Raw genomic sequence first — 144,179 nt, forward strand, 5'->3', positions numbered from 1 at the left:
CAAAAATTTGGAATTCAATGTTTGATGCTGATGCTGGATGGATTCTCAGTAGCGTTCGGAAGTACATGGGTTCGTAGTCAAATTTCATACGCACTCGTAAGTTATGACTAAGACTTAGAACGTTTCGTGATCGATCTGGCCACATACAATGCTAGTATCTTCAGGTTCTATGAATCGATTGACAAATAAACAATTATGATACATATTTTTCACAATGAAGGGAAACAATTAAAAGGAATTTACTGGAACATTTTCAAACACATATTAGTTAATGCGAAACAATTACTACCAATTACCGTTAAATTAGATCTATGGCAAATCAAAGAATCTTATAATTATTTTCCACACTATTTCTTATTAAGTTCAAGCCAAACCAATATCCATAAATTCAAACAATTTCGATTAAAAAAATCCGAAAATACTCTTATTAGGAAATCCATAAAGAAAACTATTCATATGAGTTCTTGGAATTCGAATTGAAGTTTTCGAATTTCTTGTATGGCCATATTTATGTCTGTGCATCTGTGCTTGGTTTTTTTTTTTTTTAATTTTTTAGTACAAAAATCTTATGCTCTGGCCATTTGAGGCAACTTAATGCCACTTGCGGGCGGCTTTAATGACTCCTTTGTGCTACTTCATGCACCAAAAGTCTGCCATTCAACATTTTAACACCTCATGGCTGTCATTGCTGCAGGCATTTCCATGCAAGCGACTGCTGCTTTGCCGCTGCATCGGTTGCATTTGCATTGATGTCTGTTTTATTTCACGTGTCACATTCGTTGATCGCCGACCGACCGGCCGCCCGTTCGACGTCAAAAGATTTGCGATCAACAAACATGCAACAGCGCATATCTAGAATATACTTATGCATATACTCATGTACTAATGTAAATGTTCATTTGTTTATGGCATGCGGTGAGGCAATGCACCAAATAGTGCACACCATGATCGCACCGAACAAAGTAAAAGTAAAGACAGAAGCATTAACGCGAACAACAACAAGTAGTGTAGCATTGTAGAGCCTAGGCCTAGTGCCGCCAATGCCACCGACGCCTGTGGCATAATGACGTCTGATACGTTGGAAATTTATAAAACGAAACTAAACTAGCCCAGCAGACCGTGCGCTGCCGCTGCAAATATGTAAACACGGCTGTCTCTGATCGTGCGGCCTATAGTGACTATAGATTGCACACACATACATACATACTTATGTAGATATTCATGGAATTCATATGCAGCATTTCAGGGAATGAAAATAAAATCAAAAACTCATTGACTTCACCAAAGCAAAACAAAGTGGGAAATACATAAGGCAGAGAAATAAAAGAAAACCACACGTCACTTACCGCTACACACACTCAGACACACGCATGTGTGAGTGTGAATTTCTATTAATTCATATGCATACACATACTCTCATACATACACGGATATCTATCATTTGCGCGGGTGGCATTGAACCTGTTTGTTTGCTTCCGTTCATTTCGCTTTCGCTGCGATCGTTTCCACAGAATCACGGGTTTCAGATCCTCACCACGCAAAGGCGATGGCAACTACAATGATCTTTCTACTTCTGCAGTTGCAGTGGCAGCCGCCTTAAATAGCTGCCTTCCATATAAATAAATCATGGAGTTTACATATGTGGATATTTGTTCGCCACACTATTGCTGTGGTTACTTCGATGGTGGTGGTTACTATGATGCCGGAATGATGCGAGTATTTTCGGGCTAAGTAATGGCCACTTAAATTGTGTTGGTAGTAAATTACGAAATATTTACTTTTGATAAACAAAATAGTTCTGCACTGCTCTCTTTAGGTACAAGAGCCATAATCATACCAGCATTTGCGAAAATTCTTTAATATTCTGCTGTTTGAAAGTATCATACAATTCTTCATATTTTTTATTGTCGAAATAGGTTGCAAATTGCAAATAATTAGGCAGTCCTTTCTCTTTCAAAAAACAGAAGAAGTCACATTTTTTTTCAAAATAACTGGATTGAAGATAATTTCAACCAATAGGTCCTCTTTGCCTTTTATGCTCAGAATTCAACTATATACTGTATAATATGAAAGGGAAAAAAATGTAATACCCATTTTGAAATAACGCTAAAAAGTCTCACAATCTGAGTACGCAAGATCTGATCGAACTATGTGTATGTCTTTACGTTGTGATATCTGAGGAACGTAATGCAAATGAATTGACAACGGACTATGTACATATATATGTTTATCCAAGCAATCAGGAATAACAGAGGTCACCAGCGGAATAACAATTGAGTACTGGTTTAATTAAAAAAACACTTGAGTATATTAAATTTTGAGTTATCGAGACGTCCTTCAAAGGCATGCCAATAAATAATATGTACATATGTTCTTTTCCCGATTCTTGTTTTGAATGGCTCTAACATATTGTATGCAATGAAGAATACATAGAAAAATCATAGGAAAATGTATGTACAAACACACATATGTACAAGTATGATCCTAAGGATTCATACAAACTCGTTATTACTTAGACGATATACACGACGAAAAAATTCAAAAATATTAAAACCAAACTTGCCTTCATATCTTTTGTCATTCATTCAATTTATCTGATATTGTGTGAATACGCGCAGGAACTCATCTATTAGAAGATATTATAATTAATATGAAGATATGGATACAAGTACATGCATAGCATAGAAATCGTATATAGATACATACATACATATGTGTGTGTAAAACGTGTTCTGAAAGCAAAGGCTTTCCTAGAGACTTATCCGCGACAATTTATAATAAGAATATATTTAAGCATTTATAAATTTTGAAATATTTTCGACTTAGCACTTGATCTTAGTGATTGCTGTCAGTCAAGGTGAAGAACACTTTTAGTCAATCCATTTGGCGAACTGAGTTGCCTTGATTTTCTACACTCATTACTAATATAAACAAATATAAGATAAAATAAAACGCCTATAATTTAGTGTCATGGCCAAGAACTTAGCTTTACTATAAAGACAAGGTTTGGTCATTATGTCTTAAAGGTGATTTCGGGCAAGTGACCGTCGAGGCTAGTTCGAATGAAATTCCGAGAGACCGATTTTTGGAACACTATGTTCCGGAGTAAATCTGTTCATTATGAAATGGCAAACCAAAACTAGCATAAATCAAGTAACATCTGTCAAAAATAACAAATCCAAAACAGTTATTCCTAGTAATGAAACACCGAACAATCGAAATTTAGTTCTCCGAATATTTTTATAGCGAATATAAAAAACAGTTAAGTCAACGGTAGTTCGCTGCTAAGTGAATAAACACACATTTCAATTACATTCATATCTATCTTAGTAAGAACTCAAACTTATTCAGACAAGCCACTTCAAATTTAAGAAAAACATCGTTGTAGTCGCTCTACTTTAAACACCACACCTCTGGGTCATAACATGTTTCAAATAAATTTCTATGCTAAGCAACTTCGCAAAAGATGAACTCTCTTTATGATTCCATTTTTTTATTTATTTATTTTTTTTGTTTTTGGTTTTATAACACTTTCCATTTGCCATAAAATTTCCATGCTGCACTTCCGCAAACCACGCAATTTGGGTGGGCTACGAAAATCAAATCACTCGGAAACAGAAAGAAATGAAAAGAAATCCATAAAAATTATCAAAGTCACCAAAAACGAAATATCATCAAAAATCAGCATGCATAATGGCCAATAAACAACGGTGAAACTGTGCAACACACGCACACACATACACACAAACGAAGCAAATGCATTAAACAGCGATTGTGTAGGAATTGGTTGGGTGCAACACGCTTCAGACACAACATGCATAGTAAATGAATGTAGTATTACAACAACAATTCGAATAACAACAACAACAATAGAAGCGATCGTATTGTGACTTGTTCATTAGTTTCGCTGCCGTCAAATAAATTCTACAACCGACTCGAGTACACGGGTGTGTGTATGTGTTGCCATTAGAAATGTGATGCAACTGACACAACAACAAAAACCACATGCATTTCATGTACCTACATACTATGTACATATGTATGTACGTATGCTTGTGGTAATACGTACTCGCATCGATTGTTTTTTCGTGCCGCCAGAAATTGTAGGAGGAAACTAACAGAGCACCTAATTTAAGACGGCCAGCAGGCTGGGCACTCATCACAAGAACAGGCTGAGGAAAAGGGAGAGAGAAAGAGAGAGAGGAGACCCGAAAATGTAATCAATATGCAGTCGCTTCTTCTGGTTGGTGGTGGCGGCGCTGCGGGCGCGTGCCTAATAATGTGCTGCCGCTGCCGAGGCGCTGTTCGAGAGGCTGCCTGCTGTGCGCCTTATGGGCCACCAAGACAGGGCAGCGCCGCATTCAACACTGGCGTTGCAACTCACCGCTGCCCTTCGCACCTCGCCACACTTCAGCACACCTTCTCGCGCGCAGCAGTTACGTGTGCCAGCGCTTGTATGAGCCGAGGAGGCGCAGCTCCAAATGTGTTTCTTATGTTTTAAGTTTGGAAAATGCTGAGCAAATCACCACATAATTACGTGTGCATTTGCATACAACAACAACAGCAGCCAGGTTGGGCCACCACCGCGCTGTGTATTGTAGAAAGTAATGAGGCCTGCGGCAAGTCGAACACACATGTGAGACGTCACTGTGCTGATGGCTGGTTTTCATTGCAACTGTCATGTGCTGTCATTGACATTGTATTCCGGCCTCAGAGCAAGGGGGAAGAAAGCCAAAGTCGTAATGAGGGGCACGCCTGCATGCTGCGCACAACAACAACAGCAACAATGACATTAGAAATGCAGTCTCGTTGCTCAATTGAAGTTCTCTGGCATATCGGCTATTTAGGCATTCAATTCGTTTGCGTCAGCTGTCACTCGTCGCTTCGTCGAAATGCACGTGCGTGAACTGTGCGGCGGCGGCGTGCCCACATCTACAAACCCAGAATTCCCCAGCAATATTTATAAATCGATGCCAACAGCGTACACTTACTCATTCCATTTGGTATTGTCTTTAATATTTTTTCTTTCTCCTATCTTGGTGCGCCTGCTGTTGATTATTATTTTTTAGCTTCATCTGCAGCCTTCATTGTTTGGTTTGGATATTTATTTACCTTTTAATTAACGTTAATTCGGCGTCGCCTTCAGCGCGTCAATGTTGATTTGACAGCATCTCTGACAGTAGGTGTCATTACGAATTAACCGCGACATGCCTCAAAGATGAACCCCGTATTATCTGCTGCTCGACAGGGTGTGCCGTTAAACATTAATAAGCCATTAGAAACAGCACATTTAATAATGAATATTAATTAGACCAACTTGCAAAGAGAGAGGGTCCTTTCAGCTACGTAATTACAACCAACATTTGAAGAAAGAAATATATCGACAAAACATTTATAGTTAAATGCCTCTGATTTACAAATACATTTGAGTTAAGCAAACAGGAGAATTAAGCAAATTTCCAAAACTATTCAACTCAGATTTTCAAAACAATTAAAACCAAATACAAATACAAATAAGAATTCAATGAAAACTTCTTTCTTATGCTATTGATCACTGACAAATCGCTTTCAATCAAATAATCTTTACGTCTGCATTGTCCAGCATCATCCTCTTATTGTGAAGAACGTGTTCATCATCCACGGTAGCCAAGCAAAGCCCGCTTCAAGGTGTCTCGGCGTTTCTGCTGCCCACTGTATGATTGAGCATCTTCAATTGAAGTGCCATTCTTTGTTTTATTATTTCAAATATTTTGTTTATTTTGAATACTTGGAGCGTTGCTGAAGTGGCTGGCCAAGTGGTGTGGTGTGGTCAATTCCAAAGAATGTGCCTTTTAATTAACATACAAGGCTTTTTGATAGGTGAGATAAAATAAATGAAATAAATATGTAAATAACCGAATAACCGAAGTGTTTAAGAAAATAAATAAACACTGCAGCTTGTTATGGTGAACTCGAAGCGGCATATGCAGCAACAGTAACTGATTTATTTGACACAACTACAGATTGTTAGTTGTTGTTTAGTTGCTTCATTAGTATGAGGCCTACTATGTAGTCAATATATACATATTATTTTCCACACATGAGCTAAAAAAATCTAGTTTTCTTATCAAACATTTCATTAAAAGCCGTAAAACCTAATAAATCAGTACACAAAGCCCTCTTTAGCATATGTTATTGGTACTTATACACTAAAGATTAATCCGAATCGACTCTTCGTGCAGTCTATTTGTATTATAGTCTGCAATGAGCTACAGGTGTCTTGTGTATTCTATAAGCTAGTCTTCTCAACATAATTCAATTAATTTACCTCTTGAAATGACGTATCTTAGAGAGCAGGCATGAACAATTTTACATAAAGCTAAAGTAATCGTAGACAACTACTATAAAGGACCTTGATAATAACTCTATCTGGGTCTTCGGTAGATTTAGTGAGATATTTTGATGATGAAAGATCAATTCTTAAGTTTTAAGATTTAATCTCGAAAGTACCCGCAGTGATGGCGCGAAAGATGATGAGAGAAGAACAGTGGTGGGTTTTTAAATCTGTAATAGAACTACAGATAAAGTATAAGGAAATATAAAGGACTAAATGAACTACGTTTAAACCAATGAGCAAACATAGAACGTTCGAGAGACCGTTGTTTATAGAATGTCTGACTGGTATTGTTGGTGTGTTGTCATTACCACCTTTAAGCTATATAAGATATTAAGCCCATTGGAATAAAATAATGATGAACATCTGCATATTTTACTTTAATAATTGCAGTTCAATGAGAGCATTATAGAAATATCTCACTTCGGTGTTGCGTTTGCTTAGGTCCAATTAGTAAATTTCCACTCTTAAAGAATATGTTTTAAAAGCATACATATTTGGCCACTCAATAAAATATTCCTTTACTAAAAAATAATTTTGTTTCTAGTGAAGTGATTTACATATAATAATATTAAAGTAAACATTTATTTGACTTTCCTTTCACGCTTCTTTGGTGCATTTCGGCTAGTGACACCTACTCATTAATCAGTTGACAGCAGCAACAGCTCCTCCCTTCTTCACTTATATGTAGGAAAGTAAAGGCTATGAGAAAATCACACACATGTGTGTCGGTCTCAACTTTAAGCTTTCAGATGTGAGACTCAGCGATAAGGCAGACAGGCATTTATATAAACATTTTTATTTTAAGTATCACGTTTTGTTTTTCCTTTCTTTTTCCCCAAAAAGTATTAAATTGCATTTCGGAATTACATAGTTGTGTCTTCTCCCATAAAGATCTCTTAATTTGTTTGAGGCTGCATTTCGTCACGTTTTCATTGACTCGGCATTTTCTTCATTTTTCTACCTTTTTGGATTTTATTGCTCGCTGCAGACACTTATACATATGACCTAATTTCAGGGCGCGAGTGTGTGAGAATAAGCATCTGCATGCCGTCTCTACAAATATGTGCCAGGAATTCGTTTTTCGGGCCGAATACAATCACATGGACACAAAGCCATTTAGAAACTGCAGCTACTGTGAGCACTTTTTCTCTGGCATTAATGTGTCTTAATTTTTGTTTTAAAGCTGTAAAACGCTGCTTCTGTGCGAGGTCACAGCGCGACCATTAGTTCGGAGAAAAACGAAAAGCGGTAGCAGTAATGATAATTTTATGATTTTAATAGCAGCGCAATTTACTTATCTTAATAGTCAAATAACTGTTTATATAAAACAAATGAAAAGGGTATAACGGTATAAGCCGAAGAAACGTGCTGTGCGCCCCATAAAAATAATTAACAGTAATCCATAGGAATTTTAAATTACAGAGACAGTTCAATAAAATATTTAAAACAAAAGGTTTTTGAATCTGATAATTGATTTTTATATTCGTGTGATTCATTGGTTAGGTTCACGACTGCGAGAATCTCAATTACAGAGCTTCAACTGTCTATGGTGCCACTCGAGTACTCCTAACGGATCAAAGAACTCCCATGACTCGACCCAGCGCGTGGACTCTATTACATTGAACTTGGACTCTATACCATAAATCAGCTTATGTCATTTCCAGTCAATTGGCTAGGTCCGCCGAAGGTGTGTCTACCGGGCTATTTTAATCTTACTGGAGATTGAAGGAGGAAGTGCTTGGATGATTCCTCTTCGTCTTTCTCTAAAGAGACTTGGCAACTTGCGTCTGTCTTAATCCTCAACCTCACCGCCTATGTACCTATTGGACAATATCCAGTAAGCTCACGACGACACAAACTTTATGAAGAAAAACAGCTGGAAGAACCGTTTTCGGTGCCTTAAAAAGGCTATGGAGCAATTTTTAGAATATGTGTAGTTTTATTTGCAATTCTACATCTCAACGTGTCTAGATGTTCATTAAATCATTCGAAATTATTAAAAAAGAAACCTTATTGGCGTTCCTTTTCGCTTTCGTTTCATTTCTGGAACACCACTCGAGCCAGTACATGCCAAATATTTACTAGATTGTTGTATTTAATGGTATGACTTATTGCATATAACTCCCCTCATAGACTACCCTTGCGATATCACAAAATACACGAACAAAGAATGCAAGAAGATAGCTTTCATTGTTGCCACCATTTTGTGCTGAATAAAATTAAAAAGTCCTTAATATTAAAAACCAATAGTTTTGCTTTACAAATTGCAACCGAATTGCAGTCAACAACGCGCTCAATTGCCGGTCTTTAATTACAAGTTGGCCATAAGCACGCATACACCAACAAAAGCGGAGCCTACATACAAGCCCACGCCAATGCACACATCGAACAAGCTTGTTATTGGCACCGCGCAAGTGCTCACCGATAATGGAGCCGATAATGGAATAAGTGCAATGGCGACGATGAAGCCTACAATCAGTGCCAAAAAAACACGCAAAAAAAGAAAAAACTCCGCAAAACCAACGAAGGTAAGCGAGGAAAAAAGAAAAACGCAAAAAAATCGAAAGTGTCCAAAGTGCAGCCGGCAACAGCAACAGCGGTAATGGCCAGCATAAACATTGACTGGTCCATGCAACAGTGGTCCTGGCGGAGTGTGAGTGGATATGTACATACATGTGTACGGCCGATAAGTAGTTTCCTTAAATGCTCAGTTTGTTTTTGCGCTGGCGCGGCCGCATAACCGTCAAAACGGGCGAAAAAAACGCCGTCGGTGGCGAGTGACGAGGAATGAGGTGTTAACAAGATTTTTTAACGTGATATTTTAATGGTTCAGCAAACAAAATCGGTCGGTGCTTTTGCGCCACACTTAAATACACATAGGCGCGCGATTTTTATACACATTCAGTCGAAAAATGCAAAAAAATCGGAGAGGAGAGGAGGCTTGATGTGCTGGCAAAAGTGCCGCGGGCAGTGCGCGCATTATCGGCGCATTTGTAATTGTGTCAGCGAGAAAAACCAAGGCAAAAAGGCGCCCGTTGAAAGGTGCACGCGTGTGACGCTTGGCGTTGCACGGATATCTGCACGCGTGTGAGCGGGGATGTGTGCTCATCGCGTCTGTTCTGTTTGAACGCACAGACGCCTCTGCTTGCATAGCGGTTGCCTTTTGCTGCATGCAGCTGGGGGTGTGTCCTTTGCAATCTTTATTTAGCTGCCCTGGAAGGTGCGAAGCATTTAGAGCTGTTCACTGCGTTTCTTATCTCTTTATTTCGTGGCGAATTTTCGTTTTTATTTACTACACTGTGCAACGCTGTAATTTTCACCACTTCATTCAGGTGATAAAACGGCAAAATGGCGAAGAAGTCTTTAAATTTTTGTTTATAACAAATTTGCGCAATTTGCTTTTTGAAGTCTATATTTGGTAGATAATTAACTAAAAAATACTAATATTTTCATTTAGCAATAAATGTAATTTTAGTCAAAAATATTAGATAAATTCAAATTTGAATAAACATTAATTTCTCTATATTTTTATAAACAAAGTTTTTTAGGGTATTTAACGCTCCATTACGGAGCAACACCGGAATGTGTCTAAGTAAAATTATTGTTTTCATTATGGCCATATGAATTTCAGCCGCCGGCGTTGTTTCAGTTTGCTTCATTAATTGTTTCCAACGTTTTCCAATTTACCGTTGATTTAAATTTCAAATTTTATGTCTACACTCCAATAACAATTTATTCCGTGGCCGATAATATCGCGACGTAACGAGTGCAAGCAGGCACATAAACAAATAAACAAGGGCATAGCAACAAATATATGTATGTGTATGTATATGGTACACTCTTGGCCATTAACTCGTTGCACCTAGTGGTCGCGCCACTTGCGCCCTTAAGCAGCGCTGGTTAATTGCAACACTTTAGTGACGGAGCGGCAACGATTGATTTAATTACAAATCTTGAATGGAATACGCAGAATTGTTCCGCGTAGGAAATGCCCCACAGTGTCCATTGCTTTCAAAGTTGTTGCTCCACTAATGTCTTCTACTATATACTACTCGAAACCGCGGGGTTCAAATAAGGTCTGGAGTTTAAAAGTCAAAAATAGGATTTTTTGGATAAGACTTTGGACATATTGCTCGCTTAGATCTACGAAGATTGGATACGAGAACTTAATCATAAACCTCGATATTTCCGCACCTTCTTTGAAATTTAGTATTTTTGAAAAAAATTCTTAGTTTTGCAAACATAATATTGATAGATATGTAGTAAAAACAGACCAATTATAGGATTGGGTTTAATTATGAACTTTACTAAATAGTCCGCCAGGTCAAAAAAAAAATAATTAACTCCATTTCACCACTGGGTCGCTGCATGAATCCATTTCACACACAAGTGCACCGTCGTGTAGGCATTCGTATGTAACCGATACTGCAATAAAGCAAAGCAAAGAGACCCGTGCTTTAAAGTACATACGTCGAGTGCGCTTGTGTCATATTATTTTTTTCGGTTTACCTTTTTCACTTCACTCTTGTGTTTTCCTTTATGTTTCATTTTGCTCGAGGGCAAATCAAGCATCAACAGACCATTAATCGAAGGCGCTTACTCTCGAAGTGCATAAAAGCGTATTTATTTATTGGGTGTGCGTTTGTGTGCTCTCTTTTCCTCCGCTGGTCCGAACGCAATGCCCTCGAAAGCTACTGCCCAAACAACGTGCAACATCACAACATCGGCGTTGCCGTCGTAACCCGGCAAAGTGCGCTGGCTGTTGCTTTATGCACTTAATAAAATCAAAATACCACCAAAGTGAGGTGTTAATTTATGCAGTTTGTCGTCTTTGCCATTGCCTACCGTCACCGGAGTTGGTTTTCGAAACAACATCGTCCCATGGACATGCACAGCCCTGCAGCAGGAGTGACAAAAAATGCATTTCGTTTGTTTTAGCGTACAGTGTGGCAGTTTTTCATTGAGATCAAGGTGTTTGTTGCGTTGGTTGTGGAAGTATTCCCAAAAAACCTTGAAACAGTGTTAGAACCTCCGCTTTCCTCTACGAGTTTGTTGAATGTCTGTGATCATATAGATTAAGTATTTATATTCCAGGAATAGAATGTTCTTTTTTATGTCGGCGCCATTAATGATCCAAAAATATTTGCCAGAACCTAAACTTCCCTTACAAGTTTATTGAATAATGCATTATATATTATTATTATATTCGTATTTATATCTCTTAATTCTTTTTCTGTCTTAACCGGTATTATCCGAAAAACATCTTTGTTGTCGGAGCCTATTTGGGAAGAAATAATTTTGTATGATAAATGTTATTGTTGATAGATTATCGGTATCGAGAAGATTATCTGAGATAACTCAAAGACTCAAGATACTCAAATTTCACGGGATAGATTACACCAGATTTTCATGCATATAGGTTTATCAACTCTTACTGATATAACCGTATTTTCGCCTCTACTTTGTGTTCATTAAAATTCGTTTAACCAAAATGTAGACACGAGCCATTGGCATACTGGCAACTTCGGAAGTCTACTTATTTGAAGTCGTGTGTTAGATCTCAAACTAAGTGCTGTTACAGCTCATTAAACGCCTCGCTTAGAAATTTTAAGCAGGGAAGACCAAAGCAGACCAACTTCGTGTCGTGGCAATGAAAAATACCGCAGAATCGTTGTAAATATAAATTGGATCTCTGCTAGATGGTTTGTTGATTCACTTTTATGACCACATTCATTCAGGTGGACAATTTGGGTTAATTCTTCCTAAAACTACATAAACATACATAAATATATATAAAGTAGTATATTCATCCACCTAAGTCTAAGAAGTTTTGCAGCAACAAATGAGGCGGACTGCAGCGAATCTAGAATGCCAAGGCAGCGGCGGTTCAGCGGGCAGGTGTTGGAGGTGTCTGCAAAGTGATTTATCGTTGTAATCAAATTGTAAGCTTTGAAATTACTTTGCAGCCTTTTTCACACCTAGTTCAACCAAAGCGACGACAAGACAATTGCCACAGTTACCGGCACGCTGCAAGCGGCTGTTGGAGCCCCAACACCAGCGCCATCATCAGCAGCCACCGTCATCAGCGTCGCTTAAAGTGTGAAAATTGCACGATTCACCTTGAATGGCAATGAGTGCCGCGGCCGCGCGTCGTCAACCCGAGCATTTTCATAGACAAAGATTTTAAATTCTAGAGTCGTCGCTGGCTGCTGCACTGCTCCTTGCATTTGTTTTTTCTTTTTCTGTTTTCAGCGCAAGCGCTTTGAGTTTTGCGGTGTTTGAACGAGTGCATATGTTTGGGTGTTGTTGCTTTTGTGGCGGCGATCAAATTGGCACTGATCGAATTACAAAGCAGCGGAGCGCGCGTGAAAAGTGTCTTAATTACGACATTCGTTCGCGCGGCTAATTTACTGCCTCCATTCAATGGCAGCATAAATATTTATGTTTCTGTGTGTTCAAATTCATGCAGCGCTGTTCATGGAATTAACTAGCTATCTCGTTAATTTACAACAATTTGCAGCTCTTTCATACCTTCGGTGACTTGGCTTGGCCTGTGTGTTTGGCAGCTCTGACCAATTGGTGGGCGCGCCAGTTTGGCGATAAATCATGCCTGCATTTTTGTTTATTTCTTTGTTATTTTCTTTACATAGTAGTTTCTTTCAAAACTAGTTTAGTGCGCTGAGCAATTTCTGGCAATTTGTAATCGACATGCGCTTCATTGTTTCACATTAAAATGAGGCTAGCGTTTGAAAGCAACAAGTGGCAGCGAAGCTGGTTGGCGCCCGAGCCGAACTTGTCTTTATTGTATAGCTAAAATAGTAGAGCATATTTGATAGAAAATATGATTTTTATTATTTACATATTTTACTGCAGTTGACCTTCATTTCGTTGTTGTCTTCACAGCATGTCGATTAATTAAAATTGAGTTAACGCTGCTTAATTAAAACCATGAGATATCTTTTGTGTTCACTATTCTCAAGTAATCTGATCGCTTCTGCATATATTATTATTAATTCCAAAGAGTTAACACTTAACAGTTATCTGGTTTTCAACCAAATGCGAGTTTAGTCTAACAGTTCTCCAGGGTTCATTGTAGACAACGAGCGCTATTCATTAGCTGCTAATACGTTTGTTTACATTATTTAATATATGTTTGTTCAATAACTCTAATAAATAGAGCTCTCATAAAAGTACTCTGAATGAGGTTAGTAAGTGCAAATATTTTCTTAATTTCTTCAAAATTTTTCCTATCCAACTTATCTCCCTAAAGTTTGCAAGAGCAAGCTGTTCTTCTTGCTTGCTCCATCTTTGCGTATTACTTTCAAAATATTTACCTCTTCTCATCACTATTTCAAGCACTGCAATTACCACTGATTAATTGCACCAATATCCACGTCAATTTAATGCATCGATAAGGAGCATCCGCTATAAAAGCCTCCAACCAGTAGCAATTATCTGGCGAATTCTTGCTGACAGGATTGCGAACGAATGATAAAGTCGTCGTATTAAGCAGAGCTGTCGCCGCATATTTATGTATGTATATATGTATATGCGAAAGAGAGTCTCCCAACACCGGCAGCTAGCCGCATAACTATTAATAATTATGGAAGACACTTTAGTGGCAACATTTGCTGTTGTCGCTGTTGTTGGGGACTTCTTCGAAGCAACAGTAGCAGAGACGCTGATGAGTATAATAACACTCAAATGGTTATCTGCTCTAAATCTAATGTGTTAAAAAGTATAAATTTGCCAAACGGAGACTAAGCAGGAAGGTGTTGTCGAAGAAGACGGTAGTGTGGACTAGCGAGCTATGTGCATAGTTGTGCACCAAAGCAAGCTATGATGACGTTGAGCTGCTGTAATTGTCATGACTTCATGTGGTCACATCAAAAGCAAAGTTAAGGTAAAATAAAGGTGTTATTTGTATGGAAGCATGTCCGTTGTATAAAACAATTCATTAGATCACAAGTTTGGCAATGAAAGGAACCACTTTGTATACTTTGTTAAACTATAATAATAACAAGTAAGGAAGGCTAAGTTCGGGTGTAACCGAACATTTTATACTCTCGCAATTTATTTATTTAACTTTATTTATATTAGGAGTATATAATTAATATTCGTCATATATATTGAATAAAGTCCATTGAAAGTTGGAAACCATAATATTAGGTTAGAAGCACCGAGGTCCTCGTGTTCGATATATGGGGCCTTAAAAACCTATGGTCCGATTTCGGCGATTTTTAGAATGGGGCTGCCACACTATAAACATAGTATTTGTGCAAAGTTCTGCACCGGTATCTTCACTAGTACTTACTTTATATATTGTAAAGTAAACGATTCAGATTTTCTTCAAAGCTCTGGTATATAGGAAGTAGGCGCGGTTGTGAAGCGATTTGGCCTATTTTCACAACATATCATTGGGATGTAAGGAAACTATTACAAACCAAGTTTCATTGAAATCGGTCGAGTAGTTCCTGAGATATGGTTTTTGACCCATAAGTGGGCGACGCCACGCCCATTTTCCATTTTGTAAAAAACTCTGAGTGCAGCCACCATCTGCCAATTTTTATGTGAAATTTAGTGTTTCTGACGTTTTTCGTTGGTGAGTTAACCCACTTTTAGTAATTTTCAACCGAACCTTTGTACGGCAGGTGGGCGTGGTTATTACCCGATTTCTTTAATTGTTGGACTTTATTAGGAAGTGGCTATAACCAACGACTGCAGAAAGTTTGGTTTATATAGCTCTATTGGTTTGCGATATATGTACAAAAAATTTAGTAGGGGGCGGGGCCACGCCCACTTCCCCAAAAAAATTACATCCAAATATGCCCCTTCATAGTGTGATCCTTCACACCAAATTTTATTTCCATAGCTTTATGTGTTTTCGGTTTTCGGCATTTTGTGGGCGTGGCAGTGGACCGATTTTGCTCATTTTCGAAAGCAACCTTCCTATGGTGCCAAGAAATAAGTATGCCAAGTGTCATTAAGATATCTTAATTTTTACTCAAGTTACAGCTTGCACAGACGGACGGACGGACGGACGGACGGACAGACAGACATTCGGATTTGAATTCCACTCTTCACCCTGATCACTTTGGTTTATATAACCCTATATCTAACTCGTTTAGTTTTGGGTGTTACAAACAACCGTTATGTGAACAAAACTATAATACTCTCTTAGCAACTTTGTTGCGAGAGTATAAAAAATTCGCTTTTTTAAAACCAATAATAAATATTTCCTGCTATAACTATTGATATCCTAAGTGAATAAAGCAATTTAGATTATTAGTATTATTTTTACACACACTTTTCTTACATACTGTATTCATATGCTGTTTTAAGTCTTTTCTTCATTTAAAGAGATATCGCTTGAGCTGAGTATAATTATTTAAACCACTCAGATTTACTCAATTTTGCACCATTTGTTGAGACTATTACTAATAACTGATATACAAAATGAATGACTGGTTTTCGCCTTAAACAAAATTATAGTGTAGTTTTATAAATAAAATTAAAAAAGTTTTTTTTTAGAAAAAAATTAGTTTCAAGATCGAAAAATAACATCAAATGTTTATAAATATATAGAATATGAATTGTGTGCAAGAAACATCAAGTTCAACGGTGTTATTTTTATACACAATTTAGAATTACAAACAGCAGCGGCACTTAAGGTCGGCAATAAAAATTACTTAACTTAAAAAACGAACCATTTAAGAGAGATTTACTTTTTCCAATGTCATAAACAATGAAATGTGTTTTTTCAGACACACACACACAAATGCACGCCATACTCCGTTTGGTGGCAATTTGCTTAGCATAAGTGCTTCCTAAGCATTCAACACCCCCATAAAAGCAGTGAATAGGAAACACTCGATTGATCAAGTATAAACACAGCCAAGGTAAGTATTTTTATAGTTTGTAAAAGTCAAGCTCTCGACAAAGCACCAATTAATTAATGCACTTTCGGCCGCTAGTTGCACTTAATAAAAATCGAACATTTACAGTGTGTCGAAAAACAGAAACAACAAGCAGGAAGAGAACAATAGCTGATCTCAACTCATGAAAAGTAAATTTGGAAATAGTTTTGTAAGTACTCACTGCCGGTATATTTTCGGATGCAAATAAAAAACTGAAGCGGCGGTAAATAACTAAGTACGGAATTCTGAAGTGCAGCCGGGAGGAGGAGAAGTAATCACTTTTTCATTTAAGTGGCGTAAGTGAGCTCACAATCATACATACTACGTGGCTGTGTAATGTGGATGAATTGAATTCAAGCATGTGTTAAGACATCCCTCAAATGATCTAAAAATAAATATTTGAAAACATTATGAACAGTACAGAGTCAATAATGTTTTAAATTTTTTTTTAATTATTTAGGATTATATTAAAATAAAGAAAATAATCTTCTCTGATCTTTGACCAACTTACATATTACTTATCAATATTCACTCATGTTCGAAAGATGGTAATAATAGACTAGAAGGCAAATATAATTTAAAAATACGAAACAAAAGTTTTTGCAATTGAAACGATCTTAGTTTCGACCAGAACATACATTTAGGGATAGCAAATGGCAGCGTTTGCCAATGATTATAGTCCCTATCTAAATATACTAATTTATAATCTTTTTCTTACCATCCAAGTTTGAACAATTCTTCATAAGTACCAGTTCTTCTATGCACAAGAGATGAGAATTTTTACTCCAACCTAATATTTTAATATAATCATATTTGCTATTGCAAAGCCCCAAAGAAGCATATGGTCTTAGTTTTTTGCTAAGGTAAAAAAATCATTAATCAAAGTTCGGTTAGCGACATGAATACGGATGTATGAAGATCAAATATAGAAACAATGTCAATAATGATTTTAATGCATTATTGCTGAATATGGATTGCTTCGAATTGCGGACTCTTTCAGAGAGGTGCGCATTCAGAGCGGAAATACTTCGATGACGGTACGCTTAAGGTTAGTAAAATAGTGTTTAAAATCTTTAGTATTATCGTTAAGCTACCCCGACCAATTTGAGTTCCCGGTTATAGCGGAATCGCCAGAAACTGCAAAGTCGATAAGTTTGAAAAAAGCATCCTAGTCACCTTGTCATCGGACTGGGAACATGTCGGTAGTCCGTAGTAAATATACTTTCGTGCGTTGAACATACAGATCTCGTGTGAGCTCGGTAAACACTAGACACCAACCAGCACTTATTCGGTTGCAAGATTCTTCTGACCCGGATGGTGGAGGAAGGCGAGGTGAAATCATCTAGGTAATCTTTTCCAATGTCCAACTTTCGTCAGACAAAGGAAGCATTTCAGAAGTTAGAGCTTTGGTTCGATGTGAACTGTCTCCCATTGATACTAACCGACTCAAGAAATTTGTGCAATATTCGAAGCGCTTGGTCGATACGTTAGTGTGATCTTGATCTATATATATGTAGATGGATTTTTTGTTCGCATCCCATTTGTAGCTGTTCTTTGTGGGATCCGCTGCGACCTCAAACGCAAGGATCACTCTACCAGTTGTTAAAAAGTGTAAGTAATATCTCCTATTGCTACTCTTCTGAAGATTTTTTTGCTGGTCATAAGGTTTGGAAATGAAGTAGTTATTTGACGTAATAAACTAACTTGAAAATAAGCATTTCAAGAATTTAATAACATTTTTGGCAATAACATTACTCATTTACTTCACGAAACTTTAACATTCTCTGACAGAACTCTCCCAAAATTAACATTTTCTGCTAAAAGCGGCTTAACATTTACGATATTATCAACTTGATTTTCGAAAATAATCACTGAGCAAACGATGAACCTCCCTTGTAAGGGTGGATGTGTTGTTAAAATACTATTTACTATTGTTTATTAAATAGCAAATATCATATCTACAATAGTTATGAATCTAATGGTAACAGTTATAATTCAAAAGTATTTAATAAAATGACTTCAATTTTGAAAACATATTTCGAATATTCTGTTGTTAACAGAATGTTATGAGGAGAAAAAGAAATTCTACAGTTTCTGTTCGCTCTGCAACCACTTTTATTTCAAGCAGAGAGTCACAAATCTTTCGAAGAGATGGCGTGCGCTCTCGCTTGCTGAGCGCCATTGAACTCCACTGCGGTATGCGAGTGCTCCAAAACTCCACGAACCACTCACTCAATGCCGCAAACCAACGAATCTTCGTTGCTGCAGCACGCAAGAAGCCAGAAAGCAAGAATCGTTGGTAGACGGTTTGAAAAGAGGCAATGCAGAGAATCGTGAATGTTAGATACTATTGGTATACGTTCAACGATTAACATGTGGTCGCTGCCGCAACACGGCGTGCTTTGTCGTTGGTGCTCCGTTGCTCCAACGAATGCGCGGCGATGAGCGCACAGCGATGTTGGCTTCGTTGGCTCGCCTGCTGGCTGACCGGTTCGCTGTGTTGCATGTCGGTGGCTCGGCTTGCTGCTGCTGCCGTAGTCGACTGGTTGGTTGATTGTTGGCGTTGGCTCCCAAAACGAAGGCAGCGAGCGATGTGAATTCGGTCATTTAGTAGAATCGCGAGCTCAATACGGTGCACACGCTTTGAACGGATGAATGGCGGCGTACACGTGCATATTTTGACGACTAAAAACAGTGAATGTGAATGAGTGACGAGGCGGTTTTTGTTTTGGTGCGGTCGCTTGTGTGTCATGCAAGCCAACCGTAATACGCTAATATCAGTTCACCAATGAAGTGAGAAACAAAATTCAAATCGAAAATGCCAAGTTGCTTCCGAGGCGAAAGTGTATTGTGCTTCTATTATTGGCAAAACATGAAAAAATCACGAAATTCCGCTCTTCACGGGATGCGGCGTTCGTAATGTGCAATGTTTGCGGTTAACTTTACATATCGTGTATCGAGCATAATGGCTTTCACAAAAGCTCTGCCAGTGTTGGTGTTTGAATGAATGCTTTCACAAGTTACAAAAGTTACTCGATATTGTGGAAAATAGCAAATGATAGCAAGAAACAACAAATGCAAAAACAGAAAGTATAAAGGTTCGTTAAATAATATAACAGGTGCGATAACACGGTCCGATATGTTGCAAAAAAATATGTGATATATATCTACACGTATATGTATGTCTGTATGTGTGTGCGCGATATTGCAAATAAGGAAAGTGTGTGCCATTTCCGTTTCCTCTGTGTCAAAATGTTGCAAACAATGGAGGGCAGCGCGACGAATTGAGTGCTCTGGCAGTAGTGTTGAAGTGAAATTAAGTACTAGCGGTAGCCTGACATTGACGAAAAGATTATATGTTTAAGAGTAAATGAAAATGAGTTACTTTTCTAGAATGCCGCGTAGTGACTTACTTGTATATGCGAATACTAGAAAATCAAAATATTTTTTTAGTTGTGGCTTAACATATGTATTTTAGGATTTACAAAAGAATTTAAGTGATTTAACATTGGCTTAGCTCAGAAGCAAATATAAGTTAAGAATGGGAACTTGAAACATAAAATCACTATCCGAGCTTTTATTAACATTTGAATATTTGAATACAACAACGTAATCAAGAAAAAACATTATCATAAAGAATCATTATGATGTTTTGTTAGATAAGCACTTTGAGAAATTCAATTTAATATCAAATATAATATTAATAAATCGTTCGTTATAACCTAGTTTAGTACGCTGATTTGAAGCATTTCCATTGGAATTGGGTCAACAACCAAGAATTGCATAAGTATTCGAAATCACTTATCATCTCATTTGAAAAGACACTCTTCTCACTTAACGATAGTTTCAAAGTAAATAAGAAATAATTCTCTTAAACGTATTTTTAAGCAAATAAATTGGTAGATTTATAAGAGCGAAAATCGCGAAAAATTAAATAAAGCCACAAGAATGAACATTCTGCTCACAGATAGACTATAATGAAATAAAAGTCAAATCAGCGGCGAATTAAACTATAAACAATTCTTTCTGAGAAATACTATGAAAATAGCAATGGACTGGCGAGCTGGCTAGATCTTCGGCATAATATTGTCAGGCTGAATGGCCGCTTTATTTTTTGTTTTGCGCCGAAAATCGTTTATTCTCGTTTAGTTTAACGCACACTAAGTTGGAGGTAATTGGAACTTACGGCATAAAAAATGCAAAAGGACGTTGACAATGGAGCAAACAACAACAACAATGGCTTAAACGAGGGCCAAGGCTAAAAGCTTATGCAAGAGTATGTTACCACAGGCTTCTACCGCTTACTCACAGTGAAAGTCGTTCAGCATTAGCATCGCTGTGTGTGTTTAAGTCTGCGAAATGCTCCACGCAAAGTCCTACCAATGTTTATCCATTTTTACGGCGCTCTTAAGCACTAGTAGCAGCATGCTATGCCGACTGCCTAGTCTGTCACCGGCGACATGGCGCGGTTGTCTGGCACGTGGCTTATTAAATCAATTGGCATCGCGCAGCAGTTCACCCTCTTCATCGGGCTAACCGCAATTTACTCACTCACACCGCAATTGTTGTTGATGAGTCCTGACTGAGCCACTCAATTTGTACCGATCGGCGTGATATTGCAATGCTACTTTAGTGTTATCGCGCTTTTGGCTTAGTTATTTGCGAAGCAATTCTTGCAAATAAATTCCACTATCACACAACAACATTATCCACAGTTTCTTTCGCTGTAGTTGCTGACATAACAGCAGACGCATAAAATATTTACGTATGCACGGGTATAACCCTCCTGTGTGGTCGCAACTACGCCGCGCTTGGCCTCGCCAACGAGCAATCCACTTTTATCGCTGCATAGAGTGTTTATAAAATCTGCAGACATCCACAGTCGCAGGCGTCAAAAGTCTTTACATCTACCCTGAAGATAACTCGCCATGCTCTGAGTTATTTATGCAATTTTCTTCATCCTTAATGCCGAGCAGCTAAGCAAATAAACACGTGCACGCTTGCTGCCTTACACACCACCCACAGGCCTGAGAGTATACAACTCGCTGGCATCTGCCATATGTTTCGCGTTGCTTCCGCTTACGTTGCCTCAACACCTCCCCTAATGCATTTACTGCAGCTCGCCTTCTATTTTTAATGTATCATATAAAGCAGCAGCCAACTACAACAGCTTTTCATGCCTAACAACTTTAACGAAAATAGCGTAAATGTTTCTGAAAAGTTTTCCGGGAAATTTGTATGACGTGCAAATTTTTGAGCGCTTTTACACCAGCTTGCTTAACTTATGCGCTGGAGGTCGTTTTTGTTATAGCCATCCGTTGTTGTTAGCGTTACTCGCTGCTCGCTTTAGTTGATAATGCCTCCTTATAAGTATTTAAAATATAAAGTAAAAGTCTCGTAATTATTTACTCAACTCGAAAATATTTCTTTATCCAAAATTTACTGCTATTTATAAATTGGTAGATTTAAGGGTCTTCAATTTTAAATGTTTGACATTTATTAAAGATCAGTCAAAAACTGAAGCAAAAATCTCAAAATATGTTAAATTGTTTAAAAAAAATATATTTCAAATCCAAATACTGTTTTTTAATTTTCGTCTTTAATAGCTTTTTCAATTCATTAAATAAAATCCCTTGAGCTTGCCAGTGCTTAGCACCAGCTTAGTCGCCTAGCCTTAACGAGCCTAGTGGCGTCAGATAATAAATTCGACAAAAATAAATGTCATAAAAATGTAGTGTAATAAAATCAGCATGAACTGAAGTGGACTGCGGACACACACACACCCCAAGAGTCGAAGCCTAAATGAGTAAACATATGTAAATATATACTTAAGTAATAAAGAATCTCGACTTGACACACCGCCTCAGCTGCCAGTTAATTCATTAGCTTTGCTAATTTCCAGTTCCTTCGCACTCTAACTGTACACAAACAACTACAACTAGCCAAAGTTTTTGAGATTCTCAAACATTCCAACGCTGCTGCCACACACTCTTTGATTTTGCTTTTGCTGGCTGGCTTTTGAACAGCTAATTGAATGCTAACGTAGCGTCTAAGCTTATATTCTGGTTAAAATTAATGCAAATTGCTATTTGGGATTTAGTATACTCGTATGTAAGCTCATCGCGTTTAAACGTCGACGACAACAACAACGAACGTTTCGGCCGAGACATCAAACGACTGAAAAGTAGAACTGGAAGCGCAGGTTTCGACAGAATATAAAAGTTACGCTCACTCTGATTACGGCAGGATATGCGCTCAGTAATAACTGGCTAACAAATGCTTTAAAGGTGAGTAGCTTACAACGCTTCATTTATAATTAAACTAGCTTAATAACAAAAAAAAAAACACTCAACGCATTAAGTAATTTTCCAAAATCGTTAAACAATACTTCAAATATATTTAGTTTATACAGTATAATACATACGTGCTTGAAATATGCTAATAGAATTTCGTAAGAGTTTACACTTTTGTTTTTTTTTTTTTTTTGCTTTTAATTTGATGTTTTCGCTTAATGGCAGTTAATGGGATTTGGCGTCTCGAACTCCGCAAGTGAAACAGAAAGAAACAAAGTAAGAAATCCATTCCGACACGCACAATTGCGTGCCGCCTTCAGTATTCCACCTCAAATTGAATTCTTCCTCTAATCCATCGCCAATAGTCGCTGATTTCTGTCTGACTTTAATTGATTGCTCTGTCGAGTTGTTTATTTTCGGTGTCGTTTTACATTTCGGCGCTGTCGCAAGTTCGTGCGTTCATCGGTGTCGTTTTAGCGGTTAATTCCAACTGTCAAAAACAGCTGTGTTGGCTTTGTCAACTTACATACACATTTATTAGTTGATATTTACAAGATTTACATGTTTCATTTCTGGTTTTGTTTGAAAGCATAGAAATCCAGCGAGTTGCTCAAGCTTCTTTTATTCATTTTCCATTTGGTATTTTTGATATTCGAGGTATTTGATAATTAATTAGTGCTTTGATTTTATTTGAAGATAGATTCGGCGACTTTTTAATTAATTCTAGGTGCAAGCAAATTTGGTTGCGATAATTTTGATTCTAAAACAAATCATAAGTTTTGTGTAACCTTGTAGTGTAATTTGCATAGAAATTAAATTATCATCCAGGAGCTTTTGAAGTTAAATTTGAATAAAAAGAATTGACTTACTCAAATAGTTTATAGAATTTCTTTTTATATAAGAACAATATGACAATACTTAAACCTATAATTTACTAATAGTGTTTTCGTACAGCCAAATTAATTCAATATATTGTAATTGTGTATAATTGAGAAACCAGTTTTTGCCTTTCGCACTGCCAGCTACTCGATTAAAGATCAGCTGTTATTCATTTTTGTTTTTTGCTTTTCATAAGAATTTGGTAAGTTTCATCAGCTGACTGCTATTTTATCTATAGCCACAACTATTTTCCAATTTCCAGCAGCGACATCTGTAGTAGAATTGAAATACTGCTATTCTATCAAAAAGAAAAACTAAATTTCAACTCGATTTGTATTCGATTAAAAATTAGTGTAGAAAAAATAGATTTTTATTTTGCATAGTCTTCTTCTTCTTAACTGGCGTAGAAACCGCTTACGCGGTTATAGCCGAGTCCACAACAGTGCGCAACGCATCTCTCCTTTTGGCGGTTTGGCGCCAATTGGTAATTTTGTATAGTAAATCGACCTAAATCAGCGCTTTAATCGAGCAAAGTTGGGTTAATTGATCAATTAACTTGTGTGCGAAAAGGCTATAAGATTGCTATTGACTGACGTAGTTGACTTGTTATATGAGAGGTAAACTTAGAAGAAGAAATACGAATTACTTATTTGACCAAGTAGTGTTCACTTCAATAAATCAATTTATAATTTAGCTTTTTTCTTTCTACTGAAAATTAAAAAGTAAAATTGAGTTTAAATCATTTAATTTTAAAAGTAATACATTGAAATTTAAATCTAATATACCTCATCTCAGCCATTGCTAAAAACACTGTTCTCCTACTTTCATCTCTCCTCTTTCTACTTCGCGAAGACATTTTGAATGGTTTACTTTAGAACAGCCAAACAAAATCGGTCTCCATGCACTACTCGTCAATCAAGAATCGAAAAGTCATGACGAACTGTTGCTAATTTCCATCGCTGGAGAGAGTTGCCTCCGCCGCGTCTGAGCGCACTCAAAAGGTTCGCATAAAGTGTAATTAGCAGAATGCGTCGCGTCGAATTTGGAAGGCAATCGGCAACGTGAAGAGGCATTGGCATTCAATTAATTTTGATTGGATTTGTCGCTAGCACAAATGTTGGACGCACTCAACAACACTAAGCTTCAGACATTTCGCTTGATTTCTGCCCGAGGCAATATTTAGCTGAAGTGGAATAAATGACGCTCACAAATGCTTTACGGTCTAGACAATATCCATGTTTTTATTGAACAAGTTCGGTGCTTCTTTGCTACCGCTTGAGACAACAGCAAAACAACGTCAAAAATGAAATGAAATAAAATCAAATAACATAAACAACAACAACAAAAACGTTAATGTGCATGCCAAATTAGAGGCGTCGCTGGCAACATGTTGCAACACAAAAACCCAAAGAAACACACCGACCATAAAAAAGTTAACAACACAAATTTGTAATATTTTATTTTTCCTCAGTTACTTGTGTCTTCTTATTTATTTATTTATAAACGCTCATCTTCGGTGTTTTTCTTCTGGCTGGCATTTTCCTTTCTTGCGGGCTGCTGGCTGCTGACTGCTGGCTGTTGGCTGTTGGCTGTCGTGTTTTCATTGTTTTACAAGTAGCTGTCAATTGTTGTCGCTCGCCGCCTGCTGCCTGCCGTGGCTAAATTTATCATTTTATTCATTGGCGTATTGATCTATTGTTTTTGTGAGTGGACATTTTCGACGTTCTTTCTGCCTCCAACACACCACAACCATCACATTGTTTTTTGTTGGCATTCTCAGCGAGTGTGCTCACCACTTATTTTCGTATTCCCTCCGAGGCGTTTTTTGTCTTGACTATTGTTGTTGTTGCTTGTGCCATTTGCCAACTTTGGCCAGATTTTCTCATTCTTTGCTTTGTATTTGCGTTTACAAGCGTGTACAGACACATGTATGCGATTAGTGTTAATGAACATGAGTCACCTTTACACATCTCCGCTCCAGCGTCGGTGCTGTAAGCAGCTTTCGTGCCCACTTCCGTCAGCGGTGTGAATGTCTCGAGGCTGGAACCAACAACAGCACGGGTGATTTGTTACGCCGATCTATGTGTGAATGTCGGCTGTGCGTCGACATAAATCTGTACATACACACAGGCAATACCATTAGCATGCCATTGAACTTCAATGTGCCAACAGTTGTAGAATCTGTGTGCTTCCAGATTTGTGACTTCTGTGCGCTGTCAAACATTCCATTCATGCATAATTGTTGTCTTCGACATAAATCTATACATGCGGAATGTTCGGCTTTCCCGTAGCTGCGCAGGCAGAGACCTTTTTCCAATCATGCTATGCATTTTGCATGTGATTTGAAAACTTCTACGCCTTACTTTGTGTGGCGCATTGCCTTTTTTTGGGGAGTTTTACATGACGTTCTATTGAAGCGACCTTAGGATTTATTGGTACTCGTATCAATAACTCGTATAAGGGCTCTACAGTTTTGCGTCCCCATCATACAATAACAAATTAGGTTATTAGTGATTCTTCTTCTCACTTCTTTCAGTATATGTGTTGCCTTTTCATCACATTTTTCAGGCGTAAAGTGAAATGTTCATACTTTTGGAAATATTGATTGAAAGTCAACGAGTTCACAGCCGCACTTTGATTTTGGAAGAGGTTTTGCATATGAAAAATAGCAATAAATTGATTTATTAAAAAATTATTAGGTTGTAGAAAACTATCCCAAAGGCTTCAGTCAATCATGGTGTCTGTGCACATAAAAGAAATTGAAATAAAAAATAGATATAAATATAGATTAGGAGGCTTTCATAATTTTTTTTTTTTTATAAAAAGTATGAAATATGTATAACAAAAATAAAATTTTTTTACAGTACGATAAATGTACATGTAAGAGATACTCCGGTTCCCATCATAAGTTTACTATTTTGTGGAAAGTACTCACTGTTACTGCCCAATTAGTGTCTATGAGCCATACTCTGTAATATACGATATATTTCTAGAACCATTAAATAATTTAAAATTAAAATAAAAACTAGATTTTTTTTTAATAATTATGCCTTCTTTATAATAATAACACCCTCTACAAACTTACTACATTGTATGAGATAAACTACCAATTGTTGCATTTGATTAAGATTATTTGCTGAGGTGTGGAAATTCAAGCACGCCTTCTTCCATATCAAATTACATTTGCAGATATTTGTCTACCAAATTATGTTTCGCCGTGTATATGTGTCAGCATGTAGTATTTGCCGTCAAGCGCTCGAGTGTATACACCCGGTGTATCCATTAAGCCACAATCAATTATTTCTAACGCTCAAATAAAGCGAATTGCCGACTCATTACCAGTAGCTTAGCCGCCGTGTGTGTGTTTGTGTTTAGCTCAATGAATGCCGATGATATGCAATAATGTGTGTGTATTGATTGGCGGCGGTTATCGTGGAAGAGATTACTTTCAATAGCGATATATTGCGCTTAATTACACGCCTATACGCACGAGTATTCACCACAAAAACCACACTGTCTACACACACACATGCTGCGTTTTATATTATTCGAGTATTAGGTGATGGACATACATGTATACACATGCTATAGATCCCTGTGTGTATGTGTGTGCGCGTTTGACGGGGCTTATGTGAGTCAAGTTTTCAGCCTGGCCGGCACTTTCGGCTCTTGACGTGGCGAAATGAGTTGACATTGAAGCGATTAGTTTTGTGGGCACGCCGATTGTCATCATGTTTAGAGCTCCATGTCAGATTAGCGCCTGTCTGCGCTGCGAGTAGTTTTGCCGCCTAAGCTTAGGCATGATAATGTGCTGGAACATGTGAACACGAGGAAATTATCGCAATGAGACAGGCCGGCAGACAGTTAAGAATGGCATATATGAATATGTGATGGAAATTTCATTTAACACTGCCTATAATTGTGGAATATTATCAGATGAATATTTAATTATAATTTTGGAGCATAGTGTCAAGAGCATAATCGCAATGAGGTGTGAATAATATATGAAAAGGTAACAGTTTCTTTAATCAAACTTGATCAAACTATTCTAAAGATGCTTTCTTTAGAGGTGGGATGAAGTAGAAATTAAATTTCACATATATTTTGATATTGATATATTTTTGTTTTTTTGTCATATTTTTTATAAGAACATCAGTCTGAAGCAACTTGCTGTTCTGATACAAATAAGTATTTATGATTTTTTTTTCATTTAGTCCATTATGATCAATAAAGTATCGTAACTCATAACATACTGTACGTATATACACATGTAAGACCCATAAAAATAAACTCGAGCACCGAACCAACATATATACTACATGTATAGCGCATGGCACTCGTTCATAAGTCGATCTGTCATTACATCATGAACGCGATTTTAATAAAATTTACACTTTTTCGCAGCGCACGCACACATGTACGTATATATAATACAAAATACTTACAAACGCACGTGTTTACCTGTGCTTGTAGTCTCATGCGTGTGCGTTGAGAAAATGAAATGAAAATTCATTAAGAATTTCATAAACATGTCAGCATGTGGCAGGAGAATGCCTGCGATGCTGAAAACGCAAAATGTACTCACTCGTTCACTCACTGTTTGCTTGCTGGGCCAACGGATGCGTATACTTATTATAATATTTTTGCGCCCCTCCTTCGTCCCTTTGCATATCCCACTTCAATTTTCCATGATGCAAGTGGTGTCCTTGTGATAATTCACTGGCGGCTTAAGTGTAGTATTTATGGCATACAGATTTACATGGCGGCGGGGACAAGCAACCGCACACAGTCGAGCTGGTAGTATAAACCACCTTCAAGCGGCGCGACAGTGAGCACAGAGACGGTTAAAGGAAGGATGAGTCGGCGAAAGTAAAGTGAGATTACATATGTACATATGGGAGTGTGTGTGTATTTCAATTATGTATATGTGTGTTTGTATGTAATGTGGTTTCGTTCGCCTGCGTTGATTTCAACTAAAGAAACCCATTCGGAAATGTCGGTCCTTGAGATTTGTAGTGCTCTCTTTGCATGGTCTTAGGCATATCAATCTCAATTAAATCAGATTTATTCTGGAATTTGAGCTAACTAAATTTGTGTTTAAATACATGATTATTTATTATTGAAATTCATATTTATTCGAAAATCATCATCATGGTCCGCCTGGGTACAGTACGTAAATATTAAAGAAGTACACAAATCCAAGAGCAGCGAGCAGTGTCCTTACTCACAGCATTGCATGTGATTTTTTAGTATTAACATACAAAATTATACGCTCTGCTGTGGCTGTGGCTGTGCGTTACTTATGCTTTCCACATGTCGCAATTCGCAGTACATATTTCGTGATAATTATCCTGCTTGTGGCTTCTCTCCTTTCGCTTTTGCCATACGCTTCGCTGACCAGGCAAATTCGATATAACGATTGCAGCAATTGCTATCATTGGCATGAGTCATATACATCTGCGCACATATTTACTTATTTATTTTAATATATTAACGAAAGTACCGCAGGCTACATAACTATACTAATAAATTAAAGGAAAACACATGAATATACATGTACTCATCGGTATATTTATAGAATCTACATAAGTAAAGTCTTCAGCAGACTGTTCATTTCATTTGGTGTTCATAATATAACAAAACTCTCAATATTTTTATTATATTTAAATACAATTATGCGCTAGCCAATGAGAAAAACATCTTATCTTTCCTCAAAATCCAACCTAAAATGGTAATAACTGTACTAAAATAATTTGCTAAATTATTCCTGACCAATCAGAGGCTGAGAGCCCAGGTGTTTTCAAAATCTTTTTTTCAAGACTACTAAAATACGAGACACGAGTGATCTCCTGAAAAGAACATTAAGTTTAACTATAGAAAGTGAAAGCGAACTTAGACCCGATTTCTCCGTCTTTTTGCAGTCTCTGTGCAAGGGTTATTTTTATCCAGGTACTTAAGGTGTCGGTCTCAATATTATTATAACAATTATTTTAGAAATTCGAGGATTACTAAAATTATTGTCAAACTTTATATGGATTACTCAAACAAATGGCGGATACACAGACTCAAAGAGCACAGACGAGCTTTTCGAAAACATAGTTGATTGGCTAAGCCCTATATAAATATCCGAGCAATATTATAAGATTATTTCATATGAAGTGCTTAAAAATAAAATATATTAGGTTCCTATAACTTTTCCTGATACACCAAGTATGAATAGGTAATTTGAAACAACAAAACAAACATCGAATAAGTATCTATTGAATAGTTCAAAGCCAGAATATTGTAATTTATAGAAATAAATTTCTTTATGGCAGAAACTGTTAAATGAACATCGAATTGTTGCCATTAAAATACTATAAATGTTTTCGTGTAACCTTTTAAATGCTTAGCAAATATTTTTAAATACAACATTTACATAAGTAAATAAATTTGTAAATATCCACAGATATCATAACTGTATATATTTCCATATAGCAGTTTTTCTTATGAGAAAAAAAAAACGAACTTCGCTGAGCTATTAATATGAAATGCACAACATATTTATAGTGGCGATGTCATAAAAACAAACTTAATTATACGCCATAAAAAATAATTTAGTTATCACAGAATGAGGCAGCAATTTTATTGGGCGGTATGTAAACATTGTAAATGCCATGAACTGCGCGCAGTAAAAACATTTAGCTTTTCTCTGTAATTTTTATGCGGCACATAGTTGCTGCGCTTTTTCACTAGTCACACAAACAACATGGTTATGCTAATTATTTCGCAGACGAGGGTGGTTCGACAAGTCTAAGATTTACTCCAGAATTACCAAAAATGAATAGCCAAATCTAAACTTTCATCAGCAAAGTTCATGGTTTAATTGAAAACTTAATTTGTATTAAGAAAAAATGAATTTATATTGAAAATGAAATTCAAGTCAATTTTTTATTTCTTTTATTCTTAAATCTCTGTTTACTAAAGTTACTGATATATCAACCTACCCTCTTATTAAATACAAATGTTACGAACTCGCCATAGTTTTACAGCAAGGGGGGAGGGTGCATATTTTATTATTAGCTATTAGTCTTTTATTATATGTTTCACCCGCTATTTGAGCCTTTTGAGTCATAATTACAATATTCCGTTCGGTGTGTGTGTGTGTAATCATGACACTGGATCTGTAGTGGTTGGTGTGTTTTAGGTGCAATTGCTCAATTTACAGTCAGCCTTTTATTTGTTTTTTTTTTTTTTTGTATTTGATCTTTATTCCTACATATTTAGTATAGCTTATCGGTTAATTATATGCCTCATAACATGAGCCGTTGATTTTATCCAATTCTCACTAACTAATTAGCGATTTTTATGGCGTTTTATCGCGTTGCTGCCATTAAACGAAATGATAATGAAATGTTAATATGAATGCCTGTTATTGTGTTCTCAATTATTTGGAGGTTGATATCAATACTCAATTTAATTGTTATCTGATTTTTAATACTTAACAAATGCAAATTATTTAAGTACATAACATGAAAAATTACTTGTTATAAATATTTAAATAAATGAAATACGTTTTAGAGATAAAAAGAGTAAGTATTGTCCCTCATTAATGCTAAATCAAAAAAAAGAAGTTTTCAACAAGTAAGGGTCACACTATAGACAGAACTTGAACCTCGACATAAATAATGGTTCAAAATCTAATAAAGCGCTTTCTACTCTCTTAACAAATAGTTAAATCTAAATCTCAGCCAACCACTGCGTTACATAAGTTTTAAGTTTAATAGTTCCCATTTTGTATATTAATTTATTGCGCCATCATTCCTAATCTAGAAATTGATTTTTTTTAGCCTCGTTTGTTTGATTTTTATTGTTTTGCTATGTATGCTGGCAGCTCTGAAATATAATACGGCTAATAAATTCTTAACTATTTACATATTTTAGCGTTACGCCTTAACTAGTAAGCACAGTTGTTAGCGAAATGGTTTAGAGACAGTTCAGAACCATTTAGACGAATTTCATTAAGAGGCGATGACATACAAATTAATAAACATATTTACAAGATTTCAAACCTACGCAACTTAAGTAATTCTGGATTCCAAATTTAATTCTGAATTTCTAACTTGTACTAGCTCAGCGCTAAGAATCACTTGATTTTCATGACGTAGCGAATTCCGTGAGTTTTGCGGATCGCGCGCTCTGTTTTGATATGAGTAGGAAGGGTGTTCGTTGAATTTATTATTATTGTTATTGAATGGTGAAATATATTATTTCATAAGTTATAACACAGACTATTAATTCTAATCACAAAAAATGCTTTTAAAATATTAATTAAAATATTTTTATCTTACTTAATTATATTTATTTATAACATATCTGAGAGGCGTTTTTTATTCTCCTTCACATACCTTCCCACTTTTGAAGTATGAAAACTATTCTATTTTCCATTGATTTATTATGTAGATTAAATAGCTGTAACTCAAGACGTCAGAAAGATACATTCATTGATTAATATGCGTATGCCGTAACACATAGCTCACTCGTTCGCTTTTGTTCAATTATTTAGATTTTGCACTTTATTATTTCAAAGCTGGAAGCAAAGTGTTCATTATATTAATATACCTGTACATATGTGTCTTGAAGTCCATCAATCAGCTTAGCCGGCCTCAACCTGTAGATTGAAGTTGAATTTATTCTTATTCACATTTCACTTAACAAAGCACAATAACAATAAAAGGGAAGATCGAAAATACAAAAAATAACCAAATTGGCTTACAGTATATGAGCATATGATGAGTGCCGGTGTGAGCAACAGAAGTGTATAAAAAAGCTTTAGCACTGCTGACCCTGAATACCTGAAGGCGTACTATGAGCGGCCAGTTGGAATAATATTCACCTACACAGATGCGCAAAAATACAACAACAACATGTGTGTGTGCAACAAATTGTAGCTAAATCGTGTCCGAAGCAATTACGATCAAAGCCCAAAATAAAATACAAGTAAAGCTAATTTTTGGCATCAATCAATTACCGGCTGCCAGCATCCATCAAAATTCTCACTAAAAATGCCAAAATTTATGAAATATGATGAACATGTACGTTAATAAAGAAAAATACGAAGAAATATTTGCATATACACAAGTGGAAAGGTGCAATCAATCGAATCAAGTGGAGCGGATTAAGAAGTCTGTGAATGAAGCAGGCAACAACTTATATCAGTATAGTGTAGTATAGTATTGCATATAGTATAGTGCTATAGTTCTGTCTAAAGCCTTAAGAATTATATTAAGCTTAATTTTATATCAGTTTCTTAATTTTATTTTGAAATTTGATTTTATTTATTTTAAGTCAAGAAAAATGAATAATAAGCTTGGAAATATAGATAGAATACTCTCAAAACACTTTTATAATTTTACTATTCAAAAATCAAAATAACTCGAAATGATTATAATAACTTATGCAAATACTTGAAACCACTTCAGCACCTGCTACCGTAAAAACCAATTTGTCAATCACATGCTGCTTAACCTCAAGCCATTTATGGAAATAATAATTGAGCACACAATTCCAAACCAAATAATTACGAACACTTAAGCAGCAACGAAACAATTAAATATGACTTTTCGAAAAATAATCGACAGTCTGCGAGTATTCTCACAACATGTGCCTTATTAGGCGACTGATTGGAAACGCTTGCTGAAGATGAGAGTAAAAACACTTTAATTGCACAAAATTAAAGTCAACAACAGCAATTCCAGCTGAATTTCAATTAAGCCGTCAACAAAAAGTGTAATTAAAATTGATTGAAAAAGAAGCAGAGAATTACGCAAATGACGCTACTCGGCCAACGAACAACCGCCGATACAAACAACAATTTGATTGAATTGAAAAAGAAATATTTTATTATAAACGTGATGAAGGAGTATTTCGCTTCGATGGCGAATATTTTTATGTACTTTATGCATAAAAGATCTCCATATTTTATGCATTTCACACATAGCTTGTCGTCCACATGCCCTTGACGCTTTGTAAAATTGAGAAGAAACTCTACATTTACATATTTTTCAAAATAACAAACTAATAAAATAATCAAAAAATAATCGAATAACCAATCGTTGGCCACACAGTGTAGTCTGCAGCTACGAGGTAGGGCAGTCATGTTGTGGGCAATGGAACGCCTGTGGCGCAGTAACCGCATTACGACAACAGAGTGACGCATATTTTATGCATAATTATGTTGTTTGGCCAACCAACTCATGGAATGTAATTGTGATACACATGCATATAAATACACATTTGTATATATATTTATGCAGCAATTAAAATTATATTATAGCAGGTCGCTGTTGGACCCTTTAACAGTACATAAAATATGTATTTTTTATTTGCTGCGCACAATACTTGCCTTTGATTGTCAATCAATTTGCATACATATATGTGGACATTTTACCTTTATTTCAATTTACATTGTTTCGTAAAATTTTTTGAAGTTCTTCGTTTACAAATTTTTAATATGTTGGAGTAGAGATGTTTTGTGCATAGACTTCATTTTCATACAAATAACTGCGTTTGTGGCTATTTCCATTCCATTTAACGTGTAAAAATTAATTATTCTAATGAAAAATTTATTTTAATTTGCGGTCTAAATATGAAATTTGATTAAGGTAAATAACACATTAGTGCGCAAATGTCAACACCATTCGCCAATTCAATCAATTACATATGTGTAAACACAATAATGTGTGTGAATAAATATTTGAAATGAGAGAGATTAATAAACATTTGATTTCATTTCGATTTTAATGATTTTTTATTTAGTTTTAATTATATTTATTAGTTTTATTTCATCATCAAACCAATGTTTACAAGGCCTCATTTAGTTAAGGTTATATATCGCAAAGAAAGTTTTTTAAAATTTGGTTAGGGTTCACTTATAAATACAATACTTTTGAATTGAATTTTTAGATAAAATCTACTAATAAGTGTTAGTTTGAGTTAAAATTTTGTCATTCCTTGTATCGACTGCCAAGCGCAAGCATTGTTGCAAGGTAATTGAGTGAATGGAATGTTTAGTCTGCAATAAGTAAGGAAATGTATTAAAATTGACTGCACGTTTTTGTGGAACAATTCACCTGTGACTTGTTAAAAATCTGATTTATGTACGCACTCGACGGGAAAAGTAAACACACAAAGAAAATAATATGCATATGTTGTAGGCAATTTATCACAATGTGTCTCACACCCACTTCGCTTGCCGCCTTTGTTTATGCTTTATGCGCGAAGAAAGTAAGAAAGAAAGAATACAATTGTTTCCCACCACGTTGTCTTACATATTTGTTTAACATATTTGTGTTACGTCGAAGTACCTGTAAAAGCGCGATTTTTCTCTGTGTCTGCGTGGAATTGCGTATACGCACTGTCGCACCAACGACTGCCACCTGCTTCTGCAGTTTGTATTTTGCAAGAAGTTGTTAGAATTTGAGGGTGAAAGAAAGTGTATCGTCAGTTAGAAGACGAGGCTTTGAATGTGCGTAAAAGCATTCCCTCGGCGCTTTGTTCTTATGTCAACTAAATCGCAGATTATTTTATTTTTAATTGTGGATACCACCGCTTGTATGTTTGACTAACGAATGAACAGAAATGATTTTGGAAAAAAAATTATGTAAAATACTTACTTTCTTATTTATGTTCTGCCGTTATGGTATGGAATCAACCTACGTGCTAACCACCTATACACTTTACGCAGGCTTCATAGGATTTGTTGGTTATTGCTTCAAAAAGAAAAACTTGGGATTTACGTCGCATATATAAATATATGTATATGAATATGTAAAACATTGATCATCCAAAAAAACACCGAGTCGTTTTGAGTCCACTTTTATTTACTAATTTCATTATTTGCTTTCATTCAATCCGTAAGGCCGCCACTTAACCGTAAAGCATTAAAGGGTGTTTAGGTTCATTTCGAGCGCTTCCATCCCGTTCACTAATCCCCGCATAAAGTCTTCCACCGTTTTCTTTAATTACTTAATTTCCTTTTGCTTTAAAATATTTCGCCGCCAACAAGCATTTTAATTCCAGACATTATGCCTCCACTTCGGCGGGGGGTGGGCGGTAGTTGGGCAAAATTAAAAAATCTCTGTACACAAATTAACGCACCACTTGTTAATCTGCGCTCCTAAATCAACAGTGCGTGAAACACGTTCTTAGGCTGCAAATAAAAAGCGAATAAAATGAGGATATGAAATTTTCTTTATGCGCCAAGGAAGGCGTCAGCCGGTTGCCGGCAGTAGGCAGTTGGCCGTACGCAAACAATGCCAACACGAGCGCAACATTTTTGGGGCCTTTTTAATGACGGCTGCCGTGCGAGTGCTTCGTCACAGACGTCGTTTAAACACAGAGTTGCCACAAACGATAATTTTTTATTAAGTTTTTATATTTATTTCTTATTTATTCTTATTTCGCTTGGCGTATTCGGCTACGGCTTTGTTGGCATGAACTCACCGTACACTTTGAGACTTTGCAAGCCGCAAGCGTTTATGTAATTTACATGCACAAAGGCAGCACTGCCACTGCTCATAAACACACACACGCACATAAATGCGCATTATATACGCGGCATGTACACATCTAAATATGTTGCTGTTGTTAAGCATTTCAAAATTGCTTTGGGAAAATACACCACTCGCTGGCTGAGTTGGAAGTATACAAGGAAAATAACAATAAAATAATTCCTTATTTGTGTTTTGAGTAGCAAACGCTCGCCTGTTTGTATAACTTAAAGAAAAGAGTTTCGGCCGCGGTGGCGAAAATTTTTGAATTTAAAGATTGTGAAGTAAGTCTCGAATGGAAGTCAAGAATTTTTAAACTCGAATTAAAGATCTTTAAACTATTCAAATATTTATCTATTTTTTAAAACGGTTTCTCGTTTTAAACAAGTTCCATCAAAACAATTCTGAGATTTATTTATTTAAAAAGTCCTTGCTTCCATTTGTCACTGGAATTGCTCCATTTGTGGGAATTCCGATTTTTTTCTTTTATATACTGTCGAGTCAAGAAGCTATTTTCAAGCTATATATATTTCAAGACCCCGATCTTAAAAAACAATTCTGAAAGACATTTTTATGTTTTATTTTTTTGTATTTTTTATTTATATTTTTTCGAAATGGACGAAATCATTTCACAACGACGCCTATATCCTACTTAATAAATATTAAGTTACTTCGGACTCTTTATCTGTTTGACAAAACACAAATCAAGCACCATTGGCAATGCTGAATTAAAACGTTGAAAAAATAGTATCTTCAAGGTGTGTCACCTTTCGTCTAAAAATCGCCAAAATTGGATTATAACTTTTCAAGGGTCTAGATTACGAAAATAAGATCCTAATTGCGTCTGACTCCTCACGAGAAATATCGGTAAATCTCTAAGATAGCTTTATGAAATTAAGGGCGCATCAGTTCCTGATTGTAATGGGAACGGGTGTTAAATATGACTAAAATCGGTTAAGTGCTCCCCTAGCCCGCATATATCTAATATATCATAATCCTATTAAATTTGTACCGTCTATATCGTTCAATTTGTATAATATTTCAATGATACTTAAGCGACAATATGATTAAGTGCTAAGAATGCTGAAAGTCTAGACATCTAAGTTAAGAATCAAGATTAGTTTCTATAATATTTGCCGACAAACATTAATATATTTTTTACTTCTGGTTGATTATAATATTCCAACAATGAATAAAGGATTCATATTACCGAATGGTTTTTCAAATATCCTTAAAATTGTCCAATTGGTAGATTCTTACATAGTAGATAGTTAAACGTACCCCCGTTCATATGTTATATATCATTTTGCGGACAATTCGAATATTTCAAACTCCTTTATGCTTCTAAATAGCGAAGGAATCTCGTATTCCTTCATGCCTAAACTAAATCCATCCTTACTTCTTTTGTACTACACCACTTACACTCACTTGCACTCTCTTTCTATTGTTAGAAGGAAAAAAGAAATGGGAGAATAAGCCACGCTGTCGTATTTTTCCACTTGTCGCCCAGAAAATCCTATTATGTTTAGTCAAATATGCAAATATGAATAAATACGAGCCTTTTTAATGCCGCAATTCTCATTCAAGTACACAGCGCTATAAATATCTACGCAGACACTCTCGCTATGTGTGCCGGCACGCGATGGGATTAATGCATAAATATTTCATAATACCAAAACAAAGAAGAACAATGTGAAGACACATAAAAGAGCATCTGCGCAGCTACTTATTTTTAGACAATTGTTGTTGTTGTTGTGCGCGAGATTGCATTACTTATCAGCTGAGTTTAAATTGAAAATCTCCAAATCTTAGCGTTTTTGTGTATTGTTGTGCGCGCATTTAAGCGTTGTAACCAAATTTATTCACTTGTCTGCTTGTGTGTGGCGGCGCGTGTGTGTGTTTGCCTTCGAGTGAGTGCAATTCCACTCTTCAATTACATATTCTATTTGATAGTGAAAATTACTGCGCACGCGGCACACCTCCGACACCAAACGCAATAAATTTAACGCTTATTTGTCTGCGTCGCACGCGAAGCGCAGCGAGCAGGTGCTGGCTATTGCTGTTGTTGCTGTTGTTTGTGCTGGCCACTCAGCGCTGCACGCCCACACGCTCGCCCACGGAAATTGCTTACACTTCAGATCGCAATTTCTACGAGAGTGTGTACGAAGCGCAGCGAAACAACAGGCTTCCACACATCCAGCGCTCCTTGCGAACGCATGTCGCTCATACGCCGCGCCACACTCGACTGAAGTGCGCTGCCGCTGCTGCTGCACTTGTACTACACATTTTAAAATGCATTATCTGCGCGCTAAATTCGCATATTTCATGTTCGTTCGATTGGCAGTGTCGAAGATGGCATGGCTGCGGTGAAGACCGCATTTGAGCGCAGTTAAGACCGACGAGGAGTCTTGTGTGTGTGTACCATAGTAAAAAATTAGCGTCTTCGCTGTCGGTGCAAGTGTGTTGAATAGCGCAGGCGGAAACGGAAATGGTTGCATGTTGCTGCAGACTGGCAGACTTGCCTTCTTCCTGCCTCACGGCGTGTGTGTGTGTATGTGTGCGCGCTGAGCATGTGTCTTGGCTGCCTGCGAATTTATCTACACTTCTCCGGTGCTCTTCTCAGCCCCTCTCAACTGTGGCACAAGTGCCGGAGCTTCATTGCAGGCTTCTTACAATGAATCGATCTCTCCATGCCACATTTTGACTCATGTGCTTTCATGTAGGTATTTCCTCTTCTGCAGCTACTTTGAAGCACACTTTTCGCTTCGGCTCAACGATATGCAAACACAATTGTCTTCACCTGGCCATCGCTCAAGTGTTATCAGCTTGACTATTTCCTGCCGGCTCCATGCAATGGCACTTCCCTTCGCATTCGATATTTCATCGCCAGCGATAAAAATCAATAGTTTCCGTATTCCTCGGCTATGGCTTCGCTAACTGCGGTGCGGTCGATGATCTACAGAATAAGCCTCTGCACGAGGTAAGTTCAGCCCCGTTTGCTCCTGCTGAAGCAAGAAATTGTGTAAGACATTTTCACCTGCTGATAGTGCAAATAGTGCCGAGCGTTGCACGGACGTTCGACCATCTGGTGGGCGTGCACCAACACTTGCGGCTGCAACATGCAATGAATCGTCGTTTAGTGGCGCACATAAACGACTAGGCAGTATTTACCTAACACATAAAACATTACTCTCAGCCATACCAGTTACCTGCATATATGCACCGTTATGTGTAGCGGCAAATGCACATTGGTATATGTATGTCTGTGTGTGCTCACAACTTTCAGAGTTGTGATTATTGTTTTTTGCGCATAATTTTCGGCAGTCGTCCGCTGCATGCCTCACTGCATTTACATGCACACTTTAAAAGGCACACACACACATATTTAGTTGCGGTTACATGTGTAACGTCTTGAGCCACCCTTGCGTTTGCATGCAAATTATTGTTGCTGCAAATTCATATTTTATTCGCTTGTTTGGCTTAACGCCTGCTGTCCGTAATTAAATTTCGCTTATCATGCCATAAATTGGCAAGCAATTTATGTTACCGCAGCGCGCCAACTGGCCATTAATAATTTAGCCTGATTTCGTTGAGTGCCTTAAAAGACCAGCGAAGAAAACTGGAAGGAACTAGGAGGCTTGAGGAGACCTGTCTGCATGCAGGTTGTGTATGTGTATTGGAATTTAAAATAACTATCCTTGTTCGTGGCGTTATAGTAATTCATGGATATCGAAGCCAAAATATGCCACTGTTGTGATCGTACAACCTTCTCAATAATACGATTTATGTTAAGATTTTTGTATTTCAACTTAAAGGAGATTGATAGATGCCTAGATATACGAGTATACGGTATACAATTCACCGTATGTTTGGAAGTCTTAATTTAATGTAATATTTATTAGAGTTAGAGGAAGATAAGACCCGATTTCAACCATTTTAGACACAGAAAGAAATATTTCCTCTGAATTTCACTAAAATATGTGAGAGATTTACCGATATTTTCGATAAAAAATTATCCGTGGGCACTGAGGTATTCATGTTCGCAGTTTGGGGCCTTGAAAATTTATAGTCGGATTTTTACAATTCAGAGATTTTTTTCAGTGCACCAATTTGTATTTCATAGGAAGTAGGCTTGGCAACGTTTCGACTTCGCTTATCTACTATACCAACCTTCTTGTGGATAGAGAGACTTCCGATTTTCTACTCTACTCGTCATCCTGATCATTTTGGACTCTACAACTCGTTTGGATTAAGGTGTTACAAACAACCGTTAGGTGAACAAAATTGTTATGGGAGAGTTGCGAGAGTCTAAACATTTACGTATGCTGCTCTTAAATAAAGTTAACACAGCGTAGCACCCTCATTGCGACCATTCACTTACACTTCTACTTTTACACCCTCTTCTTAGTTCAAGGTATCTTCATTGCCACAAAATATGTTTACAGCTTCCATACTCTACAGTGGTGTCCCACGCATTCGCCCTAAAAGTCCACTGAAATATTTTCAAGACTACCTCAACGAATACAAATTAAGGCCCGGCCATGAATAGCTACTATTTTCTGGTCATGTCCCAGAGTCCCAGTGTCGAAGTGCGCTGGCGTTAATCTAATGAACCTGATTGCGCTGATATCCGTTAATTAATATCCACTTCATGAATACTTATACATATGCAGATAAGCCCCGTGTCAAGTGCGGCCGCTGCAGAGGAGGGAATAAAATGTTGCTTGCTACACGTGTAAAAGAGATTATATAATATATTTCTGTGTGTGTGTGTGTGTCTACCTTGTCCTCTGCATTTGCGGTTCAATAGCAACAAAAGGTCGAGGCGTGTAATCAGTGCGCTTGTGGGGTGTAAATGTAAACAAACGTCCGTCGTCGGAAGACGAGCGCTGGTAATGTGTGAGGGGCTTGTACGTGAGCTCAAAACTTTTCGTTGAAACTGTTGAAAATCGCCTTAAAAATAGGTTAATTAAAATACGACCCCACTACATTTTTATTGCGCCATGTGGAATTGTGTGCGCCAACGAAAGCCAAGCCAATCAACTCACTTGTGTGCTTGTGTTCTGGCTTAAAAAGCGCACAAGAAGCGCTACATAACTGTACACCGATTGTGTATGTGTGTGTTTCCAGAGCTGGAGCTAGAGCCCGTGCCAGGGGCAGAGGTCAGGCGCCCAGCGCTAAATAACGGAAAATAGCACGGGTGTGTCTGCCGGTTTTCGTTTTCTCTGGCTTTCAATTTTTCTGATTTAAATATATGATGCCTTGAGGCTGCGCTGACAGTAAGCCACCTGCTGTTGATAATAATCAAAGGAAAAAAATTAAAATAACAAACACAACAAGCTTAATTTTCCAACAATGCAATAACAACAAGGATAACAGCTCGTAGTCCACCTTGTTGTAGGCTCAAATTGGCGGCACGAGGATTTTTAATCAGAGACCAACAACAACAACAGCGCTATTATTGTTCGAGCATTCTCTAATTTTTGTTGTATCGCCATTGGGTTTGCTGTTGCTGTTGTTGTCGGCCATTGCCATAGCCATAGCTCGTCGTCGTCGTTGCTGTCGGTAATGTCATAAAATTTTATTTTCATGTGAGTGTGTAATGAATGCCAATGAAGGCGGCCGGCCCTTCGAGCCTGTTAACTCGACTAAGCCGGCTAAGCGAGCCGCCGTGCGATATCATCGAGCGACATGCTGGCTGAGTGACTGTCGCCACAGGCAACAAACATACACCGAGAACAGGCAGGATATGCTTAAACGAGTGTGTGTGTGTTGTTGTTGTTGGTGAAATAACTACTATGTTCGTTCGGTGAAATAATGGTAAAACTTTGGCGACACAATAATGGCTGGCACAAATCCTGTGGTGGAAGGGTCAAGCCCATGTGATAACTCCAGCAACACATTTACATTTACCGATATGTCCCAGTTAGTTGCCTGCATGGGTGTATGCCGTTATATTGGAGTTGATTTCGTTTAAGCCCGTATGCAAATTTCGTTCGAAAGTGAATGGAATATGTGCGCCGTATTTGTGTAAACTAACATTTTCCCCAGAACTGTGTCAGTGTTATAATGGCAGGCACAAAACTCATGCATTTCTATAGGCGCATTCTAAAATTAAAATATATGTTTAATATTTCGGATTGAACACCATAGCCCTTTTCAATAATATTATATAAAAGACACGTAGATACAATTCTCATAAAATTTTCATAACAGTTCGGCAGTTAGGACTATTACGTAAGTCATAGATTATAAAATATTGAATGGAAGAAGGGACTTATTCGAATTTATTGTATATACGAGTGTACCCTCTTTTATAATCTTTAAGTTTAGCCAACACATTTTAGATATTTTAAAAACTAACTTGGATATACAAGTAAATCTGATGAACTCACTGCTATACCTAGAAGCTTTAACTTCATTTGCAATTATTAATTATTATTATTATCGAGGGAGGGAGTTAAGGATGAGTTGTAGTTCGAGATAACTCAACTTTAATTTTAGGCTTTCAGAAGTGGCTGCCATTAATGTACATGATCATCTACTGCTCTGAAGTGCCTCTATAGAGATCAGTTTTAGCGTTCTTCTTTGACACTACAACCGTTGGTCGGTCTGGGCTGAGAACAAAATACTTCATCAGTTGCCTCTCTTACATTGGCCATGGGTCTCGAATCGAAAACACTTTTCGATGGTTCATGATCGTCCATGCGTACGATATGGCCCAACCTGCGCATTTTTGGATTGTTGTGACCTTAACCATATCCATGTCGCCGTAGAGCTTATAAAGTTCGAAGTTCCGGTCCGGACTGATTCTTATCATACTTTTAGAGTCTCTTTTATTTCGTCTTGAGAGGGATCAGCTTCTCAATTGCGTACCGTTCCCAAGTAGCACCTGCTAGCAAGAGTTATTCTGTTCTTGATCTCCATATAAATTAATGTTGGTTTTTATGATGGCTCCAAATAGATAGTCCTTAATTTTTTTCAAATGTATAGCAGTAGTTTCTAGGTTAGGTAGACTATAAAATATAGTCGTTTGTGAAGCCTGGATCACCCTTAGATTATCAAATTAGGAGTCGACAAAGCGCCCTGAACCTACTACAAATCTGCAGAGATTCTTAACCTCTATATTCGCTATTTCACGAGCCTGTTCTAGTGAGATCCAAGAATCTCTTTCTTGATCTCGCAAAGGCGGGACATTCCAGACGAAAGTGATGAGACGTATCCATCTCATCCTCCTTCATGCAGCTTCTACAGCTAGCATCCGGTAAGATTTTTAACCTTACAGCGTGGATCCCAATGGGGCAATGGCCAGTAAGAACGACTACGACTAAGGAGAGGTGAGGTTTACTTAGGGCGAACAGTTCTGTAGACCTACCGCGGTTAACCTTAGGCCAGAGGGATCTTGCGACTAAGCATGTGTTGGTCACTTCCGCTTGAAAAACGCTGCAGTAATCGGGAAGCCTGAAACTAAGGTTGATGCGGAGATCTCGACAGTAAACTCCCCTGCCAACCTTTCTCGCCAACTTCGACCCATCCGTGAAGAAGCTCACCGCGCCTCGCCTCCAGCGACCCCTTCCCTTGAGGGAATAAGGGCAGTAGTTTCTAAGAAACTTGGAATGTTTGTGTGTAAAAAAGCAAAACAATATAAGAGCTCAGTTTTAGTATCTAAACCATAGTTTTACACATGTGGGATATAAGGCAAATTGAATTGTGGAAACCAAACTATTATTTGCTGATTTTAGGATGTGGCATCACTCAAAAATAGTTAATTGCCAGTTCACTATATTCCGCCTGAGGTTAAGCTTAATGTGATTATGAGTTTTTGCATACATTTTTTTCGGTAATTTATGTGCATTCCTTTACACCAGCGTCATTTCACTAATGCTTTTTATTCTATTTACAGGTGAGTTGCTGATCAGCTTGTTGGCAGCTATAATTGATGGGACGAAAAACCCGCAAAATCAAATTAAAATAATCAGATAGCGAAAAGGTAGGAGAAAAAGTCGATTTACAGCTGATTCCATCATATATTATAAGTGATGGCGAACAAGTTAAGCTGATGCTGGTGAAACGCCGTTTAAATCTGCACATTAATTTGTTAGTCACAAGAGCGCCTGTCAACCGAGCAATTGGTGGTCATCTTCGCATTTAAAAATTTGCATAATTCCATGTATAAATGCATATATTCCGATATTCTGCTATTCTCGATTACTCAATTGATATGCCGATTTGAAGATGTTCGTGGACACGTAACAAATTGTGATTATCTGTTTCAGGTCGAAACGAGTTTCAGCCAAGTTATTGATATTAAATTTTTTTATTTTAGAAATAATTAATAACTTTGCTTAACAAATCAGCGAAGATTAGATGTGTCTTCCAATTGAGTGAAATATGTACGCAGCACAACAAAGGCGGGTTATTTTATTGCTTTTGTAACAAAGGCGCGTTTAAAATTATGAAATCTTAATTTTTGTGACTTTCAAAATATTTATGTGTTCTTAATTGTTTGAAACTGCTAATGTTACAAGCACACAGTATTGTTCCATTCAATGAGAAACTACTATCTTGAAATACTGTTGATATTTACACAAACCACAAAGCGACAGTAAACGAGCTGCGCCGCCTCAACGTCTGCCATGCAAGCGAATCGAACATGCGCACAGCAGTCAGTCAGCCAGAAACCAGTTCTTACGTAAGTTAGCCGCACACATTTGTTAGCTCCTCATTTGAATGCATAAAACTGTTAACTATTTTTGGTGGATTTATTTTGTTGCCGCTTTTTGTGCTGCGTTGTGTATAATTTAATAAATTTGTGGAAGATATATGTAGGTGAATACGTTCGTTTCATTTGGCTTTGCATAAATATTGTGCATATTTCAACAGCTTCTTACTTCGCTTTTGTATTTTCGATAGAGAAAAAAGAAAAACTCGATATTCCACTCAAAATCGCTACTAACGCGTTCCAACTCGGTAGCATGCTTGCCGATTTCATGGGCTCGCGACATAAATTTGCGTATCGCGGCTTTGTTTTTTAGCCACTAAATCACACTCATTTAATTTGGTTATTTGATCGCGCATTTATGCCATGCTGGCGTCGTACTTTGGAGGGGTAAACCCCACCAAAAGTGCTGGCGAGCTTTTGATACGGAGCAATTTGCAGTGCGCAACTCCTATTGAATATTGGCTGTTTTGTTTTTGTGCTGCGTTGTTTGTGGTTGTACTTGGTTCGGAAATTTGATTAATGACTGTTTCATTCCGGCAAAACCGCATTTTTCGCTTGACAATTGCTCTGTTGGCAATAACAATAAAATATCGGTAGCATTGAAAATTCCAGCAAGCACTATTAGGGCGTGTACCGCTATTTATCAAGCACGCAGCAGAACAATAGCAAAGAATTCACTGTGTTGACATTATGATTTTTCAGGCGGTGTACTGTTATAACGGAAGTCTACTTATGACAAAATAATACCTGAAGGGTAACTTTAAGAAAGAAACAATTGTTTTTTGTCTATAAGTTAATTTTTGCTTTTGTTATTTATTATTTTAGAAGACAATTATGTTTTCGTAAATATTGGATTATTGGCTTATTTGAACTTGACAAGATGAAGTACGTATTCATATTTGGCCGTATGAAACTTGCATAAGATAATGTTGATAACAGAATCTTCCAGATAGTAGTCTGAAAATATTTTCTCTTTCCTATAAAAAAAAGCAAATATAAAAAGAGTTGGTTTGTATAACATCAAATAAGGTACCAGCCAAAGACATTGTCACACGTACTCTTGACTCAGAAAATAAGTGTTTCACTTAATTTAATTAACCAACAAATTCCACCAAAAAATATATTAATTTCATACCATTCAAATCAACTCTTCGAAAACATTTTACTCGTTATCCGGAAGAATATCATCAGCGAACTATGAAGTAATTGTGAAAAAATTATTAAAATATTCCACTGGGGTGCCCATATTGTACAACAATGGAATTTCCATAACTTGAACTTCTATAACTCGAAGTTCTCCATAACTCGATCTCTTGAATTGGCAATAGAAGTCAAATTTCATACAAATTACCATCCATAACTCAAAATTTTTTGTGGACTATAGTGATTCGAGTTAGAGAAGTTCCACTGTATATTTAAGTAAATATGGACATCTCTATACAACTGAATGTATTTGAAACGATGAGCTTGTGTCTCTCACGGAGAGAGCAGCTCATGATACAATCTTGCAAATGGCGGGATTATGTGAACATTTATAACAACATTTATATTTCTGCCGCAGCTGTCTCTTGAGTTACGCTTGATGATGTTGCACTCTTACTATGCGCTTCAAATCTAGCACCACAAAATAGTAGCAAACAAATTTTTAAATTTTTTCATTATTTATATTAGTTGAAGCATACAATCTTGTAAATATACCAGAACACTCTGATCTAAGCGGAGGGTGTGGCAACAACACCGTTCCAAGTTTGGGTTCTTCTTTCGATACTTCACATTTATTTTTAAAGCCAGCTTTTATACTTCAATCGCTTGAGAAAATTATGCAGCAATCCTTAAGTGAGCATAAAACATAAATAAAATTGCGACTTGGATAAACAAAGCACGCGTCTGTGTGAGACTGCCTCCATTTGCGAACCATCTATTTCTATTATTTTTCAAATTAAAATAAATATTCCCTGCTTATTTTTATGACAAAAATATTACAGACGTAAAATGGCTGAGAACATTTTAACTTTTCACATAAATTGCACATCCTTGTGCGCCTAAAAGCAGACACATTTTTTATTTATTATTGCCGTTTACAATTTTTTTTATGTAAACAATTCACGCGGCGCAAACAAAATAATAAAATTGTCTCCGAAATTGAAGAAAAACAAAGACCGCAAACGCAAAAACAACAAAAGGCAACGCCGCTGACAAAACAACAACATACTCGTGCCGTACGCCTTTTCTCACATGCCACATAATGTGGCGAATATGTCAAAATAAATCATTTTATTGAGCACAATAATAATTCTAATAATACGAAATGGCATAAAATAGCAGCAAACAACGACTGTGTGCACACACACGATTGAACACGCACGCACACACTCAAGCGCACACGCCGATCCAATAAAAAATACCAAAACAACAACAACAACGCATACATGATGTCGCACGCATATTTACCAATTGCGGCAAATGCGCTGCGTACGAATGTGACTTTCGGTTGAATATATACACATGTGTATGTATGTATGTGTATCTGAAACATGAATGTGAACAAGTGTGGGAAATGAAAAGGACTCAGCGTGGAGTTGAGTTTATTTATTCGTTGGCCACTCAAAACACATCGAAATGCGTCCGTCAATATCGTCGTCACTTAAAACGGCACTTTTTGCTGTCATAATTAAAGGGGAAAATCGGAAATAACAAAAAGGGACGTCACAGTCACTGAATCGGAGCAAATTCGGGAAATTCGATTTTTGTTTATTTGAATTCAAATTAGTTGACGATGACATGACCTAAGCAAATACAAAAAAAAAGATTCCTTAGCACAATAATAAAAAGAAAATAAAATTTAAAAATGCTCACAAATACTGTCTCATCCATCCTTACATATCCCGCCTTAGAAATCTTACTAAACTCTTGAGTATAAAATCTTGCTAGAAACAACAGTAATTTTTTTAGTTTGACTAACTTTCACTAAAGCCATGCTAATTCGACTGCAAAAATAAAAAAGAGAAACCTTAAATAAGAACAACGGGGAGCCGCCAAGCATAGAATTACAACGGGCAATAAATGTCTAGATGACATTGTCATGCATATTCACACGCCAAAATTATATTGCGCTAAAATGTATACACAAGGATGTCAATGTTTGCATACTAAGCCAAAGCGAAAGGAAAACCCCCAAATGGAACGCCATAAACCAGCCAAACGGAAACCGAAATCGTACGCCACGCTATCCTTTACCCCCCTCCAGTCACCCAAAGGGAAGATTTCTTCACTTGTGGCACACACACACATACACGCGCTGCAGTTGTGTTGTCGGTTGAGTGAGTTCATGCTCATTCGCCACCATAATAAACATAAATAAATTTTGGCACTTAAAGGCTCATACAATCACAAATAAAAAGTGTTATTTCGTTTGAATTTCCGCCGCTTACCATTGTCACATGTAGTCGCGTACCAACACAGCGACTCCCAGCTGTAACGGCGCATGTGTTTGCATATTTGTCTGAGCCGGAAATTGTAACACATTCAAGTTAGCAAATATGCGATTGTGACAGTCGTGGCGGCAGCTGGGTGGGGTCACCCTTTCTGCTTGGCATAGGTGGCTTGTCTTGGGTGGTAAGTGGCAAGTTTCGGCGCTGGGAGGAAATGTGGCTTCTTCGCATACAAAATACTTTTGATCGTTCACTTTTTCCATTTGAATCCCGCATTCCTTCGCTCACTACAAGACATTATCGTCGCGCTATTTTGCGCAAACACTTGTGGCGAAACAAATAGCACGCATACGCCGTGTAGGCAGGCACTGAGAGAAATAGTTGACACCAAAACAAATTTTGACGTTCTACTAAGTGACTAAGAACTATTGATATATATTAATAAAAATTTTAAAATTATTTTATTTATATACTTTGTTCTCCTACTCCCAAAAAGTCATATTGTCAACTAAAAAATTTCCATCAAATATTCTTAAAAAAATCACTTTATGTTAAGTTTTATAAAGAAAGGATACCAAAGGATATAATAAGATGAAAAGTTCAGTAAGTTTCTTTATTTTAAGTTTAGTGAATCTTAAAAAAATTTACAAGACCCTATTTTAGGTGTTAAAAAATATTTGCTCATTCCAAAATCATCCCTGTTTTTATACTCTTTTTTCCAGTGTACACATAGCATGTGACTATTGATTTATGGCTTCTGTAATGCATGTGTTTTTGTTTTTTTTTGCGCTACAATTTGTTAGCTTTAAAGTCCCCCAAGACAGCTTTTGCATAAATAATGGCATGCTGAAAGCCCAAAAGAAAATGACAAATAAACAAATTTTAGCGCTATATAAATAAATAAAACGCAGCTGCAAATTGAATTTACCGTTTGCAACGTTGCGCAAATGTCGAACTTTCAAATTAAAAGCTTAAATTATTAACAAATATTGCAAAGCATTTTCCAACGAAATAAATAATAAATAATAGATAAAAACGAGAAGCGAAATAAATACAATTTACATGTCGACAACAACAACTACATATAAATTGTCAAAATATATATTTAGAGCGACATTTTCAATGAAAAGAAATATTTGTGTGTGTGTGTGTAATCGGACGGCAGGATACATGCCGTTATCCGACATGAATGCCTTTTTAGCTGTACACATTCTGTTTGTTGTCTTGTCGCCTCGCTTGTTGCTCGCCATTTGTTGTCCCCTCTGCGCTTTGACAAAATCTTGCCATTTTATTTATAATTTCAATTTGCATATTCTTGTCGCTGTTGTGTTGGCGTGCCAACCCCGCTCGCCCGCTGACAATATTCCCTAATTTTGCTGCTACTTGTTACAAATTGTCACACAACACTTCCGCTGCTGCCCGCAATGAGTGTCCGGCCTGTGTAGCGCAGCACCAGCCACACACCAACCGCTGCCTTCGACAGTCAGCCACGAGCGAATTTCCGCATAACCGCATTGCCTGCTCTCGTGCTCATCGCTGTTATCATTTTGATTTTGCCCCGCACGCCTGCGCGTCGGTCGCCAGTCGGCCATCGCCAAAGCCAAGTCGAGCAATATTTCAACGTTTCCCGTTTCATTGACCAGGAAGGACGGACTGGCTTTGCTAGTCTGCTGGCTGGTGGCTAACTATGTTGCTCTTAGTGTTGTTGTTGTAACTGCTGCTGGTTATCCTTAATATTGTTGTATGTGGTGGTTGTTGTTGCTGCTTTTGCTAGTGCTCACCAACGCGGCTTTGGGTTCGCTGGAATTGCCAACACTGTTGTTGTTGTGCTCATGTTTGTTGTTGTTCGTACTGACACGAGTTATGGTAAGAATTTCGGTCTACAATTGCTGACTTCCTGCTGTATTCTATATGTTTTGTTGGCACAACAATGGTGTGCAAGCGCCGCTTTCCGCACAGATCCCAGCTCTTTTTCAATATACCGTTAATACATATCCATATATATACTTATGAGTGGAATGAGAAAACTGTTGTCATGCACATTTCTCAGCGGAAATGATTTATTGAAATTTTATAAATAAATAAATTTAAAGCAATCTACAGCGTCGAACACACAGGCACACCACCACGAATAGCACTAGTCGTGTCAACACACGAAGAGTACACTTCGGCGACATACATAGATTCGCTTACAAAAAGCATATTAAATTGCAGGCAACAGTAGAGTGGCTGACAGTCGCCATAATAACGGTAATATGGCGCAGTGGCAGCTAGCGAAAGTGAAAATTTCCCAATAATTTGTTGCAAAGAAACACACACACACCAGAGAAAGAAAGCAAATCGTCGACAATCCGCGCGAGCCGTGGTCTAGGGCTGCCGCGGCGTGTGGGTTATTGCTGTAATAATTCTTGCCGAAATTATTATTATTGTTATTCTTATTGAAGTGTGAATAGAATAATGCAGCATCAGTGAGCATAAAATTGCGGAGAAGCCAACAATGGCGCGATGAATAGAAATAATCCCAGGGTTTTCGTACTTATTTTTTCCTTCTTTATTAAAAATAAAATTTGACGTTTCAAAAAATAAATACGCTAAGCCGCTGCTCGACAAGCGAGTTAAGTGATATAAATAAATCGCCACAATATTTAAAGGCATAACGTAGGAGAAGAAGAAGGATGATGATGGCGACTGTAACTGTACTTTGCTTTTTTATTTACAAATCAGCTTCTAAGACAGGAGACACATGATAAATATAACTTTTTCGTGTTGGGAGACTATTTTTATTTTTTGGAAGAAAGCCTCCATCTCTTTAGATATTAATACTGTCTGACCTAAAATGACTCAAAGCAAAAAGTTTGTTGTGTAACCTTCAAAAAATAAATGCTGCTACTCACTAGTGGTACAATGTAACAATTTTAATTTGTTTGCGTAATTTCAAGTCAAAATCCAATGAAAATTTATATCAGATTACGCTCCCCCTCCAACAATTTACAGCTAATAACAGTTAGACTACTATCAACAGGCTTTTTCACAATGCCAAGCTGGATAGTTGACCAAACCACTTAATTCCAATTATCACTTGGCGTGCTTTAAAAGCCAACCAATAGGCTTATCAGCAGTTGAAATTGTCGGGCCGACAAAATGTTTTAAAGCGCTTCTTCACCGGCTTTTACACTAATTTCGTAATGAGCTTCATTAGTGTTTGGTTTATCGCAGTCAATATTTGTGCGACGGCCACGAAAGCTATTACACACAGCTACCGCTGTTGTTATTGTTGTTGTTTTTATTGCTGTTGCCGTCATAGCTCTAATTAATGTAGCTGCCACTGATGGCGCAAGCAGCGCTGCAATTCACCGATTCATTCATTACGTTTATCGCATCAAGTGGGTCAAGCGACTAATAAAGTGCACTTTTTTACGAGATAATATCGCAGTGATTACGACAAGACGCTCTCAGGTTGACGCAGTCAGCTTTATTACTCGCATATTGGAAGCTGTCGCCATATTGGCAGAATTGCTCTGCTCATTCAGGCGGTGGCAATGGAGGCACATGGCTCAGCAGTAACTGATTTTCATTGGCGCTACAAAAGTGGGTGTCATTGTGGCAATGTCAACGTAATAACATACACAATAACACACAAATGTAGAAAAAATCAATAGTTACTTAGTTTGACGCGTTGCAAACACCATTGCAACCAACGACAGCAACAACAACAGTTGATATGTGTATCAATAACACACACTGCATTAATTGCTGGATTTGAGCGCTGGCTGCGCGGCATTAGATGATGGAGCTGCAAACTTACGCGGAATGCGCATTAATTAAAAAGTTGATTGCACAACCTAAATGGGTGCGAGTACACCGGCTCTGTGCTTGCCTGTATATATTTATCAACGTGTGTATTTGCTTTTTATTATGTGCGTAAACCGCCACCGCTGCCGCTGCCACTGTTGCAGCTATTTCTTTTAGCGGAGCATCGCTTTGACGACCGCTTTTTCAATTTATTTTCAATTTCATTTTCAATTTTATTTACATTGGAGCAAATTTCACAGAACGAAGACCACATGAATTCGCTTTGCAACGTTATTGCATTCATGCTGCACCATTCTGTGCTTGCCATACAGGGTGTGCATTATTAGGAAAATAGCAGCTGCTATTAAACTGCAGCTAAGTTCGAATAAATTCGAATGTAATGGAAATTGGTAGTTCTACAAAGTGGTATGTTTGGGTTCACAAAGTTATCTGAGTGTTCTTCTACTCGCTGAAAAAGAAGTGAGAAAAAGATAACTCATTCAGTAGTAACTCTTCTTAATCGATGGAAGGCCGTAGAAATGCCAATCATAACCCAAGTGCTAGAGATTTATTAAAATGCTAAGTTTTGTATTATCATTACACAAATTCTATATGGTATTAATTTCTTCTTCTCCTTCTTCTTCTTTAGCACTACAACCGTAGGTCGAACAGGGCCGAGAACACAAAACTTCACCAATTGACTCTAACAGTTGACAGTTGTACATCCCAAGTGCAGACAGGTCCTTATTCAGTTGAGACTCACTTCCTTTCGTTATCCACCCATGGGTCTCGAAACAAAAGAACTTTTCGCTTGAAAATCGTCTTTCATGCGTATGATATGGTCCAACTAGCGATTTCGTTGGAATTTGTTGTGCTTAACTAAATTCATATCGCCGTAGAGCTCTTACAGTTCATGGTTTCATCTTCATTGGTACACCTCACTTAAACAGACGGCTTCAAAGATATTGCGGAGAACAGTTCTCTCGAATGCACCAAGTGTTTCTTATCGCGGTTTGTCATCGTCCATGTTTCTGCCCCATATAATAGGACGGGAATGATTAGAGACTTATAGATCGTAATTTTTGTTTTGTTCTGCTTCTCTCTTGCCTACCGATCTCAAGTATCGCCTGTTGGCAAGAGTAATTGTGTGCTTGATCTCCAGACAGATTAATGACAGCTCCGAGATAGACAAAGTTTTTAACTCTTTCAAAAACCCGTGAGAAATAATACCAATGGAAATAATAAAAGGGTATTATTTACTACAGGACTGCAGCTTAAGCATTAAAGCATTACACGGATATAAATGCACCAAAAATGCCACATACGGCAACAAATACAGACATGATATTATATATATAGGAGTTCTGCTGAACCATTAACATTCGAAACGGTCGCATTTCTCCAAAAGTGTGGCTTAGTCTGAACTGTTATGTTATGATGGGTATATATATGTAGGTATGCAGTCCACTGTGCGTGTTTTTTGCATTATTATCCGTAACAATGCGGAGTTTTCCTGAAAACATGCCATGTACCGTTATGTTTGTACATTTTACTACCACAAAACGAGAACTGTCAGCGCTGACATACCGGCGCTTGCATACCAACTCATCTGTGTGTGTGTTTGTGTGCGAGCATGACATTCTCTTGGTGAGGCCTGAAGTGACCGGAATTTAATTTGGCTCGCGGCCAAAATTGCATTAACATGTGGCTTAAAAGGTATCGGCGCATGTTCAGGCATGGCCATATACAAATACACTTGTACCGATGAATTTTAATGTCTACATAGTTTTTATTTAAACTCCCAACATTTTGCAATAAAACAGTTTAAGTTGTTACATTGGAAGTTGCATACCCTTTACAGTATTTACTTTTTGTGGATGAAGTCCTTTTACACGCCACTGATAGAGTATCCCCTTCATGGTACTGGATTTCAGTTAAATTTTTCATTAAAAAATAAGAGTTTATAGAAGACAGCAAGAGCCACTAGTTTATCAATCTCTCACTTGTTCAAACCTCAGCACAGCTGTTGTTCAACACAAGAAGAGCTCCCTTTGTTCTTGAGTAGTATCTATACTCATGTTCTTTCAGTATTTAGCTTAGTGCTTTCTTGTAAGAATGGAAAAGACTAAGCTAGACACTAGAGAAGCTATTCTCTCATATTAACGTATACAAAAAACTTGCATAACAACAAGACAATATGCTTTTATTTAAGAGGCGACAAGAGGAACTGCAAATAAGGCTAGAGAAAAAATTTAATTTGGAAACTAAAGCAAGTGAAACCTCAGCATGTTTTCTGGCACAACAGCAGTCCCTGCGTATGCGTTTATGATATGCAGGCGCATATTCTACATACTTAAATGCTAGTAAAGTGTGGGTGAAATTTCATATACGAGTATAGCCGAGTATTCTGGCGTGTGAGTGATTTATTTGCATGCTCTGCCCACTTAATTAAGACACAGAAACTTTGCTTTAATTCACTTCATAAAACTTTCATATGAGACAGCAGTAAGTTGATATGAAGTTGAGCTACTAGAATAGCAAGGTCGCATGCGATGGGGGTAGAGGGTGGTGTGTGGCATATGTTTACGAAGCAGTACATGCATTTATTATGGGCATTGTTTGTGTAGTTTTCAGTTTTAGCTGCAGCCGCACGCGTAGGAAATGCTGTTTCCTCGAAGAAGACGCTAAAGTATTTCATTGCGTGGCTTGGCAGGAATTGTATACTGTTTCCTTTAAGTTCTATTTTGAAATCTTCTAGGAACGTACTAAATAACAGCGAGTAAAATCATATGTGTCATAACTCAAATATACAGTAAAGCTTATTTAATATATTTGTTGGAAAATATAATAACAATTCCCTCTTGAATTTAGTTAGTTAACAAGTGTCACGAAAGACCCCACTTGGACTGCAAAAGGCACTGGTCCACTGAGATGTCAAAAACATCCTATATATAGATCTCAAAAGGCCCTTAAATATCGCTGAAGCGCTTTGAGCCTCTCACAAATTTTTCGAGGCGCCTAATGTCTCTTTATCCAATTCTCTTGCTTTGAATTTAGCTAGGGTGACAAATTTCATTGCTTGAAAAGATGCAAAAATAAACCCATTTTACGAGTATGAAATTCAATAATCAACATTCAATTGTATGCGAACTAAATCAATGCTTTCCCAGCCCCACACTAACTGATTTTTAACATCCCTAATTGTGTATGCGAACTCATGGCAGAATTGGGGCATCCAAATCAGTGAATCGAAAATTCATTTCACATTCTCTAATTGAATGACGGCCGGAAAGTGAATTTAAAAGAAACCCGTTATACGAAATGTAAACCACGTTTTTAGAATAATTTTAGCAACACATCAAATTGGCGCTCCACCCCCGAACGACATTCCATCCACCGCCTAATAATGCCTGTTTAAATGTAACCACATTGCAAACAAACACACCGAGCAATAAATTCGAAATGTATGATTAATATGTGAATAAATACACACAAAGGGCAACCGCAAAACATACCAAAACAAACAAGGCGTTTCCATTGGGAGACCGGCGCACACACACACAGAGTGACGTGTGACGTGGGCGAGCAGTCGAACCCGACGAGCAAACCAAGCAACCATAATTGTTATTTGTACTAAAAGGCAATGCCACAACCACTACAGCACACACATACAGAGGGTACTTCACATCCTGTCGGCAAGTTCGGTGAGAACAAAGTGTTTGCGTTGAGATGTCTAGAAGGCAAACACACGAGCGCTCACTTCACACTTACCGGGTATTCACAGGCATTTAAGGCGATGTCGGAACACAAAGAAACTTATGTTGAATGTGTGATCGAAACGACAAAAGAAATGCCGAGTGCTGGCGTGAGAAATACTCAAATTCACATTTGGGTTAGGAACAGCTTGTGGCTGGCAGCCCCCGCTGCCCTCATATTTTGGCATGAAAATCGCTGGCGCATGCCGGGCATACAAATATGTTGATTACGACGACGAGGACCGCCATGTGATGTATCTGCCACAATACAGGCACACAATTACACACGACTGGGGAAAGTTTGTTTGATAATTCGTGGCAACTGGTGGTGGCACACACACACACACACACGCACTCCAGCGATTATTTATATATTGCGGCTTGCAGTTATAAGTCAGCACACACGCTCGCAAAAAGTTGCCTCATTTAGTGGTTAAGAATTCCAATGCTGACGCTTTGCCGCAGGCGGAAGTTTTTCGGGCAACCGAAGAGCCCACCGAAGCAGCAATAACTTGTGTACATAGCTGCTCATTAGGAAGTTGTTGCGGGCAACAATAGAAAAATGCCCAGGTGCTTTGCACGTACGCACCCAGCACCCAGCAACAGCAACAGTGAGCATATAAATATGCCGCAAGTGTACACACATGTTTCTAAAAAAATCCAAGAAAAACATAATGCAAATTTCTACGTAGATTTTGAGTAAAAAAATATCGTACTGTCTTGAAATTGAAAAAAAAAAAATGTGAATGAATATATATTTATTTAGCCGCTCCAAGGGAAAAGTTATTATTTCTTGTAACGTCTTTTGATTTAAAGAGTTTCAGAAAGAACCGCTCTCTGATTGTATTTACGGCTTATGAGAAATTTTATTAAAATAGTCACGTGATTTTATGAAAATGAAATTAAAAAAATAAATATTTTCCAAAGAAAGCCAAACCACTACTTTTTCAGTTCACCTAATTATTGATTAGCTATGCCCCACCTAAATTTTATTCTTCATTTATCACTCATAAATACGCATTTTCATTTATTACCGCATTAGGTTATGTAATAAATGATAGTGTCTTCAACAAAAAACTAGCAACACACAGCACATTAGATATTAATGAGTTTGGTTTATTAATTATACCGCAGAAAACCGGTTCATTAATCTCGTTGTGCATTTTAATTTTAGCACCTCATTAAAATCGAAGCAAAGGCAAAGGAAAATTTAATGTGTCCATGCTATATACAGATAAACTAAAGCAAAAAGAGAAAAATTTCTCCAAGTCTTCAATCAGTTTTATTGTTTCGCCTTTAAAACAGAATACCGTTAAACAACTTTACATTCAGCATATAGCATGTATTATTTAAATTAAACTACATGAATGTCACTATCGCAAGCATAATATTATTTCTTTAAAACGTTGCAAGTGTCCAGAACTTTTATATCGCAGTCATCTTCGTATCACTTTCCATGCTGTCAATGTCATTACCAGCAGTTTACTCAGTCCAACCACTTGTCACTCGACCATTTAAATATGCAAATACTGGAGAATTTTTCACTTACAAATACACATTTCCATTTACACACATATACTCGTACTACTTACCAGCCTTATATGTGCATAATCATTCACTATTTAGTAAAGGGTGGCATGAAAACGAGAACTAGTCCAACTTAAACAGTTAAAAATTACAACTTTTCATAAGAATATAGCACGGTAGATTGCTTCATTTATGTTCAAAAGTGCTAAAAAATTAATACACTTAAAATAGTGAAAAAATCGTGGGTTTAGCTTTATAAGAAGTCTTCAACAGTATATGGGTCTCAGCACATCCCTGTAAAGATATCAAACTCACTGGAAACAAATTATCAAAGCTTCAGGAATATATTTAACAACCGCACCCTATTCGGCCGCACTACTTTGCGTAAATGAGTGAGTGAATGCACGTAGGACGGCGGCATGGGTGGACATGGCGTATGAGCGACGTCTGTGGACGCTACTTCGATGTTTGTTTGCGCGGCAGGCGGTGCTGTGGTGGAGGGTCATCGTTTGTTTGCACACATGTTGGCGCGCCGTAGTATCGTGTAGCACACACAAACTGACCGCTTGACCGCCCACTACAACAAAACCAACAACATGTGCACAAATTTCCCGAATGTAGAGGGGGGTACCATTGGGTTGGTTGGTTAGATGGCTTGGGACTTAGTTTATGTTGCTTTTTGTTTTGCATAGTTTCCATCAATTACACAGCAAAAGTTAGTGCTTTGTGCTGTCTTTGTGATGGGCGCTTGTAATCTTTCCTCATTTTAATGGCGACATGTTAGTCACTGGAAAAATAAAACTAAAGTACACAGATAAAGTGTGTCCCTTAAATTAAATTGTAATAGCTGTTCCATGTTGTTGCTACTCTGTGTACACTCATATGGCTTTGTATGTGTGTGTGTGTGTGTGTGTGGTTGCAACGCTTTTGCTGCGTAAAGATTTGTTGATATAATAAGCGAAAGTTGTTGGGTAGTGAGAATATGCCTTGGAGGTTTCACTGGTTCAGAACCGTTCGTGACATTTAAAAAGGGTTATAATTAATAGTTGGCAGACTAAAAATAATGAATGTGGAAAGTATTTGTATTTGTATTTTAAACATAATTAATTACCTACCTCTCAGCACTGGACAATTGGAAGGTTCATAAACTCAACTAAAATATTTTGTGCGGGAAAAATATGAGAGAAAAAGTATTTTCAATTTGGGCTCTGCTACACGTGACCCATTAGTTAGGACGAAATGGAAAAAAAACTTTTAAAATTAAGCTAAGCATTTTGAAGTTTTGTTTGAAAGATAGGCTGGAAAAGTTTGAAAAAGGGGTGGCTAAATAATAATTACCGTTATGCATTTATAATTATTTCATAAACGGTTTTTTAGCTTGCTTTACAGGCACAGGAACTAATTAAAATCAAAAAATATAGTTTTTCTTCTGCTTCAGTTCTCAACAGTTCGGATGGTATCTGGGTCACAATCGTGCTCTTATTTGTATTAATAGGTCAAAAGGATTGTATACATATATGATATGAAACAGTCATATCAAGTTGTGGCATTAGAATTTATATATATTTAATTCCCCGATAACTATTATTTTTCGACTTCTAATAGGAAAGCTCATCAATTCTAATTTAACAATTAATGAAGTGGATATAAATTATGTAATAAAAACATGAGTTGAAGAGTGCTTCAAAAATGTCTGTGTTTATCGAAATTTTGATTTAAAAAAACTATAATATATTTGATTTGTGTAAACACTCGATATTTACGCGATTGAATGACGCAGTTTACACACACAAAACTCATTAATTATCGACGCTTTGAATACAAAAGATGTTGTTTAAAGCATTTTATAGCATTTCATGGCGTTGGCTGCGCTGCCGTCACTGATTTATTTCAATCCTTAATATTTACTTTTCATTTCGCTGCCACTCAATCAAGTATTTCAGCGTATTTTTGCTATTTTATTCATTTCGGATTTTAACTGTTGTGGTTGGCGTTGTGTTTTTGTTGTTTTTGCTGTGTTGGTATGGCCACCTGTACGCACACCACCAGTTGAAAATCGTACTAAATACAACAAAAAACAATAAGAGCCACACAGCGACAATATGCAACAAATACTCGCAGTAAACACCACGCACACAATCGAACACACACACACACACGCGCGCGAGTACTTTTGTTTACTTTGATAATTGATGTTTTAATGATGCACTTGTTTAATGTTTGCTTATTGCCCTATTTGATTTATTGTGTTTACTTAATGCACACACACACACACTCACACGCATGTAACACACATATAGCATGTGCTCGTGTGCGTGTGAGTTTATTTTCATTAACATTTTTTAAATTGTCCACATTCATTCCGCGCATTCTCCATCTCGCCGCGCCATTCACAAAACATTTGACATCTGTATTTGCGGCTGGTATGACAATAATTGTATTAATGTAGTCATTATGTGAAATGGCTTTGTGTTCGCGCGTGTTTTTTGCTCCGCGTAATCTCGTTTAATTTTACAGCTTTCCCCGCATGATGTAAGAGTGTATGCATAAATATTTTTATCGCTGCCCAAATTAAGTTATTGCTCTCAAAATGCCGCAAATAGTTTGTTTTTCCAAGTGAGATATTTGCTTTGTTAAATATATTTTATAGTAAAATGGAATCATGTTGGCTTTTACGTAAGCGATTTGGACGTAATAAGATTGCTGGATTAATTATCTCTAAAAAAGACCACATAATTCTTATAGAATTAATTAAACTTTAATTTTTCCAACAGCTTTATAGAATTTTCGCCTCTGCTCTGATTTAGAGCTATTTGCCATACAAAATAAAGGTACATATAATTTTACTACATTAATTTTTAATCGAGTTGAAAATTCAATGTACCTCTGTGGGTTGTTGCTCACGATGTAAATTTGGCAAAAAGAAAAATATATATTAAGTTTACAACTTTGCTTCCGCCGTTTTTTGTAAATTTAAGTTTTTTTTGTATAAAAACGGTTACAAATGTCGGTGAGCCTCAGCCGCACTTTTCTTGGAATTAAAAATAAGCAAAATTTCCCGCAAATGTCGAGAATTCGGCTCAAAAAGTGACATTTTCAGTTGAGAATAAGTTTGGGATGCAAACAGATCTCTACAAATATTTTGTTGGGTTAATGTTGACACAAATGTCCAAGAACGATATAAAAAAAATGGATTTAATCGACCAGTGCTTGACCCTGGAGACATCTATTGGAAAACGGCGGAAGCAAAGTTGTAAACCATAACAGCCGATCGTTAATCGAGTAGTCGGCAGTGCGAACTAGTTTCTCAATTAAAATCTTAATGTATTGAATACAATTGGCTAGGCGATTATTAAGCTATTATATAAAATTTTCCTTTCCAATAGGAGGTTCGTTTTCGGAATTGAAGGAGACAAAGGTTTTTGATTCTGACCAGTGTGCGATTGATATTTGAAAATAAAATTCTGATTTTGTTTGAGTAAGGAATTCAACTAAAGACACGCCTTGGGTCTCTACATTTTCGGTTTCAAATTGGATTTTATAGAAATTGTGATATAAAGCTGTTCTCACTGGAGTTCAACTCTTTTTATACTCTCGCAACAAAGTTGCTACGAGAGTATTATAGTTTTGTCCACATAACGGTTGGTTGTAAGTCCTAAAACTAAACGAGTTAGATATAGGGTTATATATATCAAAATGATGAGGGTGACGGGAAAAGTTCAAATCCGGATGTCTGTCCCGCCCCCAAATCGGTTATTTGTTTATATATCGCAAACCAATTAAGCTATATAAACCAAACTCTCTGAAGTCGGTACTCTTACGTACCCTATCATACACCATGAAAATAGTTGGAATCGGATAATAACCACGCCCACCTCACATACAAAGGTTAGGTTAAAAATTACTAAAAGTGTGTTATCTCACTAATGAAAAACGTCCGAAACACTAAATTTCACATAAGAAATGACAGATGGAAGCTGCACTCAGATTTTTTTTACAAAATGGAAAATAGGCGTGGCGTCGCCCACTTATGGGTCAAAAACAATATCTCAGGAACTATTCGACCGATTTCAATGAAACTTGGTTTATAACAGTTTCCTTACATCCCAATGATATGCTGTGAAAATAGGCCATATCGCTTCACAACCACGCCTACTTTCTATATACCAGAACTTTGAAGTGGATCTGAATCGTTTACTTTACAATATAAAAGTAAGCACTAGTGAAGATATCGGAAAAGAACTTTGCGTAAATACCGCATATAGTGTGGCAGCCCCATTCTAAAAATCGCCGAAATCGGACCATAGGTTTTCAAGGCCCCATATATAGAACAAGAGGACATCGGTGCTTCTAACCTAATATTATGGTTTCCAACTTTCAATGGATTTTATACAATATATATGACGAATATGTGGGTTAAATTATTTGTTATATTAATAAAATTAAATAAATAAATTGCGAGAGTATAAAATGTTATTATAATATTAAATTTCTAACTAATTTACTAATTGTCTTAAAAAGTAAAAATTTAATCTTAAATATCGAGTTCTTTTCAATTCGGCATTACGTTTTCGGAGTTGGTCTATTTGAGAGCTGTCACTTGATTTAAACTCAGTTTGTTTTGTCATTTCATAATGAACAGACATACTCCATAACAACATTTTTTTGCTGACTTACTGGCTCAAGTGGTCGGAAATTGGGCCAATCGCCTGGAGTCGAGCCAATTGCGGCGGCCACTTGCCCGAAATCATTTTTAAAGCATAATGGCAAACCCTTTCTTTTATAATAAAACTAAATTTTTGGCATAACATTGAATATATTTCTAGTCAAAAAAAAAAAACAAAAATACTTTTATATTATATGAAACTGTATACCCCTATTTAACCGCATTAATTTATTTAATATTGGATTTATATAGTTACAGTGAAAAATGTTCGAGTATATACAAAATATTACTTTCGGTTTATCAAATGCGTTATGATAAAATATGATTGTTGTTTTAAACGAATTTTTGCGATTTCTCATTCAGATTTCGAACAATATTTTGGAAAATATTACTTTAATTTGCCGCATTGCAAACGCTGCCATAATTCATAAACACTTATTGTCACACTTTGTTTCCGTTACAGATTAAAAATCAACAAAGCGACTGCGAAGCGTAAAGCCCTGGAAACGAAGAACGGAGTGTTAGCAGGCCATGTCCATGTCCAGCTGGCGAATACAAGTGTAGCGGAAATGAAAACTACATCAATTGTTGTTTAATTGAAAGTGTGGTGTACGGAAGAGAGAGCAAACATTGAATTAAATTACACAACAAATATTGCCATACAACAACAACAACAACAGCACTCACGGAAGGGCGAAAAAATTGCAGAGGTACGAAAAATCGAAACAAAAAAGAAAAAAAAAACAAAAAACATAACATCCCTGCTGTAAAAAAGCAACAAAAGCAACATCAACACCAGCAGCAAATAGCAAACAACAAACAAACAGTGTGTTTCCTGCAAAAATAACAATCGGGCAGGACAATAGAAAATACTTGGTGTAAAAAGGAATAGAAGAGCAAAAACAAAAACAAAATATGAAGCGAAGAATTACATGCGATATGCGTATTCTACAACGCAGCGCACGTAGCGCGTTGACACTGGCAATACAAGCAGCAGCAATAGCAAAAACACAAAGAATTAACCTTTGCCGTTCGGCAGCAACTGTGGTGTAAATAAAGGCACGTGAGCATTGTTGTTGCGAACGTGTTAGTGGTTCGAATTGCGCACTGACAAATACACTCACGCGTGCAAATATACATGTGTATGTGTGAGTAAGGAATCGTTATGGATGGAAACGGTCTCTAACTAAACCGCACGACGCAATTTGAAGAAACGTTGTCTCTCCTTTTAACTTTCCTGGAAGAGGCAATACTAACTTAAACGAGTATCTCTCGAAGCATTCGTTCAAGTGTAGATTTAGAAAATAAAATAGAGGCTAGTTCTACGTTTTTTAGAAGATTTCTTGAACTTCTTTTCCAACGAAATATTTTTTTAAATATTTTTGGAAATTATTTCAATTTCTTCAATTAATATGTGAAGCTTTGAACTGAACTCAGTTTTTGGAAGGACATGTTTTTCGAACACTATCGTTTGACCCTTTAAACCACATTAAATATTATTTTAGTAATCACAATTAAAGTAGTTAGCGTTCGAAAGTTTAAATTCGAAATAAAAATTCATAAATATTTTTGAAAATTTACCAATTTTTATATTTTTTATCGGCAAACCGCAGAGCGAAAATGCGCTTGTTAAAATGCGAAAGGTTGTTATAAAAACAACTACAATGAAGTAAAAAAATTTGTAAATCGCGAGCAAACAAATTTAAAATAAACAAGCCGCCCATTGCGGGCATTGATAAACTAAACCAAATGCAGCGACAATGACAATCGACAATTACAGACTCAAATGCAAACACAAATAAATTAATTTATTATTTGCACGCCGCGCACACACACACATCCATACATCCGAGTATAGATTGAGGCAACCATTGTCCTGGCAAAAAATATTTGCACACAAAACAAGCGCAACCGCAAAGCGGAAAGCGCGCGCTGAAAGCACCGGGCGGTTAGGGCAAGCAATCAAGTGTAGTGAAGTGTAAAAACATACCGATAAATGAATGAATGGGCGAATGTTTGTTTGTTTGTTTTTTGAAGGAAGTAATCGACGGGCTCACGAACACTGCGGCGACAATAACGCATACACAGTGAAAAACTTTCCAACGAAAAAATAATATAATGATTAAATTAAAAATGAATGCGGCGGTTAACAATATCGCTGGCTGCAAAAACTCCGCGAATAGCAAATGTAAAAAGTGTATAAACAATAATAGCAACAACAGCGGCAACAGCAACAGCAACAGCTCCGAGCAAAATAACTGCCGCAGTGATAGCGGCGACATTGAGCCGACGCTGCACGCCGATGAACTACAACGACTGCCAAACAGCGAACAAACACAGCGAGCAAGCACGTCACAGGAGGGGGGAATGCTGCACCGGCGAACACACTGCTGCGTGCAACACACCGATAAGCGCGACCACAAGCACAGCAATGTGCCACATCAACAGCAACAAACACAATACGACGACCAGCAGCATCAGTGCTATCAACAGCAGCAGCATCAGCAGCTCCATCATCATCAGCGCTTACATGACCAGCAGCACAAGTGTGTGACAACAAAGCGCTGTGTCGAGCAGACGCAACAACAAAGCGCACAGCATAAGCAGCAATTTCCGCAAAATGCGTCCTATAAACGGCGGCAACATTTTAATCAACAGCAGCCACAACATGAAGGCCAACAGCAACAACAACAACAGCGATTGCGACTGTGGCCATCACTATGCATCGCCACCAGCAGCAACAGCAGCAACTATATCAATTGTAGCAGCAACCACATCAGCACCAGCAGCTCGAGTAAATTCAATTCAACAGCAGCAACACTTCACACACCCAACACAGCAGCAGCGGCATCATTGACCACAACCACGTTATTCCCTTCGACATCATCGTCGTCGTTGTCGTCGTGCACTTCATCGTCAACGCGTGGTTGCGCATCGTCAGCGACGGCGAAAGTTTCGTTGGCGGCGACAGCAGCGCAGGGCAGCCGTCATGCCACATACATATTTAAGGCCGTCACATCGGCCGCCTCGCAGGCTGCGACAACATATTATCTGTGGTGGCTATTCGGTGTGTGCTTAGTGCTCTTCACAAACGGTGGACGTGACTGGCGGTCGGCGGAATTGACGCGTACAACATTTATGGTGGCCGCCACGTATTTAGAACCGGACGAACTGATACACGAACTGGATAGACCAGGTGAGTCGTCATACACCCATACATACATATATCGTAGTTACATATCCACACTATATTACATGTGAGGTTAGGTTATTTGAAATCTGTGGCATAAATTTAGGCGTTCCGCAATGATGATTTAAGCGGGTGTTGAAATAATAACAAATGATTTGCACTTGAATAATCACATAATAATACACAGAGGGGTGTATGTTATTTATTTGATTGTTAAAACGAAACAAGTAAGGTGGTGCTAAGTTAGATCACTGCCGAAATTTGTAAGTTCATAAGACATCATTATAAAATAGTGGCATTATCATAAAATCAATGTACAATTTACGAGAAATTTCTAGTAATTTAGCATTAAATATTAGATTGAACTATAGATAACACTACCTCTTAGTATCAACTTAATGTTGAAATATATTCTTTAGAATCAAGCGACCTAGTAAAACTCGTTAAACTAGATATATGTGATCTATCGAAAAATGTGTATCAATTTAATCAATTTACGATCTTATATACATTGTTGATCAATCACTGAAAATCAGCTTGACAAACCCTTTATATAACGGATATACATATGTATGAGAGTTAGGAGAATGCTGGGAATGGGCCAATTCCTTCTATTTGTGACTCCAAATCATATTACCTGTATATTCACAAAAATATCTGCCAAAAATATCAGTTAGTTGTCTCACATCTTGACATACTTATAAGGTATAAAGACAACAGGGAACTCGAAAGTATTCATAATGCGAAATCGTATATGATGTCTTTGGAGAAAGTACCCACTGAAGCGCAAGAAATGGTACTCATTTAATAAAAAATAATTATATGACTTATTATAAGTGTTCCATCTCTAAACTGTGATAATTCAAATGCACACCTTTCGCCAAAAATTAGTCAGAATGAAGTGGATAAAAGTGCTTCAGCATTTAAGACCTGCTGATTTTAGCCAAAAGTGAAGCAAAACTAGTATTATTTAAAAGTCTAATCAAGTGCAAAATTTACATAATGCACACCAGCAACTAGAAACACCTTCTAAATATTAAACACAAACAAAACACACCAAATAAACAACAAATCACTTGGGCTGGCCTCAGGGGTATGCCATTAATGAGAAACTTGCTGAAGCTCATAAATAAGCAATCTCATATTTACATATATGTATGTATGCTAATAAGTGTGTTGTCTTCATATATCAGCTTTGGAGTTTGTAATGCGAAATCGCAAGTGAAGAAGTGAGCCAATTCCCTGGTATATGGGCATGTAAATGGTTAATGAATTACCTAAATGCACTCGGGAGACCAATTCAAAGTTTTTAAACATCTAACTAAAGCGCAAATGTGCGTATAAATACTGGTGCGTGTTTTCTTTAACTCGTTCGCATTAATTGCTCGCATTAATAAAAAATACTAAATCAACATACAAAATGAAATATATTGCAACATTTTGATGAAGGAATTTTAAAGTTACAGATTTAGTTGAGTTGAGTATATTAATTAGATTACTTTAATGAAATCAATTAAAGGCCTCCACTCCTGCTGTGCACTTAAATTAGTTGTATATTCTCATTCATGTGCGACTTCAAGTAGAGGAGTTGTTTGGTTAAACACTATCGATAGTTACTGAACCCAAAATAATTTGTTTTCTGCGTTCAATAATAAATTCATTTAACATTTTTGACTTTTTTAAGACTTAAACTTGAATGAATTAGAAATCATAATTCAACATTTCGGTTTTACAGAACCTCGATCTCTAACCTTCTTCTAACTTCTAACTTCCGAGTTACAGAATATAATTTGTATGAATTTTGACTTCTATTGCCAATTCCATAATTCGAATTATGGAGAACTTCGAGTTAGAGCAGTTCGAGTTATGGAAGTTCAACTGTAAATAATTTTTGGTTTTTCAAGTTTTCCCATAAAAAAAAAAAGACAAAAACGAGTTCATTCAGCAAGTGCCAACGATTTACGTTCATTCCAATGTCAGCCGTCAATCATCTGCAGATAAGCTTCATCAAGCACGCTGTCCGCTCAATAAAATACTTAACTACTTTTCAAAAGTCACTAAAGGTTGTAGTTGTTTTTACAAATTTTATTGGACAGCTTAATTAATGATATACAAAAAACCCCAGCGCACAATATCGAATTTCACATTCCGACAACTTAATGACTTAATTTTGAAATAAAATCAGCGTCGAATAAAAGCCAGCGCAGATCGATCAAATCACCGATTGACGATAAACTGATTGAAACCAACTGACAATCGCACGCGTATAAGCGAGTAGTACTCAACATAACAATGCCAGAGAACGCTCGTTAAATGGCGGCATAAAGCCCGAGCAAGCCTTAGTAATTGTTGTGTTAAACACACCACACACACACAGGTGCGGGGAGAGCATAAATATTTCACTAAGTTCTTACGCATAATGAAAATTGTGTTAGTTCGTCATTTAGGAATGTCAAGAAAATCCTTTATTCCTCACTTAAACTCACTCGCACATATGAGCGCCACACACGCCACGCCATAAAAGTGCGAAAGAAACGATGGAAAATCATACTCACATTTAGTGATTTTGCAGAAACTTTCTTACGACAAGTCATTTTTTGTTGGCTAACTCAAGCAACTTTGCTCAACTAAGCGAAAAAATATTGTGGCAGCAAAAGTGAGGCAGCAAACAAATTACAACACATGTGGCAGAAGTTGGCTGCCGGCGTGTGTATGTGTGTGTGTGTGTGCTTGCTGGCAACTTTCAAATGAAATTAAGACACTAACCATCAACTACTTTGTCACTGTTTGCCACCACCGCTGCGTTATGCATTATCCCTCCCCTTCCATTTGCCACAAGGTAAATAGGTGACTCAGCTGCGTGCAGGGCTTCCAGTGCTCTTCAACAATGCTTTATGCACCTTGGCACGTGCACATTTAAGTTTTCTAGCTTTTGCCAGCGTCATCAGCACCACCAACGAGTACAAACGTGCACCCCTCTTCCTCCTCCTTTTCAACGAGCTGTGCGCAAATGAAGTGATACGTATACGCCACGGCGCACTCAGCAGGCTGTGCGAAGCCAGCAATGTTGCAAGTTTCCTTCGCTTGTTTTCATACACTCCAACTACTAAGTATTTGCTTGCTGGCGCTGGTGGCGGTGTGTAAAACTTTATTGCGTCAATGTGTGTGTGTGTTTGTGTGCTGTTGCAAAGAAATTCCTTTAAACGTAATTATGTTGCAAGGACATTTTCATTGTGAAAGTTGCATCGGCATGTTTTTTACTCAACTTTTAATCGAAAGCATTTGTTTGTGGCTAACACTGCAGCTGTTGGAATTACTTCTGAATAGTCTGCCAGAACTTGCAAGTGTGTGCTTTCTTGCTCGCTTTCACCCGAAGCCGCACACAACAAGCACTTTCACATGGTTGCTTTAGCAAAAATTAGATGATGAGTAATTGAATTGGTTCGACCGAATCTGGGATTATAATGTAGGGCAATTAACCTTGGTACAACTCATGGTAGCTTTAGTATAGAGTGCTAAGGGGTTAAAAATATGAAGTAGTAGGTAGTTAAAGCTCTTATAAGCTTTCATATAAGATTTTCAAAGCTTTCATAAAAGCTCTTCTAAGCTTTCATATAAGATTTTCGAAGCTTTCATAAAAGCTCTTGTAAGCTTTCATAATTTCTTACACCCGATAACTTAGTGTTGTTATCAACACCTGACAGCCTCAGCTTCATCTACGTTCTCGTACACCATACCAAGTAGTATACAATAATATTTTATTGTCTAGCGATATCGCTTTAAAATATCCCACAAGCCTTCTCATGCTGCATCGCATTTTCCCAAAGCATTGTGGAGACTGTTTTTATGCGCGGTAATTTTTTAAGTGCAGCCACTTTAGCTTTTAAATACAGCAATCAGCTGAATCCAATTATAAAATACACTGCTATTTGCATAAATGTTGTGCTTGCCACATTTGTTGCTGGCGGCGTCGTAGCCACTAAAACGCAAACGCGCTACAAAATCTACTTAATTAAAGTTAATGTGCAGTGGCACTGTGCATTGAAAAGAACAACGCATTCAAAAGTCGTGTCTACGAGCATTTTGTAGAAATGTACAACATTTAAATGTTAAAACAAGTGTTTCAGGCAGAGAACTATCGAAAACTTGAAATTTTTAGCAAAGTAAGTAGTGTTTGAAGCCTCTTTGGCTGTTATTTAGTATAATGTACATAGTTTTTTGCGGCCTTGTGATGTTCATATGTAGACAGTTATGCACAAAAAGGGGAATGCGCCCGAAGTATCAAGAAAAATCCGATATGAGCTTAATATTCACCAGCAAGTATAAATACCTGAAGCATCACAAAGGATAATAAGCACACAGTAAAGTCTTCGAATTCCGAAGAAATAATGAAGCTACCATTTTCCTCCATTGGCATTCCCCAATTTTACAAAACACAACTGTCTCTTTGGAGGTAGTGTGATGCGATAAAGAACTATCTTTTACTATCAATAAATGATATTTTTTCTCCATAAAGTTCAAACATAATAACAGTTCTGCTCAACATTCCTTTTCCATTGGCATGCTGGTGCTGCTTTGGCCGAATTTCGGCAACGCTACTCTGAAATGTAGTCCATCATAATGCATATACCATACATAAAATAGTATACATATATTTATGCTATGCTTGTCTATACTATGTTAAGGTCGATGCGCCTTGCAACGCCTTGTTCTCTACAGTTGTGGCAATGCAACTTTTCTCATTTAGCCGCCGCATAACATTTTATTCAGCTTTATCGTCGTTCGTTTTCTTCGTCCATTTTTGATGGGAACATGCGAGCGTTTTGCACAAACTTGCGGCTGGGCAGAGCAGCGTGTAATAAATAACAACGGGATATTCACACACACACACACAGCAACAAAATGCATGACTATATGTGCATGCGAGTAAGGGAGTGCAGGGAGTGGGGTGCACATTTAAATATTTTTATATACATACTACATATACAGATATATGGTGTACTAAATACATATGTGGGGGTAGTCTGTGTGCATATCGCAATGACACTTGGGGAAAAATACGTTTTACATCACAAATTAAAGTGCAGCGTCATGGCGTCGGCCGCCATTGTTTTCGCTATGGTCGAGTGTGGCATTTTCATGAGATTTCACTGTGTTTTAAATGCGCTTTTTGTTCATAAGATTTTGGTTTCATTTAAAACCTTGACTCACTTGTGCTTCATCACAAAACACAAAAAAGGAAAATATTCTCATATGGCATCACTGTATGTGTGGCATACATGGTTTGTAATTATGGCGGTTTGTGTGCTTAACTGCTAGCCTTGAGACTGGTCAACTTGCGTTGAAGAGCGGAGACTCATACAGAAGCAAGATGCTAACATGTTTTATATGTTACGGATATGTTAAAATGTTATATGCATGATTAAAGAGTATACTTCTTTAAAGCTCTTGGAGACCAAGTCAGTGATCTTTGATCTGTAGCTGTAAATTCTTATATATTATATAAAGGTTCTCCCTTAAGACTGCTGTTGAATTTTCAAATATTCCAGAAATAATTTTCGCACTTACTTGTAGAAAATATAAAAATTTTGAATTTCAAATTTGAACATTCTTCGACATTCTGGGAGAAAACTAAGCAAACAGATTCTGGTAATGCCACTGTACTATTCAACAGAATCCAAATATTTTCCATATACTGCCGATCAAATATTTTTCACAACAGAAAAGCTACAAATGCTTAAATCGTGGCATGCGAACTGCGAATAAACCTATCTCTCTTTTCCTATTTAACTGTATTACGATTATACATCACATAGGGATGCATACTCGCATATGGTTTATGTATAGGTTTGGACCTGCATTGGATTCTGGCCACTGCTTTTCATTTGCGGTGGCTCGCGATGTCGCTAGCCGACTATGGTTGACAGCAACAAAAGTAATATGCTTCTCCTATGTGTGTTACTCTCTTATGTGTTGATGATAAGCCAAAGTGTAGCTAAGCTGCAGCAGCTGGAACGTCGGGTTTTCACGGAATTTCTACATTTTCTTTCTAAGGCAAATAGCAGGATAATACGAGCACAAAAAAAAACAAAAATGCATATATTCTCAGCAGTCTGGCTACGAGGGCTGCTATATATATTTCTGGCCTAATAATGAAAATAGGGATATTTATCAACGAAAATGGTTTTATTCTTTTTCAAAATATTCTCCATAAAAATTTATACACTTTTGCATGCGCTCAAACCAATTTTCGAAGCACTTTATCCACTCCGATTGAGACACCTCCAAAAACATGATTTTTGAATGCTTCAACAGCATCTTCTGGCGACGAAAATAGTTGGCGCTGGTTTGAGCCGATGTATGAGAGCTCGCATTGTCATGGTGCGTCTTCTCTTGTTCGTTTTTCGAATTTCTCCGAAGACTTCAGGCAAACAAATGTTGGTATAACTCAGAATTGACCGTCCTACGCGTTGCTCAAGCGGAACAGTCGCCACATGACCAGTTTTGCCGAAGAAACAGGCGACCATTTGCTTTGAAGTGCTTCTTCCACGAATAACTTTCGTTGGATTTGGCTCGTCTTGGAAGACCCACACGGTCGATTGCTGTTTTGTTTCGTGCGCGTACGCATAGATCTATGATTCGTCACCTGTGAAGATCTTATAAACGTCTTTTGAAGCACCGCGATCGTATTTTTTCAGCATTTCTTTACACCAATCCACACGAGCCTTTTTTTGAGCGATTGTCAAATTGTACGGGATCCAACGAGAACAAACCTTTTTTACGGCCAGGTGGTCATGCAATATCGAATGTATGCTGGTGGGAGAAATGCATAGGCATGCCTCTATCTGAAGGTATGTTACATGACGGTCTTGCATTATCAGTTCACGTACGGCATCGATGTTTTTTGGCACAACGGCTGTTTTTGGACGACCTTCACGGAGTTCGTCTTTGAGCGAGTGTCGACCACGATTGAATTCGTTGTACCAGTTTTTCACAGTGCTATAGGATGGTGCTTCATAGCCATACAAAGGTTTTAGTTCATCGGTGTACTCTTGTCGCGATAATCCACGTCGAAAGTTGTGAAAAATGATCGCACGAAAATGTTCACGAGTTAATTCCATTTTTTGGCCGAGATCAATTTTTTAATTCCCTGTAAATAAAACAATTCACGATTAAATGACAAAACGATCTGAGTGATGTTATGCCAAAAATGTCAAACTTTCACATGGAAATGTCAGATTGCACCTGGCAACACTTAGTGTTGCCTAGACCAGAAATATATATAGCAGCCCTCGTATATTCGCTGCAGCTCCGCAAGTCTACAAAGTTTATATGCGAGAAAAGTGGCACTTGCCAGACAGTCAAAAATGGAGTGAAATGCAAAGCATGACTTTGAAGCTTCGCCGCGAAGCTGTTCGTACTCGGCGCCTCGATGTGTGGCAGCCACGAGGAGTTGTGCTGCTTACTTTGTTATCGCATGTGTTTGCTGTGTGGAGGGTTGTGATGTGCTGGGGAAAAAAGTAGCTTAAGGCTTTTTGCGCCACTTGGCTTTCGCGGTTAAATTTTTCATAGTTTTAAATTGCGGGCTCATTTAAAGCACACGCAATTTATGGAAGTGTATACTACAAAAATTCTGTTAAACAGAATTACTATGCGTTTAAGCTAAAGTACACAGAGAGCAGCAAATCACACTGACATTGAGTTAAAATTTATATTCCTGACTATAACCATAATGCTTTATATGATTTTATAATATGTCATAATGGAATCGAGTGTGTGGGGAAAATACTAATTACATCGCAAATATTGCTTCATTATATGGAAATGTTATTAATGCTAACGCCTAAAAACTATTTTATTTAATTTCTAATTTGCATTGCAACCTCCCAATCTCCCAATCTCCCCTTTCAACACACACACACGTGCTTGTTAATGGCGCTGCGCTGCGCCCCATAGCCTAGGCCACTGCATAATTAATAATATTGGCATGAATGCATGCACACACACACGGATACGCGTGTGTATGTGTGTTTCGTGGCTGCATATGTTCTTTTAATTTGTAATTATATGAAATGAATTATTAATATGCAATATTAACTGCAATGCAATTATTTCCACTTTGCGTGTTGGCCAGTTGAAAAGGCGCTAATGACAAATACTGAACACGAGTATACAATATGTACGCAGCAAAGCAGTTCACATTATGGGATTACACTAATTGTAAATTAGATATTTATTATCAGGTTTGTGTGTCAACACTTTTAAAAATGTGTACAAGTGCATGTAATTGGTGGATTTATAATAGCTGCTAATGAGCCTCAACTCTGACCGCACCGCACCGCATCGCGTGCGCTTACAAGCTTTTCAATATGTTTCGGCTTAAAAAAATTGAATCGACAACAAAAACAACATGACATGTGTTGAAAATATTAAAAAATGAAACGCACTTTTTGCGAATCCATGGAAAAATATTGTTTTGGCTAAATTTGCATGCAATAATTCCGAAAGTTTCGTGATTTGCCTTTTTATTTTCGGAGTTTTTTATGCCCAGCACAAAGATCGGACAATGAGTTTGTAAAGGCAAACGCAACTTATTTGGCAATAATTAATTTTAATGACTTTCTATTCTGTGTTAGGTTGAAGTCAGAAGGAGAGGTTATGAAAAGCTTTTATTTATTTATTTTTGATAATTTCGAACAAAAAAATAAAATTTGGTATAGATAATTCTATACGACAAAATTTTATTTTTTAAGGTATTGGACCAAATAATTTTTTTCGAAGTTGGCCTTCGAAATCGAAATATTCGACTTCGAAAATCTAATTTCGAAATTTATAACTTATTACCTTTTTCATTCATAAACATACTAAGTTTTCCAAAATTGGTATTTTTCGAAAAAGAAGGTTTTTATATTTTTCGAACATACAAAAAATATCGAAAAATGTTATACCATGGAAATAATAGGAGAATATTAATATTGTTCACATTTTTCTTTTTTTGTTTGTAACATAATGCTTTCAAATATTTTCGAAATTCGAAGAAAAATATTTCGATTTTGGGTGCTAACTTCGAAAAGCAGAAAAAATACAATTCAGGCGTTGCGTCAAATAAACAAATTATCACAGCGTTGCCACTAATAAAAATTTGATTTGTTGAAATTTTTTTTAACTTCGAAAAGTTGGGAATTTAATGTGAAAAATTAATACGAACTTTTTTAAAAACACAAAGGAAAAATTTGAATAAAGTAAAAAATGTCTACGGCAGTTACACGCGTCGCTCACGCCAACTGCTTTCGCGCTTGTGACCCTTTGGTCGCCAAGTTTTAATTAACAAAAGGAAGCAACCCGCTGTTTTGTATTGCCTCCATTCGATTTCTTTCACCACGCTCGTGGGCGGTGCTGTCGAAACATTAACGCATTCATGACACATAAAATCATAAAAATTGCTTTATTGCTGCCTCCGTCGCTTGTGAAAGTGACAACTTCAAGGGCGCAAACGATCCTCTCCAGCTCGAAGCAGTGGGTGATTTTCATTGAATCCTGCTTGAGGTTGAGTTGAATTATTTAAGGAAAAAGTGAAAAGGAAATAAGCGTTAAGAAGAATCTTTTAACGCACAAAGACTGCGCAGCGGCGCCATTGCGTCTGCAAAAATGTAAATTGTTGAACTTCAAAGTGTCATCAAGTTGCACCAACACAGATACAAGGATGAATTAATTTTTTTATTGCGCCATTAATAAGACAAAAGTATGTCCTAAAGTCCTCTAATTACAGCTCCCGCTGAAATTCAATTAAAGAGTTGCCCTTTTCATTACAATGCGCATATTATTTATGGTATTTATATGGGGAAGGCAGTTTAAACATAAATGTAATTTATATGTAGGGTTAAGTGCTCATATTTAATGTCCTTTATAATATGATGACCGTCAACTTTTGAAATGAAAGTGGAAATTATAAAAAAATACTTTGAAAATATTTAGAAAATTCGAAACTTTGCAATTTTAGTATTTGATAGTTCTACAACAAGGCTACAAGTTATGACTTCTAATTCTCTTCTCCATCTCTATTTGAGGCATTAGTTAACTCTAATTCTATTAGGCTTCTTACAGACGTTTGTGAACAAAAGCTTGACACTTGTTCTTCCGCCTGCCAAAGTATGAGCGAGAATTTATTGGAAATTATATCTCCTATAGTCTATCTAAAAACTTATTGAAGACGATTGTTTCATAAGTTAAATGAAACTACTAAGTAGCTTACCAATTAAATTCTCCTAGATCAATGCGTTCTCGCAAGGCACACCGTTAAGCGGCTTTCGTAGTAAATAGCTTATTAAAGTGTGACCCAGTGGCCTGCAGGCGGGCATGACACTATTTTCAGCCTCATAAAAGCGAAGCAAAAAATTGAACTAGTTGAATATACTACTTTGTCTCCGAGAAGACAATAAGGCAATTGTACCGAATACGGGGCGCATACCAGCCATATACAACGAAAAAGACTAAATGAAGAGACAAAGGTTTAACTAAAAGCCGTACTAAATTCTAGTCAAAGAAATTTAGTTGGAAATACTCGATAAAGGCGTAAGCAAAAAACAAGGAAGAAATAAAAGCGGCAAAAAATGCGAATTTGTATATTGAGAAAACAAATGAAAATTGAGGAAGCAAATGAATGAAAACAAATGAGAGCAACTATTTGCCGAGCACACGGAATGAAGAAAATTGCACGGCAACAACAATAACAATAACAACAGCAGCAGGAACAAATACGGATATACCTTTGTAACTGTGATATGAAATTCATGTTGAATCGAGGCGAGGCGAGGCGAGGCGAGGCGAGGCGAGCAGAAAAAAGCCAGCAACAATGACGCAGACGAAAACAATAAGGGAACTACTACGAGTACAGGGGAAAACAAGAAGTAACAACATCATGGCAGTAACAAATTGAACAATGCAATATGCTGAGCAGCATAGAGCCGAACTAAACTCAAACTCAACTCAACTGAAATGTTTGCCATTTATTTATTTTGCCTGGTTGTTGTTGTGGGCTTTTTGTTTTTTGTTTTTCGTTTTTTTTTTTTTTGGTGTTTCTGCAGCGCAGCGCCGCCCCTCTTCCGGTAAAGTAAGCAATTGAATTTGCCAATTTAGCAGTAGCATGAAAGAATCAACTAACACAAAGTATTTTGTGAAATAAAAACAATGCGGAGGAACTTAATAATAAGCGCAAAAATTGGAGCGAAAGTAGTGAAATTTCATGGAGCGATCATTCGAGAGCAGGAAACTATCCGCAAGAAGACATGATAAACTTTTATGGGCAGCGCAGTCCTAGCAGCATATCCGGCGGCAGCGGCAAAATAGGACAAACGGGCTAACGGACGCACGGACGGACGGACGGAATCCGTGTTACGAGGCAAGTAATTGATGTCCATTTCTTGGTTACGAAACTGCTAAACTAAACAACAACGCAACGTAACGAAGAATGACACGTTCCATTGATGAAAGTGGCGAGGAACTCGGCAACACTACTCATGAAACTTGTAACGGAACATGGAAAGACAGCAACAGCACGGTGCCCGGAGGCGAGAAGCTAGTTTGTGAGTTTCCTACAAAACGATTACCGTTACTGGGCAGGTGCTAGGATAAAGTTGAAGGCGAAACTCTGTGCTCGGGTTGCAGAAAGCTACAACTAACAAGAAAGCAACAAAAAACAACAAACAACAAAATATATTAAGAAAATCAATAAACAAGGCGCAGAGACGGCCAATTAAATAAGAATACTTGCAAGCGTCCAAGGCAATGGAGAGGTAGGTCACAGCAGAGCGGTGGCAATAAACTTTGGAAATGCTGCTCGATGGAAAAACTTCAAACGGCAAACAACAAACAACAAACGATAAAGGACAAATTATTAACGAAAAATAAGAAGAGTGAAAAAGTTTCAGTACAAGGCAGGTATGTATATACTAAGCTCCACACATACAACATTTGCATGTATTCGGTGAATTGAGCGAGTTAAATGAAACCTTTCGTCCCGAAATTACATTAACAGCTGTATAATTTAATTAACCGGCGTCCACACAGCGCCGTGGGCGTTTCTTTTGTGCATGAAGTTGCCGTTAGCAACTGACATCGATCGCCAAAGTCAAGTCAAATAGTGAGCATAGACCTACTGAGCAATTAAATTCATGCCTCACAGGTTAAACTCGGAGCAACTAAACTCGGTTTTTAAAGCATTAATTCCAACAAAAATGGACTAAACTCTCTTTAAAGAATAATGAAGCTTAGAAGTTTTTCCGATAAAGGAAATCGCTGTCGATGTCTACTTGATAGTCAACCCATCAATGCTAATTAAAATTAAGTAGTTCAGATTATTGATTTGCTCTAAAGATTTCCGACAATCGAAAGTTCACATGGAAATGTGCCTACAGCTGGAGTCCAAACATACTTACACGAATATAAAGGGTGATTTTTTAAGAGCTTGATAACTTTTTTTTAAAAAAAAACGCATAAAATTTGAAACGTTAGATTGGTTCATGACATTTACTTTTTGAAGATAATTTCATTTAAATGTTGACCGCGGCTGCGTCTTAGGTGGTCCATTCGGAAAGTCCAATTTTGGGCAACTTTTTCGAGCATTTCGGCCGGAATAGCCCGAATTTCTTCGGAAATGTTGTCTTCCAAAGCTGGAATAGTTGCTGGCTTATTTCTGTAGACTTTAGACTTGACGTAGCCCCACAAAAAATAGTCTAAAGGCGTTAAATCGCATGATCTTGGTGGCCAACTTACGGGTCCATTTCTTGAGATGAATTGTTCTCCGAAGTTTTCCCTCAAAATGGCCATAGAATCGCGAGCTGTGTGGCATGTAGCGCCATCTTGTTGAAACCACATGTCAACCAAGTTCAGTTCTTCCATTTTTGGCAACAAAAAGTTTGTTAGCATCGAACGATAGCGATCGCCATTCACCGTAACGTTGCGTCCAACAGCATCTTTGAAAAAATACGGTCCAATGATTCCACCAGCGTACAAACCACACCAAACAGTGCATTTTTCGGGATGCATGGGCAGTTCTTGAACGGCTTCTGGTTGCTCTTCACCCCAAATGCGGCAATTTTGCTTATTTACGTAGCCATTCAACCAGAAATGAGCCTCATCGCTGAACAAAATTTGTCGATAAAAAAGCGGATTTTCTGCCAACTTTTCTAGGGCCCATTCACTGAAAATTCGACGTTGTGGCAGATCGTTCGGCTTCAGTTCTTGCACGAGCTGTATTTTATACGGTTTTACACCAAGATCTTTGCGTAAAATCTTCCATGTGGTCGAATAACACAAACCCAATTGCTGCGAACGGCGACGAATCGACATTTCACGGTCTTCAGCCACACTCTCAGAAACAGACGCAATATTCTCTTCTGTACGCACTGTACGCATTCGTGTGGTTGGTTTAATGTCCAATAAAGTAAACTGAGTGCGAAACTTGGTCACAATCGCATTAATTGTTTGCTCACTTGGTCGATTATGTAGACCATAAATCGGACGTAAAGCGCGAAACACATTTCGAACCGAACACTGATTTTGGTAATAAAATTCAATGATTTGCAAGCGTTGCTCGTTAGTAAGTCTATTCATGATGAAATGTCAAAGCATACTGAGCATCTTTCTCTTTGACACCATGTCTGAAATCCCACGTGATCTGTCAAATACTAATGCATGAAAATCCTAACCTCAAAAAAATCACCCGTTACAATATGCAGACTTGTGTGGCTGGCATTCACTTGCAGTATCTCCAGCTCCATATCGGCATTAAAAGCCATTTGACAATAACAACTTTTCATTCGATTGCTCGTACAAAAGTCATTTGTCATATCGATTGCAGGCAGCTGGCTTTGCCCGGCGACACGAAATAGAGATGAAGGCGTAAGTAAAAAACTAGCAGTAATAAAGCAGTTAGACACTCACGGCATGCTGCATGGAGGCATTGGCAATACATACTCACGAGGACATACGTATTTACAAGGCTAAATACATACGTGCGCAGACACCACACCGAGTTCATATGAAATGATTCGTACACAGAGCCGCCTTGTCGGCAAGCAGCCGTCAGCTGCTCATGTTTCGTCATTACATCGCATGCTGTGCTCCAGCAATTTGTCCCATCCTTGGATGCGCTCCATTGCAGTTGCATCGCACGGAATGTCTCGGCAGTTGAAAGCGAGTTAACGGAATAACAAATGAAAAAAGCTACGCAAATTGACTAAGCAAGCGAAAAGGTGGTGGCAAGTAGACATACATATGCATGTCTACACTCACATATATATCTACAAATATATGTAAGGATTAGAATCTTTAGAAAATGTTTAAAGTTTACGAATAAAAGGCGATGGAGCTTTTCTGGCAAAGGTAGAAATGAGGTAACCTACTTCTAGGATTACCGATCCTTTTAGTCCACAAAGTCTATTGCAATAAGTTCTATTAGAAAGACCAATATATGAGAGAAGTTACCTTATATTAAATGCAAGGTTCATCAGCTGTCAAAAATATCTTCTCTCAGGTTCCCAATTTTACTAGTGTCATTAGTGCTTTTGAGACGCCGTTTTTATTGAGATATGGCCTTGAATACATATGAGAAGAAGTACAAAGTAGTCCATCCGACTGTACATGTCATGCTGGCACCTCTAAGGCGGTTGGTATTGTAATGGTGTCCACGTAAGCATCCATATAAACATAATTCGCTTTTGAACTACGGTTCAATAAGAAGAGCAGGGTCAGCCAAAATGGAGTGAACAAGATGTTTCAAGCAAAAAAATGTTTTATTTTACCTTTTTGCCTTGTGTCAAATATCTAGTAAATCCGTTTATATTCACTTAGCTCTTTTATTATATTTCGAGTGGCGGTTAAGAGTAGAAACTAGAAAATGACTTTGTAGTGAAATGTGATAAGGCCGGGATAAAAATAATTAAGCATTTTTTAAAACATTCCAAAACGAGATACACTCAAATAGCAAATCTTTATGTTATCTTTAGTAATTAAGGATCCTAAATTCGTTCAAATTCTGATCATTACTTGCCGATACCATGTTGGATATAAATCATAAAATTCATGGTTGGTTAACAACAAGATGATATCAGCAACACAGTAACACAAAACAAACAAAAGTGATTTTGCATTTTGATAAACACAGTGACACCTCCGAACTTTACTTTTCGCAATTAATTACCGAAAAGTGAAAAATACTATCCGAACTACTAGCAAAGCACATTTCCATGTGATATCTGATGTGGTTGCTGCTGCAGTAAATATCCACAGGCAAGTGGTTACACTAAATCAAATAAACAAATAGCAGAGAGTGCACAAGGGACTTAATGTCATACATATGTACTCATAAGCATTACATTCGCTTTCTAAAATATTTATATTTCTTTAATTCAATTTTACTCACTTTTAATCACATTCACATAGATATACGCTTGATTAAATATAATTAGCTTTAAATAATCGGGGATATTAGTAATGGTTCTTCGTCTGCAGAATTATTTTATTTTCTCAAATTAGCTTGCGCCCGAACGCTAATGGCTAATACTCTACCTCATATATGTTTGCAAATCAAAGCTGAATACCAAACAAGATAAGCAGATTTATAGCCATAAAAATAAACAGTCTACATAAACTCGTGTGTATATGTAAGCTATTATGTTTGTATATATATATTTAATACATGAGACGCATTCCGACCCAACAGTCAGCTTGGTATAAGTTACTTTAAAACTGGTCCGAATCAGTGTTCAACTGGTCAACTGACTGATAAAAATATCCTAAATATGTACCTTTATCCCAGACTTTCACTCTAGTTCTAAACAATGTACTCCGATCCAGATGGAAAAAGTACATATAACTCGTTATAGTGTTTTTGGACAGCCAAATTAATTTATAAATTAAAATTTTTATTGAGAAACCCTTTTTTGTTTTTTATACTACCGGCAACTCGATAACCGATCAGCTGTCGATCAAAAATCAATCAAAAATTAATGTAGATTTTATTTTGTATGGTAAATCGATCTTAATTAGCGTTTAAATCGAGCAGAGGCCGGTTAACTGACCAATTAGCTCCTGTCTAAAAACGCTATTCTTTCTATGCAGTCAGATGTTACAAGGCGTCATTAGTCAGATTGTGGTCAGAAATCTGTCAGTTCGATATATGCTCAAAACAGATCGGAAACTATTTTAATTTAGTTTTCGTTAAAATTGGTTTATCCGATGTAGAAATACTCTCCTTTTTAACTAACTTTTCGAAGTAATAACGATACTGGGTAGTTCGAATTAGATAAGTTCTGTTACAAACTGGTACCTTTCTTCTTCTTAACTGGCGTAGAAACCGCTTACGCGGTTATAGCCGAGTCCACAACAGTGCGCCACGCATCTCTCCTTTTGGCGGTTTGGCGCCAATTGGTAATACCAAGTGAAGACAGGTCCTTCTCCACCTGGTCCTTCCATCGGAGTGGAGGTCTCCCTCTTCCTCGGCTTCCACCAGCGGGTACTGCATCGAAAACTTTCAGAGCTGGGGCACTTTCATCCATTCGAACAACATGACCCAGCCAGCGTAGCCGCTATCTTTTTATTCGCTGGACTATGTCTATGTCGTCGAACAACACATACAGCTCATCATTCCATCTTCTGCGGTATTCGCCGTTGCCAATGTTTAAGGGACCGTAAATCTTCCGCAAAACCTTTCTCTCGAAAACTCCTAGTGCCGTCTCATCGGATGTTGACACCGTCCACGCTTCTGCACCATAAAGTAGGACGGGAATGATGAGGGACTTGTAGAGTTTAGTTTTTGTTCGTCGAGAGAGGACTTTACTTTTCAATTGCCTACTCAGTCCATAGTAGCACCTGTTGGCAAGAGTGATTCTGCGTTGGATTTCAAGGCTGACATTATTATCGGTGTTAATGTTGGTTCCTAGGTATACGAAATTATCTACAACTTCAAAGTTATGACTGTCAACAGTGACGTGGGAGCCAAGACGCGAATGCGCTGACTGTTTGTTTGATGACAGGAGATATTTCGTCTTGTCCTCGTTCACCACCAGACCCATTCGCTTCGCTTCCTTATCCAGGCGGGAAAAAGCAGAACTAACGGCGCGGGTGTTGTTTCCGATGATATCAATATCATCGGCGTACGCCAGGAGCTGTACACTCTTGTAGAAGATTGTACCTTCTCTATTTAGCTCTGCAGCTCTTATAATTTTCTCCAGCATCAAGTTAAAGAAGTCGCACGATAGCGAGTCACCTTGTCTGAAACCTCGTTTGGTATCGAACGGCTCGGAGAGGTCCTTCCCGATCCTGACGGAGCTTTTGGTGTTGCTCAACGTCAACTTACACAGCCGTATTAGTTTTGCGGGGATACCAAATTCAGACATCGCGGCATAAAGGCAGCTCCTTTTCGTGCTGTCGAAAGCAGCTTTAAAGTCGACAAATAGATGGTGTGTGTCGATCCTTTTTTCACGGGTCTTCTCCAAGATTTGGCGCATGGTGAATATCTGGTCAGTTGTTGATTTTCCAGGTCTAAAGCCACACTGATAAGGTCCAATCAGTTTGTTGACGGTGGGCTTTAGTCTTTCACACAGTACGCTCGATAGAACCTTATAAGCGATGTTAAGGAGGCTTATCCCACGATAGTTGGCGCAGATTGTGGGGTCTCCCTTTTTGTGGATTGGGCAGAGTACACTGAGATTCCAATCGTCGGGCATGCTTTCTTCCGACCATATTTCGCAAAGAAGCTGATGCATGCACTTTATCAGCTCTTCGCCGCCGTATTTGAATAGCTCGGCCGGCAATCCATCGGCCCCCGCCGCCTTGTTGTTCTTCAAGCGGGTAATTGCTATTCTAATTTCTTCACGGTCGGGCAATGGAACATCTGTTCCATCGTCGTCGATTGGGGAATCGGGTTCGCCATCTCCTGGTGTTGTACTTTCACTGCCATTCAGCAGGCTGGAGAAGTGTTCCCTCCACAAACACAGTATACTCTGGTCATCAACCACTAGATCACCGCTGGGCGTCCTACAGGAGTGTGCTCCGGTCTTGAAACCTTCAGTTAGTCGCCGGATCTTTTCGTAAAATTTTCGAGCATTACCCCTGTCGGCCAGCTTGTCAAGCTCTTCATACTCACGCATTTCTGCCTCTTTCTTTCTTTTTCTGCAAATGCGTCTCGCTTCCCTCTTCAGCTCTCGGTATCTTTCCCATCCCGCTCGTGTTGCGGTCGATCGCAACATTGCGAGGTAGGCAGTCTGTTTTCTCTCCACTGCGAGACGACAATCCTCATCATACCAGCTGTTTTTTTGGCTTTTCCGAAAGCCAATGGTTTCGGTTGCAGCTGTACGTAAGGAGTTTGATATGCCGTCCCACAGCTCCCTTATACCGAGATGCTGATGAGTGCTCTCAGAGAGCAGGAGTGCAAGTCGAGTAGAAAATCGTTCGGCTGTCGGTTGTGATTGCAGCTTCTCGATGTCGAACCTTCCTTGTGTTTGTTGACGTGTGCGCTTTTCTACACAGAGGCGGGTGCGTATCTTAGCTGCTACAAGATAGTGGTCCGAGTCGATGTTGGGACCACGAAGCGTACGCACATCAAAAACACTGGAGACATGTCGTCCATCTATCACAACATGATCGATCTGGTTGCGAGTGATTCGATCCGGGGACAGCCAAGTAGCTTGATGGATTTTCTTATGCTGGAATCTAGTGCTACAGATGACCATATTTCGGGCCCCGGCGAAGTCGATCAGCCTCAGACCGTTTGGTGATGTTTCGTCATGGAGGCTGAATTTTCCGACTGTTGTGCCAAAGACACCTTCTTTACCCACCCTAGCGTTGAAATCGCCAAGCACGATTTTGACATCGTGGCGGGGGCAGCGCTCATAGGTACGTTCTAGGCGCTCATAGAAGGTATCTTTGGTCACATCGTCCTTCTCTTCCGTCGGGGCGTGGGCGCAAATCAGCGATATGTTGAAGAACCTCGCTTTGATGCGGATTGTGGCTAGACGTTCATCCACCGGAGTGAATGCCAGGACTCGACGACGGAGTCTCTCTCCCACCACGAATCCCACACCGAATTTGCGCTCCTTTATATGGCCGCTGTAGTAGATGTCACAAGGACCCACCTTCTTCCGTCCTTGTCCCGTCCATCGCATTTCTTGGATTGCGGTGATGTCAGCCTTTACTCTTACGAGGACATCAACCAGCTGGGCAGAGGCACCTTCCCAATTAAGGGTCCGGACATTCCAGGTGCATGCCCTTAAATCATAGTCCTTTATACGTTTGCCGTGGTCGTCATCAAAAGGGGGGTTTCTCATCCGAGGCCTGTGTTTCTTATTCACTGGTTATTCGTTTTTATGTGGTGGGTCCCAAGCCCTACGCACAACCGCATAAGCGGGATTCGCCTTCTCACTTTAGCTCGCTTCCAGACGGATGTCTGTTGGCTACCCAGAGGATACTTGGTCTAAGACCGGAAGTTGTGAGCTGCTTGAGCCACATGTAAAAGAATCGTTCCTGGCCACTCCCAAGTGAATGGCAGTCAGAAACTTTCCTCACTTACGTGAACTTCTACATATGACTCCATCTCTGCAGGGTATATCGCAAACATGTTAGCGTATGTGTGAGCACTAAGGATTTAGTGTGAGAGCGAAAGCCGCAAATCCTAATTGACGTCTCGCTAAAATTAATCATTGATATTTGTCGACATAATCGCATTTGATTTCATGTGATTTTTTCTTTTGTTTCGCGTGAATTCTTTTCTCCAAAACATACACATTTGTTATAGCCTTTGACACTCTTAGATAATTAACTGGAAGGAACTTCAGATGACTTATTGACAAACAGCCAAAGGCACAACAGGCACATACTCACACGAACTTACAGGATTAGGAAGGAAATGTATTTAGAAATGAGCTAAAGGAAGCTCGGCCGTAGCAACAAAAGAGCATTTATTAGCTCGTTCGTTTAATATACATTACTAAGTGGAATGCAGGAAGAATCATTATGTAGCCTTTGCTGACTATAACTGTCCGTTCGGGGAGATAGGTTAAATGTTGACCAAGAGAAGCCTTCTGACGGAGTATCAAATTGCAAAAGTAAATGATAGACTAAGCTAAGCCAAAGGGGTTAACAAATGTACAAGTATAGAATTCCATATTAACCTCATGTGATTCCAACAAGCAATGGGAAAAAATTCCAATGGAAAGGGACATTTCACATTAGAATTTGGCATAAAGCAATCCTGAGTCGCGATAATCTCATTCCTTTATACTTTTTAGTGATAGTGCTGGGTTTCAACATAAAAAATCGGACAAAAAATTTTTTTTCTTAAATTATTTTTTTTGTTTGTGTGCAAATGTCAGAAAGATATATGTATGTATGTAAGTTTGTATGTTAGCGTTAGCTACAGCTGAGCATGATAAATAAGCCAATGTGATTAATTACATCAATCGGCAAAGAAGCGCGTCTCTGCACTCGCACTGCGAAAACAAACGAATTTTTGTATACAAACACAATGGACAGGAAAATAAATCGATTTCGCATTCCTTTATTAAAATTAATATAAAACGAAGAGAACGAACAGACGTACGATTCACAGATATGGCTGAATGCAGGACAGCAGGACCGAGCGAGAAATTATAGCGATGGTCCTCGCAGCTCGCGCCAAACAGAACAATGGATTGTAGCGCTATATATACGAGCATTATGTATGCGCAGTAAGGCAGAAAACCCGAAAATACAAAACAAAAAAAGAAAGAAAACAAAAAGCTCAGTCCATTATCTCTTCTCGCGCGATGAATGCATTGCAGTGAAAGCATACAAATCCAATGAGTATAATGAGCGTGCGAAATGCAATTAACAATTCCACTTTTCGCACTGACAATCACTTTGAAAGCAACAACAACAACGCAAGAGTTCGGTTACAAACACATACGAGCTGAGCGGTGAAGGTAATAATAACGGAATAAAATCAAATTAATACAAAAACTATACAATATGAGAGTGGAGAAAACTGTTAACTGCCAGCTGAGCAGCTGAGCTGGAGGCAAGTTCGAGTGCGAGTTGCTGGCATCCGATTGCTTTGCCCTACCGAGCGCCGGAGCAGGAGATGGAACGAAGGGTGTGAGGGCGGCGAAGGCTCAACTTGCGCAAATGAGCTTTATATCTTGGCATACTTTTGTGCGCGCTGCAGGCAGGTGGAAATGGGTTCAAATGTGTATGGCTGAAAAGTTTTTATCATACCAATAACTGGCTGAAAGCTGGGCGGATTAAGTTTCTGTCAGCGAGTGAGTGAGCGAGTAGCGAGCGAGTACAGCTGCAAGTGCCAAGAGATAGCGCGACTGCAGAGCATAGCTGGATAATTAGTTTTCGTAGCAAACACACACTCACAATTGCCAATTGCAGAATTTGATTATGTTCGTTTTCTTTGCGGCAAGCCAACCACCTGATGGCGCAGCTGATATGAAATGACAAAGCCGGAGAGTGCCGAGTGCTGCAGCCAGCGTTGCTAATGAAATTTTAATTCTTTCCAATTTGGCGTGCGGTAAAAAACGCTCTGCTAATGCTGATCAGTGTCCAAAAGTTTGTGGCATCGCTTTGAAAATGGCATACAGCATAACACTGAAGTTGGTTTTGCAATTATTTGCGCAAACAAAAGCGGAATTCATTTATTGTCCGAATGTATGGGAGGGAAAAAATCGATTACGGACCACAATAAAGGGTTTGCACAATGAACTGGCGTTGAACGGGCGATGTAAATAAATTGCAGCTGTCAATCAAAGTGGCCATCGATTAAGCTTCAACAAACTGTGGCGCTTGGGTTTTGGGCTGTCAAATTTCTTTTGTCGAGGTATTGTAGCTGTCAAAGGGCGCTGAGTTGATGGCGAACTCTTTACTCATTTAATTACTTCCTTTCAAAACACTATTATATGCTTGCGCTTAGTGCGCAAACGGTGGTAGTTGTCATGGAACGGATTCTGTATTTTTATTAAGGCTATATTTAGAGGTTCACTGAAAAATCAAAACTATTAATTTCATTAACTCTCAAAACTATTAATTTCATTCTTAATTTATATTTAGACTAAAAAAATCCGAGAAACCACTTCTATCTTTCAGTTCTATTTGTTTTCCTCTTCTATTGAATAATAAATTTGGTAAAAATCGAAACATTAATTCTCACAAATCATCTTATATCACAAATACCTTCAGTTGTTTAACTGTTTATTGGCTCTTTGAGGCTAAATACTAATTTAAGCATAGTAAGGTTATAATAGCTTCGTTTGTGAGAGTACCCCGTTATTTACTGCATACTGTCACAGCGTACAGTTTCATTCTGCCCAGTGCCCCACTGACATTTGCTTTCGCACACTCTAACGGCACAGTGCCACTCCTGCATGAATTGTGGATGGAAGAAGTATGGTTGGAGATATTCGTGACTTCATAGTTCAGCAATTACTCATGTTTATCGCCAAATAACAAGAGAGGAGCTTAGCACTCCGGTAACCGCCGGCGTCACTTTACTATCACCACTCTGCCATCGCAATCACCTATTACTCTTTTCATCTTCATCATCGCCAACCACCAATCAACATAATTTTAGGTTTATTAGACAGTTTGCGCTTATCCAGGCACACATCGGCTAATAGTGTTGTTGTGTGGCAGGCGGTGCGGACACGGCAAAGCTTTTGTGTTTTTGTTCGCCTTTGTGTTGCGTCATCCACCACTGCAGTGGCCATCAATAATCAACGCTCCTACGGTAATACAATTCTAAACACCTCAGCCAACAAAGAAGACGGCACAGGCATTGCGGGTAATGCCGACACGACGTGGCCGACATGGCCCTAAGTCAAACAAACAGTTCACGATGGTTCAAATTAAGAGCAGCTTATTTTGAAGTCAGCTCAATGCCAGTGTCAGCTGCTGGGACAGTTTATCTCGAGTTTCGCACGGTGCGGGGAAGGGTTCCTCAGCCACTCAGCCAAAGGCCACACAAACCACATTACAAAACACAAGTACAACACAGCAATGGAGGGTGGGGAAGGAGATCGAAACGACAGTCGAGAGTGGTAGCGGCAAAATAAGTAAGTCAGATAAAGCAAACAACAGCAACAATGGCCGGGCGACTGCCATTATAGCAACAGAAAGTTTAAGTTATATTTTAGTACATCTATTTAGGCGTAAATTCTCGGTCTTTGTTGTGCCTTCAAGTCCACACTCTCTCCACTCGCAACGGTGTGTGAGTATATGTATGTGTGTGAGCGACAAACCTAAGTGCAGGCGACCATAAAAATTGATTTATATGCCCCATGTGATTTTATCACCCATGAAAACGCCTCCAGGCGCCAAACAAAATCCTGCCTTTCATTGAGTGCTCAATGTGGCTATAAGAGCACGTTATTGTTATTGTTGTTGTTGTTACTGTATTGTGGCACAACAATCGAATGAATGGCCTAAACATAAGTATTTGCGAAGAAATTTATACCGAAATGAAAAAGATTTTACACCTTGAATAAGTCCAAAAGTGGCAGCAACAACAATTACAATTGCCACAATTGGCTGTGTGGCAATGCAAAGCCGAAAGACGACCCAAATCGAAAATGCCAGTGTGGAGACGAATGTGTTTTCCATTTAAATAACCCAAATATGCGACAATGTGTTGAAGGCAAGTCGGTCGGCAATGGATGGAGGATGGCTGTGAGTGTTGTTGTTGTGCGGCACTTATGTTCGCTTGTTGTTGGTGTTGTTTGGTAGAGGCTGTTAGGTCGATGATATCTTTGGGTCATTTATTGATTGTATATCGGATTAATATCTCGATTGTTACGACCGCAATGCAATTTTCAATACCACACAAAGCCCCAGCAGAAGCACAGATGTGTGTATATATGTCTACATATATATTGATGAACACATGGTGTGTGTTTTCGAGACCGACTTATTTGAGGCATTTTGGAAACAACCTTGCCCTCCAACCACTCTTCGTGCCCATATAACTGTATTATTGTGTTATTGTTCAGGATTTTAAGTTATCCACACATACATGTGTTTCCTATTTGCAATTATGGATGAAATTTCATTCAAACACAATTTAATTTCTGCTGAAAGTGTGGACAGCTTGTTCAAATAATTACACAAACAATTTTGACTGTGATGTGTTTTTCGGGGCTGTTTTAGGAACCCACTATTAATAACAAGGTTTTAATATTTGTTTCGCATTTTCGGACTCTAATCTCTAAGAATATGCCCTTACTCGTACTTTCATTGCCAAAATGTTGCCAGAATTACCTAATATATTCAGGGAAATTTTACCGAAGTTCATCTTTACAAAACCTTATATTTCTTGTAATCAGATATAGAATTTCGCCTTCATTGATTGTTAATATAACTGAACCTACTCTCCTCAACCCGCCTTACTTTATTATTACTCTTATTTTAAAATCGTCGAAATCGGACTATAACTTTTCAATGCCTCAGATACCGAACATAAGGACCTCAGATATTCTATTCAAAGGAAATGTATTTCTTATAATAATATGTCTCCCCAGCAGAAATGGGACAAAGCAGGTCAAATCTTTCTCTAGCCCCCCTATACACTATATACTAATTTCCAAATTTCCGGTAGACTTTATGTCATAAATCTTGGATGGATCGGTTATACCGGAACTTAGCCCTTCGTTACTCGTTTTCAAGTATGAGTAACTTTTTTAATAATATTAGTGACTTGTAATGAATTTAGTCCACATTTTTCTTTTCTTACCAAAAACTAATTCGAAAACATCACCCAATCAAAATTTCTCTTCCCACAAATACAATCCCAAACCTACTGCCGTTAAATCGATTTTACTACTTCAGTCGGTTGCTGAAAAATTGCCGAACATAAAAATAAAATCAACCATATTATTGGCAACTCTGGCAGTTTCTTTCCACATGGAAGATAAACTATCATTTTCCTCAACGCCAAACCGAAACGAGCTAATTTGATCAACTGCAATTCCACGAACGTCAACATAATTCACTTCATTGTTTCCAACTTAATCACTTGTGCAGCTCGTTGGGCGGCGCAATAAGTTACAAAAGCACCGTTAGTTAGACTCACATATATGTGTGTTTCCATGAATGGAGTATACTGAGCGCAGAGGTGTTTGTGTGGCCTCGGTAGCCTCGCTCGTAAGCGCCAATCAATTTGGAACATTTTTCACCAACTAATCTCATTGTTATGGCCGGCGATGGGGTTTGTTGGCACGCACGTGCAGTGGTGGGTCTACTGGGTAAGGGGCAAGAAACGCGAAGACGCGCTACGGCTGTCAGTGCAAAAGTAGTAATTTATCTTAATTTACTCATCTTCTTCCACTTAAATGCCACTGTTGGCCACAGCGTCGAAATGAAATCGTAGCAACAAGCAGACACACCGGAATACATGTGGATGAGCTCTATCTGGCGCGCGAGCAAGCGAGTGTGAACTGACCAACAGCTGGGTGGGTCTACACACCGCTTGCTCGCCAGGAAAGCCAGTGGCAGCGGCTTGGCAGCTTCTTGCTAAATTTTGCATGCTTGCAACTTCTGCCTCACACCGGTAATTACATACCGCCAGCGCTGTGAGTGGCCCTGTCCGACAAGCAGAGGCGAGCTGATGGCTGTCAGCCAAAAAGCAGCAGTCAGCTTTTGTAATATAAATGAAGAAGAAGCGGGTGAAAAATGAACGAAAAAAAACTTAAAAGCAACGCTCGGCTGCTGTCCACTTGCACTCACTCTCCTCCGCACCTCGCTGCAACTCCTTGGCATTTTACTCATTAGTTGCCAAGTTTGCTTATCTACGCTCCGAGGCGTTCAAGATGTTGCATGTCAAATTTGGTGTTTTATGGACTTGTGATATATTATCGAGGGAATATCTACTACAACAGTCTGCTGCTGCGGCAACGAAATGCAAACCTCGCAGCCACATTCTCGCAGTTCGAAATCTCACCAAAAATTGCAGTTGCTATGCTTTTTGCTCGCTCTTGAATTAGACATGCAACTTTAAAGTTCGACTGTGAGTTTCTTGGAAGCTTTGCATACTGGTTGCAAATGGTGGGTGTGGTTAAGAAACTGCAAACCGAAATTTTATGAAAACCATTAGTTAATGTTAATAAAAAGTGAATTACATGCTAGTATCTAAGTATTAGTTTATACCATCTCCACTATCCGCCATCATTGAACTGAAATTATCTATTTCCACTCTCTTTTCAGTGCCCTTGACGCCGGTGCAGGGTGTGCTGGGGCGACAAGCGATGCTGCCTTGTGATATTTCACCAATGGAACGGGACGATGCGGTCTACATGGTGCTGTGGTTTCGCGAGGGCGACGGAGAGCCAATCTATAAGTAAGTCATATGCGCAACACGCGCATAATTCATAGAATATCAAATGTACAAACTCTTGTGTAACACATTTTCTCTAAAAACTCAACTTATTTTCCAAATATTTGAAACAGCTTCGACGTGCGCGGCCGCCAGTTTGGACAGGCGCGGCTGTGGTCCTCCGAAATGGCATTCGGGTCACGCGCCTACTTCAGCAGCACATCGCACCCCGCACAGCTGAAAATCGATAATGTACGCATCGAGGACGAGGGCGTCTACCGGTGTCGTGTGGATTTTCGCAATTCGCCGACACGAAATCTGAAAATCAATCTCACCGTCATCGGTAAGTATTCAATAGTGGATTATGCAAATGAGTGCCGTAGTTATTAATATGTGAATCCCAGCGCGAAAATTTGTCTGGCAAATGTGTGCGTGATTAGCTGCGAGCGCTGCCTACAAATGGATATTGAAGGCACAGAGGCAAATGGCGAATTAACGACAATAAAATGGACAGAATGTGTGCAAATCGATTTGGACGACTATTCGCACATATCTATTGTCGCCCATCGTCGCCGCAACTGCGCACACCGATACACACAGAGGCATTGTAGGCCACCTCGGGGAAAAAGTAGCCTGATTCCTCCATCGTAAACAAAGGGTCTGGCATTTCATGCATACTTCCATTCCGACTTTCGCTCGTACATTGTCCTGCCACTTTTTGTTTTTGTGTGGCACATTCATTTTATTGTCATTAGGCGCGCTACAACAACAACAGCAACGTGTCCGTTTATGCAACATGTAATTTTTCGTATGTACTCGTGCAGCAATAACAACAAGCACATAGCAATTATGATGCAGTGATGGCATAAAGCATTAAGGCAATGCAATAGGCGTGCTGTCTCGCAATTGTCTCTTCATTGCAGTTGGCAACCACTGCCACGAACGGCTGTTGCACGAACGGCAATAAAGTTGTCTGTGGCTGCCACACCCTCTTGTTGGTTCTTTTTAAGAGATTTATGCAGTTCTGTGTGCTTTAAGCACTTTGACTGAGCTTGTGTGCCACGACACACACACATGCGAGTATGTCTGAACAAAAGACACTCACGGCTTATTGTACGCCCATATCAACAGCTGACGTCTTCTTTAATAAAACGCCAATGGGCAGAGCTGACCTCATTTTTAAATTTCATATCTCAATTTTAATTTTGAGAAATGCTTTTATGGAACGGAGTACAATGAAACTTATGTTCATGGAAAGTTTTTATCTCTTGGAAGACATGATACATAAAACGATGTAATGGCATTTTAAAAATGGCGTGGATACTTGCTTAAGCCTGCTGCTCACTTCGAAATTAGACTCGATAGGTATGAGTACTGTCTATAGACTCCATAGGCGATTGTTACACAAACTCCTTATTTGAGTTTATAAATAAAAAGGAAACACGACAAAAGCTTTTCTCCTCTAAAACTTAAAGTTCCATTTTGTTGTCCAGTGTACTCTTGTGCCAATATAGTACTAAAAAGTATGTAATTCAGCAAATATGTATTTATAAATAGAGTGCTCCGGCTTTACTACGTAATCCTTCACTGCTCAGAGCGCTGGTAATCGTGAGCTTTCGGGGCTTACAGTTGCATGTTGCCGCTATTAATTTAGTGCTTAAGTAAAAATGTGCCACAACATGCAAAGTTCAATGTGCAGAAAATGCTGCGTGACAGCAATTTACTTATTTTGTTTACATTGTATTTTTGTATTTTTGACCAGTTCAATGCGCTAACTACGATTTACAAGTACGTCACCAATAGCCATACATACGTATTTACATATACATATATATATTGTGAGGTGTGTGTGTGTGCTGTGTTGGTTGGCGTGTTTCGGCGTCACTTGAAATGACTCGTGTAGTACAAAACTTGGTGGAGCGCCAGTGTAACGATTTTCCGAACTATAAATATTTGAAATAACGCAAACGCTTGTGTGTCTGTAAATGCTAGCTGGCGTACGCTCAGTGTACGTCACGCGCCAAATTTCTATCGAATGGGCGCCGGTGGCAGCCGTAAATGGCAATCTGTTGTGGTTTTTAATGCGGCTAAACTGGTTGCACTTTGTTCTCAAGGTGCACACAAGCACCTACGTGCATATACAGTTGTATGTTGCAACAACTCATGTGGCACGCGTTGTTGCTGTACATTGCTAACGTTTTTTCCCTACTAATTGCTGCTATACTCGTATATGCATTGTGTTGGCTGTTTTGTTGTTGTTGTTGTACCTGTTCATGTTGCACGCGTTTGTCAGCAACGTTCGCCACTGCGCAACGGTAATCACCAATCCGTAAGCATAATTTGTCACGTATTATTTGCTGTTATTTGCTACGCTACACGACATTGAACACGTTCCGTTGCATAGCGCTTACATACATACATATCAACACAAATATATATAAAGCCTTTTAAAACACTTGCAGGGATCTTTATTTACACACAACAAATGCTCCACAGACTTTGTTGACTAAGTCTTCTCGATTCTTATGGCGTAGAAATGTGTAAGAGGGATGGAGTTGTTTGCTTTCTCTGCACTTTCTTCTTGTCTTCTATTGTCTTATTAGGATGTATGTATGTAACTACATAATTATATGGAAGCAAGTGTTTGAGTGTAATTATGAAATTCACAACAAAGATATACTGATTTCACAGCAGTCCCTTTAAGGTTTTGTTATGTTTATGTATCAGACAAAAATTAATTTTGTGTAGTGTCCAACAAAATCCCAATTGTTGTCCGATACCGATGGCGATACTGAATTTTTTGGTCAATACTGACTGGTGTCCATTCCGATTAACAGGTCGGCCTTTAATTTTGTATCGCACCCCGCACAGCTGAAAATCGATAATGTACGCATCGAGGACGAGGGCGTCTACCGGTGTCGTGTGGATTTTCGCAATTCGCCGACACGAAATCTGAAAATCAATCTCACCGTCATCGGTAAGTATTCAATAGTGGATTATGCAAATGAGTGCCGTAGTTATTAATATGTGAATCCCAGCGCGAAAATTTGTCTGGCAAATGTGTGCGTGATTAGCTGCGAGCGCTGCCTACAAATGGATATTGAAGGCACAGAGGCAAATGGCGAATTAACGACAATAAAATGGACAGAATGTGTGCAAATCGATTTGGACGACTATTCGCACATATCTATTGTCGCCCATCGTCGCCGCAACTGCGCACACCGATACACACAGAGGCATTGTAGGCCACCTCGGGGAAAAAGTAGCCTGATTCCTCCATCGTAAACAAAGGGTCTGGCATTTCATGCATACTTCCATTCCGACTTTCGCTCGTACATTGTCCTGCCACTTTTTGTTTTTGTGTGGCACATTCATTTTATTGTCATTAGGCGCGCTACAACAACAACAGCAACGTGTCCGTTTATGCAACATGTAATTTTTCGTATGTACTCGTGCAGCAATAACAACAAGCACATAGCAATTATGATGCAGTGATGGCATAAAGCATTAAGGCAATGCAATAGGCGTGCTGTCTCGCAATTGTCTCTTCATTGCAGTTGGCAACCACTGCCACGAACGGCTGTTGCACGAACGGCAATAAAGTTGTCTGTGGCTGCCACACCCTCTTGTTGGTTCTTTTTAAGAGATTTATGCAGTTCTGTGTGCTTTAAGCACTTTGACTGAGCTTGTGTGCCACGACACACACACATGCGAGTATGTCTGAACAAAAGACACTCACGGCTTATTGTACGCCCATATCAACAGCTGACGTCTTCTTTAATAAAACGCCAATGGGCAGAGCTGACCTCATTTTTAAATTTCATATCTCAATTTTAATTTTGAGAAATGCTTTTATGGAACGGAGTACAATGAAACTTATGTTCATGGAAAGTTTTTATCTCTTGGAAGACATGATACATAAAACGATGTAATGGCATTTTAAAAATGGCGTGGATACTTGCTTAAGCCTGCTGCTCACTTCGAAATTAGACTCGATAGGTATGAGTACTGTCTATAGACTCCATAGGCGATTGTTACACAAACTCCTTATTTGAGTTTATAAATAAAAAGGAAACACGACAAAAGCTTTTCTCCTCTAAAACTTAAAGTTCCATTTTGTTGTCCAGTGTACTCTTGTGCCAATATAGTACTAAAAAGTATGTAATTCAGCAAATATGTATTTATAAATAGAGTGCTCCGGCTTTACTACGTAATCCTTCACTGCTCAGAGCGCTGGTAATCGTGAGCTTTCGGGGCTTACAGTTGCATGTTGCCGCTATTAATTTAGTGCTTAAGTAAAAATGTGCCACAACATGCAAAGTTCAATGTGCAGAAAATGCTGCGTGACAGCAATTTACTTATTTTGTTTACATTGTATTTTTGTATTTTTGACCAGTTCAATGCGCTAACTACGATTTACAAGTACGTCACCAATAGCCATACATACGTATTTACATATACATATATATATTGTGAGGTGTGTGTGTGTGCTGTGTTGGTTGGCGTGTTTCGGCGTCACTTGAAATGACTCGTGTAGTACAAAACTTGGTGGAGCGCCAGTGTAACGATTTTCCGAACTATAAATATTTGAAATAACGCAAACGCTTGTGTGTCTGTAAATGCTAGCTGGCGTACGCTCAGTGTACGTCACGCGCCAAATTTCTATCGAATGGGCGCCGGTGGCAGCCGTAAATGGCAATCTGTTGTGGTTTTTAATGCGGCTAAACTGGTTGCACTTTGTTCTCAAGGTGCACACAAGCACCTACGTGCATATACAGTTGTATGTTGCAACAACTCATGTGGCACGCGTTGTTGCTGTACATTGCTAACGTTTTTTCCCTACTAATTGCTGCTATACTCGTATATGCATTGTGTTGGCTGTTTTGTTGTTGTTGTTGTACCTGTTCATGTTGCACGCGTTTGTCAGCAACGTTCGCCACTGCGCAACGGTAATCACCAATCCGTAAGCATAATTTGTCACGTATTATTTGCTGTTATTTGCTACGCTACACGACATTGAACACGTTCCGTTGCATAGCGCTTACATACATACATATCAACACAAATATATATAAAGCCTTTTAAAACACTTGCAGGGATCTTTATTTACACACAACAAATGCTCCACAGACTTTGTTGACTAAGTCTTCTCGATTCTTATGGCGTAGAAATGTGTAAGAGGGATGGAGTTGTTTGCTTTCTCTGCACTTTCTTCTTGTCTTCTATTGTCTTATTAGGATGTATGTATGTAACTACATAATTATATGGAAGCAAGTGTTTGAGTGTAATTATGAAATTCACAACAAAGATATACTGATTTCACAGCAGTCCCTTTAAGGTTTTGTTATGTTTATGTATCAGACAAAAATTAATTTTGTGTAGTGTCCAACAAAATCCCAATTGTTGTCCGATACCGATGGCGATACTGAATTTTTTGGTCAATACTGACTGGTGTCCATTCCGATTAACAGGTCGGCCTTTAATTTTGTATGCTAAACTAGAGACAGCGTATCTCACTAAGTAACCGAGATTGCTAGAAGAACATTATAATTAATATAACATGCACTACAACTTTAAAATTATTAATATCGAATATGTCATGTAGTACAAGGTAGTCCAAACTGTCCAGATCTCTTAAAATCCGTCTGACATACACAAATACATAAATATATGTAGGTTGATTGTCAAAATGCACTTAAATAAGAAAATAATGTTTTTACTAGACAACTGCATAACCTAGAAGTCCATGGAACAATTTTTCATTTACTAAAGTACAAACATACTTTCCATGTATCAAGGCGGCAAGTTTGTAAAAGATAAGCCACAATGCAAGTGTCTGCTAGCAACCTAGCAACAGCAGCTAAATGAACCGACTCAACTTGTGATTTCATAATAAATATTTAAGAGGTATTTTCGGCATTGCTGATATATGCAGTCATTAGTACGGACACGTAGTTGCAACGCAAACAGTTATTTATGCAACCGAGCAATTTTTCAACAACACATTCATAAAATAGTTACAGTTGCATATAGCCACAGCTTCATGTCCATATATTCTGGAAAGCAATTGTATTGGCTGCAGTGCATCGGTCATTGAGTTACTTTTGTGCGAACAAATACTGCAAGCCATTTGTGTTGATAACTGGAGACAGAAGACAGTGTTTGGCACTTCGTCTTCATTAAGCAGTTACATGGTCTGGACCGTTAAAAGCTCATTCTCAATACTTTAAAAGCTTTTCTAAAGCATTGCCACAAGTATATATTAACAGTAAAATGCAATTGCACCTAAATGCAGTTGTTGCTGTTCATTCTAGCATTCAAAAATTTATTCACTCGGGTACTTAACAGTTTCTGACACCACCTTTTCGCTTTAAGTGGAGTGTTACTGAATTATTGGGGTAAACTTTGGACTACCAAAGCAGTTATCTTATTGGTCCAAACAAGTGTTATTTATAATTATATATGGAACTTATTCATCCTTATAAAATAATTGTATTGTAATTTGTTTACTTTTTTTAGTTCCACCGGATCGTCCTGTCATTTATGGCCCTAACAGACATGATAAAGCCAGCAATGTGGAGTCGTTTAACGAGGGCACGGATATAGTGTTGGCTTGTGAAGTGACCGGCGGTAAGATTCTCAATATCGTTTTGCAACTTAATTAGAGTCTTAATCAGACTGTCTATCAATATATAATATAACTCAATAAGTTTTTAGAATAGTATTATATAACAGTATTTACGTTTCATATTCTGAGTTGTGTGCTAACAAACTCTGAAAAAGGTTTCATTGTGAGATCGAAATACTAATTTAAACTCCTCTCTGTCTCTCGCTATCATTTCCGGTACCAAAATCAACAACAACAACAACGTTTGACGCTGTCACATTTGATAATGCCGTCATCTCAACGACCACCGCAACCAACGGCACTAAACCAACACATAACTCTCAACATTACCAACACCGATGCATATGCGACCGTGTGTGACGACAATGTACTCGACGTTACAATTTATGTCATCTTCATGGCAAAAATCCATTTGCTCTGCTGCTTTAAATGAACGAAAAAATTCTTGACTACGAAAACGAATAACCAAAAACAATAACAAAAACAAAAACAAAAAACTTGTAATAAAACGAATAACTGCAATGGACCATCAACGAATATAAACTACAACAACAACAACAACCAACGCCACAACGACAACAATAATAAACATGTAACTAACTAATGGCCGCCGCACTCAACTGTGCAACTTAACTGACAATGATGAACTGGCAAAAATATTTCTCAATACCAATTTTTCTCTGCTGTTTTCCTTTGTTTTCGGCATTCATTTATTTTTGCATTTTTTCCCCTTTTTTCGACGAGAACTTACCACATTTTTCGTTATTTTTTCACGAAATTTTTTTTTTTGTTTTCCTTCAACTCTTCTCTTTTGTTTTTGTTGTTTTTTTTTTTTTGTTTTTTTACGCTTTCGCTTAACTTGCTTTTACTTGGCGTAACTGGAACATCACTGCACTGATATTGCCATTGTTGGCGTTGCTGTTACTGCTGCTGCTGCTGCTGCCGTCACTTCGGTTGTTGGCATCGTCGCTGTCATGGCCACTAATAACAAAAAACAAAAAAACCTCAAACTGAAAACAAAATCACAAATACAAATACCAAACTATTGTGGACGCCACTCCTCCTCTCTGGTGTGTGTATGTGTGTGTTTGGTCAACACTGGCAACAGGACGGCCACGTCCGAATGTAACATGGTATTTAGATAATACGGTGATTGATGAATCTTTCGAGCATCGCCCGGACGGCAAGACTGTTAACCACTTGTCATATCCAAATATTGGACGACAACATTTGAATGCGAGATTAGTTTGTGTGGCGAGCAATACGAATTTGACACCGCCCAACAACAAAGTGGTCATACTCGATGTCAATCGTAAGTATCAACATTGCAAAACGGAAAATTTCATACTCTAAGCGAATGTATGTTTACCGGTTGGTGTATATTATAGTTTTACTTTAAAATTTGAAGGAACTACTTAATCTCGAAATTATTTTTGCAACGAATGCAATACAACTTCATAAAGATTGTCAGGAAAAGTTTATAAAATCTCGAATAATTTGCTATAACTTAGTTCATCCAAATATTGGCAATTCTTTCTTCAATTTTAGTAAAACCCGTCGCTGTGCACATAATGACGAAGGATCGTTTCGTATCTGCCGATCGCACATACGACATCGAATGCAAGTCTTCCGGTTCAAAGCCAGCCGCAGTTATTACGTGGTGGCGCAACAACAAGCAGCTGAAAAAATTTACCAAAAATGTAAGTACAACATGAATAACGGTTTTTTAATGCGCTATAATTTAACATAATAAACGAAAAAAACAAAAACATTTACTTACTCATACAGTGAGTGTTCTCTTTAACAGAAAGTTACTCATACGCACTGTCACCTTTCTATCACTTAGGAGGTTTTAACTGTTGTCATATTTTTAAAACTAAATTTAATTGAAATTACAATAACCGTATCTAGCAATATTCATATGCCGTTATTATCGGCTGATAGATACTATAATATATTATATATATCTTCAAAGCTAATATTTCTCTTCAGTCAAGCTTTTGCAATAAGATAACAACTTTCCAGTTAACCAAGACGCGAAATGATTTAGCAATTTTCTTAATAGTAATTCTACATTTTTTCCTTCCCCCTTGTGCTAATCTGCTTGCTGCGTCCGCAACAGTTTAATGAACCCGACAATCAATCCTTGAGCATATTGACATTCACGCCCACTCGCGAGGACGATGGCAAGTATTTGACGTGTCGTGCCGAAAATCAATTCATCGAAAGCAGCTCCATCGAGGACAAGTGGCGCATGGTTGTGCACTGTAAGTAATGAAATGCAATTATTTTACGCTCTAGTGTATGTGTGTGTGTGTGAATGCGAAGTGTTTAAATATAATTGTGTGTATGTAAATTGGATAATTTCAGCGAAGTGCGGATGGGTAATTATGGTGAAATTACGAAAATAAGTGGTTGTGCTGTGCCGCCGAAAGTGATCAATAACCATCAAAGCGCGTTACTAAATGCCGTTATACCAATGTATATACAGATGTATGTATGTAAATATTTCGAAATGTGCGAGCACAGCGATGTTGGCACTGGCAGTGGGGCGCCAGGCGAGGGATGGTCAATGGAATGTTTAGCAAGCAATGCGGCGTTTAGCAATAGAGCTAATTCAAATACCAAACCATGTCCATAAATAAGCCCGCACAACACGACACACATACATAACCGTAAATATACCAAAACCACAAAAATACCAAAAATACAAACACTAAAAACTAAATGCCCCAACGTTGGGAATGCCCTTTGACACTTACATTCAATTTAATTCAATTGCGAAGCTGTGCAAATGCTCGGAGCTTTTCGTTGTCCGCTGTGCTTTTGTTACTTTCACTCGGAATTAGTTATACCCGTGCGTAATTAGCTAACAAGGGTATTACAGCGCTGTGCGTGAAGTCTATACTTAGAGTAATTAAATCAGTATTTAAGATTATTCAGTCTGGTAAGAGACGAGATGAGTACAGAAGCAGAGCTTTCATTCAAAGCTCAAAACTAAAAGATTAATCGAAAGCTTTCATTAAAAAAATCTCCCTAACTGCATTATACGCCGAGCACAAAAATTTTGGTTCCACCCGCAGCTGATCAGCCCCCGAATTGTTATTTGCATTCGCAGTCTGGCATGGGTTGTGATTAGAAATGAAATTGGCCAAGTTTGTAATAAAAATAAATTACCCATTTGCATTGCTCGGCGGTCGGTGGTCGGCATGTTGCGCCGAAAGAGGCAGTGCGAGGAGCGAATTCTCTGAAAAAGGACAATTTGCCACTACGAGTGTCCTTGTTGTAGGGATATTGTTCAAAACATATTGCAGGCATACACAATTATTTATGCAATGTTGTTGTTGTTGTTATAAAATATTTACTCGTAGTTTTTGTATGAAAACACAAAGGCAACACAAGACCACAACTACAATACATTTTCGTCGTAGTAAAATGTTTAACGGTGACAGGCATCGATGCTTTCATCATCATGCAAAGCTCCACCACCACACCACCACAAAAACGCTGCAAATGGCCCGGCTTAACGATTCTTTATATTTGAGTCTATTCTATTTAACTCGCCAGCTCGTTTTGTGCGGATGCCTCTTTCGGCATACATAAATATTTTTACTGTCCGCCGCCGACCATTTACTTTAATATCACCTCTGTTGAGAGATATCAAATTTCGTATGCAGATTATTTATGAACACTGCACTCACACACGCACAATCGGCGATAGGCGTAATTACTGTTAGCTCCATTGCGGTTACTTTGTTTGCCCTTCAGTGGTAATTTCGCTTTGATTTTGTTACTTCCAGCGGTTACTTTTTATAACTGTACTCCAGCGCCAATTTTTATGCTTTTAGTTAGCGAAGCATTACAAAATGGTTTCCGGGGAGTACGGAGATGGTCGATGCTTTCATTTCGTTAATATATTGATTATGGTGTGTGCAAATGTGATGAAATTTAAATCCGGAGCAAGCTGGTAGAGGGCGCTGCTGAACTCGAGATCTTCCTTTTTTTTAAGAAACTTAATGAAGATAATAATATATAAGACTTCGCGAATCGTTCACCATGACCTGAATTCAACTGGATGGTAATCATTAAATTTAAATATAATCATTAAAATTCTAAAAAATAATCTGAGATAAGTTCAGTCCGCGGCGGGAATACTGATGAAACATATTAGCTTCATCTCAGCCATCATCCGTAAATACATCTAAACATCTGTTTGTGTGATTGTAAAATTAGTTTCCAGACCTTCAAAACTATATATTGATAATACAACCCCAAGTGGAACAAAATAACTACTAATTACTTTCTCTTTGCAGATCAACCAACGGCTCACCTAAAAATGGGTTCTTCATTAAATCCCGACGATATTAAGGAGGGTGATGACGTCTATTTTGAGTGTGTTATACAATCTAACCCCAAACCCTACAAAATGTCATGGTTTCATAACGTAAGTCAAACCAAAAATAAATACACAAATGAGCAAATAATTTGATAAATAAATGCATGTCTGCCTAAGACGCGCAAAAACATTCCATGACTGCTTTTCCAACTGCTAAAACACATTAAATCATATAAGCACTTAAATGAAATGATATGTGCACCACAAATGAGTGCAAATTTGTTGCAAGAGAAACTTTTGAGGATAAAAAGTGTCATATAAACTGAGCGTGCAAAAACCATCCATGCAACTTATTTGAATTCAGCTGTTGTATGGTATTAGAACCATCATGGTGGCAACATTCATGTCTGGTTGTCTGCCAAGCCAAGAAAAAATGGGAGGCAGGGTTTTACAGTTGTCGTAGAAAGTTTTATGGCTCATGGTTTTCCATAACAGCTTTTGGTGGCTTTCAATGTCAGTAAATTACTGGATTAGAAAGATATTAAGTGCCGTCAAGTTTAGATTTTATAAAAAAAGTTCTGACATTTTAGTTTATGAATGTAACGTTTAGTTTGATTTTCTATGTGGTAACTTGTATTCCTAGCACATTTGGAAGGCTAAACATCTTATATCAAAATATTAAAATTAAAATTCGTAGTAGATATACCTCTTTTCAACAATTATGAGAGCAATATCAATCATTTTCTAAGATACTGTCTTCTCATCTTCATTATTAATATATTCTTAATTACCCGAAGATAGATCTGACCAACCGGCACAATTTTTTGGAGCGTCAAGAATCGAAATTAATTTCTCAATTATAAAATTTTCAATATACATTTCAATTGCAGTCCTGAATGAGATCTGTCATCAAACTTTATTTATTTTCCAATAAATAATATAGTTTATACAACATCTTGGCTGATAATTTCAAAAGGAATTCACACATGTCATTCCACGAACAAATTAATCTGTCTTAAAGTGAAGTTATGCATGTGCACTTACGTCAAATATTTCTCTTTACTCTTCGGTTGCTGCTCTCTGCTCTGCTCCGCACATATCATTTCATCGTTTGCTGCTGGCATTCTTGGTGGCGTTGATGCGTTCATTTCATCATTTGCTCAACGCTGCTTCGCGCAGACTTGAGGATATTGTACAATATACTTAAATTCGTTTTTTCACTTATATCGCATTCTTTTCATTCTCTTTTCATGCTCTCTTCTCGGTGCTTTTACGCAACGCTGCACTTTCGCGACACCTTATCGAACTGCAACGGCAACGACATTAACAATAACAATGTATCATTGGCTGCACTTTAGGGCAAGGAACTGCATCACAACATCTCAGCCGGCATTATCCTCTCGGATCAATCACTCGTGCTGCAGAGTGTCTCACGTGCATCCGCTGGTGATTACACGTGTTTGGCTGTGAATTCGGAGGGCAGGGGCGCCAGTAATCCGGTTTCGTTGCATATACGCTGTAAGTACCGAGTGAAAACAATTTGATTTCATCATTGCTGATTACTTTCTGTGTCATTACACACACACACACATACATATGTTGTATGATTTATTGTGCGCGTGAGTGAGTGAGTGAGCGAGTGAGACCTCGTGTCCTCATACATTTTAAACACGTCGACGTGTTTTAAAACAGGTGTACGAGTGTGTGAGTTTGTAAAGGACTAACGAATGCTCATCAACGCCGTTATTTCCGAAACATTTCCCAATAGAAAATCGTGTTAACGGGGTAATAGTTGTTGCTGCACCTTTGCTACGAGCTCTCTATGTAAGTGTTTGGCCTCAGCGCGCGTTTGAGACCGAACTTAGAATTTCTAAATTATTATTGCGCAAGAATTGTAGTCTAAATTTTAAAGTTTTTCTGGCCAAAGAGTTGAATAACTCGAAATTTAAGAACGCACTTAAACACTTTTGTAAGCACATTAACGCACTTAAGTAAGACGTAAAAAGTTTCTAAGCGGTCTAATGCACTAAAAAGCTTTGTTGCGCTTTCAAAGGGTCCTAAAAGTTGTTGTGCGTACAAAAAATAAATAAAAAGTAGGCCTTTCGTCCAGCAGCTGTTGTCCAGCGTATAAAGACTATATTGCGTGACCCACACATAGACACAATTACATGCAAATTTTCCGAAAGAAATTCAAGGGAAGTGCAGTGGCAAAAGGCCTCAGGGATCAAAAGAAACCCCGCAACTCGATTAATCCCGCCGAAGAAAGCGCACGAAAAGAAACCAAAAACAAATCGAATAATGCAATGAATAAACGAAGACAACCAATAGAAGAACAGGCGAACCACTGATTCACACGCATATACTCACACACACAAACACATATACACTCCGAAAAACTTAGAACAGAGTCGACAAGAGTCGCCAAGATGAAATGAAGTGTAACTGCGGACATTTAAAGCGTCGCGAAATCGCGCTGACGGAGTGTGGAGTTAAGTTGAAAGGAAAATAGCTCAAGAGCAGTAAAACGAGAAGGCAGCGAGACACAGCGCTGAAAGACAGAAAGACAGGCGCTTAGGCGGAAGGCAAGAAAACCATTTTACAGTAATGAATATTTTTTAGAGAGACTTATAGCCGGCACTCTGTGGCGCTAAAGACTTCAGAAGAGACGCGATATGGGTAGCTGGAGAGTACGCAGCAGTGATAGAGGCGCCGCAAAGTTTGTCACCCATAACAGCTGTCGACTTTAAGCGCCACTATTTTGCATTCGTAAAAGGCATTTACTGCGCGAATCAAAACAATAAAAAAGTTGAAAAGCACAAAAAATATGCTGCGAGCGTTTGAGAGCTCGATTGCAACTACACAGAGCTGAGCAACAGAGGACTTCGTTCGACCCATGGCGAATCCAAGGAGAATAGCTAAGTAAAGGCGAAAAGAAAGGATGGCAGCGCGCCGCACAAAATGCAGATCAAGCGTAAAACTTCGGTTAGATTTTTCATTTTCATGGAGATTTCTTTCCGGGCTTTTAATTCGCTTATAAAGTGGAATAAACAAAAGTAATCAAATGTATAAAAACTGTAAAGTGGCACAACAGCGCGACTGGGCACAGTCAAAGACTTCAATAAGATTACAAAAATATATAAAAGTGAAATAACAAAAACGCTAAGAATATAATGCGCTAAGCCCACGCTGCAGACAATGGAGATGGCGAGTTTTCGGCGCACATTTTCCACCGCATGTCAGCTATAGTGGCGACTCTGACACTTTAAGAACGAACGGATAAATGCATAAAGGGATTTGCGCACAGAATTTCGGATTATTGTGGAAAATAGAACGCGGCAGGGCGTCAGTGATGAATGGACGGATGTGGCTCACATCGCTTATCATACAAAGAAAATTCCTTTATGTCGTCACAGTTGTCTTCAATATGAAGAATACAAGTATGTCAATGATTACTGAAATTTTCCACACGGCTTCAATGAGGCCAGGGTTTGCTACATAAGTTGTATTGAGCAATTTTCCTAACTTTCTGATATTGGTGAACATAAGTGAAGGCGAGCGCTAACCAAGCCAACCTCCTTTATTAATTTATCGCATTTTCCTTTCGTTTCAAAACATTTCATAATCCGTTCTCTACTTGTTGTCAAGCATTATGTTAACAACGAATTCAGCATTTATCCCTTTTGAGTTTCATGTTTTGGAAATGTATTTCCTTGGTACTGAGGCTGAGACAGCTCGGAGACACTTGGCACTCACCAAAGACAGAAACGTCAAGTTTAATTCGCATTAAAATATTTATAACGTACTTAGAAACTTTAAAGGCGAATTAAAACCCAGCGCCAGATTCTGCGTATATAAATAATTGCATTCGCAGCAGCGCCGGAAGGCAACAACAGCGACCATGATAAATAAACAGAATCCACAAACTGCAAGAAAAGAAAGAAAGAAAGAAAAATGACAGAATTAGTGCCGAGCGAAAAATTGCGCTAAATTCTTCAAGCAACGAAAAAACGCAGCGAGTGCGGAACTACAACAACCTCCCCCCTCCAACTCCTCCTGCTGCCGCAAGATTTTGTTGCAGCGTGTGTGCGCGCTTGTTTTTGCTGTTGCTGCAGCTGCCCGTTGCCTTTCACATGCTGACTTGATACTTAATTGCAATTTCAAGCCAACGCGGCGACTTTCAGGCTAATTACACTCACAAAGCAAAAAAACAGCAATGGAAGTGAAAAACCCATAGAATAGCGAGAGAATAGCGAAAGCATGGCGTAAGCGAAAAAATAGCAGCCAATGGCGCACATACAACCGAAAAAAGCCAAAAACAACAGCTTTCAAGGGGAAGTGCAGGGAGATTGCGAGCTGGGAGTTGCTATGGGTGTGGGTGCAGGAAGCGGCGAATGCAGCCGCGTGGCTGAGTGGATGGTGCGGCGCGTTGCAAGGGTCTTTCGCGCGCGGCACTGCATTCATTTCATTATGCGGAGCGTTGGGCATCCGCAAGCAGCAATTTGGTTCCTTACACCACTTACATTTTACATTTTTTCCTCGCCGCTACTTGCTGTTCACACTGCACGGTTTGTCTACGTAAACAAAAGATCGGCGGTCCGACCCACGCAATAACCTCTAAGGGTGCAAACATGTTTCAACTCACACACATTTTACACACATACATACACACACATACATATACTTACTTATAAATATGCTTTTCTGCTTCACTTCACTGTGTATTCATATTCGGAGTTTCTTTCTTTTCCAATATTTGCTTGTTGGCCACTTTTTTCTCACTTGCAGTTGCACCCATTTGCGCCACCGATCACGAAGAGCTGCTGGGCGCCCTGAAGCACGAAACGCTGCTGCTAAAATGTGAAGTGGACTCATCACCGCCAGCGGAGGCATTTACATGGACATTTAACTCGTCCGGCGAACAAACAGAACTGCCCGCCCGACTGCACTCAACGGAGGTAATTATTCCATGCATTAATAGGTACTTGCATACACATACATACACATGCATAATAAGCAGTGAGAGCGCCAGTGGCTATGCAATGAGGCCCCCCGCTATTGAACCCGACCTATTCAGTGGGTGGCAGGCAGTGGCAACGCACATGCATTCCTACTTACGAAACACTTGTGACGCGTTGCTCTGCATTGGCGTGTCATGGACCTGCTTGCCTCGCTGAAAGCTGGGTGGCCATTTTGGGCTGCCAGAGTGTGGTCGCTCTTCATTGCTCTCCCACTTTTAATTCACTTGACTGGGATTCACACTGTTTTATTTCTTTCTTTTTTGTTTCTTTTTTGTTTTTTTTTTTTTTGTTCGTTTGCTACTTAACCTTACTTCTCGCTTATGTGTTCCGCTTTCCTTTCAAGTTACTCTGTGTAACTAATGAACATTGGGCGTGTCAAATACTACAAATTGATAGCTTTAGCATTCATTAAAAGCACATAAAATAAACAAGAAATCTTGAAGTCTCTCAGAGTTTTCCTAATGAATAAATTACAACCCTCTTTTCGCTACTTTTTCTGTTTCTTGAAAGACTCCTTTCATTATATAAATATTGAAAACTGTTTTACATTAATAAAATTGAGTGGTAGGATTTAAGAAGGAAGAATTTTAGAAAGAAATTTAAAAATTAAAACTTTTTTTTTTCAAAACAATCTTTTCGGTTTAGACCGGCATGTCGCGACTGAACTACACTCCAGCCACCGACCTCGATTATGGCACAATATCTTGTTGGGGGCGAAACTCCATTGGCCAGCAAAAGAATCCATGCATTTTCCAAATCGTCGCTGCAGGTGAGTAAATTATTTACATTTTATTGTCATAAATAACGATCTCTTTGTACTCTTCAGAAGTCATTACTTAAATAATAATTATTTTATAATTCAAATTAACTGAACAAAATACTTAAATGATTCCCTTAAGAACTTAATATTGATTAAATAATTAAGATTGATGTGTATCTTTCTCTCACAGAACTAGCACTCAGAATATAATCTCCTCTAAATTATTTATATTTTCTATTTTCAGGCCGTCCGTTTCCTTTGCAGAATTGCACTGTCACAAATCAATCCACCGATTCATTGCAAGTCGACTGTTTGGAGGGTTTCGATGGTGGACTACCTCAAGGCTTCATTTTGGAATTAGTAGAGTTGAATAACTTGCGTTTGGCGCGAAATTTGAGTTTGTCGGTAAGTATTTAAAATGTAATAATTTATTTCAAAAATTCGCCTTTGTTCACAATAAGGCACAACTAGGCCTTCGATCTAGTTTTCAAAGAAACCTCTTATGTTTAAAACCCAGAATGTTTCAACCTTTCCAACCGATGACCCGCATGACATTCTCACTAGTACTACCACATTTTTAGATACATATATAGGACTATGAAATAAAGATTTAGAAGAAAATATTGAAATTGTCTGATGCTAACTCTTAGAGTTCTATGAACTTACACGCTTATCTCATATCAGCATTAAATCATTTTCAGAATGAGTCAGAATACCACAGTGTACTTGTGGTTAGTACTTCCAAGTTCACAAATCCCTTTTAAACGAAAAAAATCAGAAGAGATCTAGTAAATTCCTTAAAGGTATGGTTTTCACCAAAGGTGATGCTAATGACATTACCGGAAAAAAATGTCGAAATTATTCGCAAGAAGATAAGTTGAAATCATCCCAATACTTCCATCAAATCCATCTTCAGGAGCTAAAAACTAGAGCAAGCCTAACTGTAGCACCATTTGATAGGAGGAGTAGGAGACCTCTGACTTTATGAGTTGAATGGGGTTTTCTACAGTTTTGCATAAATTTGCTTTAACAGAGCTTTTAATAAAATGGTCTTTACTTCGTTCGTTTCGCTAAGCGTTGCTCATATATAATTTTTGGTGTGCCCACCATTTCGCAAACGTCTCTAATTTTACCAACATTCTGCGAAAACACAACTTTTTATTTATTCAGTTCTCGCGAAAAAATTGTTTGGCAGAAAAGTCGCCAAAGTAGCGCAAGGAAAATATTTTCTACAACACACTTTCACGGTGTGTACTTAACTTGGGCTCTCCAATTTATTCGAATGTTTTCATGCACATACTCGTGCATACCATACAAACACGTGCACACTGAGTGTACATAAAGCCCAGCAACAACTTTTAATGCTAACTTTTGAATTTTTAGCGCAACTGCTCCGCTGCCCGCTAAAGGGCTCACCGTAGTTGGAGAAATTTTGTTGTCAACTCGAATTGTTGTAGTATTTCCGTCTAGGTTTAAATTTTCGACAAAGTTTTGTGCTGCTTTGTAATTTGTTGTTCGCGAAAACTTCCTTCATCGAAAGGGTGAAATGCACAGTTACGCCTTGCTTTAGACGGAAATGCTCATATGACCCAAAATATTTGAAAGAATCATTCTTAAGTATTGGCTTAAAATGTCATAAAGGATAATTCTTTGGTTCATTACAACTCCTCTTGGAAAGTTTACGAAAAATACTTGTTAAAATACTTATTGTTGTATTCGTGTATGCCATTTAAAATATGTAAAATTTAAAGTAAAATATAGTATGTTATATGTGGTCCGTAATCTTAAGAAAGTTGCCTTCTATATGGACACTTAAGAATTACGCATTTAGCAGCACCAGTTTCCATGGAGATCGTTTATACTTTTTGGAGAATAAGACTTACATGTTCTCCTGTACCTTACCTATCATCCCTAGTAGATATTGATTGTGAAATTGACCTATCCTAACTGTTCTCGTGAAAATGTAAGTTAACGACCTTTATCCTCTTTTTAATATAAATTCTTCCATTTACTGATTAAATAATGATTGATCAATTTTTTCTCCTACAGCATCCTCCAGTGAGTTTTCTCATCGAAAATCTCGACCCCACAGCAACCTATCGCATGATCATATTCGCCATGAATGCCAAGGGTCGCTCGGAGCCAACCATAATCGACGACATAAACTTCAAAGGCGTGGCAAAATTTACAGGTAAGTCAAATGGCGTAAAAGACTCCCGCTAAGTGAAAATAAATAACTGCACATGTTTCAACAATCAGTCCATGAGAATGCACTTAGGAACTATGCTGTGTATGTAAGCGAAAGCGAGTGGCTGACGAAGAGACCTGTTTTTTTGCGCACTTTGCGGGTTTAGAACTTTCCTAATCCAAATAAATTGCCATCAGCGTTCGTTATATGCTAAATTGTTGTTTTTGTAGTCGTCCTCGTTGTCGTCTCAGCATAATGCGTTACGTGCAACGTGCCTCCTGCAACAATAATGCATTTACCTGAGAAATGTTGATTTCATTCATTCATTCTCTCGCACGCTTGACACTTTGCAAAATAGAAATTCATGAGATTTGTACGCCATGAATAAGAACTGTGGGCAAATGTGGTAGCTGCTCCTCAGCTCGAAGCATGGTGGCATCTGTCGCAATGCATTGCCCGTTACCGTTACTTATTCTAGAAATGTGAAAACGTGCAGATGACTTTTACAGGGTCTTGCTCATTGTCAGCGATTGTTTAGCGATACAAAAGCGGCAACAGTATAAAAGGATGGAGATATAACTGGTAAAGGGATCAGTTACCCCGGCGAGCATAAGGGTTTATATTTAAAGTAAGATTTTTGTTATTATATGAGTATCTCCAGCGTCAGTAGTAAGTAATAACAGTACCTTGTTGGGTAAATACGAAAGCTAGCACCCTTTGTAACCTTTAATTTTGCTACCTTTCTACAGTTATCTGAACTTCTCAACTCCCACTGCTGTTTTACATAACGCAATTTTTATTGATAGGTTCGCTTTAGGGAAGAAAACCCCACCCACGTTTAGGGTATTTGCGCGAATGCTCTAAGTGCAGCTCCTACCAGCTGACGCATTCTTTCTACATATTTTTCTTGTTAAATGCGAGGGGGTGTGTGCCATTGTGGTGGGAATGGATTCAGATGCAATGCATGCACTTCGTTGGCTTATTGGAAATCATATGTCTCAACATGTAAATGGCAGGTATTTAATACACCAGGAACGTGGATCTTCAACTAGATTAGATTAAAATTTACAGGATCGTATTGAGCCATATGGCCTAACGTCTATTGTGTCCTTCAGTTACAAAGTTGGATCTTCAATTACGAGATCAATTCAAAATAATATCACCACCGTACTTGGTGTATGAAGACATATGTATGTATGTATAACCAATTATTTTACTATTATATTTTCGAGAAGAAGACACTTTTTAGATTTTTTAAATTTTTGTCTTTATGATGAACATAGTTTAGTTATTTATTAAACTAAATAAACACTTCCCCTTCTGAGTTAAGAAATTTAATAGTCCTCCACATACTCATTCACCACTACGTCTTGCTTCACTTGCTTTTTCGCCAACTTTTGCACTTCAGTTTCAATATATTTCCAAACACCTTTTGAAAGATGTTGTCTACAACTATTTTTCGCTTATCCTTTGTGTGTTCCTCTCGCAAGTTCTTTTCAAGTTTACACTTTGTTGGTAAGAATATCTAAAGGTGTTTGTGCCTTGCCACTTTCGTTTACTTGACGTATAGAAAAACATTATGTGCTAACAACGCTGGTGGGATTAAGAAGCTTTCTTCAAAAAACATACATATTTCTTCGATGACTGTGTGGCAATGAGTTCATAATTTTGAATCAAAATTTTATGTTATTGTCATTCCAATTCAATTGCTTCTTAGAAAATCGGTTACATCGTAAAAAATATGTTTTAATTTTGGAGTTTAAAAAACCATCGGCAATATTCCAAATTTCCATGCAAACGTTAATCTAACTCACACCAGGAAAATATTAAAAAAATAAATGATTTTCGTGCCAATTGAACCGACCTAATTTCTTAATGTTCCTTTTATTTTGGCATAAAACGTTAGCTTATGGCACACTTTAAAGATTTCACTCATAAAAACAAAGCGTATAGTTGTTGTGATAGCAGAGGTGTGCTTATTTCTATTATTGCTTTAAAGTTGCTTGCTAAAAGTTTGCTCCATTTCTTTCTGTTTCTGTTCAGTTTCAGTTTCCGTTTCTGTTTGTGTTGTGTTCCAAGCCAACGAACAATTGTGGCCCGAATGCAATTCGCAGCAAGAACAAATACGTTTGTATGTGTTTTTCCTTAGAAAGCGAATGCGATTCCGCATAAAACGTTGCGATTATTTAATTGTTTGTTTGCTTCTTTTTGTGTTTTTTCTACTGATACACCGGAGATATCCTACATTAGTTTCATATTCGTGCCACAGACACACAAACAAAGCTCCGAATGCGGTGGCAACTTATTATGCATGCGAGTAAAAGTTCTATAACTGTATGAGTATGCACAAAGTTGCAATTATTTCTCCTTCAAAATACCGTTTCAGCGAGTTGAACAATTTGTGGCGCGCCACTTTATTATTGCGCCCTCCTGCCGCAAGACCACACATTTATCATATGATATGTGTGTGCTAACCTCTGATTTTTCGAAAGTGTTTAACGAAAAGTTTTGTGTGGTGCTAATGCGTAAGTAAATGGTCTAAATAGGTCGACTGTAATGCGCTAACTTTTGTGCGCAAAAGTTAAATAGTGTAGTTAACGTTATTTCGATCGTTCCAAATGCTTATCGCCGCACACAAGCAACGGCTACAAGTGTGAACAGCAATTCGGAAGCACACAATATCTATATATTTTTGAACACCTATCTTCATCTTACCTTATTGTATATGTGTACTGTTTTTATTTTAATTTCAGGTGCTTCGAATGGCTTGACGGTGCCACTGTCACCATTTCTGGCGGGCTTAACCCTCTTTTGCGCCCTACTCTTCGCCATATCCTGCATTGCTCTGGCGGCAATATACAGGCGGTTCTCCAATAGGTAAGTTCAAATCATGGGTTGTAAAAATATATTTACATTTGTTTGAATCAGAGCATCCAAGTCATACGTCCGTCAATTTCACAACATGAACTTGGATCGAAGAAAATGTTTGTTCCAAATCACTTTAGCAGATATTCTGGATTCGAAGGCCTTGGAAATCTGTCTTTAAAAGACAGTTTAGCTTCACTAGTATATAGCCGATGACTTTATCATTGGTGGAGATGCAGTCAGAAAATCTATCGAGAACACAAATAAATCATCATATCTTCGACAGCCATATTCTCACAACATCACATCATCTCTGTCTGTGCTCATCTTTTGCTGATGGCATATCAATTTCTCTGGTTCAATTTATTTCAAATTTAAATTCCTTTTGAATATTCATACTGCTTTCTTCCTATCTGCGGAGAATCATCAGTGACCATTATCAAATTATCGTAGACCATTTACCTATTTACCTCATATTTCGTTGCGATTCGCATTAAACATGTTTATTTATATGCTGACATTTATCACTTTCTTCCACCTTACTTTGCAGGCAAAACGATGGTAATTTAAAACCAACGAAGCACACGCAACTCTCAATACCCCCCGACTGTCAACTGGATCCATTACAGCCGAACAACCACCATCACCAGCATTTGCAGCATAATCACGAGCAAAGCAATCACCAGGCCCATCACAGTCTACTACAGCCGAATGTCGGCGAGGGTGCCAATGGCGGTGGCGGCACCTCACCCTCGGTCGGCGTTGTTATCGGCGGCGGTGGCGGTGGTGGCGTCATGGGCGGTTTGATTGGCATCGATTCGTCCACATTGCGGTCAACGGCGACCAGCCATCATCGGCAAAGTCCGCTGGTGATGGGCGATGCTTTGGAAGGTGATGACACTGATCCAGATGTTATACCCAATCAATATGGTAAGTGTTATGATGTTATGCTAATATGCAAATAATGCGCCACTCTGCCAGCGAACCAACGTCCAGCCAATAGTTATTAATTTTCACATTTTTATGATGCACTGAGAGAAAATTTGTTGGATATGCTTCGCCACGAAAGTCAGATAGTTTCTTGGTTCTCTGATAGTCGGATAGAACTTAGGTCCTTAGATGATATTTAAACTTAGTGGAATACAACTTCATAAAGTACATCCGATTCCCTTCTGCTACCATTTAAAGGTCCATGAATTTACACCATCTTAGGTAGTTTTATAACACTTGGCACCAGTTCAATATAGAATATAAAAATACTCATCCCTGGTGTCTTCCTTTAGCTAAACTGAGATTAAAACATCTTGGATATCATACCCTGAGAATCTGGAAAATTTTAAGGGAAAATTTAAGGCTTACAGCGCTTTGCCAGTACATGAGTGTCTTATGTTCCTTAACTAGGGGTTTTTAAATAATTTAACAGGGGTTCCCATGATCTCACGACCTTGAGATGAATCATCTCTGAAACCCGGACCAAAAATAATAAATAAATCGAAATAGATGAGATTTTTTACTGTGTATTTGGCAATTTTGCATTTATTTATTCCAATTTGTTTGTGTCATGTTTGCTAATATCCAATTTAATGGTGGAAAATATTTTATTTCATATTTGCTTCGATGCATAACAAATTCTGTTCTGCTACATTATTTTTTTCGAAATTGCGTCCTCAAAATAATCTTCATGAGTTATATATAAGTATATATGTATTTATGTTTAACCACACGCTATGTTTACACACAAACCCGTTTTCTAATTTATTTCAAGACTGCATTGTTGCAATTACTCAACTTGATGCATAATACTTTTAATGCACTAATTTAAGGTTAAACAAATATTTTAGAGCCCAAAGTACCTAGCTCAGTGCGCACTAGCAAAGTAGGTCAGTCGGCAGTTTCTTTCTATTTATGTTTTGATTTTCTTTATTTTCTCTGTTTTTTACGCAACATAAAGGATTGCCTGGTTCTTATGTACCTTGACAACCTGACAAAAAATATTATACATTTATATATATGTATATATAAAAAACAGCAACACGAGCTCAACAATAAAGCAACTGTGTTTACTTAAATTTCAGAAAAACGTCCATTGAAGTCGCAGGTGGCCTCGCCCATATTCCGCAGCCCCTCGGCGCGCCTTCTGCAGCGCGACTACAGCAGTCTTGCGGACACGGAGCGCGCTGGCACATTGAGTAGCGGGAGCGTGATTGGCGGCATCACGAACAGCTCCACACTGAGCAGCGCCGACGGCATCTCCAGTCTGGGCTCATTGGTCGGCAACAGCAGTGTTGGAAGTGTTGGCGGTGGCATTGGCGTTGGCAACGAAGTGTTGCACTACACATTTAGGCCAAGCAAACAATTGGTGAGTAACCGACGATGATAACCTTTAGTTACGAACTAGCTTACCTACACTGTATGTATATACACAAGCCCATTCTTAAACATACATATATGTAAGTATATGAGGAATATGAGAAACCGCAGAGAGCAGTAGGTGCAGTGGCATGAAATCTCAAAAATTGTCATTGTATAATAATAATAACAAAAACAAACATTACTGCAAATCACAAACTATTGTATGTAGAATGCACACTAAACCAATGCCTCGAAAGGTATATACGTATATATATGTAGGTACTACACACACCGCCATACAAACATACACATTACGATAATTACTGCTCATGCATGCATATTCAGGGTAGCACTAAACAAGCTCGTCATCGCCAAATGCTTCAGGGATTCAAGGGAATTTGCGGCACTGTCGCACCACATTATCATTCTCTCCGATTTCCTTGCCCCAGCAGTCCGGCTGCTACAAGCAAATGCAGGCAGTATAAAATTGCAACAAACCAGGACAATGTCACAGTATATCCACGCAGAGTTGCATTTGTGTGAGTAGTATTAAAAATCGTGCCGTATAGGCAAATCAGCCGCTGGATAGCAGCAGCAGCGAACAACATTATACGACGAGAAGTGACACACATTTTTGCCTTTATTTCTTTGGGTTTCTTTGTAGTTGCAAGGATAATCGCTCAAATGTAAATAAAAGGCGTTCCCATGAACCAATATTTCGCCAACGACCTATATTCCAATGATATTTTAATGTAGATGTTGCAATTTCAGCAGAGCGCTTAAAAATAAACACGAATATTTATAAAAAAGAAAACGTTCTTCTCATAGTGTTGGAGTAGAGTTTCATTATTTTTGAGGAACACGACAAAACGCCTTTTAAAAGGTCATAGTTTAGCAATGAATATTTCATGGAGATTCCACTCAAAATATTGGTCATTATCAACACGGTCAAGTGTCGGTCAAATCATTCATGAACTACCAGAGAGCTTTCTGTTAAAGCTTTTGTGAGCTTCTTAAGGCCAAGTTGGCTAAACTACCTCCAATGCTTGTGTGCTTTTGATAGTAAATTCCTGTCTTACTCATAGAGAAAATGGGTATTAGCATTTGGATCCGTAGTATCGGAGTTTTAGATAATCCAGATTTGATGAGGACTAAGCTTTTGTTATAAAAGCACAACACATTTATCTCGCATACTCTCAAATTAACTATTTAACAATTAAATGTGTGTTTAAGGTCCATTAAGTATTTATAAACACTTCATTGCATATATTTCGAATAAAACCAAAATGTATTTCTTCTCTTCTTTCCATCATACCTGCCTTCTGCTACCACAAAACACGCTTTCACGAATCTGCACTCATCCTCATCCGCTCACCAAAACCATTCGATCTCATCATTAATGCCGGCACAGAGTTATGCCACATTGAATAAAAAAGGGATCACCACGTGTAGTCCACCGCTGAACATATCACTCTATAACACAACAACTGCGGCATCATCATCACTATCCTCGACATATCACTCAACGCCACAGCCACAACCAATGGAAGTGAGTTTGCTCAGTCCCAATAATCCGTCGGTGACTTCGTCGCTCAGCGAATATCGATTTCGGCCGGAAGTGGTGACCACATCGAATCGCATTCAGGAAAGTTGTATATAAATAGATGAAATCAACACAAGTGAATATGAATCGAGTATGTTGTGTACTGTTTGTGTATATGTTGTGTATATATTTATGACATAAGTAAGTGTATGTATGTATAAGTAAAGCTGGATGGACTAAAAATAGACTGACGTAAATTAATAATTTGTTCTTCAACGTCCATTTTTAAGTGTGTGGTTGAAAGCAAGCCACATTTGGTTATTTGTATTTTCTTTACGCGTAACAAATACTAGCGCCACAAGCACACATACACACGAGCATACATGCAGATGTACATATGTATGCAGAATCAATTTATGGCATTTATTATTTACCGTTGGTTGTTTGTTTGTGTTGTGGCTGGTGTTGCAGCAAATGAGCAATCTGCCAAGTGACAAAATAAATACCGCTATTTTCCAATAAATATTTACCTGATTTAACGGTACAGTTAACGGTTTTTACGCGCATACGTTTTTACATATATGTGCACTTAAAACTTTCACCGGAAACAGAAAATCGGCTTGTCTCGCTTTTTTCCACACCACATTTCGCATAATAAGGCTTATTTGTAGGGCTCTGCAATGAATTTAATGTAGAGACAAGGCTTAAAAAAGAAGGTAGGATTTACATATGTTTTAAATGCTAGCATTTTCCTTTATTTGATGCGTCATACTATATACTCAGGGGTAAAAATTTCGTACTCTTTAAAATGGTATCGCTGAAACCCATCTGAAGTTTCAATATGTAACTAACCATTAAATAATTGCATCTCCAGTAGAGTTAATATTGACGAAGTACACTTCAAAAAGGTCGCACGAGTGACCTTTGTTCACAAGTTTTTACTCATTCCTTCAACTTTCCTAAAATATCAAATGTCAGAGGCTTTTCGAATATTATGAAAGTTGCTCATGCTTCAAGTTATGCGTTTCCAAATTCATAAGAGCCACATTGTTCGCAGGAAAATATCGATTTTTGAAAGCCAAAAAAGAACTGCTTACTCAATCGCTATTAAATCGAGGCAAATAAGCCATGCATCATTTATTAATACGCAAATACTCTTTATTAGCGAACTCAAAAAGCGCTGCATTATGAACAGATTTAGCTTATATTATAACGACTAACAAATTCGGACGTTTTTCTGTGAATATGAAAGCCAGATATTCAATTAAGCTAATACAAAATGCCAATTTGTGTTTAACCAACAACAATAACGAAAGAGTTTAGGGAAAGCTTTTAAATGCAAAAAAAATTGCAATTAGCCATGTATACAACAACAACGCTCGGCCGTGCTCTGCTTAGTAACTCGTTAATTACTATTCATGCATGTACATATGTTCAAATGTATGTATGTGTGCTTGTGTCATTATTGTTTTATATGTGTGTATAATTAATTAATTATTATTTTTAACTAAATTTTAATTATAATGAAGTGAAAATCGCACTGTCATTTTGCATTTTGCGCAGCCAAGCATTTCAATTAAATAATAATTATATGAAATAAATAAATATAGATGTATAAAAAGTCAAATTAGAATAAATACCTTTAGCAGATATCAAATAGTTTAATAACTGAGTGAAAAGCGAAAAATTACGTGAAACTTTTTTCATTTATGTATTTTCATGGCGAATTTGTACATATCAAAAGTCAATATCCATTTACACATTTTTTTGTTTTAATAAGTGTTTTAACCGCCACTGCATACATAATCATATCACATTTACATACACGTATACAAATTAATATTAACCCTTTCTAGGTGCTTTGAAAACCTTGCCATTTCGCAATAACCTCCTCTCCAGGCCCTTTATCTGAAGTCTTAACATATCATGTATGCATATTAAAAATAATAACTCTCGTATAAACTGCTCTTTGTGAATTTTGTATAGGAATCTGCTTATGTGTGAAAATTTTCAACTTTTTTTGAAAAAACAAAAATATTTTTCTTTTTTGCATTTAATCCTGAGCGCCTTTATTCAAAATGAAGCCATTTTTTTAAATACTCATTGTAGCTTTTATGTATTACATATTTTTATAAGCTTTATAATTGGAGCTTACTGTATTTCTTTGCTTTACTTAACATATAGCTTAACATTTCACACCAATCTATTATATAATTATTTACAAGTACAACTTTCGAAACCGGCTCAGAACGACTGGTGGTCAAAGGTAGTAGGGCGAGGCTCATCGACTACACTTACCATTATTTTCAATATCTTGCTTATACAATCTCTTTATTAGAACAGAATAAACTCTGGAAATTCATGTTTCCATATTTCTATGGATAGGCTGGTACTCTCTTTCGCTCTTTCCACAGAGAAAATGTTTGATTTTTTTTAATAGAAATACATTAGGTTGTCAAATATCTCCCTTCCGCTTTTTTCTCTTCATTCAATGCTTTATAAAATGTGTTACAGTGATCGGATTTAGTTCAAATATGCTCCGTTTCATTCGCCATGGACAGAAACAGGTGGTAATCACTTGGCGCTATGTCCGGGCTATATGGTGGATGTGATAAAACCTCCCATCCGAGCTCCCGTAGCTTCTGACGAGTCATCAACGAAGTGTGTGGTCTGGCGTTGTCCTGGTGGAATACTACACCCTTCCTGTTGACCAATTCTGGACGCTTCTGGCGGATCGCCTGTTTCAAGCGGTCCAGTTTATCGCTGTAGATGGTAGAATTAAGCGTCTGGCCAAATGTGAGCAGCTCATAGTGGATGATTCCCTTCCAATTCCACCAAACACATAGCAAAACCTTCCTTCTGCAGATGGTCTAACTCGATGTTTTCCATGATCGTCGTCACAGGTCTTCCGGCGGCTGCCTTTTCCATGGTGTCGTTTTTACCCGCTCTGAATCGTCGGAATCTCCTCCACAGCACGAATGAAAACTTTAAAATAGCTGGAATTTTGGCGTTAGTGAACTCCATGTTTACACGTCTATAACTGTTGAACGCAATATCCAAACTAATATAACTAACATAGCGTCGCTTTGTAGGTTATGTCAAGACCTTTCGAAGATGTATAGTATTGCCAGATACGAGCTCTGTAGCGCTTTATACATAGCCGCGAAATTCAAAGACAAAAACGGAAGGGAGATATTTGACAATCTAATATTAAAATTTACGTAAAGGTTTCATAACTGTATATATTTTGATAAAAGGATAATTCAATTTATAAATAAATACCAACATATAGGATATATATGTATGAACATGTTATAGAACAATTGGGTGTATTCCAAGATCTATTCTTCAATAATTGGTGGAAACCGCTTTACTTTTGAGTATCCTGCTTTATATGACACAAATGACCAACCTATAAAATATTCAAAATAAAAGACTTTGAAATAAATAATTTTATCTCTGTATTAAATGTATTAATTACTTGTTTCTATTAGGGAAATAGCTTCAGGGAATTATCTTCAAATATACATTTTCTTGGAAATGTATTTATACATATCAGTCCAAACCCATTGAGTGTGCTTCCTTTATTATTCTCGCTCTCATAATTAATGATTTTTTAATATTATAAAAATTTGTAGAATATGCACTTGTTAGACTTGCCACGGTTATTTTTAGTTATCCAAATGCAATTATGAAAACATGAAATAATCTGTAGCAAATTTAAGAAAAACAACATGCCTTCCAGTGAAAAAAATTTAATTATAGAAACAAAATAAGGAAATGCTCTTTAAGAAAACAAAAAGCCTAATTTTCGCCTAAACCCTGTCATTGGCTTCATTTAAATTGTTTATTTTATTAAATTCATGCTTTTTTAGGGAAATCATTGTAATATTGCTTTGATAAATTGTCGATGTTGTGAAAACTCTATACATGTGTATATATGCCTCCGAGCTTTTATGAAATATGCAAAAACACATATTGCTTATAAAATTTTAGGAGATATGAAAATTGAACTTTCCCGACAACAGAGATTTTAATTTCCTAAAACACATGCAAATGCCAGTTTTATGATTTTAATTTTGCGTGAAATATTGTAATATTTTTGTTGAATTTATTTTTGCCAACAGGAACCTTATTCCTCTACCGAGTTTAGGAAATTTCAGGAGTCACATCTGTAGTTACAACAACTGCAACCAAAAATCACACAAATACTCATACATATACACGCACACATATCCAGTGGCTCGCACTGTTTTTATTTTACCGTTTTTTTAAAGAGCGCGGATAACGGTTGTTAGGCGCGTACAGTGCTGTTATTGGCTGAAATAATCCAGAATTTATGTATTTCAATATTTTACTGTTTTTCATGTAAATAGCGGTATATTTGTAGATATGTAAATAACGAAGTGTGTGAGTGTGTAACTGTACTAGATACATACTACATATATATAAATTAATAAATACCAAAAGTATTATTTTCGTTAGCAAAACGAATAGGTAATAATAAAAAAAATAGAATTTTCTAAATGTTGTTGTTGTTGCATTCAAACAATGCGGAATAGCAATTAAAAACGCCACATTGTTATTGTAAATACCGACCGCTTGCAAAACGCCCGTCCGCGGTGGCGTTTGTGTGCGTGTAAATACGCCAACGAAGCTTGCGCCGTTTGTATGAAAGCTAATTTATTTACTGTTTATTTTGTGGTTCAGCGCGCGACCGCTAAGTGATATATATTGCGTGGAGAAGGTAAAAACAGCAAATCTGAACAACTTTTTTCTAGGCTAAAACGAATAGTGAAAGCTAAAAAAGTTAAAAAAGCTTGAAAAGTAACGGCAAAAAATATCTATTGTAAATAGGGATGCGTTGAAAGCATTTCACATTAAATTAATTAGAATCGAAAGTGCGAAAATGTGTGAAGCGCGGAGAACTCTAGAGTAATTTTGATTTGTACAACCTGTTTGTAAGATATTATAGAACTAGCTAAAAAAAGCTTGCGAAAGCTCATGTATTATGTAAATAGATATGTGTCATTGTGTGTGTTACCTTGTAAATATATGTAAACAGATGATCAACTACTCGTATTTATAGAACTCGTAAATGCATACTACTTGAACATATATGTAGTACTCGTCGTACATACATACAAACATACATAGATTAATGTGGACTATTGTATTTATATTCGTGTGACTAACATTGCAAATGATTAAGTTCTACTATATAATACATATAAGTACAACAACTAAGCTCTGTATATGTATATAATAAGAATTATATGTTTAATGTATAAATAGGATTACTATATTCTAGCATAAACGATGACTTGCGAGTATGCATACGAGCATATATACACACATACATACATAATATAATATAATGAAATAAATTATAGGTAAATGCAGTTGTGTGTATAATTTTGTAAAAGGCGTAAATGAATTATTAAATGTTATTTATAACTCAGATCATCTATTAGGACAAGTAGGCAACGTAACACTGTATTTATTATTTGCATTGTAATTAGAGTATACAGTTAGGCATAAATATTTAAATGAAACATAACACAATTATAGCAAAAATAATGAGTTAGAAGGTATAAAATTAATGTTATAAGGAGAAAAGAATAAATAAATAAGAAATATATGCGAAACGAGACGTGATTTCATTCAGGGGAACTGGGAAAATAGTCGGAGAAACAAAAAACAAAAACACTTTCAAAGAAGACGATGTAAGTATTTACTCAACATTATAATTGATAATCTGAATAAATTCTTAAGCAGTTGATCGCAATATAATTTTATAAAATAAACATTAAAACTGAAATCTCAAAATTTCCCACCGTACAAGTAAAAATATGGCGCTCCTCAGCACCGCATTTAGTTCACTGAAACTTACCGATAACAATTGTCTAAACTTTGTGTTCACTTTTTTGAACTTTTCCACCAACCAACCATTCGCTACGCACTACGACTCTGTGCCAACCTTCCTGCACTCCGTACGCTCGCAATTCGTGCGCTCGCTGCTCGCTTTTCGCCGATTTCGGTGTCAACCCCACTAGCCGGGTAGCATTTCATCAGCAGGCATTCACAGCCGGATGAGTTGTCGACGCGGTCATACTTTTCACTTTATACTTTCCAAAATAAGTTTCCACGCTTGGCTAAATCCATATCCTATTGGTGTGAATAACTTTCTTACATAATTACTTACGGTCTGCTAATCTTTGAGTTGACATGCTTTATGCACTCGAGACGTCATAATAATACGTTCACTTGTCCAATTGTTATACCCGCGCCAACGCCGCACCGCGCACATATCAGCATAACTGGGTGTATTTCCTGTTATTCTTTTTTGGGCGCTCTGTGGAGATTTTGTGGGAGTGAGTGTGTGCAAGCAGTTAGCCTTGGCCAACGGCAGTTCTCGTTGCAATTCTCTTCTGGCCATGAAAAAGAATTTGGAAGATATATGCACTCACAAGTCTTCTTCTACTGTCATCTGTGATTTTGATAACTTTTACAAAATGGAAAATTTGTTGAGTAGCCTTGTATCTGATGGTACTAATAGAGTGAATACTGATGGGATGAATGTTTGCATTTCAACACAAAACCCTCATTCTGAATATGCAGCAAGGTTAACGAGATCAGAATTGGTTTATTCAAGTTGTAAAATATTCAATTATCTTGGAACAAGTAAAGAAGTGCCACGTTTGGATACAGCAGAAAAAATCTGAGTTCACATTGCCCCTCAAAATGTTAAGAAGCCTTACTTCACGTGACCTCCCAAACAAACCTGTCACCAAGTGATCCCTAAAAAAAGCTGACCTCACGTGGCCACATGGGACCTCTCGAAACTTCACAAATTTTACCTTAAATTATGATTCTCAAAATTTGTGCAAACCTCACATTAAGTTACTTATCTAAATGAAAAGGCCCGCTGCTCCTGAAAAAACCTAATATCACATTACCCCTCGAGATGTATCGAAATGTAACAAACTTGACTTCAAGTGACTGTCAAGAAGTCTTATCTCATATGACTTCCCAAAAAAAGAGATGAACTTGACCTCATGCGACCTCTGAATGTAAACAGACAAACCTGGTCTTGGATATTCGAAGGTTTTCAATGATATTTTAACTCTGGTCTTTAGAAGATTTTTCAATCAGCTTCTTTTCAGTTTTTTTTTAAATATACGTTCTAAGGAGTCTTATAATAGTATAGAGAATTGCACTCACAACATTTAATGGAACACATTAATCTCTCGATAAATTCGAATAAATTCAATTGAAAGAAATATTTTCGCCGTAAAGAAATATAATAGAACACTATTATCGCTCAGAAAGAAAATTGAAGACTCTTTGGCACTGGCCATTCCATAAATTTATATTCAATCGCAAATATATCTCGGCACATTGAAATTTAAATTCTCCCCTGTGTATTCACTAATCTACGAGTGTGTAATTGAATGTGTGTCCGTGAAAGATAATGTCCTTGTGGTTATGCTTGCGCATTTGGCAGATGCTGATGTTGGGGCATACTTGATACAACAAAAACAAAGGTGGTCGGCACGATAATAAAATATCTGCCAACGAATCGCATTCTAATTACGCTAAAACGCATTAACACTCGGCTCACTCACACGACACACACGTACACACATTAAAAGCGAATCAAAAAAATCCAAGGCACAGCTTGTCCTAATGCGCGTGAGTTGGCTTTTTATGCGTTATTGTCCACCGTCCACCGACAGCACAACAAAAGGTGACTGCGGCGGCAAAGGTGAACTGCGATGCGCGACTGGCGGGTGACCGCACGCTTCGGTTGGGCCATTCAGCGCCGTTATCGCACCACAAAACACAATTTAACGTTTAAACGCGGCGGTCGCGCGAGCACCCGACGTCGGTCAAAGCCACTTTGAGCGCAGATTTATGCCAGCACCTTTTTCTGCCACCAGTGTTGCCGCTGTGGCGTTTTTGTTGCCTCGCGCCATTATTTTTTGGGAAAGCAAAAGTTGTGTGGATACGAGAAAAATTGCAAGTTTCTAAATAAAATAAAAATTCGGTTTGCGTTTTTGTGTGTGTTGCATGTAGAACGCGCACCGACACGCTTCTGTTTTTGTTTGTACCGTTTGTTTTTGCATTTAATTTACGCCCAGCCACTGCTGGCTGAAACCGAGGTTGAGGCTGCCGCTGACCTCACCTCAAAAGTTTTGGCCGTTATGACGCTGGCAAATGGCTTTTGCCACAAGTTGAAACGTTTTGTAAAGAGGATTTGCAATCACGGTAATCACGACCATTAGCGAAACCGAACCAAGAGGCGCGGCAGTCGCGGAATGAATGTGAGTGTGGCTTTGGTCAGACTGACTCGCGAACTGCCTGCCACTGAACACACACGCACATACGCTCTTCAAATGGACTTTTTGCCGCTTTTTATGTACTGAGAACATTTGCGGGATTTACGCGCTACCGTTGGGGCGGTGCGTGGCGGCTCGGCGTGATTTCGCAACCCTTTAATTGCATCATTATTACCATTTGAAAAGTGCGTTGAAATTTAGTTATTTTCATAATTGTTTTCACCCGTTATCTTATTCCACAATGTCAGTGGGTGTTACGTGAAAATTTGAGGAAAGTTTACACATTTATGCATCTTTCAACACATTTTAATGCGTTCTTATTTGCATTTTGTTAATTGTCAGGCAAATTTAAACTCACAAAAAGACATAAATTTGCTTTTTTGTACTTCAATCCAACTTATTATGAATTTTATAAAATTTCTTAGAAAAGAATTTTAAAAGACAAAACAATAGAATATCATTAGAGCTCCTTTATCAAGACCATCCATAGTTCTCCTCAAGAAAATTAAAATTTCGTTCATTTTGAAATTTCCGAAACATTTTTAGGTTCCTTGCAGTTAATATGTGTATATATTCATATTACCTACAATTGTTTTTCAGACCTGAGAAAGCATTAAGAGGTGTTGATAATCTCATTGGTCGTCAAAAGAGGAATTGATTTAAAAAGTTCCATTGTCAATCCAAGGTACTACTAACAGGAACAAGTTTTCATATTAACTCAAGGCATAATTATTCCAAGAAACAACATTTTCTACACTTCAATCTTATAGTTAACTTCATTATATGAATTAAGACTAATTAGATATGTTCGTCATAAGATGGTATTAAGCCTTCTGTAGGCTCGGTTGCTTACGCCACTCCTGAAGATTCTTATATTTAAGTTTTTTTCTTTTCGCTGCCTTGTCTATTTATTAAATTGGTCGACAGTCACCTGATTTCACTTTTATTTCTTAGAAGAATTAACTCTGTTCCAGAAATCTTCTATAAGTATCAGCTTCCTTTTCTCGGGCGAATTAAGCTCTTCGTAGTCATGTATTTCATGAGGTTTGTCTTGGGTGTGACCAAAGTATAGTCGAATCGATGTTCGTTTCGAAGATTCGTGTAAATGTTGTTATCCATACTTCCCAAAGGACTGTCTTTCATAGCTTACGTGTATTTCCCCTCTGGAGAACAGCCATACAACCAACCTACCTACCTATGGATTGGTCGCTTTGCTGCTTCATCTGTCGAGCTGAAGTAACATAATATGGTGTATTCATTTTTTCAGGAACATAGTGTTAAAAATAACCCTATTTTTAGAAATAAAATATATCAAGTCAAACACTCTTCTCTATTCCTTTAATCCATATTACTGTAGTCGTTCATTATCTTACATTTATAACACTCCCTCTTTTCACTTTTCCGAGCAAGTGTAATTTTTCTAAGTTATATAATAACTTGGCAGTCAAAGCATCAAACAAAGCAATTATGTTGGCCAACTTTCAGCAGGAACACTCGCGAACAACACTTTCAAAGCAAATGAAATGGGAAGGAGAACTGAAAATAGAAAATCGCATAAAACCGCCTCAAATCAAACAGTTATTACCCAAACAAATTAATATGTACCCGCGAGTATATACATACGATGTGCAAGTATGAGAACCCGGTCCGAGGCAGAATATGCCTCGCATTCACATGCAAACACATGAAGTTGCACATGAAGGTGCCGTGTGTGTTGCTGTGAGTGGCGCGGCATGCAATATTAAGACCGCCTATGTTAGCTATTTCACTGCCAAAGTTATAAATGGAATACTTTATTGGCGAGCTTTCGCCATTTCTAGCGCCATTGCATAAATTCAGGCGTCCATGTATTTAAGTGTGTGTGTGTGTGTGTAGGTGTTCGCTTGTGTAAGTGAATTGTGGCGCATGTCGTAAAATATAATTTCCTTTATTATGGCAACACTTGTCGGTGCCTTCACGGCGATTGTTTCTGCAGCAACTCTTTCGACCGCCATAGTTACGTCAACAGTTGTGTTTATCGGTATATATTGGTATATGTGTCCGTATGTATGTAAATTGGAATGCATGCATGACGCCTCATATTGTCAGCTTTCATTAAAAGTCATGTTTGCTCGCGTGAAACAATTATTTCTGCGCCTATTACTTGAGGTAAATTGCCGTTACTTCCAATCCATCAATAGTCTGTGAGCAAAAGCACACACACGCGCACCTGTATTCGAAATAGATTCACCGCTGTTTATGAAGCTCTGTATGGTTTTGTTCTTCACATTTTTTTGAAAATAACCACTAATGAAGTTCAGTAGGAAGCTCGAATTGAAAATAATTAACATCTACTTGAATAGTGATTAACTCAGTCAGAACTCAGAATTTGGAATATAGTTGAACATGGGATTTTTAAGCAATTATTTATTGTTTTTTGAAGTAGAAAAACTTTGTTATTTCTTATATGCAGAGTCACAACTCTCATACTAATTCAAAAACAAGCCCAACCTTGAGGTAAAATTAGTATTATTCCTTGTCAGCATGAGCGTTGGTCGATTGAGAGGGAAGATGAAATACCTTTCGAAACTTTTAAGGTGTGAAATGGTTTGCGATACTCACCCTGCTCTCCTTAGAAGATATTTTTAAAGTAATAACTATCAATATAAATGGCAGACTTGAAATTGACAATTTTAACACTTTATAATATGGAAGCAATATTCCTGTAAGCCTTCTTAAGACATCGAAAATTATTTGGGATATATATAAACTTATAATACCTACAAGAAGTTAAAAATCACCCTGTGTCCCAAACTAGTATGACATCAGCACCAAAACAGGACCACTCGCTTGTATGAAATAATGCAGTTGATGGACTAGTTGAACTTCTGGTTCACATCTGTTATAAAACTGTAAAATAACCAGTTGACTTGACTGCAGGGAACTTCTGAACTTCTAACTAAGTCATTCGTGGTGTGAGAGTAATTCATGATAAACAAACGAAATCGTTTCGCCATCAACAATTAAGTGCGAAATTCTGCGCAACAGACGAGTGCGTCAAAGTGAAACATTGGCAAATACTTTGAAATATAACCGAACAACTCACACATACACACACACATTGCTTTCCACAGCAAATGCATTTATACTCTACACATGTGAGAGCTCTGCTCCGAAGTCTATGCATTTGTGAATAAAGTCAACGAAGCATTCATGCATGCCGCCTGCAACTGCCTCTTCGTCATTTCTTCCTCTGCCAAATGCTGGCTGGCTTCTGGATTCCCATTTCAGCTCGGGGCTTCGGCAGCCCCTTGCTTGACGTCGCATTGTCTGTGGATGAAAAAGCATGCGTATACCTTTAAATATGTTGCATGCCACATCATTCATATACACACGCATACACATAATCATGCATATTCATTCGTGTGTGTTTATGGCATATAAATATGCATATATTTGCAACAACATTCCGCACTCAATACACACACGAGTGCTGCAATAACTTGCTGCACCCATGAAGTGGCATGAATACGTCAACTAATAACTTGCCACAATGCCAATGCACAAGTATCCACCAGCAGACCTCGAACAGCAAGCACAAGCGAGTGCTATGCGAGTTAGTTGCAGTGGAAGAAGCACCGCTGTGCTACCCCTCACCGCTAACTAAAATCTCGTAATGCGGTGGGTGTGGCAAGCAGCGTGTATGTCGTAATTTCTCAAAAAATGAGGGAGAAAAAATGTCTAAACCAAATTCCATAACTTCATGTAAACACAATAACCAGCGCACATTCATACAGTTGCAATTTGCGAGCTTTCATTCCAGGTACTAGCTGCAATGCTATGCAATGCGAATGCAATGTGAGTTAATGTGCCACAGGGAATGCTGCTCGGGGTTGTGCGAGCGTTGTTGTCACATAGTTTGGCGTGATTTTTAGTGTTTCCACTTTGCCAACGGTTCAATGGGCAGATCTGCTGCACAGTGATCCATTTTGTCATGAAGTGAGCTTTAAAAGCTTTAAGCACCGCCTGAAGCTCTATTAAAATAAACAATGATTGGGTTGACAAATTCTTTCCTCTTTTGTTTATATTGAGCGTCGATGAAATATAATCCTTTTCTATAGTCACTCATGCTTCTTTAACAGATTATCATATAATGAAATATGTCAATAGAGAAAAGTAATTATTTGTGAAAAGGGTGTTTGCTGATGGGTCCAATATTCATCAATCTGTGGAATCCTTAAACTATTAGGTCAACAACTTTGTATAAAAACGGTTACAAAAAGGTTATTCAAAATATTGGCAGACGGTAGCTACTACTTTTGACGATCTTTCTGGCAGCATGCGTATTCCGTGCAAATGTCGAGAATTCGGCTCAAAAAGTGACATTTTCAGTTTTGAGAATAAGTTTGGGATGCAAACAGATCTCTACAAATATTTTGTTGGGTTAATGTTGACACAAATGTCCAAGATCGATATAAAACGATTTAATGGACCAGTGCTTGACCCTAGAGACATCTATTGGAAAACGGAGGAAGCAAAGTTGTAGACCTATTATATTCAGAGATTTCGAGAGTGATAAAAACTACGCTACAATCAGTTTAGATCTATCTTTAGAACCAATATAGCCAACTCCATTACTATTTGAATGAACTTATATCTTTCTCCATATTTTCGTTCGCAATTCACGGTGCAATCTGAATAATCATGTTATTTATTACACAAGTGGCATGTAAAGAGTACGCTGGCATGCGGTTCACATGTGCATATGTGTTGTTGTTGTCTGGTGGTTGTTGTTGCATAGCACCGTCAACTAAATAATAACTCAATTATAATTTGAAATTTTCAGGAATGCAATCGCAACTGCGCTAAAATATATGCTATTTCCAGAAACATATTTACTCAAGGCACCTCCATTGCAGGGTGTGTGTGTCACAGGTGACTGTTGGCTTTCACATTTTGTTGGTGGTTGGTGTATAAATAAACAGCAACAGCAACACCAACTGCACCTGCAGTCTCGTCGCTACTTAGCATTAGTTAGGAAATTATAGACAAATACGAGCATGTGTACTTTCGCATAAATTTCTGTGTTATTTCGTACGTTCCGTGGCATGTGTGTGCTCACATCGCGTGCAACGTCTGTGCAAATGCATCGCATCGGGACCACGCTTAGAATTTGTACAAATGACTTGATTGTTGCAATCATTTGCCAGTTTTGTCAGGAGTTGTAATAACAAGAAATTGAAGAGATTGTCGTGTGAAGGCAGCGCGAAAATTTGTTATGAGGAAGGAAGTGTTTGCAGTTTAATGGTAAATAATGTTGTGGAATATATTTTAAAATATATTTATTACAAAGCAAGCATCGCTCTATTGTAAATGAGTTTAGTGGAGAAAATTCTACAAATGATTACTTGGTACCTCCTTAGAAAGGATTATGAAGGACGAAATTAATATAATATTATTGACTTCAGTAAATCAACATTTTTTATAGAAACTATTCATAATAACAGCATATCCAAAAGAGAGAGATAGGAGCAGAGCTTGAAGTCTTCTAACTGAAAATAATAAAAGTAGGCCAAAGAATCGAGTTTTATCTGGTTCTGTTACAATTGCACTATACGGCTACATTTTTCTGGGTATTTGACAAAACTAATTTCTTCAGGGAGACTTAGTCATAAGTAAAACCAAGTGTATTTGTTCTCAGATTTTCGAAGCTTTCAAACTCGAAATATTGGATTTGAAGTCCGAAAAACGGATTTTTAATCAATTATTAATACTTAAAACAGAATATAGTTACTAAAAAATCAACAATATAAATCAAATTTAAATTCCTTTTAATTCAATGGTGTATATTCGGTAAAGATTATGAAGATGCTTTTGAGACAAAACCAATATTCCCCACCCACTATCTGATGAACTTCCCTTTTCCTTCTGCTTCTATTTGACAGCACATTTGCGAATATTTGTTTTCTACATATAAAATTGGGTGCCAGCAGAGCTAAATTTGCGCTCACACTTTTGTGAGGGTCCCAAATATATTGGTTTCGCATCAAAGCTTCCGTTATTGTTATGGACATGGCAGTTATAAATGCTCGCTTGTAGCAACTGTAATTTAGTGAATATACGCACTTCTTCAGTTATACACACACACACTGCTGGCACCCATGTAGTGGCCGGTACACTTGACAAAGCGACGTGCCACCGTAAATACATGACCATTTTTGGCATTTTGCTTAGCCTTCATTACCGCATGCAAACATGCACAGTATATTTTATATTGGCGCAAGTAGTGAAGTATACTTTTAGGAGTAACACTAAAATGTTTCGAGACGCACTAAGAAAGGTCATAAGCGCGCACTGCTCTGCTTGTTGTGCGTGCGTATGTCTCCACTCACAGTCCCCTCAAGGCACACATATGCTATGCGAAGTCGTTTGTTGTTGTTGTTGTTTACATATATATGTATGTGTGTCCAGTATTGGCTCGCCGCGTACGTTATTGCATTTCGGCAGCACGTTTTCTTGATGTTTATGAGCTCCAGCACACGCCGAGTGCTTAGTTGACGTTTATGCACTCGTAGGATGTGCTCTCGTGCTTCGGACGCCGCTTTTTCTTCGTGCGCAGTTCAGTTAGTTTTTTACCTCCATGTCCTTGTTGTTTAGCACTAAAAGGCATTTTCTTCTTCTTCTCTTCTGCTCTTCTTCTGCTTTATGCCACTTCCACTTGCCTTTTTTCGCTCGCTCACTTGCTCGCTGAGTTCATAAAAACGGTACTTTATGTGTTGTGTTGGTCAGTTGGTCAGGCCGTAGTCCCAGCGTAACGAATGCTTGTAATTGAATTTATTTTTTACGTAAACCCATGTAACCTTCAGTGTCCGTGTTTACAAGCATGTAAACGCATTACACGGGGATACACGTTTTTCTCTACAAACAACCAGGATCTGTATTTGTTGTTGTTGTTGTGTGTTTATAAAGGAAATTGTATGTTTATAGGTTTTTTTTCGAAATCATAAAGTTGGAAGTTTTATTTGCCGCTCGCAATTAGAAACTGGAGTGGGTTCTAAACTATAATGGATTTTGTTTGTAAAACCTCAAAAGCTATTGCGTTCTTGATTTCTTTTATATCTTGTGATAAACATATGCATATAAGGGCTGTTGGCCTTCTAACATTACTTACAAATTGCGCATAACTTCAAAGCGAAATGGGCCGTACTTTCATATCTGAGCTAATTTATTAAGTTGAAGTTCAAATAGAAATTTATATTACAAGAAACAAGCGATCTTTATATATATTGGACCCAGAGTTCAAGAGTTCGCTTAAAGAACTAAAGCTTAAAATTTTTCGCGATCAAGCTTTGATATCTCCATCGGACTCCACATGTGCGTGTGTGATTGGCGTTGCAACCGTTTAGCCGATTATAGCCGAATCGAGTGCGCCACTTCTCTCTATCTTTCGCAGTTCGGCGCCAGTTGGAGATCCCAAGTGTAACTAGGTCGCTCTTCACCTGGTCCCTCCAACGGAGTGGTGGTCTTCCCCCTTCCTCGGCTTCCTCCGGCGGGTACTGCATCGAACACTTTCAGAGCTGGAGTGTTTTCGTCCATCCGTACAACAAGACCTAGCCAGCGTAGCCGCTGTCTTTTTATTCGCTGAACTATGTCAATGTCGTCGTATAACTCGTACAGCTCATCGTTCCATCGTCTGCGGTATTCGCCGTTGCCAATGTTCTGAGGACCATAAATCTTGCGCAAAATTTTCCTCTCGAAAACTCCTAGTGTCGTCTCATCTGATGTAGACATCGTCCAAGCTTCTACACCATATACCAGGACGGGAATGATAAGCGACTTGTAGAGTTTGATTTGGTTCGTCGAGAGAGGACTTTACTGTTCAATTGCCTACTCAGTCCAAAGTAGCATCTGTTGGCAAGAGTGCACTCCCATATATTGTTTTTAAATTATAGTAATTTCTTTCAATATGTCTGTTCAGTTTACAATATTATACTACAATTAATCACGAAGATTTTACAGTTACCAAAATAAATATGCAATTTGGTTATCACATCAAATAAGAATAAAAACATGAAAGAAAAGGCAAACAAAGAAACTCTGAAATTCAGGAAACACCGCACAGCTCATACATACAGACTTGTACATGTGTACTCCTGTTACACCGCATATAAGCGCTTCGCTCTGTAATAAGAAAATGTAGAATCTACAAACTACATCTACCGTTTGCGGCTACAGACGTGAAGACGCCACATTGTGCAACAATTTCAACACACCCCTTCTTGTGTTTCCCTCCTTACTCCTTCTTCTCCTGTTTTCCGCTTTCCAAACGCCCCCGATTGCCATTCATTCAGTGGTGGCAAATCAACGGCTACTTGGCGGACTTGGTCTGGCGCAGTATAAAAGTGGACGTAAAACGCGCTGCGATCGAGCAAATAAAGAACGCCAGGGAGACAAGCAAGCCAAGAAAGACACGGAAGGAAGCAACTACGTTTGTGCGCTGTTTACTTCATGCGGCGGGTTGCATGCTCCGCAGCAGCAACAATGGCAATTTTATGCATGTTGCCAATTCTTAATAAAGAAGAAGCAGTGAAAGCACTATAATAAAAATATATATACAAAAAAGAAAACATAAACAACAAAAACAACAAGAGCGCATGCGAACAATAACCTTCAAGAGGCGGAAATATAAAATAACGATCGTAAAAATGAAAATTGCATTTTATGTTGTTGTTATTGCGCTATGGCTATATTACGAGTAATTCGCATTGTTCCACAAGATAGTGCTGCTGCTGCACTCACATACTCGTATACAAGCACTGTTATCAGTGTGGTTGTTCTTCGCTGTCAGACTCGCAGAGTGTAAAGATCGTAGTGGATATGAAGCGCCTGAATGTATTCATATAAGACTTGTCGAGTTGTCTCACGAGGGCTTTTAGAAATAGTGCTAAATACGTTGAGATAATAAATATGCATATTATCCCTAATTATATTGTACCATTTGAAAGCTCTAATTGAAATTTATAAAGATAGGGAAAGAGTAAAATTTCAAATTCTAAAGTATACTTTTAGGCTATCAAGCATATTTTCTACTATCCATGGCTGTAATCATTCCCCAACTGGTTACATTTGGCTGCAATGGTACTAGTTCTATAATCGAGGCCTTCATAATCACATTTTTCCATTTGTTGGTGAGCACTTATCGGCAGGTATTCGAATAAATATGAAGCTCTGTATACACAGGCGCGCGCGTGTTCATGAAGGTGCACAACTTATCAAGCGCGTTGTTTATCATGCTTATAAGCTATAAAAGCACATGCACATGCACACGCACACGCTGCCACACATCAATATTTGCTTGTTTATAAGTAAAAGTGCACACACGGAATGCAGCATTAGCGTCAGCCAGGCATAACTCGCCGCAAAGTATGCAAATCTTTATTTGCATGGCTATGCAAATTGCCACGCCACACCACAACCTCTCCGCACCACAGCGCACCGCCCCGCCCATCTATTGCAGCCTGTTAGTGCTGCAGCGGCGCTCATGAGCCATAAAGCTGCCATAGTTTTTTTCTCCACGCTTTTAATGGAAAACAAAGTTGCGCCAATTTTGAGAACAAATTTCAATATCATTTCATGCTTGTTATGCGCACACACACACACACGCTCACACTTATACATATACTAACATTATTCATACATATGTACAGTTAGATTTGTATGTATGTTTGTGTATCGGAAGCCGGCGGCAAAAAATTTCACTTGTGGAAATTGAAATTGTTACTTTCCTACCTGCCAGTCATGCATGCATACATCATGATGTGCGAGTAATTTACCATATACATAACGTAACGGTATGCATGTTTTATTCGCATGCAGATGTGTGTGTGTGAGTGTGGCACGCATTTACTCTGCTTCTTTTGTGCGCGCGCTCAACGCATTGTTTGCATGCTTGTGTGGGCTTTTTCTGAGCTTACAAGGTTGCAAGCGAGCGATTGACGGCTTACCGTTATGAATTCAAATGTCAAAATAATAAATTTTCCGTCCACCATACAACAAATGCACTCGCACTTGAGCGTGATTTCTACTTCATGGCCTTAAATGCGTTTTATACTGAAGTAGTTTAAGCATTTTAATATATTGAGTCAAAATATTTGATAGAATCAATTAAGCGAAATTGTATTTTTATTGGAGGTTAATGCATTTAAGTAATTATTAAATCATTGTAACAGTATTCTTGAATAGGCTTCGTGTCCATCCGCCGATTGCCTTACCATTTTGCATTCCAAAGTTTACCCGAACTATTCACATTTGCTATCTCAAACTTTCTATGTACTTGTGTGCCCTTTTTGTGTGCTGCCAGCTTATCGCAATGTTTTCTCTTGGCTGAGTTTCACAATTCTTTTTATTTCCACCAACATACCTAGTCTCCAAATTACCGGAATAGAGTTACTAATGCATGCACTGAGAGTTTGTGGCGAACATTTTCGATCTCAACTCGGTCGAAAACTTATTTTAGTTTTCATTATAAAATATAAAAAATGAAATGAATTTTAATATAAACTGTTAAAAATATTATTTTTGTTTATTATTCTTGCATTATTTGTATTATCAAAAATTATTTTTTTTCGTTGTAGAACGCGTTAAAATGGCGTTCAGCCAAACTATTCCAATTTACTTGCGATTTTGCAAGTGCTTTTATGCATTTCTACATTTACTTATATACATGTATATGTAAGTAAATATGTGTGTGTAAATAGAAGAGCACAATATTCTTCGCCCACAACTTGCAATTCCATTTGAGCGCTTAATGCAAGTCATAAATGTGTGTGTCTGTGGCTGCTTGGCGCCTTACATAAGTGAATAATGTTAGCAACTTAACTGCACATTATGCTCATCCTATCTATTGGCATTCGCATGCCATTTGTGCATACACTCGTGTATGCTATATGCTTGTGTGCCAGCCGAAATGCAACTTCATGTCTGACACGCCAAGGAATTCATAAAATATAATTTAATAAGCTTAGAAATTTCCGCAACAAATGTGCTGGGGCTGTACTCGTTGTAACCAGGGATATAGATTTATATAAATGTTCATATTGAGTCGCGTTCACTTTCCCCAAAACGGTGCGCTTCGACAGAGTTGTTGTTATGCTCCATATCATCAGCAAAAAGCTTAAACGAAGGTCAATAAAAAAGGTTCTTCGATGGTCTAATGTGAATTTAATACGAACAGTGCATACAATTTTGCATTTCTTTAATATTTGTGTTTTTTTTAATTTTTTGCAATATAATGGAAGACTTCAGTTTATTAGATGGAAGCGAAGCTGTTGGATTTCTCAGGTTATTAGATGGGAGCGAAGCTGTTTCATTTCCCAAGGCTTTATGGTAGAGGCTTAAGCTATTTCTTTTATTTATATTTTAATATTATTTATATTATAATAGATTAAATATTTAAAATAAATTCTGAAGAGAATCCATAATTCCAATTTTGTTACAAAATTCCTTTGTAAATACTGCGCCCTGACAACCCCTCCTCTCTCTGACACTAACTTTTATTATGTTAAACATAAAAATAATAATAAGATCATGTCCCGAGTATTTTATTTATTCCAAATCTAACTGACTTCTGACTTGCCGTACAACTTTTTCCATGGATGAATTTAAGCTGGACCCAGTTGTGCATTAGTTGACACAATACAGGAAATCAATTACCTACTAATAATAATTCAAAGTGTTAAATATTAGTAATTTGTTTCTTTTTATATTTATTTGATTATCCAAAGTCCATTTTATACCCACACACACTCACACACACAACAACAACAATGAAAATGACATGAACGTATGAGACATTACGTATACGCAGTGGCAAACCAGCGCTGCTTGTTGATTTGCTTAGCCTGCTTGCTGGCTTGCTTGATTGCTTCCCTGGTCGTTATCATTTGTTGTCGTTGATCTTTGCTTTTGTACACATGCCCTCTTGTACTTAGTTACATTTCACATTGTTGGTTTAACTAATATTATCATGTACACTGGTTGCTACTGGAGTAGTTATTGCACTCTCCTGGCGGGTTGTTAGTGCTTTGTGCCACGACGCTCTTTATGGTTGTTGTTGGTTTGTTGTCGTTGTCGTTATTGCTGTTGACGTATTGTTGTTTCTACTTTAAATATTTACCTTGAGATCCCTTAGCAAATGGCTCTAATGTGGCTGCTCCATCTACATGTTGTTGTTGTTGTCGTTGCTGTTATTATGTTGTTTTTCTTGCGTCTTTGTTGGTTGTTGTTGTTGCGCCATTCGCACTGCTGCCTTGCCGTTTAGCTCGACACACAGCCTAATCTGCCCCGCACCACCACCACCACCGCCGCCGTTGCTGAGACTGTCATTTCTTTGCTGTTGTCTTTGTTTGCTTAATTTAACTTGAAGTTTAAGTTAAATAACTTGAATAAACATTTAGGTAATGTTTTTGCATTGTTATTAGTCTTGTGTGCATTGTAATAGGCTTCTGGCCATTTGAATTGTCGTTGTGCGCCGGCTTTATGCGTTAGTCAGTGCTGTAGACAAGCCAAAAGTAGATAGTGTTGTCAGCTGTTAGTTAACTGTTAAGAGTAACATGCATGTGCGGGAAGCATAAACACACACACTCAGCATATTTGAGAGACTGTATCCATTAGGGCGGCTCATAAGTTGAAATTGGGAAGAAAATTCGCATGAGTTGAAGATGTCTTCAAAGTACACTTGGTCTTAAAGCAAGTCTCAGATAAAACTGGCTGGTGCATTAGACACGTTAATTATACTCCATTTTATGCTGGCTAAAAACAAAAACAAGAAACAACAACAGACTTAATGTTTCCATACCAAAGTACTCGTGTGTTTATGTAAGTTGTCATATTAATATATGTATTTGCCTCAGCTTCCCATACACAATGTCTCTAAAGTTCGTGGGTGTGTGTGTTTGTGTAGACATGAGTGCTGCTGCTGATGTCTGTTTTCAGCGACTAAGAAAGGATTGGCGAATTGTTGGAACCGAGAGTTTAGTGTATCAACAGAGCGAAGTTTGCGTTGCTTTTGAGCTTTATGCCAACATTTGCGGGTTGTTTGGCTTAAGAGCCCGCTTCGGCTTTCTCCACACACACACACGCACGCACATTCGCACCAGCGGCGTGTACACTTGTTGTCTGTTTTCTTATTAAGCTGGTGTGTATACATTGTCCTGGATTGCTTTTGTTATGCTGGCAGCATTATTTATACACTCCTCTTCCTTCGGGCTCGCCTGCTCCACTGCTCCTCAGCTGGCTACTCAAAATTTTACTTTGTGTTCGGCGGTCGGAATATGAGCACATGGCATGGACTTCTCGAGCGATTTTTGCATTTAGCATTTTGTCATCGTGCCTGCAAAGCCGACAAGCATAGAATACATAAATAAATGCCTGTAAATATATGTGTGCTGTAAGTCCCACACACACGCAGCCACATCCAAATCCAAATGTACGGAATTAGCACAGTTGCATTTGTAAGCGTGTAAGTGCATCGTGCATTCTTGTGTGAAAGCCAGCTCGCTTGCATTTATTGTGTGCATTGCTACTCTAGTCAAGCAGAAAGACAAGCACTACCGAATATAGGCCAAGCCAGGCAGTGAGCACTTCTGCAGCGAGCCTACGCCGAGCTGAAATGTCAACATCTTGAGGTTTCGGCTTTCCATGGCACTTATGATTTTTAAGCGAATAATTCTGCTTTGTGCGTTTTTATTTATTTGAACAGAGATTTGTTGACAAAAATTTTAACTTTGAGCTTTATAGCCGGCTCAAACTAATATTAATTTAGATGAATATTGCATATAAAATATGCATACAACTGAAATGGCTAAAATAAAAAGAAATTAATTATTATTAAATAAATAATAAATAAAGCAATAAAAGAGCAATAAACTTCCAATAAAATTTAAAAAAAATGTATATAGTTCTTTTAAAGAAGTTTTAATATGAGCTTTTCTTTTTTAAAGGCTTTGAAACACCTTCCATTTGAAATATGTTATGTATTTTGGAGGGTTTATTTAGATGTTAAAGAAAAAAAGCGCACTCTTGATGATTACTACGACTTGATTGATACGACTCAGGCTGGGCTCTGGAACGAAATTGCTAGAAATAAATTCAAAATCCTTTAGATAATGTAAACAGAATCAAAAATAGCACTACTTACCATGCCTCCAAACGTCGGCATTTCAAGCTTTATCATATTGAATCAATCACATTTCGCGCCATATGGTAGTTGTAGGCTAGGTCGACCTTCCACCATAAACAAGATAGAAATTCTTCTCATGAAATCACTCAGTTTTCCCATCCTTGACGCATTCTTTACTGCGCTGTTATTGTTCCTTTGCGCTTCGGCTAAAATGTGTAGACGTTTTAACTAGTTTCGGACGTGAGAGAAATTTAAATTTGGTTAATTTGAAAACAAAGTTAAGAAGATCTCAAATTGTTGGGACAAACACCAAGGTTGCTGTAGTAAGTGAATATTTATATTGTGAAGAAATAAGTTCTCAATTTAAACCATTTTACCTCCACATCGGTTTTTGTAATTTCAATAGATGACCATACTTACACCATGTTCCAGCCCTAGACGTGGTTCACTTCCGATCGGTGGGTTTTTATTTTAATATTATCCACAAAAGTTTGTTTTTGAAAACACTGGGAGTTTTTGAAATAGATTTTAAGAAAGTAGCTATTTCGTTGCAGCCAATTTTTTGATACACCAGAATGATATATGAGCTCTCTCCCACTGAACTACTCTATTCATCATTAACCATTCACTTTCAAATAGTATCACAAAAATACTGTTTGTTTGTTTCACTTATGCACTTCCCTCTGTTGATCTCATCAAAATTTTCACTTTTATAACGGTAATTAGTTGACACTAGAAACGCTTTGATAAGCACTGGGGCAGCAGGGGTCTACTATATGTCGTTTGAACTATCTCCTGCGGCACTAGTACTTAGAAAAGCGATATTAGTGTTAATATTATGAACTTCAATGCTTCACTTCACTTAATTTTTATAATTTAATCACTCAAACTCTTTTAAGATATTTTAGAAGATTGCTACCATATGTCGTAAATCATCTGAGTCTGCAAATACAAAAATTAAACATGAAATTATTCACAAATATTCAAAATTTGAAAATTTTTTCTCAAATAATAATATAAAACAAAAAGAGTCCCTCTTAGGATTACTAGGAATGCACAAGTTTGCGCAAAATAAGTAAGGAAAATATAGATATGTATACTACTAGTATAGTACTTGTGTGTATGTAAACGATTTTTTAATTGCAGGAATGTAGTTTTCCACATCCCATCCACATTTATTTGCTCGTTCTCATTCTTCAAGTCAAATTAGCAAATATGACTAAAGGCACTTGCAATTTAGAGTGAGCGTCCGACAGGAAGCTGGGACTTGAGGAACAACAAATGCACAGTGGTGGTTTCCCTCTCAATATGACTGCATCAAGCTGTGGTAAATTCCAAGTGCTCAATAACTGCTGAATAATCAGCATCCAAAGCTGACAAAATGAGACTATGCGAGCGATAAGCAAACTTTCTTACACATAAATATGACATTGTTGTCATGATTGCTTGCTTATGCTGTAGTCGCGTAGTAATATTCTATTTAATTATTGTCATATTTATTAAATTTAAATTGGCTTAATTGACCCTCTTAGAAATGTTGGCATTGCTCACATTCATAAATATTTTCTGTTTGTTTTCGCGGCATTCGCTATATTCGGTATTCTATTTTGCAGTTTCACTCGGGTTCACATGTATACGAACACGTTCTTGTTTCTCTAAATATGTTTAGCAAATTTGATGAAACACTCTAACGAAATATATGGAATATTTGGCAATTAACCCTATTATTTGTAGACTTCAATATGTGGAATGATCTTACAGCTTTCGGCATGTTCCTCAATAGTTAAATGCATTGCAAGCAGATAAATGTGATGAGATAGTTCGACACTAGTAAGATCAAAGATAATGTCATACAGCTGTACACTTTTTCTCAATTCCTGTGTACAATATTCTTTAGGATTGTGTGAGGGTCTTTCACATTTTTCTGCCATTTATGTACTCAGCTTGTTGCTGCCAATCAACAATTTAACCCTTCTGAACTCAGTGAAAAGTCGAGAGCGTGCGTAGGTATTTAGCTGCCGACCACAAATTGCTCAATTGAATTTAGTCGTTAATTGAATTCAGCAACGTTACATTGAGTCATTTATGAGTGATCATATTAAGTGGAAGCTGTACAAGGCCATTGTACGATATCTTATGCGAAGTATCAATAAGTTTTTATAAACTGGATACCTACTATCGACACCGTCGCGTTTGAGACTTCATAAAATTGTAAAATTAAATAAAATAAATTAAATCTTTAGAAACAAGCATTACAGCTTAGAGTTAAGAATAGTTTAAGTTCAAACAAAAGTACTTTGCTTTGTTTTTACAGTCACAATAGATATATTCGATTCGACAAATCGTAGAGAGTGGTCAATCGAACAATCGATTGATTTAAAACAATCCAGTTACTCTCTCACAAAAATTTACAATGGATAGCAGTGCTGACGGTTTCAGGTGTAACTATTTTATAAAGAGAGCAATTCACAAATATGGCACGAGGAAAAGTGGCAGACTGAAAATGAGTACTCTCCATAAGAGACTGAAAATAATCATCAAAACCATCGGCCACCACTAGTCCAAAAATGGATATTTCCAGCACTGTGAGGTTGCAAAATGCAAATGACCAAATTCCAAAATTTTGACGAGATTTTACTTCTTCCGAATTTCATATTGAAAAGATTTGAAGCGCTTGCTGATATTTTAAAACACTCATGGAATCTAAAGTAAAGCCGCCAATATGACACGCTGAACAAATCTGCAGCCAGAATGTATGCAAATAAATTGACACCTGCGAGCTGACAAATATGCAATCATCCACTCTTCCACACACGCAAAATCATGTACGAATAAATGTGTCCACATAACGGAATCCCACAACCATACATGTGCCATACGCCGCACTAACGTGTACTTAACGGCACACATGCGAGTTTTATAACAACGAATATGCAAAGAATCACTGACTGCCTCGTTCCGAACACTTTCCATATTTGTTGAAAAAAAGTTTGCACTACAGCAAATAAGTACGGGAAGGTAAGTGGAATTTCCTGCAAAGTGAAAAGTCAGCTCGTTAAACTGAACTGTTGAATGTACTCCGAGCGCACGCATATTTCGGCGTGTGTGCTCAAGCACACACGATGAGCGGCAGGCAGGAGTGTGAGCATGTCCGTCCGCGTTGTGACTGTGGTATTGTGAAATTAAATATAAACACGAAACTTTTGTAAGCGAAATTGAAAATAAATTCGAAGATAAAATTTTACAATAATAAAATTAGATCAAATCAATGATGATGGTGAAATAACAAGAAACGGTTCTTAAGTAAGGAAGGACTAAATCGTTTCGGACGCGAGCATTTTAGTTAGCTGAAAATCAAAGACTAATGAGAAGAAAAAAAGAACAAATAATAATATAAAATCGCAAAAGATAATATAAAATATATTCGGCAAATATTATCTTTAGTCATAGAAGAGAGTTTTTTAACTGGCTCAAGAACATTACTAGAAATAATTCCAAAGATTTATTCTCCAAAACATTACCATCAACAAAGAGGTCTCTTTTCTGGGTAGAGTTGAGGGCAACTAAATATTGCCAACATACTGAGATTGGGTTCCAAATCGAGTAAGTCAAAGCCCTATTGGTATCTGACACCTTGCTTCAGGCTCTCCAAACCAATACTTTTTACCCCGTGGTGTCCTACTCGCACACAATTTCTATTATGTAACCACGTATGTGTTTTTATTGTTTTTGCTTTTGCATCATGAACCGCCCCACTGCATTTGTCGAAAATTTCGATTTCGATTCGCAAATGAGATATCAAAAATTTAATTTTCTACATCGAGTAACCCAATTTTAGTTGCTGCAGGCATGCAATTACCAATTTTGTTACTTCGTGAACGCGCAAAAGGGGGTACGTGCGGGTAATGCGCATACGGTCGAGTAAAAGCCAAATTCTTTGTTGTGGCAATCAGTCGACAAGCGCATCAGAGAGAATATGCAAACACACGCATATTACAGAATGCAGACTCCATTTATAATGAGTAAGTGTATAAACGCGTAGTCTCTGAAGCACGCACTTAAGCTTAACATTTTCGAAAATACTATGGAGGGACCTTGAATTTTTAATTATCGTATTTTTATTTGAAAATATTTCCTATTTTACATGCTGTTATGTAGAGATGACTATCCCTTTCAGACAATCGTAGAGAAATATGGGCCTTTTGTGTTCGAGGCTTAAAAACCTCCCATGATCCCAAAACACACTTTTGGATGAGATTTTCAAAGATACGAGAATAATTAGGATATACTTCGCTAGGCTTGAGTAATACTCGTTAAATAATCCGTCACTTTGGAGGTTCATGATCCACACAAAAATTGGTTCTAATAATAATTCTGAGCAATCACATTTCTTGTCAACTGAAAATAATAGTGAACCAACTGACACGACCTTAATGCCCTGCAACGTTCACAATCGCTGAGAAGCCCAAGGATTTACTAATAAATTTCCAATGACATTCCGATGGTTTTATTATACAAATCGCAAGACCAGCTACAAATCCTTTCAGTTTAACTGGCATACCTGTCCACATAT

The 144,179-nt window shown here is 37.8% G+C and overlaps 1 protein-coding gene and 1 long non-coding RNA gene across 2 annotated transcripts in view; one reads left to right on the top strand and one right to left on the bottom strand.

Moving 5' to 3' along the window:
- The first annotated feature begins 18,771 nt into the window (after positions 1-18,771).
- On the top strand, positions 18,772-118,930 carry LOC105218041 (uncharacterized). Its single transcript, XM_011193379.3, has 18 exons — positions 18,772-19,391; positions 63,926-65,084; positions 91,308-91,440; positions 91,551-91,759; positions 97,936-98,046; positions 99,153-99,356; positions 99,593-99,744; positions 100,167-100,311; positions 102,358-102,488; positions 103,739-103,898; positions 107,166-107,335; positions 108,044-108,167; positions 108,403-108,563; positions 110,208-110,349; positions 113,100-113,223; positions 113,762-114,141; positions 115,287-115,570; positions 116,975-118,930. The coding sequence occupies exons 2-18, from the start codon at positions 64,007-64,009 to the stop codon at positions 117,221-117,223; spliced, it is 3,957 nt and encodes a 1,318-aa protein (XP_011191681.2). The 5' UTR covers positions 18,772-19,391; positions 63,926-64,006; the 3' UTR covers positions 117,224-118,930.
- Positions 118,931-139,294: 20,364 nt separating this feature from the next.
- Positions 139,295-144,179, bottom strand: part of LOC128919986 (uncharacterized) — an 8,539-nt gene continuing 3,654 nt past the window's right edge. Inside the window, exons 2-3 of the long non-coding RNA XR_008470103.1 lie at positions 139,625-140,548; positions 139,295-139,563 (exon numbers count right to left, since the gene is read on the bottom strand). This is a non-coding gene — a long non-coding RNA (uncharacterized LOC128919986). The remainder of the gene's footprint in view (positions 139,564-139,624; positions 140,549-144,179) is intronic.

This window comes from Zeugodacus cucurbitae, chromosome 2 (genome assembly GCF_028554725.1).
Source record: "Zeugodacus cucurbitae isolate PBARC_wt_2022May chromosome 2, idZeuCucr1.2, whole genome shotgun sequence".
NCBI lineage: Eukaryota > Metazoa > Arthropoda > Insecta > Diptera > Tephritidae > Zeugodacus > Zeugodacus cucurbitae.

Bases quoted from the DNA above. Each gene is read 5' to 3' on its own strand.
- LOC105218041 (XM_011193379.3), top strand. From the start codon at position 64,007: ATGATTAAATTAAAAATGAATGCGGCGGTTAACAATATCGCTGGCTGC. The intron at 91,441-91,550 runs GTAAGTCATATG...TATTTGAAACAG, and splicing joins GACGGAGAGCCAATCTATAA to CTTCGACGTGCGCGGCCGCC. The intron at 108,168-108,402 runs GTGAGTAAATTA...TTCTATTTTCAG, and splicing joins TTTCCAAATCGTCGCTGCAG to GCCGTCCGTTTCCTTTGCAG.